This window comes from Rutilus rutilus (assembly GCF_951802725.1).
Source record: "Rutilus rutilus genome assembly, chromosome: 7".
NCBI lineage: Eukaryota > Metazoa > Chordata > Actinopteri > Cypriniformes > Leuciscidae > Rutilus > Rutilus rutilus.
The window spans coordinates 12,424,537-12,568,715 of record NC_140221.1 but is presented as its reverse complement, the minus strand read 5'-3'; the positions used below and the strand labels follow the sequence as shown (position 1 = coordinate 12,568,715).

At 41.8% G+C, this 144,179-nt stretch overlaps 1 protein-coding gene across 1 annotated transcript; it reads right to left on the bottom strand.

Moving 5' to 3' along the window:
• Positions 1-37,322: 37,322 nt before the first annotated feature.
• On the bottom strand, positions 37,323-119,290 carry LOC311294159 (segment polarity protein dishevelled homolog DVL-2-like). Its single transcript, XM_084414875.1, has 15 exons — positions 118,876-119,290; positions 111,856-111,925; positions 110,035-110,189; positions 109,438-109,547; positions 68,777-68,906; positions 68,310-68,400; positions 67,980-68,049; positions 67,688-67,827; positions 67,528-67,604; positions 67,369-67,436; positions 67,151-67,276; positions 43,763-43,894; positions 42,783-42,959; positions 40,037-40,255; positions 37,323-38,809 (listed from the first exon to the last, which is right to left on the bottom strand). The coding sequence occupies exons 1-15, from the start codon at positions 119,034-119,036 to the stop codon at positions 38,280-38,282; spliced, it is 2,256 nt and encodes a 751-aa protein (XP_084271001.1). The 5' UTR covers positions 119,037-119,290; the 3' UTR covers positions 37,323-38,279.
• Between the last annotated feature and the right edge of the window lie 24,889 nt (positions 119,291-144,179).

Genomic DNA, 144,179 nt, shown 5'->3' with positions numbered 1-144,179 from the left:
CTCCATGTGTTTCAGAGAAGACAGCTGTCTATACCCTCACCAGTCAGCACTTACACTGCTGTACACACTACAGTGTTCAACAACTGTTATAGATGTGTAAACGCATGAATAAATAATTTACAACACTTTCTGCGTCCCCTAATCTAAAGTGTAAACTATTCATCACTTGTAAATGTCTTACACTTCATTTGTAGATTACCACTTCAAGAATCAAAAAGGCATACGATCTACAAATGCTATCTATGAATGTATATGTAACACATTTACAAGTGATGAATAGTTTACGCTTTAGATTAGGGGATGCAGAATGTGTAATAAATCATTTACAACACTTTCTGCATCCCCTAATCTAAAGTGTAAACTATTCATCACTTGTAAATGTGTTACACTTACCTGTTACAAATTATCTGTACGTGTATTCAAGGCATTTACAACACTTTCTGCACCCTCTAATTGCTACATACATACATACATTTTTTTTTAAACATTATTTATGAAACATTTATGAAACGCATATTCATGTTTTGTATATGATTAGTTAATCATTTACTAATCAATTGTAAATGACTTATAACTGAATCTACAAAACATACATACAGTAATTAACATATCACTTATTAATCATTTATGAACGCATAGTCATGTTTCGTAAATAATTAGTTAATCATTTACTAATCACTAGTAAATTACTTGTAACGGAATTTACAAAACATACATAAAATGTTAGTATATCACTTGCTACTCATTTATGAATGTTCTGTAAATGATTAGTTCATCATTAACTAACCACTTATAAATGACTTACAACTGAACGTTATTATAAAGTGTTACCAAAAATGAAAAGAGCGAATGTACATCTTATCAGCCCTGAGCCAAAAAGCCTTTTTATATTCAAATGTATTGACATGATAAATAGTAGAGACTTGACCATGTGTTTAGCATGTGCTGGCGGTTCATTGAGTGTTAACAACGATAGAGTCCCTCATTGGCTTTCAGCCTGACCTGTGTTGCACATACAATGCACTGGCCAGTACGGCTGCGACTACAGGGCCAAATCTAAAATAAATTGTCTTTTGAAAAACGAACACTTTAACAAATAAGCCGTTCCAGAGACTCTTCAGAGACCGAAAACAATATAATTTGACTTGTATTGTTAAAGAATATAATTATATTATAACTTGAATTATAATAAACATTATATTACACTCGCAGAGCAGGACAATAATTGGAGAAGTGTGACTTTTGTCATTAAAATTGAATTTCTGAAACAGAATTTCATTTGTGTGCTACCCAGTGCCAAAAAGGGGAGGGGTATGCCTTTAATTTTCACCGTTAGGAAACACGGCTAGAATTGTGGCACAGGTAATAGCAAACCAAATTGTGCAACAACTAAAATGTAATCTAATCAGAGAAGTAAATTTACGAGGAGGGTGAAATGAAGTAAACTTACGAGGAGGGTGTGAAATGCTAAACAGCAGATAGAAGTACCACAGTTTTTTGCAGGTCGAAAAATATCTGCACTAACTAAAATGTGTGAAAGACACCATAAACAGCAATTGCTAACCAGACAACCCACAGATCTGGCTGTAATGAGAGAAAGCAATGAGCATTGCACATGCAGCGGACTGAAGGCTGAACTGAAAAAGCAGCTTCAGGTGTCACAACACACTGAAACAACAGCAACAATTCAGACTTGGTCAATGAAACTCGGTTTCATGTGACATCTGGAATTAAAATTGCAACTGACATGATAATGGAACAAGTAAAAGAATTCCACACGTCTGAATTTAATGTTTTTGAAATATTGGAATTATCTGTGGTTCGCTCTCCTCTGTTTTCTGTCTCAGGCTTACTTCTGCAAATTCCTCGGAAGACGGATGCCAGGAGGGGCAGGAGCCCACCTGGAGCAAATCCAGGACAGCGGAATTGTTAGAACATAACCTGAGACTCGGGAGATGGGTGAAAAGACATTACAAAAGGCCTTTTCACACGTCACACTATTACATTACTGCATAAATATGGCCTCCCAGTTTAGAACTGGATCAAAATTTGCAACACAATTGTTATAGATTAGATTCAACCCATCTCCTAGACATGAACACTGAACACACACCTCCATCACTATACCCTCACAACATCATCACCTGGAGTAGATAGAGTCTATCCAAGTGTACAGCCTAACAGATCCAGATAGCTTCACACACACCGGATGGAGCTGATCTCATGATCATGGTCTAACAGAGACACAGAGAATAGCATACGCTATTCACAACAAACTGCCAACTAATGTAATACACATGGACAACTGAATGGCTACAGTCACAAATCAAGACAAATTCTAAGGCAGACCTGCCATTAAATTTCAAACTCTATGATTGTTGGTGGGAGTTGGAAAATCAGAGGGCCCCTGATTTGTCAACATACCTACTAATAACAGAAACATAATTAAAATGGATAAATCTGAAGTGTGACCGCTTCAATCAATTACAAAATTTACAATTCAACTCTGTCATCGACTGTGACTTAGCCAGATCAATATACACACACACACACTCTCTCTCACAGACAAAAACACACTCTGACATTCTAAAAAACGCTCACACAAACACTACCATTTATTTGATTATTTGGTTTACACCAACCTTTTGCTGCATTTCTGAAACTTATTTTGATTTCTGCATTTAAACTTATTTTGATTTTAATTTCTGAAACTTATTTTGATTTTAATTTCTGAAACTTATTTTGATTTTAATCCCTGAAACTTATTTTGATTTCCTTTGAGTAATTCAGACAAACATTTCTGAAACTTATTTTGGTTTCTGCATATTTGTATATTGTCCATTTTACTTGCAACAATGTTTTTGGACATCAATTCAATTGAATCTCTATGTTTGGTTACACCAAAATTTTGCTGACACTCTTCATGAAATGTTGTTTTAACCCAGCACTGGTTGTTTTGTTAGAATGCCATTTATTTAAATGTTTCTAGAAACAGGGTAAGAGCTTGTAAGCTTGTAAGCTTGTCCTTTGTCCTTCCTTGCCCCTCTATATGAGTACTATTGGCGTGGTAATTAAAAATCAGGTAATTAATGAGACCAAATGTACCACTCACATGGTATTTTACATTGAATATGACATGATTTTGCTTTATTGCATTATGCGTTCCTATGCATTTCCTTACGACTGTAAGTTCATATGTGCTCAATCGTGAAGCGGACATTTAAGATGCTTTTCAGGTGTCTCACACAAAGCAGTGTGGATCAAAGGAGAACCCCTTCATCCACTGAGGTCTGCCCAGACCACCGTACCGCTGGAGGTGACAGGATTGGTCAAGAAGGGTCAGATCATCATCGTGGAGAAGGTGCCAGGGAAGCGGAAGTTTCTCCATGAAGGAATGACACGTCAACTGAACAAGTGACAAAAGGTCCAGATTGACTCTATGAACTTTGCTCACATCACAGGATTACAGGAAGAGAACCTGAACGCATTCATCCACCTGCTGGACTCAAGCTATACACCTGATGAGAACAGGTGTTCTGCAGGTGATCACAGCCCACTGAGCTTCTACAGATGCCAACATTGCAAAGACAATTTTTGTGCTACATCTTCAAGGATTATAACAAACGTCTTACTGTGACCCCGTAAGTGTTCATCAGAATGTGACCCACGGGATCAAGGATGGAAATCTGTAAGACTGAAAATCCTGGTTGAGGCCTGCATGAGGCAAAAGGGCCCTGATGGCTAATTAACATTCGACCTCCCCCACACAGCCTGACTTCCTCTCACAAACTACTAAGAACTCATACAAGAACAATGGTTTAATGTGAATGTTTATCATTGACTGTTATGTTTTTGGTGTCATTTGAAATGTCTCAAAGTGAGTGGTACAGATATCTCATATCCATATAGATAAAATAAAGGTAATAAGGTTTAGAGAAGTTTAGAGAAAACTGGTTCAGAGCCATTTGAGGGTGGTCTCCCCATCCCCCATGTCACCTGCATTTGAGGGTGGTCGCCCCCATCCCCCATGTCACCTGGTCAAACAGGATAAAAGAAGGTGTTTACGCTCTCTCTGGGCGCTTCTTTGCTGGAAGTGAATGGAATAGGTGGTATCTCTCTCTCTCTCTCTCTCTCTCTCTCTCTCTCTCTCTCTCTCTCTCTCTCTCTCTCTCTCTCTCTCTCTCTCTATCTCAGGTAGGCTACAAGCTGGGTAAGATTATTTGGTGTAACCAATGTATAACCATGTTCTAGATATTTGAATTGATTGTGGAATTGATCTCTGATATCTGAAATATTAAATACAGTTACATGTGATTATTCGAACTGATTTTGACATTGTTCATTTAATGGTTAAAAGGAATAGTCATACATTCGCTCACTTTTAGTGAGGCACAGATGTTATTAAAACCTTTCATTTATGGAGATGAAGTAATGAGTAAATACATATGATCAATGTATTACAAATTGAACCAACCAATACTTTGCATGAGTGAGGACAGAACACGTGATACCTTCCCCGTGTATTGGCGAACCGGCGATTGGACCAATATATCGGGCCTTACAGATACGTACCAAAAACTTTTAAGCTGGCTATGATTAAACCGCTTGTTAAAAAAACCACAACTTGATCCTGCAGAATTAGTCAATTACAGGCCGATCTCGAATCTACCTTTTCAGTCAAAGATACTAGAAAAGGCAGTATATCTTCACAACTATGTTCCTTTTTAGAAAGAAATGATATCTGCAAGGATTTTCAATCAGGATTTAGACCGTAGCATAGTAATGAGACATCTCTCATTAGAGTTACAAATGATTTGCTCTTATCATCCGATCGTGGTTGTTTCTCTCTATTAGTGTTACTCGATCTTAGTGCTACATTTGACACTATCGACCACAACATTCTTTTAAATAGACTCGAAAATTATGTTGGCATTTGTGGAATAGCATTAGCATGGTTTAAATCATACTTATCTGGCTGTTATCAGTTTGTAGCAGTAAATGAAGAGATGTCTTATCGATCACAAGTTCAGTATGGTGTTCACTCTGTACATACTACTCTTGCATTATAGTCCTTCACATCTATTGCGATCTCAAAATTCCGGCCAGTTGATGATACCTAGAATATCAAAATCGACTGCTGGCGGTAGATCCTTTTCCTATTTAGCACAAAACTTTGGAACAATCTTCCTAACATTGTAGCAGACAGCAGACACACTCTGTCAGTTCAAATCTAGACTAAAAACACATCTCTTTGGCCTAGCATACACATAACACATGATAGACTTCTATAATTCAATGTTAGGCTGCATTGTTTAGGTCAGCCGGAACCGGGAACACTCCCCATAAATCCTGATGTACTTGTTACATCATAAGAAGGATGGCGTCTACGCTAATATTAGTCTCTCTGTTTATCCGAGGTTTACCGCAGTACGCTGGATCCAGGCCGTATCCAGATATGATGAAGGACCTGCGCCTGGACACGATGACAACACAGTCCTGAAGTGTCAACCAGTCCCTCCACTGTTTACTGAAGTCAGCCGGATCCCGGCCGTATCCAGATCAGATGGTGTACCTGCGCCTGGACCCACCCATGATGCATCTCTGAAGTGCCAGCCTCATGAAGGCCTCATCGACACGAAGGCCTGTGAAGGCCTCATCGACACGATAGCCATCGGCACTGATCTTCCACAAACTTGTCTCCATACCGGCGTGATGACTCCGACTTCCAACCAGATGGAGCTGGATAAATATTCTGAAGGTTCTGATCCAATCTGACTTCTGACCTGTAATGCTGCCTGGATCATAATCATACACTGTTTGCTCGTTGGCCAGAGGAGAACTGGCCCCCGACTGAGCCTGGGTTCTCCCAAGGTTTTTTTCTCCATTCTGTCACCTGATGGAGTTTTGGTTCCTTGCCACTGTTGCCTTGGCTTTTGGCTTGCTTAGTTGGGGACAATTAATATTCAACAATATTATTGATCTGCCTTACTTAAGGTGGACGATGATGCAATTTTCCTCTAGAAACAAACTTTGTTGTATTATTTTCATGTTATCACTGTGAAGCTGCAATTTTGAGAGCATATGACGTAATTTAGATATATTTTTCAGATGAAAAAATGCGGTTTTACAGATACTAGACACATGACTTTCAAATGAAAGATTGGTATCAAAGAGCACACCCAGGTTCCTAACCGACGACGGAGACTTGACAGAGCAGCCATCAAGTGTTAGACAGTATTCTAGGTTATTACGTGAGGACGTTTTTTGTCCAATAATTAGAATCTCTGTTTTTTTCAGAATTAAGTAGTAGGAAATTGCTAGTCATCCAATTTTTTATATCAGCTATGCATTCCATTAATTTTGTGAATTGGTAAGTTTTGTCAGGGTGTGAAGAAATATAGAGCTGAGTATCATCAGCATAACAATAAAACCTAATGCCATGCTTCCTAATGATATCTCCCAAGGGTGGCATATACAGAGTGAACAGCAACAGTCCTAGTACTGAGCATTGTGGTTCACCATACTGATCTTTTGATCGATAAGACATCTCTTCATTTACTGCTACAAACTGATAATGGTCAGATAAGTATGATTTAAACCCTGCTAATGCAATTCGACTAATGCCAACATAATGTTCTAGTCTATTTAAAAGAATGTTGTGGTCGATAGTGTCAAATGCAGCACTAAGATCGAGTAACACTTATAGAGAGATACAACCACGATCGGATGATAAGAGCAAATCATTTGTGACTCTAATGAGAGCTGTCTATGCTACGGTCTAAATCCTGATTGAAAGTCCTCGCAGATATCATTTCTTTCTAAAAAGGAACATAGTTGTGAAGATGCCTTTTCTAGGGTCTTTGACAGAAAAGGTAGATTCGAGATTGGCCTGTAACTGACTAATTCTGTAGGATCAAGTTGTGTTTTTTTAACAAGTGGTTTAATCATAGTCAGCTTAAAAGTTTTTGGTACGTATCCTAATGACAAAGATTAATTATGATATTAAGAAGAGGATCTATGACCTCTGGAAGCATCTCTTTCAGTAGCTTAGTCGGTATAGGGTCTAATATACATGTTGTCGATTTAGATGATTTAACGAGTTTAGAAAATTATTCCTCTCCTATAGCAATGAATGAATCGAATTTTTCCTTAGGGAGACTACAATGCACTTTCTGATGCGATACTGTATAGACGGTTCAATCTTATAAGTGAAGAAGTTCATAAAGTCATTACTGCTGTGCTGCTTGGAAACTTCTGGGCATGAAGCTTTATTTTTCGTTAGTTTAGCCACTGTTTCAAATTTCTTCTAATAGGGTTGAAAAATAAGCAGATCTAGCAGCTTTTAAGGCCTCTCTGTATGCAATCGTGCTCTCTTTCCATGAAATGCGAAATACCTCTAGTTTTGTTTCCTTCCAGTTGCACTCCATTTTTCTGGCTGCTCTCTTAAGGGCCTGAGTGTGCTCGTTGTACCACGGCGTTGGACTATTTTCTTTAATCTTCTTTAAACGCAACGGAGCAACTGTATCTAAAGTGCTGGAAAAGAGAGAGTTAAAAGTTTCTGTCGCAATATTGAGTTCTTCTAAGCTATCTGGGATGCTGAGATGATGAAACTGATCAGGAAGATTATTAATAAAGCAATCTTTAGTGGAAGAAGTGATAGGTCTAACATATTTGTAACACGGAGCCGGCTTTGCAGCCTTGGCTAAATGAAGTTTACACGAGACTAGATAGTGATCTGAGATGTCATCGCTCTGCTGCAGAATTTCAACGGCATCAACATTGATTCCATGTGATAATATTAGATCTAGAGTATGATTACGACAAAGAGTAGGTCCTGTCACGTGTTATTTAATTGCAATAGAGTTAAGAATGTCTTTAAATGCCAATCCCAATGCATCATTTTCGTTATCTACATGTATATTAAAATCACCAACAATTATGACTCTGACAGAAAGTCAGCAAATTCTTTGATAAAGTCTGTATGGTGCCCTGGTGGCCTGTCTACAGTAGCCAGCACAAATCTCCAATGTGATTTATCATTTACACTATACATTGTTACATTAAGCACCAACACTTCAAAAGAATTACACTATAAAAAAAAGTGTAATTTTACAGGTAATTGTCTGTATTTTTTTTACAGAATTTTACCGTTTTGTCATTATACAGCAAATATAATGAAAATAAAAGCCATTTGCTGTAATTTAAAGGTCCACTGTTAAATTTACAGGTAATTACTTGTATTTTGGTTTTACATCAATTTAACTTTTTTTAAAAGGAACTTGTCTGTATTTTTACAGAGTTATGTGTAATTTTACAGAAATTATAAGTAATATTTTACAGATTTTTTCTGTGAAATTAGAAAACAAAGAAAAGAAGGTATAACTGCGGAAATCTGCATCTATTCAATATGTTTTCCTTACAGATTATTAAGCATGTGGGGGTTAAAGTGAGCTTTTTAAAGGTTAAATAATAGTATTTGTACATACAGTACCCTACATAGGCTACAGTAGGCCTGTATTGAATTATTTTTTATTTCACATTTTATTTTATACTCATTTTGATCATTATTTCATCATTATGTATATTTTATGAATATTTTTCCAAATCTCCGTTGCTGCACATTCAGGGCTTTGTGTGTGTGAGTGCGCGCGCGCGCGATGACGCAGATTCAAATTCGCCGCCATTACTTTTCCGCTGTTTACTCCCGCCCACAACTTTGATTTGAAGATTTGAATTCAGTCTACTCTCGTGAAGTGGATTGTGAGATGATCAACAGTGGTTCAAAGCAGAGCCATAGAGAGAAAGAGTTGCGACACTCCCATAGACCTCCGTTGTAAAAAAATGGCGGCGCTTTTAACCGCCTACTTCCGGGATTTGAAGATCGGAATAGTTCCAAACACTGTCATTTGGGCGTTGGACCCCATTCACTTACATTGCTGCGCGTCGAGTTGTTCCAGAGGCCCTTTGCGATGCTTATACTGGTCTTCATTTGTATATGCACAGCGTAATTATTTATATTTTATCTTGGTTGTTTCAACCAATTTTCTAGCATTGCCTGCTTGCTAGTTAGCTAGCGCGACTTCGCCGGCTGTGAAGGTAGCATCTAATTAGTTTGGTAATGAATCGCTACCACCTTTATAGCAACTTTTATTTAATAAATTTTTTGGGGATATACTAACTTTTCATTATGTGACGTGTTGGCTGTACTTAATTTGTATTAGAGCCCATCTCAGATACTAATTTACTGTGAGGAAAGTTTGTATTGTAATATCCACACTAATTTAATGATAATAATTTAAAAGTATTATTCAAGGTATTATTCAGTAGTCTTAAAACAAATATTATACTACTTGACAGGCTACTCTACAGCAATGAATCAATGATGAGCCTAAAACATGGTCATGCATCCAAAATGGTAATAAGATTTTTTTTAACAAGAATTTTTAACAAAATAAACACTTTTTTTTCAGCCTCATGTCAACCAAGGCTGCTGCTGGTGGCGGCAGCTGACGATGGTGACAGCGGCTGCTGTTGGTGGTGAACGGCACACAAGCACACATTTTTGTTGTCTGTCATTGTTTAATAAAAAATATTTTATTTGAAAACCTTCATTTGTATCAGCCATGCTTAATTTATAAGCAAACTCACGGGAATCAATAGCCTAATACAGCCCAGTTGTGCTAAAATAAATATCATGAGACGAATGATATGATACGAATGATAAACATCATCAAATGAATGATATGGAAAAGTTAAGTTAGAGCCGCTAAAGCCAGTGCTACTACCCATGCGAACATGAACACTAAGCTTTTCCCTCCAAAAATATAGCCTAAAACTTATAGTAATATACAGTATGTCATTGTCACCCTGCCTCTCCAAATGCAAAACTAACATTAACAAAATGCAATAACAGCTGAAAAGGTACTTGGGTGTGTGTTTTATTTTATATTTACCGTTCAATAATGCAATCGCTGCTGTCTGTCCCATAGAAGAACATGACAGCCAGCGTATGTTTTGGAACTATTGGGGCTTACATGAACCACGTGACAGCCATAGCGGCGACATCAAAGAGTGTCGCAACTCTTTCTCTCTATGGCTCTGGTTCAAAGCAATCGTATTCGTCAAGAGCAGCCGTGAGCAGGAGCTCTGTTGTCAGTCAGTCCGTTTGGATTCTTCGGAAATAACGCCCTTTTCAGTGAGCCTTGTTCGTCACAGCGGACATCATGCCAACCGATCACCGGCTGAGGTAAGACTCTCATTATACTAAGTAACATGTGACCGATATTTTATATTACATTTGTGTTACGTTTACAGTTTTCAAGCTAACGTTAGCATTCTTAAATGATGTTCTGTCATAACTGGCGAGAGCTGGAGGGCAAAACACTGAAAATGTAGCATCATGCGTCTTTACATTTTCCATCTGTTTTAAGAAAGATCAGCTGAACCCACATCTCAAAAGACCTAAAACAAGCTTTTGTAGACTTGTTATACATATCAAATTCTGTTTAATTGTTCTGCTTAATACGCGATAGTAGGCTATCTGTCAGTAACGTTAAATCAATCTCTTAAATGGCGGGACATTTTGAAATAGGCCTACTGTTATGATTTGGCAGGAATGAAGCGGAGAGAGAATCCATATGCAAGCATACTTTAATTAAACAAACAGGTAATCCAGGCAGACAACAGAACACGGAACTCAGGACAGGAACAAGGTAACAGCTACAACGACCGACAAGCCACAACTGAAACACAGAGGTATAAATACACAGACAGACAAGCTAAACAAGATAACAAGGGGGTGTGGTTAATCAGAGACACCTGGGGAGACTAATCAACATAACAGGAGACAGCTAAACATAAGACAGGGGAACACATGACAGACAAGAACAAGACAAAACCCACACCGTGACATAGCCCCCCCTCTATGGGCGGCTCCCGACGCCCATCAAAACAACAAAAATAAACAATAGTTCAGGAGGGTGGTGGAGCGGAGGCGGACCCGGGGGCGGGATGGAGGGCCAGGCCCGTGGAACGGCAGAGGGCCTGGAGACTACGGCAGTACGGGAGGCCAGGGCAGATCAGGCTGTGCAGGCGACCGTGGCGGAGCAGGCTGTGCAGGCGACCAGGGCGGAGCAGGCTGTGCAGGCGACCAGGGCGGAGCAGGCTGTGCAGGCGACCAGGGCGGAGACGAACCTTCAGGCGGCCAGGGCGGAGACGACCCCTCAGGCGGCCAGGGCGGAGGCGACCCCTCAGGCGGCCAGGGCGGAGACGAACCTTCAGGCGGCCAGGGCGGAGGCGACCCCTCAGGCGGCCAGGGCGGAGGCGACCCCTCAGACGGTCTGGGCGGAGACGAACCTTCGGGCGGCCACGGTGGAGACGACCCCTCAGGCGGCCAGGGCGGAGACGACCCCTCAGGCGGCCAGGGCGGAGGCGACCCCTCAGGCGGCCAGGGCGGAGGCGAACCTTCAGGCGGCCAGGGCGGAGACGACCCCTCAGGCGGCCAGGGCGGAGACGAACCTTCAAGCGGCCAGGGCGGAGACGAACCTTCGGGTGGCCACGGTGGAGACGACCCTTCGGGTGGCCGTGGCGATGAAGGCTTATTGCCCCCCCCCCAAAATTTTCTTGGGGAGGTTAACGGACTTAGGCGCCGGGTAGGAAGAGTCCGGTGGCGAAGGCGTGTCAGGGCTGGATGAGACAGGCGGTGAAGAGGGCTCTGAGCTGGGCAGGACCAGCGATGAAGAGGGCTTTGAACTGGGCAGGACCAGCGGCGAAGAGGGCTTTGAGCTGGGCAGGACCAGCGGTGAAGAGGGCTTTGAGCTGGGCAGGACCAGCAGCGAAGAGGGCTTTGAGCTGGGCAGGACCAGCGGCAAAGAGGGCTCTGAGCTGGGCAGGACCAGCGGCGAAGAGGGCTCTGAGCTGGACAGGACCAGCAGTGAAGAGGGCTTTGAGCTGGACAGGACCAGCAGTGAAGAGGGCTCTGAACTGTGCAGGACCAGCGATGAAGAGGGCTTTGAGCTGGCGTGAACAGTCTCTGGATCGGCAGAAGTGACGTGAACAGTCTCTAGATCAGCAGAAGCGACGTGAACAGTCTCTGGGTCAGCAGAAGCGACGTGAACAGTCTCTGGATCAGCAGAAGCGACGTGAACAGTCTCTGGGTCAGCAGAAGCGACGTGAACAGTCTCTGGATCAGCAGAAGTGACGTGAACAGTCTCTGGATCAGCAGAAGCGACGTGAACAGTCTCTGGATCAGCCGAAGCGACGCGAACAGTCTCTGGATCAGCAGAAGCGACGTGCACAGTCTCTGGATCAGCAGAAGCGACATGAACAGTCTCTGGATCAGCAGAAGCGACATGAACAGTCTCTGGATCAGCAGAAGCGACATGAACAGTCTCTGGATCAGCAGAAGCGACGTGAACAGTCTCTGGATCAGCCGAAGCGACTTGAACAGTCTCTGGATCAGCAGAAGCCAAACTCACATAAAAGGGTGAAAACAGTTGCAGTGCCAAGACAATATACTGTTTCAGAGTCCAGCTAGGGTCATGCAATGGCATAAGGTTGTTAAGCGGTTCAGAAAGTCCTCCTCGAAAAAATATCATCAAGCATACCTCTTCCATGCAAGTCTGGGGAGCAAGCTCCAAAAAGTCAACCACGTACTTCTCTATGGTTCGATCTCCTTGACGGAGAAGCATAATTTGCGTTGCTGGATTCATCTTTGGTCGGTCGTTCTGTTATGATTTGGCAGGAATGAAGCGGAGAGAGAATCCATATGCAAGCATACTTTAATTAAACAAACAGGTAATCCAGGCAGACAACAGAACACGGAACTCAGGACAGGAACAAGGTAACAGCTACAACGACCGACAAGCCACAACTGAAACACAGAGGTATAAATACACAGACAGACAAGCTAAACAAGATAACAAGGGGGTGTGGTTAATCAGAGACACCTGGGGAGACTAATCAACATAACAGGAGACAGCTAAACATAAGACAGGGGAACACATGACAGACAAGAACAAGACAAAACCCACACCGTGACACCTACCATGTTTGTTTGTTTTCTTTTTTTTTTCTTTGTGGTTAAACCATAGTTAATTTTCGTAAGGGTTAACGTGGCTATCAAGACTGTAAAGAAAACGAGACTAGAATATGAACACCGCATGATAAATTGCATATTCTGGCTGCATCTGCTTGTTAACACATAACGTTAGCTATAGAATGCATACATGTGCATATATTAGGCTTATAAAATAAAAGTTGATAGAATGTTTGTGTTCTGATGAAGAAATTAACTTATCTTTTGAATAAATTGTCACTAAATTTAAATAAAACGAAATTTATGGTATTTAGTAATAAAGAGAAAAATAATGAGATCAGGATCACTATTAACGAAAATGAAATAGAAAGAGTAAATCATATAAAATTTCTGGGAGTTATTATTGATTGTAAAATGACATGGAAACCGCATATTTTAAACGTTCAAAAGAAAGTATCAAAAATAATTGCAATTTTGTATAAGTTGCAATACATTTTGAACAAAAATGCATTATATTTACTTTATAGTTCACTTGTCACACCATACCTAACGTATGGTATCGAAATATGGGGAAATACATATAAAACTAGAACCAATCCAATTTTCCTATTACAAAAGAAGGTTATCAGATTAATTAATTATGTACCTTACAATTCACCAAGTAATTCACTGTTTATTCAATCAAAAATTTTGAAGTTTTATGACTTAGTCGATTTGTACACGGCAAAGTTTATTTACCAAGTTAAACATAATAAAATTCCTAAAAGCTTGCAAATATTGTTTACCCAGCGAGAAAGTAATTATAATCTCAGAGGACTATGTATATTTAATCAACCACAAGTACATTCTACATTAAGAGAACACTGTTTATCAAATAAAGGAGTTAAATTATGGAATAGTTGCTGTAATGAGTTAAAACAAGCCACGTCTCTTTTTCAGTTTAAAAATATTATAAGAGAATAACAATGGAAAAATATTCAATAGAATGAAAATTAATTAAATAGGCTTGCTTCTGGTGTGGACAATGGTTCATTAACGTGTTCATTTTATGAACAAGATGTTGTCATTAATGTGCTGCATTTATGATTCTAAAGTTAAGGGCAGGCACAATAAGCTTTAGCTTCTGCCTGCACCTGGTCATTTATTGTGTTTTATGTTTCGAATGATTTGTTTGAATAATCTGTAAATGACCAAACCGAAATAAATGAAAAAAAAAAAGAAAAATCTACATTTTGGATGACCTGGGATCATCATAGTAGCCTTTTTCATAGGATACTTTTGATCATTGGTTATGAAAATTGCATTGATCCAGATGAACAGACAGTTACACCCCTAACGTTAGGTGTCTCAGCTCAAAACTTCACTGTTAGCCTTTCCTGCTCAGCTTCCAGATCATAGTCAGTTGAGGTTTTGCATTGTCTCAGTGGAACATATTCTTACATGTGTAATAAATTTTTTTTTGTGATTTCAGGTCAAGTGGAAAGCAGAATGATCATGGCAAACAAGGTATGGGAAGAAGTAATTTAAAATATCATAATGGCCGAGTCTTCTGATTCCATATGATTGCACTAAAAGTGGCATAAAATTGTATTTGTTTTATACTGTATTTTCCCATGTGAATATTCATTTGATCCTTGTGAGGCCACTGTAGCTGCACAAGGTTTGGTTTTACTACAGTAAAACCACGATTGTGTTAGATTCCACCCATCTATTTTTTTTTTTTTTTTGGTAGTGTAACTACTAGGCTCTGTCATTTAGAAACATGACTTTTCCTATCACTTAATGACATATCTCTACCTTTCATTCCAGCCAGATGATCTGACGGTTGCTGCTCGCATCTCAGCCTACCTGATGGAAAATTCTTGCTGGATGAATGACCTTCACCTTCAACTCAACCTTGCCAAGACAAAACTGCTTATGGTTTCAGCCAAACCATCCTTGCTGTGTGATCCTGCTGATTTGCCTTATACAACATCAGAAAGATCCGGCCCTTCCTATCGGAGCCACACAACTCCTTGTCTAAGCTCTTGTTCTATCCAGACTGGACTATAATTGTAATGCTCTCCTGGCAGCTCTTCCAGCATCAGTCAAACCTCTGCAACTTATCCAGATGCTGCAGCAAAACCTAAACTCACTGCCTCAGATCTATGTGTCTCCAGAAGCTTGTGTTCTGCAAGTGAACGGCGCCTTGTGGTGCCATCATCCCAGAGAGACACAAAATCACTTTCACTGACCTTTACCTGGACTGTTCCCTGCTGGTGGGATGACCTGCCCAACTCAACACATTTTCAAGAAACAGCTAAAGATCCATCTTTTCATAAACACTTGACCCAATAATACTACATTTTTGTTTTAATGAAAAAAAAAAAAAAAAAAAAAAATTGTGCACTGTGCTACACTAACTGGGACTTGTCACTGCTCTTGTTGCTTCTATTGTTCTCTTAATTTTAAGTCACTTTGGATAAAATGTAATTGTAAATGTTTAAAATAAGTTATATTAGAGTATAAAGGTATACAGCAATTGTCTTTTAATGTGGATATTTTTACATGTTCTAAATTATATACTAAGCTTGTATTTCCTATCATTCACATATCTTGATGTTCAGTGTTTGTTTAATGAGTAATACTGTAAATGTGCAGGTATTCCGTACTTGTACATTTAGTTAATTTAACAGAAATTGACTGTACATTTGCTATTATTAAGTACTTAATTAGAGATTGGTCAAAGTTGTGAAACTGGATCTGCAAAAAATAAAACTGTAAATATACAAACTTTGTATTTGAATTTATGTACTTATTGCATTTTTATACATAACTTCATAGTTATTTTACACAGAAAAACTATATATTAAAAGATAATTACTGTAGATAGACAGAGCATTATTATAAAATAACTTTATAAAACCCTAAATTTACAGTTTAACCTTAAAGTTAAATGTTCTTTTTATGTAATTTGACATCATTTATCCGTTTTTCCACGTTTAATAAGCCATTATCAACAGTAAAATACTGTAATTTAATTCATTTTGACCGTAAAGTCAATTCTGTATTTTTACGGTTTTTGCCTGTAATTTTGTGAAATGGTTATTTGCTGTAATTTAACGGAATCCGTCTGGAAACTTTGCTTCCAGAGATTTAACGTTTTTTTACGGGATTTTTTTTTACAGTGTATATTTGAAACTAGACTTCTTAGTAATTCTGAAAATATTACTATAAATTACAGCAATACCTCCCCCTTTGCCCTTCAGACGAGGTTCATGTTTATAACAGTAATCTTGGGGGGTTGACGCATTTAAAGTCATGTAATTGTTTGGTTTTAGCCAGGTTTCTGTCAAACACTGCACATCTAGGTTATAGTCTGTAATCATATCATTAACAATAAGTGCTTTTGAAATAAGGGATCGAATATTCAGCAACCCAAGCTTTATCATTTGCTCATTTATATTATATCTGTTTTTTATTTGTTGAACATCAATTAAATTTTTACCATTAGATGGGTTTGGAAGTTTTTTGTATTTCCTAATTCGGGGAACAGACACAAGCTGTGTCCTAATGTGAAGACTGCATCCTTCGAAGGTCACATTTAAAGGCCGATTGCGTCACCGCGGCGCGATGAAGGCTGTCCCAATTAAATTCTGCATCCTTCAAAGGCCGTATTCGAAGGCAGGTTGCGTCATCGTGGCGTGACGAAGGCTACCCTGATTCAAAAGCGATACCAAATGCATCCTTCTTTTCCCCGTGAAATGAAGGATACATAAAAGGATCCTTAGCGGCCTATCCTACCCCATAAGACATTGCGCGCCAGTGATGACAGCATTTTTTTTTTTTTTTTTAAAGGCGGCCGAGACTAGAGTTCGGTGGTGGACAGCAAATTCACATTTAAATGTAAGTATTATGTTTTCATTTACTCAAATAGCTAGCGAAACCAGAGTTAAAAGCCACACGTTTTTCTTTCTTATAAACTTCATCTTAACTCCTTCGTCACCATTGCGTGGCTTCATTTGTCAGGTGGTTTGAGGCAAAACTTGTGCTAATATTAGTTTAACGACCTATTTGTAATATTTGCACTAGTCTATCTCACTTGTGTATTATAAGAAATATCACTCACCCTATAAAGCCCACAACAATAAGAAAAGCAGTAGATAAGGCAATGGGGTTTCACTTTTATGTGTTTTTGTAGTGCTGTCATGCAAGCTATGTCTACAAAGGTTTTAACCAAATTTGAGTATCCAGAAATATGTTTTCTGAAGTTTTTTGTATGCATGTCCTAATGTGTCATATTTTGCAGTTTTAACAATGCACTAATGTTAAGATTGCACCCTTGTGTTAATATTTTTCATAAGTACCCTTTTCTGCTTTTTTAGAGCAATTCTGGAGAAAATGGGTCTGCTGGGGAAGGTAACTCTCATACAGGCAAAAAAAAAATAAAAAAAATAAAAATAATAATAATAATAATAATAATAATAATGGGACAACTTCAAAAAAAAAAAAAATACAAAGGAAGTTAATACACACATCTGTTGTTGTTAACATGGTTCATTTTCTCTGCCTTTAGGATTGCAATTGTCCTGGGACAGGTGAGGGTGTGAGTGGGAAACCCACTGCTGAAACTTGGACCTGGTTTGTCCTCATGGATGAGGTGTTGGGACAGAGGCATTGCACCAACCCCCCGTCCTCATTGCCTCAATCCCTGAGGACACACCAGGGCCGAGTGGGTGCCCACGGTGAGGAAGAGCCAGGGGCAGCAGCACCAGCACCAGCACCAGCAGCACGAAGGCGGCGAGACAGAGAGGACGATTTTTTGGACTTGATCAGAGAAGAGATGCAACTACAGAGAGAGGCAGAGGCGAGGAGAGCACAGGAAAGTAGGGAGAGGATGGACAGGCTGTTTTCTCTTCTTGAGAGAATGATTGAAAAATATATATTTTTTCTACATATTCTTGTTTAACTTTTTTCCACTTTTATTTTTTAAAAGGAAAGAAAAAATCTGTACTGTAGCTTTTGTGCTATCAAAAATACACAGAGGCAGGATTGCAGTGTCAGAACAACACCAGCTGTGTCTTTTTTTAATTGAACTAATGCGTCAGAAAGACGCGCATTAACCATAGACTGTAAAGGCATTAACCCACCCCCAAACTCTCATGAACGTCTTCTTAAAGGGGAAATGTCCAATATACATGCGTGTCGGTGATGAGTGAATTATGTCAGCAGATCAGTGATGTGTGAGCTTGTATCTGCCCCTAAAGTACATTATTTATTTTTATGCAACTTTAAATGTGTAAATAAAAGAGAATGAATTGTTCTGGACATTGCTGATTTTAGTAATGACAGTCATAATTTCTACATGAAACAAATTCTTCTATACCTTTATTCTATTTTATAAAATTGGTAAATGAAAATCATTTGTTTTTAGGCTACATAAAAGTACTTTTTCCAACATACATTAAACATACAAATCAACATAAACATTTAAATATACAATTCATAAAATAAGAAAAAATGATGTAGACTTTTATTGAGCTGAGCAGGGAGACCCTGGTGGTGCTGCTGGACCGGGATGGGCTGCAACAATAGAGACCCTGGAGGCCTCCTGTTGGTGGGACATCATCTGGGATGGTCTCCAGAGTGTTTGAGTGCATATTTACACTATCCAATAAGTTGTCTACCAACAGGTTTGCAGGGCTGACTCAATCGACGGCTGCCATGTCACAGATTTTTTTTCAGAAAGAGTATATTTCTGAAAAAAGTACTTTTCATAACTACTAATACTGCATTGGGGAAAAGCTACAGCTACTAGTCATATATTTCAAACCTTAGTCAGGCAAAATTATCTTGCATACTCTAATGTACTTAAGGTATCAAGAGTAAAACTAAAGGAATGTATTCTGCAGGAAAAACAAACAAACTCCTTGTCAGGGTTTTTATGATGGTTTTGCATTTATATTTGGCTACTACTGCATTACTGTATATGTTGCATTTTACTTCTGAATATTTTCAAGGTTGTTACATATGCACTTTTGTGTAGTTTAATGTAAAACAATGCATCATATTGTAAAAGAACATAATTTTGTAGTGTTGCTGTCCTGTGAGGGAAAAAAAGTACTACAGAAGGTTACTTCACATTTGTACGTGAATACTTAACGATGTAGATCCGAAAATTTAAATAACAAAATGTAGGCCTATTGTCACAATATTAACAAATTGTTGCTAACTACAGCTGCGTGACTGCGTCCCATATCCCATATCCCATGGGCGTATCAGAAGCGCTCGGACCGGTCTAGCCTACGAGGATTGTTCTTGTCGCCTGGCAACTGAAAGCTGCCGATGACCAGCGGGAGTAACGTTTGTACTGGACTTTTATACATTCAACGGGGTTTTATATTCAAAGGATCCATTAGGATCCATACCACTGGCTGTCATGTCGATATGGCCTTGATATGTTTGACTATGCGCCATATTCCTAGAAAGAAGAGCAGCACCATCCCAGGAGGGATGAAAACCATCTCTTTTAAACAGGTCAGGTCTGCCCAAAACCATTTCCAATTGTCTATGAATTCTATATTATTTTGTGGACACTGCCAGCCAACAGGAAGAATAGGAAGGGGGCCAGAGCAAATTACAGTGCCTGACATTGTACTTGCAAGTTCACACACCTCTTTAACGTTAATTTTAGTGATCTCAGACCGGCAGAGTCGAACATCATTAGTGCCGACGTGAATAATAATCTTATGGCTCGTTTCCACTGAGCGGTACGGTACGGTACGGTACGGTACGGTACGGTACGATACGATACGATACGATACAGAACAGTACAGTACGATTTGGGACGGTAAACCCTGATCCGACTTCCGTTTCCACCGCCAAGAGTACCCTTACTTGATAGGCATGGTGTAGCCTATGCCGGAAAGAAGCGATCAGCGTAATTTTCTCGCAAAGAAGAAAGCGACATAGTAAACAACAATGTATGACATACAGCAGATCTTGTTATTGCTTCTTGGCATGTGGCTGTTTGTCACAAGAAGACAAGCGCCGACATTAGGAATTTCTAATACCAAGTACGCAAATTTCGGACTTGCCAATGACTCCCGAGGACGCGAGTCCGGTAATTTTTTTAAATAAAAATAAATAAAATAAATATTAAATATTATAGCCACACAAATGTGGTTATATTCACTGCATGCATAACGTAAGCCTATTTATAACAAAATTCAACCCTGCCTCTTTTCGTTTAATTTTTTTTAAATATTAAACATAATAATATGGTCCAGGCAATATGTGGCATTTGTAGTAAACAAGAAATGTTGCAGTAAACAACATTAGTGATCATCTTCACTGTAATAAAATTAAAAATGACAAAACTCAGCCCAGTCTCTTTTTGTTAAATTTCAGTTTGATCAATAATAGCCATTTTAAAAGTATAAGTAAAAGGTATAAGAAGCTATACAATAAGAAATAAAGCAAACAATCCAGTCAAACATACAAAGTCAGCGCTCTAGTCTAACCTTACAACGGTAAAGTTAAATAGCCTAAATATATTAAGTTATGAAACTTTACTTAGCCCTCAGCCAAAACGAATTACATTATAATTACGGGAACAAATTATAGATTCACGAGACCAAAGATCGCCGTTAGGTCTACACAAGACGAATTACAGTATATCTCATGTTTAACCACTACAGAGACGTCAGAGTCAGCTGCAAATGTCAGAACGACTAGCCGAGGAAAGGCTGTTCCAGGTGGAGTACATGAGCGCCGAGCGCCCGGTGATCGCCTGGAATGGATCTCACAACCTGGATAAAATTTTCATAAATCTTTATAAATAAACCACAGATTTGAGCTTTAAACAACTACATTCTCGCCTGAAAAACTCTTAAAACTACATTTCGTGACACAATAACAGTAATATTATATTTCAACTGTATATTGAAAAATGGCGCTTCTTATGTTGTCATTCTCTTTGTAGCACGCGCAAGTGACGATTCTCTGTCAACCAATCAACATTCTGCAGTGAGTATAGCTCCACCCTTTAGTACCGTACCACTGTGCTAGGTACCCCAATGGAAGGATACCGAAAAAGTGGTACAGTTCGCCATTTTGGTACCATTCACAACTTTTGACAGTGGAAACAGAAATAATTGTGTACCGTACTGTACTGTACCGTACCACTCGGTGGAAACGAGCCATTAGAGAATTTACGATTAGCATTAGTCATCACTTTTAAATTTGCTTTGATGTCAGGCGCTCTGGCTCCCGGCAAACATGTTACTATGGTGGCTGGTGTCTCTAGTTTTGTCCAGCTAGTCGCTGGACAAAACACCGCTCTTCCGGTCCGATTACCATAACGAATAGATTCTCCCCACTCAGTGAAACACCCACTTTGAATCCTGTTGAATGTGCCCTAGTTATTGGCGATTCTATAACACGGAACGTGAAAATTGCACAGCGTCTGACACAGCGTCTCACCGTCACCCAATTGCCCTGCTGCACGGGCTCTACTACGGCCGGAACCTAACAATGTACAGAGTTCACTAAGCTAGTCACATCCAAAGCAGTATCTAAAGCCCTTGCCCTCTTACAATTAACCTCGATTAAAATTTGGATGCGTGTCTCTAGTTCCGAAATCTTCTCCGTCAGTCTAACTATCTCCCTGCATTTATCACATGTAAATCCTGTGCTGACAGAGAAGACTATGCTATACATGTTACATGAAGTGCAAGGGACATGAGAAGAGAAGATGACATGACTCACAGTGTTTGACGTAAGAGGAGAAGATGACATGACTCACCGTGTTTGACGTAACGAACAGTGTATGATTATGATTCAGGCAGCATTACAGGTCAGAAGTCAGATTGGATTGGAATGGAACATTCAGAATATTTAGTTTAAGATCAGAGTCATCACGCCGGTATGGAGATTGGTTTGTTGAGGATCCATACCACTGGCTGTCATGTCGATATGGCCTTCACAGGGGAGAGACAACTGAGTCTAGTTGAGACAGTCTCTGCTGACACTTCAGGGATGTGATGTGGTCGTGTCTAGGGACAGGTCCACCATCTGATCTGGATACGGCCCAGGAAACATCAATATTCATGATGATTCATGCCCTCCTCGCATACAGCTTTCTTACACAAAACATGTCTTACAAATTTTAAATCAATATACACTCACCTAAAGGATTATTAGGAACACCATTCTAATACTGTGTTTGACCCCCTTTCGCCTTCAGAACTGCCTTAATTCTTCGTGGCATTGATTCAACAAGGTGCTGAAAGCATTCTTTAGAAATGTTGGCCCATATTGATAGGATAGCATCTTGCAGTTGATGGAGATTTGTGGGATGCACATCCAGGGCACGAAGCTCCCATTCCACCACATCCCAAAGATGCTCTATTGGGTTGAGATCTGGTGACTGTGGGGGCCATTTTAGTACAGTGAACTCATTGTCATGTTCAAGAAACCAATTTGAAATGATTCGAGCTTTGTGACATGGTGCATTATCCTGCTGGAAGTAGCCATCAGAGGATGGGTACATGGTGGTCATAAAGGGATGGACATGGTCAGAAACAATGCTCAGGTAGGCCGTGGGATTTAAACGATGCCCAATTGGCACTAAGGGGCCTAAAGTGTGCCAAGAAAACATCCCCCACACCATTACACCACCACCACCAGCCTGCACAGTGGTAACAAGGCATGATGGATCCATGTTCTCATTCTGTTTACGCCAAATTCTGACTCTACCATCTGAATGTCTCAATAGAAATCGAGACTCATCAGACCAGGCAACATTTTTCCAGTCTTCAACTGTCCAATTTTGGTGAGTTCGTGCAAATTGTAGCCTCTTTTTCCTATTTGTAGTGGAGATGAGTGGTACCCGGTGGGGTCTTCTGCTGTTGTAGCCCATCCGCCTCAAGGTTGTGCGTGTTGTGGCTTCACAAATGCTTTGCTGCATACCTCGGTTGTAACGAGTGGTTATTTCAGTCAAAGTTGCTCTTCTATCAGCTTGAATCAGTCGGCCCATTCTCCTCTGACCTCTAGCATCAACAAGGCCTTTTCGCCCACAGGACTGCCGCATACTGGATGTTTTTCCCTTTTCACACCATTCTTTGTAAACCCTAGAAATGGTTGTGCGTGAAAATCCCAGTAACTGAGCAGATTGTGAAATACTCAGACCGGCCCGTCTGGCACCAACAACCATGCCACGCTCAAAATTGCTTAAATCACCTTTCTTTCCCATTCTGACATTCAGTTTGGAGTTCAGGAGATTGTCTTGACCAGGACCACACCCCTAAATGCATTGAAGCAACTGCCATGTGATTGGTTGATTAGATAATTGCATTAATGAGAAATTGAACAGGTGTTCCTAATAATCCTTTAGGTGAGTGTATTGTTTTATGTGAATGAGTGGGCAGTATGATTTCACATTGTTTGGAAAAAAAAAATTCTAGGTTACATGATACAATTTTCAAAAGTCTTGCAAACAAATATCCTGTATGGGTTTTTTGGCCTTATTTCAGTGACTTAATTTGTTTTTTTCTTCACAAACCACACATAAATGTAATTTTCTCTTTAGCCATGAAAATGTTACAAGTAACAGAAATAAGCACAAATGTAAGGGCATGTCAAAACATCTCCAGGGCCCAGAAAACACCTCAGACCCCAGAGGGTTAATTCCTAAAAAGTAAATGGAGCCAAAGAACAGCCAGACAAGATAATACAAGTATCTAACTTCTCAAATCTGATGAGTATTAAATAATTTCTCAGAATTAAATGCAGCCAAATATTAACCAGACAAGTGAAAACAGTCTGGATGAAAGGCTGAATATAGTCTGAATAACATACTGTACATAGCGGACCTGTAATCGGTGCATTGCCTCGGCAGAGGCGAGATCCGAGCCACTAGATTCTTTATTTACAAGAGAACCTACGTCCTCAGCCCGCTCTAAAGAAGCACCGAGGCACACTTCAGCAGCAGACAGGAATACAACGTGATCCGAAGATAAAACAAAAGAACCCATATCCCGTTCCTCGGCCGGATCGAAGCACTTTAATGAGCTACTCACAATGCTTGCACTCACCATTCTCTTGACATGATTCACTTTTTTTTTTTTTTTTACTTTTCTTTTCGTTGAAGAGAAGGAGAAAGAGAGTGAGAAAAGCTTTATTCCTGCCTAACAAAACTAACTCCTAACAAAAGGGATAGTTTTCAGGAAGTAGAAACACACAGCACACAGTGCAGTTCTGAAGACAATGGAACCTGATGAGCACACCTGTCGCACATCTATTTATAGCCTCTGAAGTGCACATTCCGATGATGTCATCAGAGGTTATTTAAGCCAAATTTTTGCCATGTTTGCCACACGTTCACAACTGGTCAAACAAAGTTGTTTTCCCATAGCGCTTAAATCAAGAGCAGAATTGAGAGTAGCTTGCATTGAGAGTCAATGAGCATGCATAAAAAAGTTCAAGATTGAAGACTCGTTGGCCAGAAATATGTTCAGTAGGTACAATTTTGGAATACTGAATGGCTCTTGTAACATCAGAGGGACTCAATGAGTATGTATAGAAATTCAAGTTCATAGATTCATCAGCCAAAACCATGTTCAATAGATAAAATATGGACTACTGCCTGGCTGATGAAACATCAGGAAGAGACTATAAGGAAGGGATAATGTACATCCAGCTAGTTGTTATCTTAGAATAAACCCCAGACAGGGTGATGAAGACCCCGAAGCGAAGTGGAGGAATATTGAGTTGAAATATTTTATTAGGTTTTTAAAAGTAAAGCTTCCGCGGAGAAGCACGGCAAGTTCAAACTAGACGGACATTTAAGAGATAAGGTATAGAGTCATACCACTTACAGTATTACACAGCATTTCACCACATAAATAATTATGGAGATAATGATTTCAGATTAAACTGTTTTAAAATCGTGTATGTTTGCATTTTATAATCCAACAGTGTACAAAACAATAGTCACAAAATGGCAGCAGCTGCGTTTTTATGAAACAAGAGAGTCCACGATACTGGATGGCATAATCAAATAACTTTTGATTGAGTTTTAATATTTTATTAGCTCACCAAAAGAAAAAACTTTCCTGCAAGCGTATAGCGCTGCTGACTTCAGTAACCCGGATGAGCCTGCAAACAGAGTTATCTGTTTTCAGCGGTTGTTATCTGGGAATAACATACCGCTGGATGGCGTATGTGTAATAGTGTAATAGCGTGTGAATGTGGCGACGTGGTGGTTACTCTCAGGGTTTAGAGAGAACAATTTAAAGTTTAAACCAGGGAGGGAATTGCTTATACCAGCAATCCACCCCCAGAGGGCAGACTTAAAAATCTACGCCACCCTGGAGGCTAATTTACCGGGGAATCGCCTTTTATAAGCATCACTAAAGCACACAGGTTCGATTACGGCTGAGTCAGGACTCGAAACAGAGATGAAATACAAAAACCCTCAGTTTTATTGGAAAGCATTAAATCACATGTACGAAAATCCAAATATAAAGATATAATACATTGTGATGATGTTCAGTTCAGTAATAATAAGGAAGGAAGAAGACAGGGGTCGGCTTGAGCTGGGACGCTCGCTTTATTCACGTTTCTCTCAAAATAAAACAAAAAGTGCGCACAGAGCGCGTTCACCGTGCATGAGCACAGCCACAAAACACAATAACTCAGAATATTCTCTCGATGACTCTTGACAGGTTTCCAGCATCAGCCACGAGGTCCCAGCTCGTCTCTCTCTCTGTCTCACTCCGGCTTATATCCGGTCTCTCCACGCCAATTTCTGAAATCAGACACAGGTGTTCATCATCTGCACTTGACCTACTTACGCTCCGCTCTGTTCCGTCCTCTCTCTCCCGCTACAGACTCAGCAAAACCACGCCCCCCTCGCCACATACATACACACACACACACAACTCTGCCTCCACTCCAGGGCTGGGGCCTGCTCGCCTACTCTCTGAAAAACACAGCAAACACACGTGAACTCACACTTCACCCCCAAATGTGGAACACTGCACACGGAAGAGACCGCCACCAAACAGAGAGAAAGGGCTCGTCCACACACACACACGAACCCTGGTCACCCCAACTTCTGGAGAGGAAACAAAAACTACAATTTAGACATACAAACATATACACACATGCATCCATATAAAATCTGGTAATCAAATAAAAAAATAAAAAAATAAAAATATTGTAAATAACAAATTCACAAAAAAAAAACTGATCAAGACAAAAATTTGGATTTTAAGTAGTAATGGATTCACAGAAACAACACTCGGTTACTATCGTAACCTCGGTTCTCTCTAGAGAGGGAACGAGTGTTGCGTAAGTTTAGCTTACGCTACGGGAAAACTCCTTTACTCGAGAATACAGAAGCAAAAAATTATCCTTAATTTTTAGAATGTAAAACGCATTTGCTGCAGCAGGCAGACCTAGGCGAGACAGCTCGCGCGCCTATTGGCTGCTCTGCGGCAACTGCTGCAACCTATCAGTGCGTCAGACATGACGTCAGCGCCAATGAGAGGCTCGCCTCGTGCTGTCGTCATGGCCCGCCAAGATGGGTGTGGCCTTAGCCTATAAATACCCATCGCCCAGGTTGCACAATGATTTCAGTCGACTGGAAGCGAAACCATAGCGCAGCACAAGCACGGCAGGCTACGCAACACTCGTTCTCTTAAGAGAGTACTCTCGTGTTGCGTAAGTTTAGCTTACGCTACGGGAACCCTATGTAAAGCGCAGTGCGTGCTGAGGTTCCAACACTTATGTCCCAATGGCAGTAGCCCGGGGCTCATGTATAAGTGAAGCGATCGCAACGGCAGAACAGGTCGGGTCGACTCGGTATTATGAGATAGGTGCATACACATATATACAGTTAAGGCAGTATATCAACCTTGAAACTGCATAAGCCCACAGGACGTTGCAGCATATCAACAGTCTAATCAAACCGAGTTGGGTAGACAATGTTAATATGGCATAATCAGACTGAGAACAGCCTGGCCTGTAGGGCGGGTACTTCCAGGTTATAGAACCTTACAAATGTAGACAGTGAGGCCCAGCCTGCTGCCATACAAATGTCATGAAGTGAGACCCCACTTGTCCAGGCCCACGACGAGGCCATGCCTCTAGTCGAGTGGGCCCTAACCCCCAAAGGGCAATCCAGGCCCTTGGACGCATAAGCCGACGCAATAGCGTCTATTATCCATCTGGACAGGGTCTGTTTCGAGATGGCTAGCCCTTTGACGTGGCTACTGAACGAAACGAAAAGCTGCTCCGTTTGCCTAAAGGCAGCAGAGCGCTCCACATAAATCCTTAAAGCCCTTACTGGGCAAAGGAAGTTAACCCCAGCCTCACTGTCAGACGCAGGGAGGGCTGAAAGTGAAATAACTTGCGCTCTAAAAGGGGTCGCAAGCACCTTTGGGACGTAACCATGCCTTGGTTTGAGGATGACCTTAGAGTCATTAGGCCTAAATTCCAGGCACGTAGCGCTCACCGAGAGCACGTGTGTAACGTCTCAAGGTTGAAGAAGATGAAGTTCCAGGCAAAAGATCCAAAATACTCAATATTTATTTAAACTGAAGAATATACGAAACAGTGTGCGTGCACAGACAACAGAGTGCTAACACAAACATTGACCGACCCTGAAGACTGAAACAGAGGAACTTAAATACACAGGGAAATGACAGAAACAACAGGTGACAGTGATGATGATGATGAAGGTGATGATGACTGAGGACTCTGGGAAGTGTAGTGCAGACAGGACGATGACAGACGGTGAATGTGACAGCGTGTAGGTCGCCCACCTGTTTTACTGAGGCTAGTGCCAACAGAAAAGCGGTTTTGAAGGACAGGTACTTTAGCTCCACCGCGTGTAATGGTTCGAATGATCCACCTTTCATGGCCTCTAGGACCGTGGAAAGGTCCCAAGCTGGAACCGAGGGTGGCCGAGGAGGGTTCAGCCTCCTAGCTCTTACCATAAGAAAGGCACCAACGTTGGGACATTTTAAACGGTTGATTAAGACACATTTATTTAAGGCTGTTTTTTTTTATTATTGTTGTATTGCCCTTGCTGTATTTGTTTATTTTATTGTAGCGCTTTGGGTTTAGGAAAAGTGCTTTACAAATAAAATGTATTATTAGTATTATTAAGGCTAGATTATTGAAATGCTATCATGGGTGGTTGCACTGCACGCTTAATAATCAAACTACAGTTGGTCCAAAACGCAGCAGGTAGAGTTCTTACTAGAACCAGGAAGTATAACCATATTAGCCCGGTTCTGTCAAAACTGCATAGGCTCAATATTAAACATTGTATACATTTTAAAATATTGCTGATCACTTACAAAGCACTAAATGGTTTAGCTCCCCAGTACTTGAGCGAGCTCTTAATGCATTATAGTTCTTCACGTCTATTGCGATCTCAAAATTGCCAGTTGATAATACCTAGAATATTAAAATCGACTGCTGGCGGTAGATCCTTCTCCTATTTAGTACCAAAACTTTGGAACAATCTTCCTAACATTGTCCGGGAAGCAGACACACTCTGTCAGTTCAAATCTAGACTAAAAACACATCTCTTTGGTCTAGCATACACATAACACATTATAGACTTTCTATAATTCAATGTTAGGCTGCATAGTTTAGGTCAGCCGGAACCGGGAACACTTCCCATAAATCCTGATGTACTCGTTACATCATAAGAAGGATGGCATCTACGCCAATATTAGTCTCTCTGTTTATCCGAGGTTTACCGCAGTCCGCCGGATCCAGGCCATATCCAGATCTGATGAAGGACCTGCGCCTGGACGCGACGACAGCGCAGTCCTGGCATGTCAACTAGGCTCTTCCCTGTGAAGGCCTCCCTCCCCTCCCTTTACCTATCTACAGATAAAGCATTGTCGGATAATTCCGGTTCGCGTGGCTACATGGAAGCGATAAAAATTCTGTATTATTAATTTTAAGGCCAGACAAGTAGTATGTTGAGGGTTGATTTGTAGGAAGGACTACACGCCTGCGCACATGTATTGAAACGCACATACCTATAGACTGAACTCATAATGTGCATGTGCACGCCATCGGCATTCTCACTGGTTCGCGCTTTTGAAGTTTGCGCAGAAAGAACTTAAGAGTTTTCTATTAAAACAGAGTCGTGTTAATAGCTAAGTTAATAGCTAATGATCGTTGCGACGGAAGTGAATCAATCGGTTGGAAAAGGAAAAGACGGTTAAGTCCCGCCACGTCCGGACCACATGTCCGTCAAAGCTTTCCGCTCTGTCAGTCCCCGTAGTCATGGCTACTGCAGATGTGTATTACGCAGCCAACGAGCCGGTGATACTACCCGCTAGCCTGCATACAACCGCCGTTGTCACGGCGACCCAGAGAAATCTCAAAAAGAGCATAATGTCTGGTTGTCCGGCTCACGCCGCATGTGTTTTAAATGCAGAAAATGTGCCCACATTTCAGTGTTCACCCCTGCACACAAGCACTATACCCCCTGTGTCTCTCACAGAGCCCACTCTCATAAAGCTGGCGAAAGATGATGAAACATCAGAACGAATTTATGAGTATGTAAAGAAAGTTCAAGATCGAGGACTTTTTGGTCAGAAATAAGGTCAATAGGAGACAAATATGGAGTACTGTATAGATGATGTAACATCAGAAGTCATTAAGTATGTATAAAAAGGTTCAAGATCGACAACTCTTTGAATATACAGTATATATAGAATATATAATAAGTTAACTAGACTAAAGACTTAGACTAATTTAACACATTATCACATTCACACATACATGCATACAGTCTAGCAATGGAAAGAGAACTGAAACAGAATACAGGAGATCAAGAAGTTATAGCATTGTTTGATATTCAGCACATCAACAGCCTTAAACAAACCATCAGTCTTTAGTTCTAACACACCCTTATTTAAAAGGGGTTGGGATACTTAATGTACCAAATAATGAGAGTAAGTTTGATACTTGCATGTCTTGCCCCTGTTGCTCAAGTTGTAGTCCCTCCTGCTCTCAAACGTGACATTCTTTTGCAGCTCCACAGGGCCCCAAACGTTGCTAATTTTTCTCCGGAGTGAGTGTGGGAACGGGTGAGGCGTTTTTGCCACTGGCTGTCTATGATTAAGGAGATCAAAACATGGTGCGAACAGTGCACGGCATGCCAAACTCGTTGTAAGCATGTCCCTATTCATCAAGCACCCATGGGTTGGCCCCTAGCAATGCAGCCCTTTGAGAGAGTTGTCATGGACATTTTAAAACCGCCAATGACAACCAAAGGAAATCGGTATGTACTGGTAGTTGAGGATTATTTAACAAAGTTTGTTAATCTCTATGCTTTGCCTAATCAATCTGCCTAGACTGTCGCACTTTGCCTGTTTGAGGACTACATTTGCATACATGGCATTCCTGAAACTTTGAAGTGCAGGTCACCTCAAAAGGATTCTGATCCGGTATGAGTAGGTCTGGGAGGAGGTTAAAATTGCCTGGTTGCTTGAAAGATTTTGTACTATACTTATGTACCTGTTCATTGTTATGAATTTTTTTTTTTACAAAGTGAAAACTATGTATAAGTGTGTGGAGAGCAGGACGAGGCTGAGGGCCGTGAGTGAACGGCGCGAGGCCAGTGGCGTGATTGATGACACCTGCGCGACGCATCGGTCTCATGTCTCTCAAGGAGCGGAGGCATAAGAGGAGGAGCGACGATCGTGAATGACGAGAGAGGACCAGGCCTGGACTGTTTTATTTGATGTTTTGTTTTATTATGTGTGGTGGCAGTCGTCCGTGAGGGGCTGTCGTCTTTACTTTCATTTTGTGTTTATTTATTTATTAAAGTCTTTAAACGTTTACCGGTTCCCACCTGTCACGTTGTGGGTTGTTCCTTGTTCCTGTTTCATGTATGTCATGTGATCCCTTGTTCAAGTCATGTGATCCTGCCATGTGTTCCCTTGTCTGATGTGTCATGTTGCCATTGGTTCATTGTTCACAGGTGTCCCTTGTCTAGTCGTTAGTCAATCAAGACGAATCAAGCTCCGATACACTGCTTCATTGTGTGATGTTTTTTTTTTTTTATACAAGCTTCGAAGCCTCGGTGCCGAACGTCACATCACTATTGTTTTATGTTTGATCATTAAAGTTGCACTTGGGTTCGCTACATCTTGCCTCCAGTAGAATCATTCATAACAGAATACTAGACCAAACATGGACCCAGCAATTCGCCTGTTCCGTCTCAGCCAAGATAGCCGTCCAATGGATGAGTATGTGGAGGAATTTTGCAGGCTTTGCCATGGGGTGGAATTTAGTGATGGTGTTTTGAAAGATATGTTTCGCCATGGTATGGACGAGCCTATTTATTCGCTGATGCCTGCCAATACCCCTCACTTCACACTGGTGCAATATATGGACATCGCCCTTTTGTTGAGCGGTTCGTTGTTTACTGTGGGATCCAGAGACTGTTCACGTCACGCCTGCCGAGCCTATTTATTCGCTGATGCCTGCCAATACCCCTCACTGCACACTGGTGCAATATATGGACATCGCCCTTTTGTTGAGCGGTTCGTTGTTTACTGTGGGATCCAGAGACTGTTCACGTCACGCCTGCCGAGCCTATTTATTCGCTGATGCCTGCCAATACCCCTCACTGCACACTGGTGCAATATATGGACATCGCCCTTTTGTTGAGCGGTTCGTTGTTTACTGTGGGATCCAGAGACTGTTTACGTCACGCCTGCCGAGCCTATTTATTCGCTGATGCCTGCCAATACCCCTCACTGCACACTGGTGCAATATATGGACATCGCCCTTTTGTTGAGCGGTTCGTTGTTTACTGTGGGATCCAGAGACTGTTCACGTCACGCCTGCCGAGCCTATTTATTCGCTGATGCCTGCCAATACCCCTCACTGCACACTGGTGCAATATATGGACATCGCCCTTTTGTTGAGCGGTTCGTTGTTTACTGTGGGATCCAGAGACTGTTCACGTCACGCCTGCCGAGCCTATTTATTCGCTGATGCCTGCCAATACCCCTCACTGCACACTGGTGCAATATATGGACATCGCCCTTTTGTTGAGCGGTTCGTTGTTTACTCTGGGATCCAGAGACTGTTCACGTCACGCCTGCCGAGCCAGAGACTGTTCACGTCACGTCTGCCAAGCCAGAGACTGTTCACGTCACGTCTGCCAAGCCAGTGTCTCCGGACAAGATGGCCGCTGACAAGCCAGTGTCTCCGGACAAGATGGCCGCCGCCGAGCCAGTATCTCCGGACAAGATGGCTGCCGCCGAGCCAGTGTCTCTGGACAAGATGGCCGCCGCCACGCTGTCTGTTTCTGAGCCGGTGTCTGTTCCTGAGCCGGTGCCTGTTCCTGAGCCGGTGGCTCCAGTGTGTCCCTTGATAGGGCCATGGAGGCCGCGCCTCCGCCATGGCCGCCCGAAGTGTCGTCTCCGCCATGGCCGCCCGAAGGGTCGTCTCCGCCATGGCCGCCTGAAGGGTCGTCTCCGCCCTGGACGCCTGCACTGCCTGCTCTGCTCTGGACGCCTGCACTGCCCGCTCCGCCCTTGACGCCTACACTGCCCGCCTGCACTGCCCGCTCCGCACTGGACATCTGCACTGGCCACCTGCACTGCTCTGGACGCCTGCACTGCCCGCTCCACCCTGGACATCTGCACTGCCCGCTCCGCCCTGGACGCCTGCACTGCCCGCTCCACCCTGGACGGCTGCACTGCCTTCTTCGCCTGGTCCGCCCTGGCCCCCTGAACTGTCTGGTCCGCCCTGGAGACTTCATAGCCTCCCAGATCCGCCCACGCTCCACGGCTCAGCCCCACCGTTGCCATGTCCTGGTCCCGTTCCCCTGCATGGGCCTGGCCCTCCAACCCTTCCCCCAAGACTGCCTCCGCTCCACCACCATCCTGAACTATTGTTTTTTTTTTGGTTTTGATGGGCGTCGAGAGCCACCCATACGGGGGGGGCTATGTCACGTTGTGGGTTATTCCTTGTTCCTGTTTCATGTATGTCATGTGATCCCTTGTTCAAGTCATGTGATCCTGCCATGTGTTCCCTTGTCTGATGTGTCATGTTGCCATTGGTTCATTGTTCACAGGTGTCCCTTGTCTAGTCGTTAGTCTTGTGTATTTAAAGCCCTCATGTTTGCCCTGTGTCTTTGTCTAGTATTGAATGTTTCTAGTTGTGAATGTTTCTTGTCCAGGTTTTTTGTTCTTGTTTTGAGTTTCCAGTTTTCAGCCTTTGTTTTATGTTTGATAATTAAAGTTGCACTTGGGTTCGCGACATCTTGCCTCCAGTGGAATCATTCATAACACCACCTCCTTCTTCCCACAACAATGTACTAAGTTACAAAGTGATAATTGTACTAGTGTTTCATATGGTACAAACTGTTTTATGGTTGGACACAGGTTCAGGTATTATACATGTTAATGTGTGTTATTCTTATTTCTGTTTTCTATTCTATCCCTCACTGTTTGGTAGATAAACGGGGACGTTTATTTTAGCAAGATGGGATGTACTGTATGTAACATTAAATTCTGAGTTGAAGTTAAAGCTATAGGGATGTTGCATTTATACGTGTGTAATACATGTCCTTTGGGGCTTGCCATAGGCAAGAGAGGAATGGGCATGCACATTACAGTAGGTGTTCCTGCTGGCCATGAATTGAACAGGTGGTTGACATGAGAGAATAAAAGTGTGCACTGTTCTTGGAACTTCTGAGTCTTGTTTTCATTATTTTATTATTCAAAAGTGTTTAGGCAAACCCTGATAAAGAAGCTCAGTTACACTGGTGATCATCTTGAGACAAAACAATGGCTCTGACATATTTTAAGACATGTCAATACAAGTTCAGTTAAAGCTGCTCAAACATACATTTAGTCTGGGACTAGGCTTAAAGGTGAACTAAGTAACTTTTTTTACCTTAACCAAACAGCTTCGGAGTCATTGGAATAGTTATATGACTTTTTTCGGGTTGAATGGTGGTCATCTCGCACCCCCCAAGCGCCTGTGAGCCGAAAAACCACCCTTGCAACTTTGAAGAAGACGTTTTAAAGAATTTCCCATCTGCTTTGATGTCGTTGATCTATAGCCTCTGGTATCTGAGAGTCGCCAACAAGTTTTTCAACAGCGTTGTCAAATATCTATTCCGAAGCTGTAGGGGGAGCTCTATAGAGAAATCTGCGAGCAAAAAGCGAGAATACAGCAATTAAGGTAAAAACAGTTACTTAGTTCACCTTTAAGCCTTGTCTTTGAAACAGGGGGATAGAGTCTTTAAACGCTATGCATCTGAATGTGAGCTTCAGTCAGTGAAAGGTAAAACCGGTTCCGAGGTCCACATTATTGCTCGATCCCACACACTCCACACAGAACCCTAGTCTGTGCTGATGAGTGAAAGAATTTAACATAACCCACTGGAATCCCCTGACTGTAAGTCATGCTTTTGAACACAGACCAGCTTACAACTTCACGATACATCAATAAATTATACAGGTAGGCTACTGATGATTTACTAATGGTTTGTTCATCATTTGTTCATGATCAACCAATGTTTCTCAAAAATCTCACTATATTATTACAATTAATGGCAAATGGAATGTTTGGAAATGTAAACTGGTATTTCCTACTGACACACTACAGCAACATATATAAATAACTGGCTTAAAAAAAAAATTCTTTGGTGAAATGTTGTATTCTACATCTCTTCAGTGGGTTGTACTGTTATTTAAAGTGTTTTTGGATTGTTCTGCTGAAGAAACACTGCAAAAATATCTTTCCAAGAAACTTAGTAGACAAAGAACTCCAGACAACATAAGTTGTAGAAAATGATAAGTGATTAGGAGCTTTATAGAGCTTTTTATAGCAGATGCCATCGCTTTCATACCTGTCATGGCGCTGTATTACTTTTAATTACTGTATTACAGTGATTAAAAGAACAAATATGAAATCAGAAGGTAAACATTATGCATTATGCAGTAGTTAGAATGTTTTTAATGTCCTAAATTGTCAAAAAGATGTTTAAAAATATAAATATCCTCAAAGGTTATTTTTCTGAGCAGAGCTGTTGTGATTATTGCAATCATATTATACTATATAACTTAATTAATGGCATTTTCAACTACCCTGGAAATCCAGAGTTCTCGCGAGAGCACAAGTTGAATTTGCTCAGCGAGTTTACTCTGGCGTCAAGTAATGATGCTCATTAAATATGCCCTTGTATCCGAGCTGCACCAATCACATCGGGTTATCTGATATAGGCGGGCCAGAGATGACGACAGCGCTGTGACATCGAAGTCTTTAGTAAACATTGCAAGATGGCTATGGATGAACACCAGTTGATTGAAATGGCTTTGGCCACTACAATGAACAAGTTAGACTTGGCTTTTTATCTAAAAGAGGAACAGAAGACAGCGCTCGAATCGTTCCTTTGCAAGATGCTGTTTTGCTGACCGGATACGGCAAGAGTCTAATTTACCAGTTAGCTCCGCTGGTAGCTAAGTGTATGGGGCTTGCTGTGATTGGTCGTAGTGTTATCCAATTGCGTGCAGTGAGATTTTCAAATGCATGCTTGGTGCCGCCCCTCGAGCTGGCCGATTTTCATTAGTCAATGCCAGACCATTAATCTTTCAAATTTAGGTCTGGATTTCCAGGCTAATTTTCAACAGCTTCATCATTAATAACATTATGAAATAAGGCAATGTGTTTTTTCCATATAGCACCTTTATTTAGATTACAAAAATTATACATAAAAAAAAGCAATGTCAATAAGTTGGTAGAAATGCATCCATTTCAGGTCTAACGTATAAACCTATACTGTAACCCTACACAATGATATTGATACAATCTACCAGTAATAGGAGTGTAAAAATGACCCTGGTATGGTTCATGGCAACCACTGATTGTTAGACAAGAACATAAATGCAAATAAAAACAAAATCTGTCAGAAGAAAGTTTTATGTTCTATAATTTTGAGTTTGGCACATCCCAAAACGTATCAGTCAAAAAGAAAAAATGGGGACACACACACAACAACAACCAACTGCTCTTTAAACCAGCATCAAGTGGCTTTTCGAAATTTCCCCTCATTTTCTTAACCCTGCTGTGTTGAAAACCCTATAACACATGTGGGTGTTCCCAGCCTGCAAAAATTAGCTTATAAATCTCTCGTTATGCTACCTTATCACCAAATATGGGATTCAATCTTTTTGTCAGCTTGTTTTCTTTCAATTAGGACAGGTTTTGTATTTATTTTTGGAACTGATAAATTGTAGGCCTTATTTATCCAAGCTTATGTACCTCAGTTTTTGAGTGAAAAAAGTGTTATTTGTCGATAATTTTGTCAATTTTACATAAAATATGAAAAAAAAATATTGCACTGTTTATCACACTAGTGTGCTTAAATGTTTAACCAGTAAATTAGGTTTGAAATGTTTTTTTTTTGTTTGTTTTGGTTTTGTACAAAATGGCACAAAGACACACTTGTGGTGTTCCCGGTCAAAAATGACCGGCCTACAAAAAAATTGCGTAATGAGAGATTTATAAGCTATTTTATCATGAAATATTGGATTCAATCTTTTTGTAAACTTGTTTTCTTTCAGTTTTGAAACTGATTGATCGTAGGCCTCATTGATCTGAGCCTCACAACACTAGTGTGATAAACAGTGCAAATCTTTTCCATATTTTATGTAAAATTTACAAAATGATCCACAAATAATGTTTTTTTCACTCAAAAACGGAGGTACGTAAGCTCGGATTAATAAGGCCTATGATTTATCAGTTCCAAAAATAAATATAAAACCTGTCCTAATTGAAAGAAAACAAGTTGACAAAAAGATTGAATCCAATATTTTGTGATACGGTAGCATAATGAGAGATTTATAAGCAATTTTTTGTAGGCCAGTCATTTTTAACTGGGATCACCATAAGTGTTACAATGTGGAAAAAAACCCACAAAAATGAAAAAAATTTGTCCAATGCAATAACATTAACTAGCATTTTCGGGTATGGGAAAATCCTCTCTGGGCCAAAATGACCCGAACAAAGCATAAGTAGAAAAATGCCAGTTGATGTGTTCCAGCTGAGGCTGTTTGCTCCAAGGTGCCTGCAATTTAACACCAGTCCGTCCTACCTTTCTGAATTCTATCCATCATAAACAACACAACTGGTCTCAGATTAGTAGAACATGTATATTAACTTTGGCCCTGAACTAAAACACATACTAAACAAAGAATGTGAGCCAACTGAGAAACAAACACAGGGGACATGCTTAAATAAACAATGTTTAACAAATGTTGTACATGGAGAAACAACTGACTGTCAAGCAAAAGATACTTGGACTTAGTTTATTCAGCTACAGAATAAAAATTGTAAAGCAATTACACAGCTTATTATGATATAATATTCTCCTTAGTTTGCCAGTTGAGCGATTTAACAAACTCAAATGTTATAAAAAATAAAATAAAAAAAAACAACATACACATTGAAAACCATCAGTGCCTTAGAAAACACCCGACCAAAAGAATCTAGGTCAGGTTGTGAAATAACTACGGTCTACACACACTGGCAACATTCTTATTTCATAAATCTCAGAGCAAAGATGAAAATTATCTTCTTTTGTTCTATAAAATAATGTACCACAGACCCTGTCTGAACAATACCTGTGAGTAAAGTCGACATAAAAATCCTTGTGAAATGTTCTTTACTGTACAACTACTCTAAAACCACTACTAACAAAACGCTATTTTGCTAAATGCACTGCTGTATTGGTCATTACTTTTCATTGTACTCAACTGAAAATGCTAACATGCACTGCATATCACTACTCAGAAAAAAAGCAGATTTCTTTTTTTAACTTTGTAGTGACTGAATTTTAATATTCCAGACAATGATCTATATACAATTTGAGCAAAAGTCACTCCCTATCAGCGTACCGCCACTGTACCTTGTATCTGACTGTAAGGAAATATAGCCTTGAATTTTATTCAGTTCACATCAATGGTGTTTGCTATATTACCAGTACCAGTGAATGCTTAATTATATAAGCACTGGGCACACAAGAAGAATCAAAGAGAGTGGAACATTAATCATGGGACAAGCAGAAAGAAATGGCTGTTTTAGATTTTCCGAAATGAACAAAGCGTCCTCTTAGGAGAATTTGAAAGATACTTGATTTATAAATTCTTTTGGATTTGTGCCCCCTCCGATTCATTTCATGTTTCTCACCTTCACTCAACTACATAACATCCACAAAGAACTCACTGGGGTTGCCCATAGCCAGATGGAAGGACTGCCTGGATGCAGTGAGCTCAGGAGGAACGGATCCCAGATCCCTGGTGGGAGGAGCTCCAGGAGGGCCACCAGGTGTAAAAGTGGGCGGCAAAGATGGAAGAGGTGGAGTTGGGAGGGTGGTTATAGGGCTGCCCATGGCCGGATGGGGGTGGGGGTGCTGTGGCAACATCATGACCATCATGGAATTATATGAGATTGGGATTCCAGGGGGATATGGAGCCAGGTGAGAGGGCGGAACTCTGTGATGCGACCGCTGGCTCAGACTGAGGCTGTGCTCACTTGGTGTGGTGGAACCGTTGTCTCTTGTCCGGCTACTGCGAATAGAGTATTCCGATTCGCTGCCGCTGCCAGAGCGGGAGTCGGCTCCACCTCCTCCTACAGGGGATTTTTCATCTCGTCCACTGGTGCTCCCACCTCCTTTACTGCCGCGTCTTCGCTCACCCTCACTTCGTGTTGAACCACTGCTACGACTTCCTGCGAGAGAGAGAAATAAACAAAGGAAAAGTTGTGTGTATATTCAAGACTGAAAAGGAACATGGAAATAATTTTGACTCAGTTTTTAAGAATATATTGATTCAAAATATATTATTATATATTATATATGTCATAACGTGTCCCGTAGAGATCAAGGGGAGGTGGTAGATAGGCTCAGGACTCAGATATCATCCAAAGAGGATTTTTATTTAATGCCAGTGGAGAAGGAGTGTACAGATTCACAGTGAGGTGTCAAAGAAAAAAAAAACGATATTAAATAAAAATAAAATGAATATACACTTGACTCTGCAAACTCTGATGTATCAACAACCGCAAGAAAACAAATTGCTACAGGCAGCAAAATCTACAATGGATACATTCAGCCATATGACCCAGTCTTTACCTTCCCAAGGTTCAGTTTAGACTGGCTTATATAGCCTAGGACAAGCTCATTACACCCAAGACCATACCAACTGCAGGGGCATCAATACCAAAACCTTTTTTGTAGCCTAAACATATGACCATTTAACCATTTAACTTTCAAAAATAAATAAAATAAACTCATTCAGCAATTTAAACAACATGTAAACACTATAGGACATTTATCCATGCCTACATCACCAAGAGTTAAGTTCCCTTCCCTACTAATAGAAATGGTTTAACCCAACACAAGAAAAAGGGAAGCTGTGGTCCCGCCCGCTCCTTTAAGGAGTCACAGGAACAGGATATGGTGAGTATACAGCATGTGGGGCAACTGTTTGCAATGTGGGAATAAATACAGATTTGAAATAATAAATAACAAAATGCATAACTACCACTTGTCTCTGTGTGGTTAATGGGAAAAATACATCAAAGGAAACCTACAGTAGACATAACACGTTGTGATGACCGCTGATATGTGCACTTATCTGCAATCAACTCAAACAGCATATCTTAAACTTATTATAATTGAACGTTATAGAATAAGAAACCAGATTAAACAATTGTATCATAAACCTAATAGACTGCATCATAGTCAACAGAAACACAAAACCATAAATAACAAATGTAAAGAAACATAAGTCCATAAACAGTATGTGAAGTAAAGACTTCACATACTGCCATAATCGCAGTAGAGATGATGTCATTTTAGCACCCGTCATCACAATATAGTATACAAGATTATAATAATAACGTATTAATTCTAGATATTCAAGTGAATGAAGTTAATCCTTTGCTCTCTCTCACCTTCACTGTGTTGACTGCCAGCACTTCCTGGTGCATAGCAATAGCTAGAGAGCTCATGGTATGGAGGGGGTTGGCTGGGGTAAGTTTGTGGGTATTGATAAGGGAAAGTGTGCATCAGGGGCCAGGGTGTGGCCCCTGGCAAAGGCAAGGGTGCCAGTGTGTCCTGGTCTGAAGCTCCACTGGAACCATCATTGTCATTTAGCGAGAGATTTGCCATATCTGTGGGGAAAGGCAGAGGCGGACAGAGAGAAACAGAGGAAAAATCTATTAACATAAGACAGACCAGCCTACCATGGGAAAATATTTTGAGTGCCACAGGGATGACATAAAAATTCAGAAGACTAATTCTTATGGGGTTTTATAATGGGGTTTTTCAAATTAGTGAAGTGAAGTGACGTGAAGGCTAAGTATGGCAACCCATACTTGTAATTTGTCCTCTGCATTTAACCCATCCATGTTAGTGAACACACATTAGGAGCAGTAAGTTGTGTCATCTAAAACAAAGTATTTTACTTTATTTTTTAATAAAAAACATTATAAAACCCCATGGGAAAATCTCAAGGGAGCCAGTGACAAATTAGTCTTCAAGGCAGTGTCGTAGCTAGATTTTTAAAATGACAGGGCCACAATATTTATATCATTTTCATTACTTACCATTCGTGGACTTGCTAATTAACATTAACACTATAAATTACTATAAATTCATTTGTTTGCGGTGCACCATTAAGCTTACAAGATAAAATGTTGCCAATACATATGTAACTCTCCATCATTTATTTATTTGCCAAATGATGGAAATTTTCTTCAAAATTGCCATTTACGGAGTGCTTCGGGTAAGCGGATCCACAGCAGCTTTAGCGCCTATGCTCTGTTATTATGTATCGTTATCCTTCTCCCGCTTTCTCATTGGTTTGCTTGGCATATGGGGGATTTCATGCACAGGGAAAGCTGTCCGCTGATCACTCGCCCAAGTGGAGAAATGTGCTGTTGCTCCCAGATTTCGATCAACGAAAATCACATTGTATTTGATACAAAACTAACTAGACTAAATCAAGTAAAAAACTAAATAAAAAAAAATCGTTACTATTTTCATAGTACTTCATTTTCTCCATAAAGAAATACATTTTTTACGAAAATGTATAAACTGTTAAAGACAGATCTACTGTAACTATCTGAGGTTGTTAATCGATTGTCTATGTATTTGTTAAAGTCATCAATTTGCATTATCTCAACTTATTTTTAAAGAACATTTGGTTACACTTTATTTTAAAGTGTCATTGTTACAGTGTAATTATACATTTAAGTACTGAGTAATATTAATTAACAAAATGTACTTACAATAGGGTAGGATTTCATTAGGGTAGGATTAGGATTTGGTTGAGGGTTAGTTGCATGTAATTATGCGTAATTTACTTTATGGTAAGTACATGTAATGTATGTAACAATGACACTAAAATAAAGTGTTACCCAATATTTATATTTTTATTATACTTACATTTATTCTAATTATATTTTACTTATATTTGATTTATAATAGGCTACTAATATTTATTATATTATACTTATTTTTAATTCTTAAAAGAAAAACACTTCTGGCATACATTTAAATTGACACCTGCCATGGTGTTTCTTACTGTAAATCAAATGTACTGTACTAAACATTTTTTCTTTTATATAAAATATGTATTTTACAAAATATAGTTTACTCTAAAATAACTATAAAATCAAAGACACACACACACACACACACACACACACACACAATATGGAAAATAATAGTAAAAAGGAAATAGCAATACGAAAAAGTGGTATCGATACTTCTATTTTTAATTTTTTTAAATAATAAAATAAATAATAATAATAAATTAAATAATAAATGCTCTATCATATTTTATCTTTTATTTAACAGCACAGTGAATATTTAGAGCTGCTCCAGCAGGGTTCGACAAGTCAAGAGCAGTGAGTGATTTTCTTTTGTTGTTAGATTAACATTGAGGACAAAGACATCAGTAGGTTTATTAGGTTGCTGCCACTTTAAGAGCAGCACATATCCAACATACTGTTACACACGCGTTGTCTTTTCAACTGTTTACGTTCACTTAAGATATAACCAACTATTTTCAAGGATACTTGCCTGTACAGGCATTTTGAAAAAAAAATTGTGTGAATTTGTCCGTTCAAGCACGCAAGAAGACAAAGAGAACTCGATTATTCACGCACTGTCTGAGGCAGCTCTCTGGGCACGTGCTTCGGATGTTTGTGCACAAAAAATTAGAAATCTGGGGGGTGGGACATGTAAATGAGGGGGCCTAGGCCCTCCCAGGCCCCCTCGTGGCTATGCTACTGCTTCCAGGTTTTGACATCATCCCTGGGCCACTCTATAGTGTAATGCTTGGTTCACACACTTTCGCACCACTTCCATTTAAATGCGGTCATTTCCCAACAAACTGCAAATCAGCGATGCAGAAAACAACACAATCACATATTCTAGAAGCAAACTTATTAGGGGTGAAAAAGGTGACAAAGATTCCCCCAAGGGATAAATGTTTTTTTTAAATATCAGCTTTACAATGGATGCACATAAAATTTTATCATGAGGACATTTGGGAAAAACTTGTTTTCTTCTTCTCTACTTCAGTTGTCTTAAACCACAATCATAAAATGTTTACAGGTTGGCAGGTCTGACAAAAGAGCTACAACACCAATGCCACATTATATGATCCATTCGAACATTGATCACACTTACAGTTTTCACAGTCGCTGAAGTCTCCAAACACATAGTAGCACTGCTCTGAAAAGGTGATCTTGTTCACTGTGTGTCTGATAAAACCAGCTTTCAGGAGGTTACTGGCATATTTACGAGCCTCTCGTCTATCCTGGAAGCCCTCAATGTGATGATAAAGCCACTCTACCACATCAGAACCTGTACAAACAGAACGAATGATAACAATGTCAAAGAAAATATCCTGCATTTGGTCCAAACTGATAATTACTACCTGATTTTTGACTCTAAAAAGCTCTCAAAAGATTCAGCAAACACTACAAAATTTTGTGTCTGGTCATTTTTCTTAAATCCTGTCAATTCAGAAACACAGAGCAAAGTAAGAATAAATAAATAAAGAAGAATGCTTTTCATTTAAAAGCTTGTTGGACAAAAACGTAGGGTGTAGATCTTTGGGTTTGGACACATTTAAGCTATACGTATATATGATACATACATTATACATATATATATATATACACACACACACACACACACACACACACACACACACACACACACACACACACACACTATATATATGACACAAATTCCACTTTCTATTTGATTAAGCATGAGCTAAATGAGCTAATATTCTCCTTGTCTTCTCATATTACCTAAAGTCTCATTTCCTCAGGCAACCTTCTATACATAAATTAATAATAATAATTTTCTCTATACTTTCATTGTTTCTTACTTTCATTTGTATTCTTGCCTGTACACCTTTGAACAGTCTTGGAAAATTGTATCAACATAACATAACATAACATAACATAACATAACATAACATAACATAACATAACATAACATAACATAACATAACATAACTTCTCATGTTACTTACTCCTTAATCTCTTATTTCTTTTATTTCTCATTTGTAAACCACTTTGGATTAAGTATCTGCTAAATGCTTAAATGTATATGTAATTATAAATCTCCCTCTCTTGGTCTTTGGTTAGACTCACCCAGGAATGCATTCGGGATGGTGATCTTTAGCCACATCCTGTCTCTGACTTCCAGGCCAGAGTCAGGAGAGGCCATGGCTTTAGCAATCGACGTCATATCAGAATGCAAGGAGAGCGAGAACTCATCAAACCCTACAGGAAAAGATAAAGATTGTAAAGGCTGAGAAGTGATGCCACATCCTTCTAGATTCTGACTGTAATAGGAGAAAACATGGTGAAAATGGAGATTTAAAAGGGATATGAAAACTAATTAGATCTTTTAAAAATTTCAAAAAGACCATTTATTTAAACTAAGCAGCAAAAACAACTAATTCTGAAATCTGTGCTTTTCATGATGTTAAAATGAGATTTGTTGGGTCGCCGGTGGATGAGACAAATCATTATAATTTGTTGATTGTAATAAAGACACGGAACTCTAATTTTACAGTAAAACTGTACAGAATGTGAGTCACACTTTTAATTTTGTTTTCAACAACAGCGTATTTCTCTTCAGAAAAAAAAAAACAATCAAGGAAAACATATGCCTAGAGCACCAAGACATCATTATATAAAACTAAGGGGGAAAAAAACCTACAAAAGATCAGCTTTAAACTGCTTTAACTAAAAATCCACAAGCTTAACAGATTTTTTTCTGATAATTGTGTTTTCCAACATAATAATGGAATATTAACGTCATTGAAGCTTAACTTTTCATCAGGCACTTATTTGCAGACTCTAAGCTACACAGTTGTGGGGTTGCAGCAATGGAGGCAAAACAGTTCAGAGAGGAATTTCAAAAAGTAGAATTAAAGACAAAACAAAAGGAAGGAAAGAAAAGTACTGTACATTGTGGGAGCATTTTAGTGAAGTAGTGGTAACACTTTACAATAAGGTTCATTAGTTAACATTAGTTAATGTATTAACTAACATGAACAAACCATGAGCAATACATGTGTTACTGTATTTGTATTGTGTTAATGTTAGTTGATAAAAATAAAGCTGTTCATTGTTTGTTCATGTTAGTTCACAGTGCATTAACTAACAAGATTTTAATAAAGGATTAGTAAATGTTGAAATTAACATTAACAAAGATTAATAAATGCTGTATAAGTGCAGTTCATTATTAGTTCATGCTAACTAATGCAGTTATCTAATGTTTACTAATGAACCTTATTGTAAAGTGTTACCGAAGTAGTTAACCAGGATGAATCAAGTGCTGGGTATGTGATATCTCACGGCTGTGAAGCACTGTATGTATAGGACAAACTAATAACAGCCTATATCCAGCCTTTGCTTGGGATAAACATGTTTAATTTATTATGTGTATGTTCGGGAAGTTGCAGTGACGAAACAGTGACATTCCAATTTAAGTTTGAAGGGAGTAAAGCCTGTGTTTAGGCTATTAAACAAATGCAATTTTGCCAAAGAACTTTTCCTTTAAATAAATGTTTAAAAGATGCCTATTCAGGGTAATATGATACCATATCACCATTAACACTGAGAATTAGGACATCTGTAACGTGACGAGTAATGTGATCAGGTGCAGATATCTAAATCAGAGAAAAACAGAGATTTGTGTGGGTGGCGGGTTGATGATTTATTTTTAACAGTGGATTCAGGTGACGTTAGAGCTGATCTCTAGTAGCTATGTAAAGATACAGTAAACCCGCAGCCCAGGAATTAGAGCAGCAAATTGCGGTTGCTCATTTTACAGGCGATGAGGTGTTCTCTTACGAGAGGTCTCTCGTACTGCGTAAGTATCTTACGCTAGGGGAAAATCCCTTTTCCGCGAGATATTGAAGCCAAAAAATGATCCTTAATTTTGTATTATTGTAAAACGCGTTGCGGCAGCATACAGACATAGGCAAGACGGCTCGTGTGCCTATTAGCTGATCTGTGGCAACTGCAGCAGCCTATCGAGCGAGGCCTAGCGTGACGTCAGACCCAATGAGGGTGCTTCGCGCCCGCTGCGTCATGTCCCGCCGAAACGGGCGTGGCTTAGGCCTATAAATCCAGCTCGCAGGCAGCTGATATCAGATTTTTCATCTCTTCAGCGAAGAGCTGGATCCGGAGAGAAGCCGCGCCGTCTGAGGAAGCCTTTGCAGCGGGACGAGTCGTCACTGAAGCCGCTGGCCGCGCCGCCTTCTATCGCCTTCCCGCTGCGCTATCCGGCGCTTATATCCTTTACACTCTCTGCTGTGTGTGTGTTCGCCGCCGCGACACTGTCTAAAAGAGCTTGCGTCTTTTTAAAGATGCCTTCCTGCGGCTCGTGCAGAGCCACACTCAGCGACGGGGACCGCCATGTTATCTGCGTTTCCTGCCTGGGTGAGGATCATGCAGCTCTCGCGCTCGCTGACGGCGGCTGCCCTCATTGCGAGCTACTGCCTATGGCGACTCTGAGGACTCGCCTGGCATTTTTCGCTGAGATTGCACCTCCGCCCGCTGTAGTGCCGCGCCGTAAAAAGCGCTGTGCTCAGCGGGTTCCGGAACCTTCCCCCACCCGTCCAAGCTCGCCGGTTCGCCCACCAGCTTCGCCGGCTTCGTCAGTGTCTCTTCCTGACGGACAGCGGCCGCCGTCTGCCGCCGCTTCCGTTGATGACGCTGATGAAAAAGCTGCGTCGGGGGAGGACGATTCCTGCTCTCCTGGCATCGGGCAGTGAGGATTGGGCGAGCTCTGTTGATCTCGCGCCCTCTGCTTGCGCTTCGTCAGGCAAAAGGGCTAGCATCGAGTCAGAGCTGATGCGTGTACTCGCACAAGCCGCGGCGAGCCTCGGCCTCGAGTGGTCTACACCTGAACAGCCTGCTCACAACCGGCTGGATGGATATTTTCTCCCTGGGGAGCGCACTTCGCCTGCGTCCAGACCAGCGCCTTTTCTTCCTGAGCTACACGAAGAAGTCGCTAAGTCTTGGAGCGCCCCCTATTCAGCTAGAATGCGCTCTTCTGTTTCACTAGCATTCTCCGCTGTTGACGATGCTAAAAACAGAGGGTACCATTCGCTGCCGCCGGTCGAAGAAGTGATAGCTAACCACTTATGCCCGCCCTCCGCTGGACGGCGCGCTAAGCTGGCGCTACCTTCAAAAGCTTGCCGCATGACGTCAAACCTGCTCGGTCGCGCTTTCTCCGCCGCTGGGCAGGCTGCGTCAGCGCTGCATACTATGGCCACACTGCAAATTTTCCAGGCCGATCTCCTCCGAAAGCTGGATGAGAAAGGGCCAGATGCAATTTGCGTGCCAGACTTGAGAAGTGCTACGGACCTCGCTCTCCGCGCTACTAAGTCTGCTGCACAGGCCATAGGACGGAGCATGGCCTCTCTCACTGTGGCTGAGAGACACCTGTGGCTAACGCTCTCCGAGATGTCTGAGTCTGAGGCTTCCTCGCGTTCCTCGACGCTCCGCTTTCTCCTGCTGGCCTCTTCGGAACTTCCGTCAAAGATTTAGCAGAAAGATTCGCCGAGGTACAGAAAGCGTCACAGGCTATGAAGCACTTCCTTCCGAAGCGCTCCAGTTCTGCAGCAGGCCGTGCGAAACCGTCTGCTCAGAGCTCACAGCCTCAGCCTCCGCCCACCGCCGCCACTTCGCAGCGCCGACAGGCCCGAAGCGCGAGACCGCGCTCTCGCTCATCTGGCCGCCGCCCCGCCCCGCGTGGGCCGCGGCCCAGGATTGCGGTAAAGCCCGAGGTCCCGAAGTCGTCCTAGCACGCTTAGGGAAACGACGGTGTTCAAGTCCCGCCGCGGCCGGGCTACCACCAAAACTCATTGCTCGTCCAGTTCCAAGAAATGTAACTGTTCCAGTGTATTTTGCAGTCAACAAGCCGGTTCCACTGCCCGCTTGCCTGCACACAAATGCCGTTTTCACGGCTACCCAGATAAATCCCACAAAGAGTGTATTTTCTGGTGTCCCGGCCACCTCCAATGGTGTTATGAGTGTAGACAAAATGCCCACTGCCCAGTGCTCATTCCTACACACAAGCACAGCCCGTCACATAGGGCTCGCGCATATAAAATCGACCCAGTTCGATTGCGCATTAAACGTAGCAGATGTGCCCACTGCCCAGTGCCCACAATCACTACGTTTTGCATGTCTCAAGATTTCTGTAAAAACGAAACCAACGTGCATTCGCTCTGCTCAGGCAGACAATGCTCTCAGTGTGGTAAATGTGCCCGCTATCCCACGCCCACATCCACACATAGACATGACAAATCCTACGGGATTCGCCCAGCCCTCCCCCTCTCGGTTGACCACCGCAGAGGAGTCGAGCGCGGGCAATGTGCCCGCTGTTATCAGCGCGCCCTCTGCCTCAAATGTCACAAGCGCGACGCTTATGTTGCAGCACACCGAAGCCCCTCTGTCGCTGAGCAACCAGTGCGCGCTTCGCATTCAACCCCTAGCCATTCGTGTAGATGCATGGGCAAGGCTACCCGGGGTTTCGAAGTGGGTGCTAAACATTATAGAAAGAGGCTATTCGCTACAGTTTCGCCGACACCCGCGCCGCTATGCGACGCGCGTCGAGACCACGGTAAAAACAGAAGTAGCACACCTACTTCGAGCCAAAATTTTGAAACTATTGAGCAAAGGGGCCATAGAGCCGTTATCTCAAGCTCAGAGCGAAGGGGGGCTATACAGCAGATACTTCCTGGTACGGAAAAAAGACGGGGGTCTCAGACCCATACTAGATCTAAGGCAACTGAACAGCGTGCTTGCAAAGCGACAGTTCAGGATGCTCACGACCAGAAAAATCCTCGCGCAGATTCGCCGAGGAGATTGGTTTGTGTCAATAGATCTGAAAGACGCGTTTTTTCAAATACAGATAGCGTCACGTCACAGGCGATATTTGAGATTCGCCTTCGAGGGCCAGGCATATCAGTACACAGTCCTACCGTTCGGCTTGTCCCTAGCACCCCGTACATTTACGATGTGCATGGACGCAGCGCTCGCACCCCTCAGACTGCAGGGCATGCGAGTATTGAACTACTTGGACGATTGTCTGATTCTAGCTCAATCTCACTCGGTGCTCATAGAGCACAGGACCATTTTGCTCGACCACCTCGAGAATCTGGGTCTCAGAGTCAATTGGGCGAAGAGTTCTCTGTCCCCCAGACAGATAATATCTTTTCTGGGCACAGAACTGGACTCGCTGTCTATGATAGCGCGACTGTCACCACAGCGCGTACTAGACATTCAGCGTGCAGCGAGCTCTTTCCGCTGCGGCGCATCTGTCCCGCTCAAGAAATTTCAGAGGATGCTAGGTCTCATGGCCTCAGCATCGTCAGTACTTCAGCTGGGCTTGCTTCGCATGCGCCCGCTACAGTTCTGGCTGAAAGCGCGAGTACCGCGCCGAGCGTGGGCTTCCGGTCTGCTTCGTCTCAAGGTCAATCAGAAATGCATCGCAGCTCTGAAACCTTGGAAAGCAAACGACTGGTACCAATCAGGTGTAAGCCTGGGGACTTCCTCGAGTGTGAAGGTAGTGTCCACGGACGCATCCACCTCGGGATGGGGAGCGCTGCTCGAGGGCAGACCGTTCTTCGGCCAATGGTCAGAACGGGAGAAGCTTCTTCACATAAACTGCCTCGAAATGTTGGCAGTAGACAACGCGCTGACGCGTTTTTGTCCCCAAATACGAGGACACCACGTCTTGGTCCGCTCGGACAACATGTCAGTGGTGTCCTACATAAATCGCCAGGGCGGCCTCAGGTCCCGAAACCTGCACAGGCTGGCAGAACGCCTCCTGGTGTGGGCTCAGCGCAACCTGCTCTCGCTGAGAGCAGCGCACGTGCCAGGGCTCCTAAACGTAGGACCAGACAGACTGTTCAGGAACAATGTTCCGACAGGCGTGTGGTCTCTACACCCACAGACAGTCCAGCTGCTGTGGAAGAAATTCGGCAGAGCGGAAATAGACCTGTTCGCGTCTCAAGAAAACGCTCACTGTCTGGAATTTTTCTCCAAGAGCAGGGACGCGCTGGCTCATGTATGGCCCCGCCGCCCGCTCTATGCCTTCCCTCCCGTCTCTCTCCTGCCTCAGGTGATAGAACGGATCAGGGAAGAAGGATGCTCAGTGCTACTCGTAGCTCCGTTCTGGAAAAACCAACCCTGGTTCCCAGTTCTGATGCAGCTAGTGAGCACTGCCCCATGGCCAGTGCCAGTGAGGAGGGACCTCCTCTCTCAGGCCAAGGGCTCGATTTGGCATCAGCGCCCAGAGCTGTGGTCCCTCCATGTTTGGGCCATCAACGGGTACCCGCTGACCTCCCAAGCGGAGTGTTAAACACGATCACGCAGGCTAGAGCTCCGTCTACGCGACGTCTCTATTCCTCGAAATGGTCAGTGTTCTCCAGCTGGTGCACAGCTCGTGGCGTGTCGCCCCTAGACTGTGGGGTGACGGAGGTTCCACGCTCAAAGTGTATGTGGCGGCCATAGCAGCGTTCTCAAAAACAACGCTTGGTCAGTCAATAGGAAGGAACGATTTAGTCATCCGCTTCCTTAGAGGAGCTATGAGACTGAATCCTCCCAGACCTCCCTCAGTCCCTGTATGGGACCTTTCCATGGGGCTGGAAGCCATGAAAGGTGACCCATTCGAGCCTTTACAGACTATTGATCTTAAACACCTGTCTTTCAAGACAGTGTTTCTCCTGGCTCTCGCTTCAGTGAAGCGCATAGGGGACTTACACGCACTCTCAGTAAGCGCGACGTGCATGGAGTTTGGGCCTAATGACTCTAAAGTTATACTCAAACCTAAGCACGGTTATGTTCCAAAATCCCTCAACACACCGTTTAGGGCGCAGGTCATTTCCCTGTCAGCCCTACCGGTCTCTGACGAGGAAGGAGGCGCGAGCTTCCTTTGTCCAGTCAGGGCATTAAGAGCTTATGTGTCTCGCTCATCTGTCTTCAGACAGACGGAGCAACTCTTTGTTTCGTTCAGCGGACGTTCCAAGGGACTAGCCGCGTCGAAACAGAGCCTATCCAGATGGATAGTTGACGCCATTGCGCTGGCGTACACTTCCAGGGGCATGCAGTGCCCGTTGGGTGTCAGAGCGCACTCCACGAGAAGCATGGCTTCATCGTGGGCTTGGTCGAGTGGGATTGCCTTGCAAGATATATGTATGGCGGCAGGCTGGGCCTCCCCGTCTACATTTATAAGGTTTTATAACCTAGAGGTTCCCGCCTTACAGGCCAGGCTGTTGTCGGTCTAGATGTACCAGTACTGTCTGTTCTGATGCTATCGGTTCAGAATACCGTGTCTGCTGAGCACTGCTCGATGAGAACTGCTCGCTGATCGACCTCAAAATGCTATGGGCAACGAATAAGACCCACAATTTTCCATCAGTTCAGGCCGTACTCCGCCCTGTCTGTATGATGTAGTTTGCGTCTGGGGACGCTACTTTATGTGGAAGAGCGTGGCTCCGCCCCTCCCTCTTCCCGGACTCCCTGTGAGGTCCCCTGGTGATTATGCACTATATGTACCCCGGGTTTTCGCCCTTGGGTCTTTGGTGTTAGATCCCAGCACGCACGGCGTTTTACATTGGGTCCCCTAGCGTAAGATACTTACGCAGTACGAGAGACCTCTCTTAAGAGAACGTACTCGGTTACTAACGTAACCTCGGTTCTCTCTAGAAGAGGGAACGAGTACTGCGTATCTTGCTGTGCATGCTCACGCTCTGGTAAGCTTCGGCGATGAAAAACCAGATATCAGCTGCCTGCGAGCTGGATTTATAGGCCTAAGCCACGCCCGTTTCGGTGGGACGTGACGCAGCGGGCGCGAAGCACCCTCATTGGGTCTGACGTCACGCTAGGCCCCGCTCGAAAGGCTGCTGCGCTGCAGTTGCCGCAGATCAGCCAATAGGCACACGAGCCGTCTTGCCTATGTCTGTATGCTGCCGCAGCGCGTTTTACAATAATACAAAATTAAGGATAATTTTTTGGCTTCAATATCTCGTGGAAAAGGGATTTTCCCCTAGCGTAAGATACTTACGCAGTACTCGGTCCCTCTTCTAGAGAGAACCGAGGTTACGTTAGTAACCGAGTACGTTTTCAAACATGTCTTAAAGGCACAACAGCAAAAACAGCCCATTTAATTTAATAATTTAATTAAAAGGTCACAATAAAGGTGGAAAAACTCTAGTACATTAGAAACTGTTGTACTGATCAGATTAAAATGGGTTAGAGAGAAAAGTAATGCACCATGGTACAACAGTGCTACACACGCTATCAAGAGAGAAACTAGTAATCAAGAGCGTAATTGAATTATTGTGTAATTGAGAAACAAACTCATTAAAAGGTCTTTAGAATCGCATGGAAAGACAGCACTTCCGTTATAAAAAGGCTCTAAAAGCATCCAGGGCCAAGCATCTCCGCAAACTAATAGAAAATAACCAAAAATATTTTTTTTTATTTAGTACAGTGGCTAGATTAACAATAAACAGACATCACCTGAACAAATGATTCCATTACAGTTTAGTAGTAATGTCTTTATGAATTTCTTCACAGAGAAAATCGAAAGCATCAGAAATATGTACTACCTTTGACAGCGTCTAATGATTCAGCCTCAATTATCACCCCTCAAGAACAATTGCAGTGCTTTACAACTATAGGACAGGAAGAGCTAAATAAACTTATCATTGCATCTAAACCAGGGGTGTCCAAACTCAGTCCTGGAGGGCCACTGTCCTGCAGAGTTTAGCTCCAACCCCAATTAAACACACCTGAACCAGATAATCAAGGTCTGATTATCTGGTTCAGGTGTGTTTAATTGGGGTTGGAGCTAAACTCTGCAGGACAGTGGCCCTCCAGGACTGAGTTTGGACACCCCTGATCTAAACTAACGAAATTTTTATCAGATCCAATAGGGGTGGGCGATATCTCGATATTTAAAATATATCGAGATATTTTTTAAACACGATATGGATTTTGACATATCGTATATATCGATATATTGTTTATATTTATAAAAATTGTGTTATTTCAAATGTAGGCACGTTGCGCGTGGCAAGCGCGCTCATAATGTAAGAGACGCCGGCGCGACCACAACATTGCCCAACATCAAATGGCAAACGTAATGCAAGCGGAATGAAACTGCTCGTTATTGTGTGGTTGAAGGACCGTTTATCAGTTTGGACCAAAGCAGCGCGAGCCGATCGTGATCATGCGACACTGACTACACAGCGCTAATGATCCAGTAAAGAAAGCATTTGAATTCGCCACAGAAGTATTAACATCGCTGCGAGATCTAGTGAGAAACATTCACATTTCTCCGTTATTAACGGATCAAACAGCGCTGACGTGGAAACCAGGAAGAAACATTGTGCCATGAATGAACTATCCAGTGTCCACAGATCAGCAACATTCACCATGGATTTACTGTAGTAACACTACAAGTAACATTACGTCGGTTTAATTTTGACATTATGAATACAATTGCCTCAAATGTTAATCTGAACTAAAAAATAAACCTTTGTTTATAACTACTACAATATTACATTTAATTTTTTCCAAGGAGCTGTTTTGTTTTATATGCTCCTAGAGTCAATTATAGCTCCAGAATTGCTCAAAGTAAAAAAATATCATGATGTTTATGATGTTAGTTTTAATTATAAAAAAAGAATAAAAAAATATATTATTTAAAAATGTCGCAGAAGCACTTGTTCCTACATGAACTGCCTACCTCTTTGCACTTCAATAAAAAATACTTGGTGGTATTTGGCATATTTGTTTTTGCAGTAGTTTTTGGGGGGTTCTTTTTCCTGTAAAGATATCGAGATATATATCGTATATCGAGATATAGCAAAATATATCGAGATATATTTTTTGCTCTATATCGCCCAGCCCTAAGATCCAATACCCACTAAATTACTGAAAGAGTTGTTACCTGTAGCAGAAGAGCCTCTTCTCAATATTATTAACTCGTCTTTATCTCTAGGTCATGTTCCAAGATCGTTCAAGCTGGCAGTTACTAAGCCTCTCATTAAAGAAATCACAATTAGTTCCAAATGAATTAGCAAATTACAGACCCATTTCAAATCTTCCATTTATGACTAAAATACTAGCAAAAGTTGTGTCTGCTCAGTTGTGCTCTTTTTTGCAAAATAATGATATGTATGAAAATTTTTAGTCTGGATTCAGGCCCCGTCATAGCACAGACAGCACTGCGCTCATTAAAATGACAAATTATTTACTTCTAGCTTCTGACTAAGGCTGTATCTTAATACTAGTTTTACTTGATCTTGGTGCTGCGTTCAACACTATAGATCGACTACAAAATTAGACTGGTATTCAGGGACAGAGATTAAAGGTGCTCTAAGCGATGTCACGCGTTTTTTAGGCCAAAACATTTTTTGTCACATACAGCAAACATCTCCTCACCATCCGCTAGCTGCCTGTTCCCTGAACACACTGTAAAAAAACATGGTCTCTGTAGACACCCCAGGCTCCACAAACGCAAGAAAAACAAACTGGGCTCACCCGCACCACGAAACATATCAAACTGTTCCAGCCAATAACCGACAAGAAGGATTTGGGGTGTGGTTTGGAGGGTTTGTGCGTGGATGAGGAGGAGGGAGGGACGAGCTAGCCTCTGTTTTGTTTGACAGTACTTTAAACGTCAACAAGAAGTGACGTCACCCAACATCACTTAGAGCACCTTTAAGGTGGTTTAGATTGTGCCTATCAGACTGTTTCCATTTTGTCTATTTAAATGGGGAAAAATCTAAGATAATGTCAGTTAATTATGGAGTGCCGCAAGGATCTGTGTTAGGCCCTCTGCTATTTTCAATATATATGCTGCCACATGGTAATATTATAAGAAAAAATGGAATTAGTTTCCTCTGTTATGCCGATGATACTCAGTTATATATTTCATCACGACCAGATGAAATCTCTAAATTATCTAAGTTGACAGAGTGTATTAAAGATATAAAATATTTGATGACCTGTAATTTTCTTCTATTAAATTCAGCTAAGACTCAACTCAACTCAACTCAACTTTATTTATAAAGCACTTTCAACACCACAAGTGGAACCAAAGTGCTGTACAGAAGGTATAAAAAGAGAAAATAAAAACAAAAACAAAAACAATACAAACAAATGACACACTTACAAAGCATTATCAAATGCTAAAGAAAACAAATAAGTTTTGAGCGCACTCTGAAAAACACCCAATGAAGGACACGTTTTTACAGACAGAGGAAGGTCATTCCAGAGCCTAGGAGCTGCAACAGAAAATGCCCGATCACCTTTACATTTTAAACGGGATCGCGGAACCATGAGAAGCAATTGATCATTTGAGCGCAGAGATCTACTAGATTGACAGCGGCTGATTAAATCAGTAACATACTCAGGCGCTATACCATGCAGAGACTTAAAAACATACAACAACGCTTTGTATTGAATTCTGTAGCGTATAGGTAACCAATGTAGTTTAATTAACACTGGAGTAATGTGCTCTCTCTTCTTAGTACCGGTTAAAAGTCTAGCAGCTGAGTTCTGAACGAGTTGCAAACGGGAGAGAGAAGCCTGACTCACACCCAAATACAACACATTGCAATAATCCAAACGGGATGACACAAAGGCATGAACAACCTTCTCCATATCGTCAAAAGAAAGGATAGATTTCAATTTAGATATTGATCTAAGATGGAAGAAACTATTCTTAACGACAGCATTGATTTGCCGGTCAAATTTAAGTTCCGAGTCAAAAATGACACCAAGGTTCCTCACGCTAGACATTTTTTTCCCAGGAAACAACCCCAGGCAGTCATCATCCACACACCCCTTATTTCCAAATAAAATCATCTCTGTCTTATCCTCATTTAATTGGAGAAAGTTATTCGCAAGCCAACACTTAACTTCGGCAAGACATGCCTGAAGAGACTGAATGGCAAATTTATGCCCATGTTTAAGTGGTAAATAAATTTGAGAATCATCCGCATACAGATGATACTGAATCCCAAATTTCTCAAAAATCAAGCCTAAAGGGAGCATATAAAGGGAAAATAAAATTGGTCCCAGTATAGAGCCCTGTGGAACCCCACACACAAGAGGTGCAACGGAAGAAAAATAATCCCCTAAATTGACTGAAAAAGTCCTATTCTTCAAATAGGAAGAGAACCATTTCAGGGCTAAGCCCTGAATACCAACCTGATCCCTAAGGCGATCAATGAGAATGTTATGATCAACTGTATCGAATGCCGCTGTAAGATCTAACAAGAGCAAAACAACACGGTTTCCAGAGTCAACACCTCGCAGGATATCATTAGAGACCCTCAAAAGAGCAGATTCTGTACTATGGCCAGCTCTAAAACCTGACTGGAATCTATCGGAAATGTTATTTCTCGTTAAAAAGTCATTAAGCTGTGCATTCACAATTTTTTCTAGTATCTTAGAAATAAAAGGCAATTTTGAAATCGGACGATAACTACTCAAGTCAAAGGGATCTAAGCCGTTTTTTTTTAAAAGGGGCTGAATAACCGCATGCTTAAAACTAACCGGAACAACACCAGATGACAAACTAGTATTCATAATAAACAGAATACTTGGGCCAATTGAATCAAGTACTTTCTTAAACAGAGAAGAAGGGAGCACATCACCAGGAGACCTGGTGGGCTTCATATGAGCAGTAATATCATTAAGCTGCTGCAAAGAAACAGGCATAAAACTGGTTAATTGGTTCGGAAGGTCAACAGAAGCAATACAATTATTGCCAACAGATGAAATCTGAGATCTAATTCCATCAACCTTACCAATAAAAAAGTTTAAGAGCTCTTCACACATGTCAGCAGAAGGAGTGAGTGAAGGAGTAACAGTAGGGTGAAGAACAGAATTTACAGTAGAGAAAAGTACTCTAGAATTATTACAGTTTCTGGAAATGATGACAGAGAAATAATTTGATCTAGCCAATTTAACAGCTCTTTGATACTCGTTCAAATGGTTCTTCAAAATCTCATAAGAGATTTGTAATTTATCTTTAACCCATTTGCGTTCAGCTCTCCTACACTCCTGCCTAAGAGCACGGGTAGTACTGTTTAACCAGGGCTGCGATTTAACTTTTTTCCCCCTGACTTTGACAGGAGCCACAACATCTAAAATCTCTAAACAAGAAGAGTTAAACTGATCGACCAACTCTTCTAAACCCATACAGGGAGAGGGAGACTCGATCAATGAAAAAAAAGGAGAGACATTAAAAACAGCTGAAAAACTACTAGCTGTGCATGGATTGAGTATGCGAGATGAAACCGAGGCAGAAACAATATTATCCGGCACACCACAAGGAAAGTTAGGATTTAAGATAACAGTCTTATGGTCAGAAAAAACAGTATCAACAATCTTTATGCTATCAACAGAGAAACCCCGAGATAATGCAAGGTCAAGCGTATGACCACGTTCATGAGTTGGACCCGAAACACATTGTAAAAAATCAAATGACTCTAATAAATTAAAAAATTCTTTGACCAGGGGCTTTGAAGGGCAGCACACATGGATATTAAAATCCCCCAAAATTAGAATATTGTCAAAAGAAGGGACAATACCAGATAAAAATTCAGAAAACTCCTGAATAAAATCCCCATGAAAGTTTGGGGGTCTATAAATCAAAACACATAACACAGATTTAAAAGAATTCAGCGTAATTAACTGAGATTCAAAAGTGCAAAAAGACGCAGAAGGTGAAAGTCTACACTTAAATTTGTCTTTAAAAACGACTGCAAGACCCCCGCCACGACCAACAGACCTCGGGGTACTAAAAAAACTACAACCAGGAGGAGAAAGTTCAGAGAGAGAAGACATTTCACCAGCATTAAGCCAAGTCTCAGTAATAAATAAAAAATCAATTTCATAAGAAAGAAAAAGATCGTTTAAAATAAAGGTCTTATTTGCCAGAGATCTCGCGTTAATCAACGCCATTGTTACTGGAGTGGGAGTGGTATCGGAGGAGGATTGCAGAGAGGAATCATAGAATGTTACCGGACTCCCGTCACGTAAAGAGCGAAGATTCCGATGATTAACTCCTCGATCTGCAGACTGTCGCCTTACGTGAACCATCCGTGAAGACCGAGGCATCAACGCCGAAGACGGAAAGACAGGCACAATGTATGAACATCTCAGGTTCACGACCACGGCCTCCGCCATCGAAGAAGCTGGTCCGATGACTGGAAACTTCCCGATCTTCTTCGATCTCACAAGGACTCCAGCACGCTTCCCACGCTTCCTTCGCCGTTTCCTCCACATGCACAGACATCCCGGCAGGTAACACATTTTCCTCAATGCGACTGGCACATAATGCGAGTGCAGATGCCAATCATCTCTGGGATCGCGAAATAAACAATCGGACACAGCCGATCGAATATTAAATAGCGTCATGCGATCATATACCAGAGGGGAGCAAACAGAGCGCGTGATAAAACAAACAAGAAACATTACAAATAAAAGAGACAAGGACAGACTGTGGCAAGCCGGCAAACATCCTGGCGCCATCTTGACTGTCAGACTCGACCTGACTTACAGATTCAGTTAATTTCCACAAATGAATAAGCGAGTTTAACTGTCTCATTGGACCAAAATCATGTACACAGAATCTCTAAGAATACAATTTGCATTTAGAAGGATGTACTGTTACTTCATCCTTCACGACCTGGGAGTATGGCGGAAAATCAATGACAAATTTAACGGAGCACACAACTGATGCTGGCGCGCGCAGTAAATGACATTCGTGAGAGGATAACAGATCTACACGCGTGGAAACGGGAACTCGCGAGCTCATTCAAACCGCATGCTCATTCCCCACGCTCTCGCACTTGATCTCCTCTCACCTGCTGCTTTTGCTCGCTCGAACACTTTTATTTTTGGCAGTCGAGGGGCGGGACTTACTGTTTTAATAACCTCAAATGTCATTGGTTACAATGTCATTGGACGCCTGTCCTTGACTTCAGACATGAGACATCACTTAATTTGTTTTATTTATTTATATTAATGTGTAATGTGATTTAATGCATTGTTAATATAGAATAGATTCTTACCAGATACTTTATTAACAGGAAGTCTTACTAGTGATTGCATTGTGTTGTTAAGAGATAGTTACAGACTGTAATGACGCATTTCCATGGTTATTAGCATTCAATATGCTCATAAGGAAGTTTTATATGTGTTCTGACTTTGTGAAGTGCTCTTTGTTTAGAACCTACATCACACCGCTATATACTGCTCAATTGTGGTCTAACTATAAGAAAAAGAGTATGCAGCGGCTAAAGGTAGCATACAATGATGCAATGAGGTTGCTGCTCCGTGTCCCTAGGTGGCAGTCATTTGTTTTGTGTCTAATAGACTGCGACTGCCCTCACTGCGAGCTAGTTACTGCCTATGGTGACTCTTAGGACTCACCTGGCATCCTTCTCCGAGACTGCTCCTCCGCCCCCCGCCCCCCGCCCCCCCAACCCGCAAAGCTCGCCGGTTCGCCCGCTTGCCTTGCCTGCTTGGGGGACGATACCTGTTCTCCCTCTGTTCGAGCCGCGCAAACCGCGCTGCTCACAGGGGATGTCAGGAGCGGACGGTCACGGGGCTAGCTTTCTCTCTCCCTCTGTTCAAGCCGCGCAAACTGCGCCGTTCACAAGGGAGGCTGGAAGCGGACGGTCGGGGTTAGTTTTTCTTTACGTTATAAGAAAGCTACCCTGCCCCTGCGCCCCATTCATGCGTCACTCACCGGCGAAAGGAGAAAGGAGTTGTTTTTAGTCCCACCGAGGATGGACTGACCTCAATTTCTCATACATTTCTCAGTTCCCTGATCAGGCAACTGGAAATATCAATATTGCAGCAAACGAGCTTGTTTTAATACAAGCACGCCTGCAAGCAAACGCCGAAGAAAACATGTTGACGCTCTCTTATGTGCTCGTGCATCTAAAGCCTCTGTGTTCCCCCCTGTGGCTCAGTGGTGGAATCTTAGGTTTTTCGCACGAGAGACCGGTGTTCGAATCCCGGTCTAGCGGCAGATAAATTATGCCGCCAATGCTTCGCTCTGTCAGTTCCCTGAAAGGCGACTGCAGATGTGCATTTTGCAGCCAACGAGCGCGTTGTACAACCCGCTCACCTGCACCCAAACACCGTTTCTATGGTTTCCGTGCGTCACTGGCGTAAGGAGAAAAGAGAGTGTTTCATTTCTCATACATTTCTCATTCCCCTCTGAAGTTCGGGCGACTGGAAATGTCAGAATTGCAGTGAGCAAGCCTGTTGTAATACACACATGCCTGCAAACAAACGCCAGCACGTTGACGCTCTCTGATAATACTCGTGCTAACTGAATGACAATGTGTCTCCCCCTGTGGCCCAGTGGCAGACTCTCATGTTTTTGCGCGCGAGAGACCCGTGTTCGATCCCGGGTCTACCGGCAGATAAAATTATGCCGTCAATGCTCGCTCTGTCAGTTCCCTGAAAAGGCGACTGCAGATGTGTATTTTGCAGCCAACGAGCGCGTTGTACAACCCGCTCGCCTGCACCCAAACACCGTTTCTATGGTTTTCCGTGCGTCACTGGCGTAAGGAGAAAAGAGAGGTTTTCTGGTCCCGCTGCGGACGGACCGACCTCCATTTCTCATACATTTCTCATTCCCCTCTGAAATTCAGGCGACTGGAAATGTCAATATTGCAGTGAACGAGCCTGTTGTAATGCACGCAGGCCTGCAAATAAACGGCAGCATGTTGACGCTCTCTGTTTCTATGGCAACTTCTCGCTCGTTCAGTTCCAGTAAATGTGACTGTTCCAGTGTATTCTGCAGTAAACAAGTCGGCGACGCAGCACGCTTGCCTGCACACAAACGCCGCTTTTACGGCTACCCAGATAAATCCCATAAGAGTGAATTTTCTGGTGTCCCGGCCACGGCCGATGGTGTTTTATGTGTAGAAAGAATGCCCACTGCCCAGTGCCCATCTCTACACACAAGCACAGCCCGTCACACAGGGCTCGCGCACAAAAAATCGACTCAGATCGATTGCGCATCAAACGTGGTAAATGTGCCCACTACCCAGTGCCCACAAACACTACGTTATGCATGTTTCACGGTTTCTGTAAAAACGAAACCAACGTGCATTCGCTTCACTCAAGCGAACAATGCTTTCGGTGTGGTAAATGTGCCCGCTATCCCGCGCCCACATCCACGCACAGACATGACAGTTCCTACGGGACTCGCCCAGCCCTCCCCCTCTCGGTTGACCGCCGCAGAGGAGTCGAGCGCGGGCAATCTGCCCGCTGTTATCAGCGCGCCCCTGCCTCAAATGTCACGAGCGCGACGCTTGTGTTACAGCACACCGAAGCCTCTCCATCGCTGAGCGAACGGAGCACGCTTCGTATTCAATCCCTAGCTATTCATGCAGATGCATGGGCAAAGCTGCCTGGGGTTTCGAAGTGGGTGCTAAACATTATAAAAGAGGCTATTCGCTGCAGTTTCGCCGACGCCCTCGCCGCTATACGGCGCGCGTCGAGACCACGGTAAAAACAGAAGTAGCACATTTACTTCGAGCCGAAGTGGCGAAACTATTGAGCAAAGGGGCCATAGAGCCTCTCTCTCAAGTTCAGAGCAAAGGAGGGCTATACAGCAGATACTTCCTGGTACCGAAAAAAGACGGGGGTCTCAGACCCATACTAGATTTAAGGCAACTGAACAGAGTGCTTGTGAAGCGACAGTTCAGGATGCTCACGACCAGAAAAATCCTCGCGCAGATTCGCCGAGGAGATTGGTTCGTGTCAATAGATCTGAAAGACGCGTATTTTCAAATACAGATAGCGTCACGTCACAGGTGATTTTTGAGATTCGCCTTCGAGGGCCAGGCATATCAGTACACAGTCCTGCCGTTCGGTTTATCCCTGGCACCCCGTACATTTACGAAGTGCACGGATGCGGCGCTCGCACCCCTCAGAATGAGGGGCGTGCGAGTACTGAACTATTTGGACGATTGGCTGATTCTAGCGCAATCTCGCTCAGTGCTCATAGAGCACACGACCATTTTACTCGATCACCTCGAGAATTTGGGTCACAGAGTCAATTGGGCGAAGAGCTCTCTGTCCCCCAGTCAGACGATATCTTTCCTGGGCACAGAGCTGGACTCGCTGTCCATGATAGCGCGACTATCACCACAGCGCGCGGTAGACATTCAGCATGCAGCGAACTCTTTCCGCTGCGGCGCATCTGTCCCGCTCAAGAAATTTCAGAAGATGCTGGGTCTCATGGCCTCAGCATCATCAGTGCTCCAGCTGGGCCTGCTCCGCATGCGCCCACTGCAGTTCTGGCTGAAAGCGCGAGTCCCACGCCGAGCGTGGACATCCGGTCTGCTTCGTCTCAAGGTCAATCAGAAGTGCGTCACAGCTCTGAAACCTTGGAAAGCGGACGACTGGTACCAATCAGGTGTAAGCCTGGGGACTTCCTCGAGGGTGAGGGTGGTGTCTACGTACGCATCCACCTCGGGATGGGGAGCGCTGCTCGAGGGCAGACCGTTCTTCGGCCAGTGGTCAGAACGGGAGAAGCTTCTGCACATAAACTGCCTCGAAATGTTGGCAGTAGACAACGCGCTGACGCGTTTTTTGTCCCCGAATAAAAGGACGCCACGTCCTGGTCCGCTCGGACAACATGTCTGTGGTGTCCTACATAAATCGCCAGGGCGGCCTCAGGTCCAGGAACCTGCACAGGCTAGCAGAACGCCTCCTGGTATGGGCTCAGCGCAACCTGCGCTCGCTGAGAGCAGCGCACGTGCCAGGGCTCCCAAACATAGGACCAGACAGACTGTCCAGGAACAATGTTCCGGCAGGTGAATGGTCTCTACACCCACAGACAGTCCAACTGCTGTGGAAGAAATTCGGCAGAGCGGAAGTAGACCTGTTCGCGTCTCAAGGAAACGCTCACTGTCCGGAATTTTTCTCCAAGAGCAGGGTTCATGTATGGCCCCGCCGCCCGCTCTATGCTCTTCCTCCCGTCTCTCTCCTGCCTCAGGTGATAGAGCGGATCAGGGAAGAAGGATGCTCAGTACTGCTTGTAGCACCGTTCTGGGAAAACCAACCTTGGTTCCCAGTTGTGATGCAGCTAGCGAGCACTGCCCCGTGGCCAGTGCCAGTGAGGGGAGACCTCCTCTCTCAGGCCCACGGCTCGATCTGGCATCCTCACCCGGAATTGTGGTCCCTTCATGTCTGGGCCATCAACGGGTACATGTTGAACTCCCTAAGGGAGTATTAAACACGATCACGCAGGCTAGAGCTCCGTCTACAAGACGTCTCTACTCCTCGAAATGGTCAGTGTTTTCGGGCTGGTGCACAGCCCGTGGCGTGTCACCCACAGACTGTGGAGTGACGGAGGTGCTTCCTTCCTACAAGAGCTGTTGGATAAGGGCAGGACCCCTTCCACGCTCAAAGTTTATGTGGCGGCTATAGCAGCGTTCTCGAGAACAACGCTTGGTCAGTCAATAGGAAGGAACGATTTAGTCATCCGCTTCCGTAGAGGGGCTAAGAGACTGAATCCTTCCAGACCTCCCTCAGTCCCCGTATGGGACCTTTCTACGGTGCTGGAAGCCATGAAAGGTGGACCATTCGAGCCTTTACAGACGATTGATCTGAAACATCTGTCTTTCAAGACTGTGCTTCTGCTGGCTCTCGCTTCAAGTGAAGCGGATAGGGGACTTACACGCGCTCTCTGTGAGCGCGACGTGCATGGAATTTGGGCCTAATGACTCGAAGGTTATACTCAAACCTAAGCACGGTTATGTTCCAAAATCCCTCAACACACCGTTTAGGGCGCAGGTCATCTCCCTGTCAGCCCTACCGGTCCCTGATGAGGAAAGAGACGCGAGCCTCCTTTGCCCAGTCAGGGCATTACGAGCTTATGTGTCTCGCTCGTCTGTTTTCAGACAGACAGAGCAGCTCTTTGTTTCGTTTAGCGGGCGTTCTAAGGGACTAGCCGCGTCGAAACAGAGCCTATCCAGATGGATAGTTGATGCTATAGCGCTAGCATACGCCTCCAAGGGCATGCAGTGCCCGTTGGGTGTCAGAGCGCACTCCACGAGAGGCATGGCCTCTTCGTGGGCCTGGTCGAGTGGGATTGCCTTGCAAGATATTTGTACGGCGGCGGGCTGGGCCTCCCCGTCTACATTTATAAGGTTTTACAACCTAGAGGTTCCCGCTCTGCAGGCCAGGCTGCTGTCGGTCTAGTTAACCAGTATTATCTGACCTGATGCTATCAGCTCAGAATGCTGCGTCTACTGAGCACAGCTCGATGATCAACAGTGAAAAGCAGTAGCACAAAGATGTGCCTGGGCAAACTGTGTAAGACCCACATTTCCCCATCAGTTCAGGCCGTACCCCGCCCTGTCTGTATGATGAAATTCGCGTCTAAGCGACGCTGCCATATGTGGAAGAGTGCGGCTTCGCCCCTCCCTCTTCCCGGACTCCCTGTGAGTTCCCTGGGTGATTGTGCACTATATGAACCCCGGGCTTTCGCCCTTGGGTCTTTGGTGTCAGATCCCAGCGTTTTGCATTGGGTCCCCCTAGCGTAAGATATCTTACGCAGTACGAGAGACCTCTCGTAAGAGAACATACTCGGTTACTAACGTAACCTCGGTTCTATCTAGTAGAGGGAACGAGTACTGCGTATCTTGCCGTGCATGCACACGCTCTGGTTGCTTCGATGATGAAAAACCAGATAATAGCTGCCTGCGAGCGGTATTTATAGGCCTAGACCACGCCCGTTTCGGCGGGATGTGACGCAGCGGGCGCGAAGCACCCTCATTAGGTCTGGCGTCACGCCAGGCCTCGCTCGATAGGCTGCTGCAGTTGCCGCAGAACAGCCAATAGGCGCGCGAGCTGCCTCGCCTATGTCTGTATGCTGCCGCAACGCGTTTTGCATTATTACAAAATTAAGGATAATTTTTGGCTTCAATATCTTGCGGAAAAAGGATTTCCCCCTAGCGTAAGATATCTTACGCAGTACTCGTTCCCTCTACTAGAGAGAACCGAGGTTACGTTAGTAACCGAGTACGTTTTATGTGTCGATTGGACAATTCAGTGAACCATATAATTGAAGCCCTAGTCAGTCCTCTGAAAAGCTGTTATAGATACACTTCGAGGCTTAGACGACACTGGTGTAATAGCCTGTATATTCTATAGGCTATTATGGAATTTTTTATGTATTTTTGTATCTCCTTTTTTATGCTGTATGTTGTGCTATATGGACCTGTGTCTGCAATAAAGCTTTATATATTGTAAATCTACCAAAATTTGTATAAATTTTTACGTAATATAAATGGTTCATTATATTTTCTATTAAACGTAAAAGTGGTTCTGGCTTCTCAAGTTAAGATACAGTACACAGCATTAATTGTAGCTTACAAATGCCTTTTCAGAATTTGCTACAGAATACAGAGGAACAAAATGAAACCCAGCAAATTATTAAACCCAGCTTAAACCCAGCAAAGTAGATATTACAACATTATATAGTGATCTTAATCATCTAACTTTTTGTAAGCAAATAACCTAATAAGAGAAAGTATGAGGCAAGTACAGTACACAGCATGAATGATTACACCCCATCTGAACATAAAAAAAAAATATATATATATATATACATATATATATATATATATATATATATATAAATGCATTCATGCTGCCAAAACCCCTTTTACATTTAATAGAAAATATAATGAACCACTCAAATTTGACATAATAGTAATACACAGGATGATAACGAAAAGCTTGCACAAAAACTCTTGCTTATTGATATAAACAAGTAATTTATCTTTCATCCAAAGCCCTTGTTATATTTACAACTATTTAATGGACACTTTTTACATTTCTGAGGTTCTCTGATCCAATATAATTTTGGTTGAGTAAACGTTAATAGTGGTGAATGGGAGTATAGTGGTAATGTAGTGGTGAACTACAGCAAATATGACTTTGCATTCCCATTTTTCTTCAGTTTCTTTTAGATATTTTAATGCCAATAACACAACTAATCATATTTGTCATAAATCATAATCATAAATCATAGTGTTATAAATATAAAATGTAAAAATGTATACGAATTTTGGTAGATTTACAATGCTAATAACCATGGAAATGCGTCATTACAGTCAGTAAATATCTCTAAACAGCACAATGCAATCACTAGAATGACTTTCTGTTAATAAAGTATCTGGTAAGAATCTATTCTATATTACCAATGCATTAAATCACATTACACATTAACATAAATAAAACAAATATCATGTCTGAAGTCAAGTGAATTATGGGTCATTGGACAGGCGTCCAATCACTTCCGGAAAATGGGAAGTAACCAATGACATTTGAGGTTATTAAAACAGTAAGTCCCGCCCCTTGACTGCCAAAAATAAAAGTGTTTGAGCAAGCAAAAGCAGCAGGCGAGAGACAGCAACTTGTCTTTCGAAAATCATATTTCATATGTTACAAAAACAGACTGTCCTGAACATGCTATCTGTTTCTGATGCAGAAAAGCTAGTTCATGCATTCATGACCTCTAGACAAGATTACTGTAATGCATTACTAGCTGGTTGTCCTTCATCCTCAATAAACAAGCTACAATTAATAAAAAATGCAGCTGCAAGAGTTCTTACCAGGTCAAGAAAATATGATCAAATAACACCAATTTTATCATCTCTACACTGGTCACTTATTAAGTTACGTATCAATTACAAAGTATTGCTACTGACCTATAAGCCTAAACGGCTTCGCTCCTGTGTATTTAACTGATCTTCTATCGCCTTACATCAGGCTCGTTAAGGTAAAAAAAAACTCTGGGCTTCTGGTAGTACCTAGGATATCTAAATCCACTAAAGGTGGGAGAGCGTTTTCACATTTGGCTCCTAAACTCTGGATTAGGGCTCAGATTCGCTCTCAGATTCGTGAATTGAATTGAATTAAATGAATGAATGAATGAATGAATGAATGAATGAGGCATTTATATAGCGCTTTCATATGTACTACTGTTCTCCCAAAGTGCTTTACAATCATATCAGGGGATCTCTCCTCAACCACCACCAGTGTGCAGCATCCACTTGGATGTATAGTTTTTAATTGAAAAACTACAACAGCTAACATGGCTAACACAGCTAACAACTGAATCAACACTGAACTGACTTTAGCTGAACAACAGCCGAAATGCATCACTTTCCTGTTATCACTGTAAAGCTGCTTTGAAACAATCTATTGTATAAAGCGCTATATAAATAAAGGTGACTTGACTAGTGCACGTAAACACAAACGCCGCTTTTGTCTTAAACAGCTCTCTCACAATAAGGGGTGTTTATTTGGGTATTATTTTATTGTGTGTTTGTAAACGCAGTCAACGACTTTCATAGGTCAAAGAAAGAAGTGGTTGATGTAATGGATATTAAAGATAAGGATTTAGAGAAAAAGTGAGAAAGAGAGTGAAAGACAAGGGATTACTATCAGTCTCTGTAACAGATGAGCTGGAAGTGATGGTGCTGGGAGGGTAAGGAGGGTATGCTCCACCACTCATGGCCACAGAGTGAGTAACCCACACAGCAGGGTCAATGGGTCGGATCGGCTCATCTAAAAATAACAGAAGAAAAGTTTAGTTCAAGAAAGAAGTTTAGATCTCTATTACATCTCAATCAGTACTTTTATAATTCAGAGTTTCTCACTGCGGGGCAGTGTGAAGTATCCCTGAGGTGAAGGGTCCCAGCACTTAGCAACAGTCAGGATGATGGGTCTGCAGCCAAACACACATAAACAAATTCAATGCAATGTTTAAACATGATGTTATACCACAAAACATTTAGGACATAACTCAAGAGACGCACCCAGGTTTGTGTACAATGTCTCTTAGCACCTTCACAGCATCATCATTACTCATGTTCTCAAAGTTTATATCATTCACCTGTAGATGGAAAAAGACTTTATAATGAACATCAAAATGACAAACATCAGAATGAACAGATAAGTGGAGAGAAAGTACAGCACCTGCAGCAACATGTCTCCAGGCTCTATTCGCCCATCCGCCGCCACAGCTCCTCCCTTCATAATGGAGCCGATGTAGATGCCTCCATCTCCCCTCTCATTACTCTGACCAACAATACTGATGCCCAAGAAATTATATTTATCTTGTAGAAACAGAGAGCGAGAAAATTACATAAAATCCATGCTAGATACAGCTAGTTTATTTATATTTTATTACATTATGAAAAGTTTTAGATAAAAACTAAGACACATAAGTATTTTTGAAATACCAAACATTGTTACACATTGAACTCACCCATGTTGAGAGTAACAGTGATGATGTTGAGTGACATTGTGGAGTCAGTCACACTGCTGAATGATGATGCCTAAAATAAAATCAATTTGAGGCAGCAAATGACAATATAATGTAATGATATTACATTCTTGAATATACAAGTAACCTGAATTAGCACTATAACAGTTAAGTAACAGAGTGCATACATTTTCTGTTTATTATATTTATATACTGACAAATACAACTGAGAACCTCAGAGAAAAAAAAAGAAAAAAAAAAAGAAAAGAAAACACTGTTAATATTTCACAAAACAGTAAACAGTGAAGACTTTAAGAGTTGATGCTGCTTTACCCGTTCTAGTCTCGGTGGCCGCTGTTTCCTACGCCTGCGGTGTCTCTTTAACAATCTGGAGGCTGTACTCTGTTCTGTAGAACTACTAAACCTGCATAGAAAATTGAACAAGACATTAAAACATGTAAAAGATGAAAAACAAACAAACAAAAAAACTAGTGATATGTTCCACACCATTCATTTATAAAATCATGCCAATATCATGTAGTTGGCAGACATTATTATATCCTTTGAAGAAGATAGAGACTGTGCACAAACCTAAATATCAAATCCAATTCAACATTTATGAGCATAAACTCTAACTGTTAATGTTTTCAAACTAACACAAATCCTAAAATAAATTTGTACGAGATCACTTTTTAGGTGTCTTTTTCAGGCGTGACAGAAAGCTGCTGTCAATATCTGAATTCTAAATCCTCTTGAAAACAGATCGTAGGTACTACTTTTTCCAGTTACACAATGTGTACCTGCTCATGGTGTCATCCTCATCTGAGTCACAGAAGCTGGTGGTGTCCAGTTCACTGCTCATCATGGTGGAGGAGCTTTCATAGCCGGCCATGTGCCGTTCTAACCGTGTTTGACCATTCACACGAGACCCTGGAGAATCAATAAAGCAACAACCAGGTAATTTCTAAAACAACAATTTGGTTATATCTAGATTTATTAGCACATTTATATTGCACATTATACCCAGTGTCATCAGAACTCATTCACTGCATTTCCTTGGCATTATGTAAATGAATCATGAATTCATTATGAATGAAATAAATGTACACATTTACAGTGGGTATAAAAAACTATACACATTCCCAGTTACTGAAACCAAAAAAATGATTGTAAAAAAAATTGCATTAGTGTGCACACCCAGGGCATTGTGCACACCAGGGTGGCGAGTGCACTCTTGCTCATTGCCTTGAACGATTGCTCCTGTCTGCCTTGCTGCTGGTCAGTGTCTGTAAGCTCTGTATAGCCTTCTGTTTTGAATCTCTATTTAATATCATTCCTTGTTGTTCTTATTTGCTAAATTTAACTAGCTCATCAACATATGTTAGATATTGTCTAATATTGCCTATCACATTAATCTGACATCGCTAGCTTTTATCTAAATCGTTATCACTAGCACAACACGCTAGTATCTCGCTAGCCTGTTAACCTGCCATCCGTGCTTGCCGTCTTTTCTCTTGCGTGTGCCCGTACCTTTTATAATTAAAACAACTGTGGTGAGTAGGATCAGTCAACAAACACGGTGAGTAATGTCTTCTCCTGTTATTGTCACTTGCACTTCATGTTACATGTATAGTATAGCATTCTCTGTCACATGATTTACATGTGATAAATGCAGGGAGACAGTCAGGCTGACGGAGAAGATTTCAGAACTAGAGACACGCATCCAAAGTTTAATTAAGGTTAATAGTGAGAGTGCAAAACTAGAGTTTTTTTTTTTTGCAAAAAAAACCTACAGCTGGTCCACAACTAGGGTTGCCAACCGTTCCGTATAATACGGAATCGTCCCGTATTTGACACATAAAAGTCTTGTTCCGTATTGAACTGATACGGAACGCACTTTGTTCCGTATTTTTGAGAATCAATTCAGTGCAAATCCATGACAGACACATATCAGACTATGAACGAAGACATTTGTAGGCTATGATAAGAAAAAAAAAACCCTACGGTGCGGTAGATACTAATTTCTCCCTCTGTTTGTCTTTGATCAGCGTAGTGTTTTTAACATCTTGGAACGTCATCAGAGAATGCCCTTTTAATTGGTCGTTTCAGTCATTGTGAGTCACGTATCGTAGCAACGATGACAACAAGTGACAACAGCGGGAAATGTAAAAATGACTCTTACCTCCGAGCAGCTGGCGAAAAAGAAGAGAGCACAAAAATATACATACAGGTGTTGTATTGCTTGAATGCAGTATTTGAGTGCAATATTTTATATTTTCTTTATTAGCTGTTTTTTAATGTATTATTGTTTTGCACTGGAAAGAAAATTAACTATAATGGAAGTATAATTATATAAAGATATTTGCACTACACTTCCTTAAAATGTTGTCTAATTAAATAAAAAATATTTTTTTTTTGCACTGGAAAGAACATTCGAGAAGTCTAATTCTAGTGCATAAGTTCGCACAAGGCTACAGAAAACTGTTGTGTTTATTTTTCTTCAAATGCAGTCTAAGCCGATGAGTTTTGAATTATATATTTTGTATTTGTTTAAGTTAAAAATAAAACGTATTATAAACTAAACAAATCCATGGTTCATTGTTGGCAAAATGACCATGATAGCCTTTATATTTCACATCTATGTGGTTCAGTCTTGTATATTGATTAGGCCTACTTGCTATTCTATAAATATAGGCTAGGCCTAATAAGTTGTAGGCCTATTATAATATGCTATAATGTATGAAATATATTTATCTAAATATCAATTAGTTTCCACAATATTCACCAAAAGTCATCATTTCAGGGGTTATTTAAAAAAAAAATATTCCGTGGGGGCATGTCATTAGCCCCCCCCCCCGTTCCTTATTTCTATTTTGGCAACCCTATCCACAACGCAGCTGCTAGAGTTCTCACCAGAACCAGGAAGTATGACCATATTAGCCCTGTTCTGTCAACACTGCATTGGCTCCCTATTAAAATTTTTATATATTTTTAATTATTGCTCATTACTTACAAAGCACTAAATGGTTTAGCTCCGCAGTACTTGAGTGAGCTCTTAACGCATTATAGTCCTTCACGTCTATTGCAATCTCAAAATTCCGGCCAGTTGATAATACCTAGAATATCAAAATGGACTGCTGGTGGTAGATCCTTATCTTATTTAGCAACAAAACTTTGGAACAGTCTTCCTAACATCCGGGAAGCAGACACACTGTCAGTTCAAATCTAGACTAAAAACACATCTCTTTGACCTAGCATACACATAACACATTATAGACTTCTTTAATTCAATGTTAGGCTGCATAGATTAGGTCAGCCGGAACCAGGAACACTTCCCATAAATCCTGATGTACTTGTTACATCATAAGAAGAATGGCATCTAAGCTAATATTAGTCTCTCTGTTTATCCCAAGGTTTACCGCAGTCCGCCGGATCCAGGCCGTATCTAGATCTGATGAAGGACCTGCGCCTGGACACGGTCGTCGTAAGTGTCCTGAAGTGTCAACTAGTCTCTCCCCTGTGAAGGCCTCCTTCACCCTTTACCTCTGTACAGATAAAACGTTGTCAGGATAATTCCATTTCACGTGGATACTCGGAAGTGATAAAAATTCTGTATTATAAATTTTAAGGCCAGACAAGTAGTTTATTGAGGGTTGGTTTATAAAGAAGGACTACATGCCTGCACACATATATATTCAAACACGCATACCTATAGACTAAACACGTAATACGCATGTGCACGCCATCAGCGTTCTTACAGGTTCGTGTTTTTAAAGTTTGCGCAGAGAGAACTTAAGGGTTTTCTGTTAGAACGGTGTCGTGTAAGCGGCCCCTAAGTTAATAACTAATGTTCGTTGCGACGGAAGTGAATCAATCAAAACTAACTTTAGCTGGACAATAACTTTATTCCAGAGCTACTGTAAAGCCAAAACAATCTCTGTTACTTTAATTTCCTATTATCACTGTAAAGTTGCTTTGAAACGAACTATATTGTTAAAAGCGCTATATAAATGAAAGTGACATTATGGGGCAAGGTACTCGGTTTGGAATAAACCAATCACATTCACATTCAACTTTTACTGAAAAGTAATCATAATACTTCGATCATCATCATTTTAATGATGCTGATTAACTCTGAATTAAAATCAGCTTTTTCTGTGATTTTAGCATCTTAGCATCTTCTTAGTCTTCACTTCCTGCTCTTCACTCTTCACTTCCTGCTCAGCTACTGTTCGGACGCTCTTGCTTACTGCTCCACGCTTTGCTCTATCGCTTTTATATTTTTATATTTTATCTCCTTTTATCACCTAATTTTAACTTCAGCAAATCAACACAGTGCTCAAACGACAAAGCTTGGATTACTACAAAAAGCAGGATTCTTTTATAACTGTTTAACTGCCTACATTCAAAAGGACAAGAGAGAAAATGCCTCTTCTGGTTCAAGAATCTATTTGCTGCACAAACTGCCACAGACTTTTACAAAGGATTGCAGTTCTTGAAACAAAGTTACTTACATCACCAAACCAGACGGAACACACAACAGAGCTTCGTCATGGATGCCCTCAGCATACAGCCGGTGAGTCAGGCCATTCTGAGTGTAGAGAAACAAGCCTTAACTGATCGACATACAAATCGATGGCGCAAACAGGGAGCGAGACCCAAAGGCACTTGAGACATCAGATTGTCACGAGCATCACATATTGCAGCAGTAGCATCCTCTACCCCAGAAACGACTCTGACAAGGATTGCAAACACTTGTTTCCTACCACTGCCTATACATATTGAGAACAGATTTGAAGTATTAATGGATGTAGATGAGGAATAACACTAACACTGATGCAAACTGGCGCTCAAGGTCGAGCAGACAGCGGCACTAGGCTCAGAGTGCAGCCGAGCACAGGACTCTGATAGTGGGTGACTCTATAATCAGAAACATTAGCAGCAGATATACAACTACGTGCTGCCTTCCAAGAGCAACAACTTCTGATGTAAACAGGGATCTTCAGAGCAGTCAGAACTCCTTAAGAAGGATTTCAATTAACTTTTTGAAACACTTAAAAGACTGAAAGTTCAGACATTCATCAGTGGACCACTCCCAGCAAGAGGAACAAACAGGTTTTCATGGTTGCTTGGGCTTAATACATGACTGCAAAAAACCTGCAATATAAAAGGAGTGAAGTCCATTGACAACTTCAATCTTTTCTGGAGTCAGAGACAACTGTTTCAACAGGATGGCCACCACCCAAACAAACTTGGTTCAAGATTCAGCACCCAAGGACGACTTTCTGGAAAACAGCCAGGGAAGCCAGGACAACATATCACAGCAACAGCCCCTCTCACCAGACATGTTATTCCTCTCTCCAGCATCTCCACTTCTGTACTTCTCAGAGAAAATGGAAGAACTGGTGTATGCTTGAACCAAACTATCCCACTCTATTGCTGCGAGCCCCCAGATATCAATCAAAAAACGTCAGGCCCCGCAACCACCAAAGCCTGCGGGTCCAGGTTGCCCTCCCCCACCTCCTGTGAGAGCTCTTCGGCCTCTGCCACAACGTCAGGGCCCACACCCTCCTCCCTCTGCTCGAGGTGAACCAAAAACAACTGATACCAGCTCTCAGTGATATGTTCCGGGTCCCCGCTATGATAACAGTAACTTTCTCAAATGCACTTTTAACCCCCTGGGGTCGGCGGTATCGCCGGCGATACCAGCTCGCTTTTTTTTTATCAGTGTAAAAGAAACTCATAAATACTCTGTTGACTTTGATTTTCCATAGGAGTTTCATACATCAATCGATCCTGTTAAATGTGTATTATTTTTATGTATACTCACAATAAAAACAAAGTGTTGTGCTTTTCGCCAAATAAAGAAAAATAAACACGAAGCGAGTTCTGCCTTCTCTGTGTCAGTTAAGTCCATTCTGAAACGCGTCCGAAAATGAACCATAACTCAGCGAATACTTCTCACACAGACACGTGAGATATGTCTTTATGAAGCTTGAAATCTCTTCTTTTAAATGAAGTAATTTATATAAAAAAACAAATATTCTCAGCTTATGTAGTCCCTTTAAAAGCAAGGAGAGGTACCGTTTTTTCGTTCTCCCTTCATTATCTCTGATGAGCTGAGGCAGCCCCGCCCCCGGCACTATTCACATGGTAAATAGTTTAGGTGATCTATGCATCGCACACGCCCCCCGATCAATGCCATACAAACACAGTTTCTTCATCAGACTCACTGATAGTTTATCGCGTTTTGAGTATGGCACGCTTCTCCGGTAAAGACGCTCTTCAGATGATTCTGGACAGCGAGGAAGAATTCACCTTTTCCTCAGAGGAAGATTGTAACTCGGACGACGAACGGCAGCATTTTGAAGAGCGAATTGATCCCGCCGAGGACACAATTTCGGAGTAAGTTTTACTGTTATATAATTATTTTTCTGATAATATAGAACTCATATGAATTTTCAGACTATATTTTGCTTAGTTTTGGCTAGCTTTTGACATCTTACAGGAAAGATTGCCTTACAATATCCCTAACATTCGTGTATATGCTCAAGTGTAAACTTTTTCAATGTGATAGGCTATTACTCTCTAAACATATTTGTATATTAAATATATTTCACTCAGTTTTGATTAGCTTATAACACTGATTATCATGCTAAAATACTGCCTTATGTTTAATGTAGCTTATTTGCGAATATCTGCTTAAGTGTAATGTGATTTAGTCTAAATATATTTCAGCCTCCGGTAAAATATGTGATAGCCTAGGCCTACTGTCTAAATACTAGACATTATATATCTCTCTCTCTCTATATATATATATATTAGGGCTGTCAAAAATAGCGCGTTAACGGCGTTAATTAGTTGTTTGTTGTTAATTACGTCAATTTTTTTAACGCATTTCACGCATGCGCAGTGTGACAAATTATTCAGTTCAGGAAAGTGGTTGGGAGCTAGAGGCGAGATGGAGCAAGGTGAGCAAAATGGGCCTATTGACGGATTCAAATATAAAAAGAATGTTGATGGTACAGTTAACAAGTACAAGGTTATTTGCAAGATTTGTAACAAGGAGTTTCAATTTCACCGGAGCTGTTCAAGCTTGAGGTACCATGTCAACGCCAAACATACGTTTGCTGGGCCGTCAGGTGCTTTGCGCCAGACCACGCTGAATGTTCGCAGGCCATTAACAAAATCAGCCTCAGATAATTTGACCAACACAATAGCAAAATGGATTGCAAAGGATTGTAGACCCATTAGCATTGTAGAAGACTCAGGTTTCCTTGTTGTTTTGCAAGTGGCGTCTCAAGACTCATCCTATAAGCCACCGTCAAGAGCCACAGTTATGACGAAAATCCACGAGCTCTATGAAAACGAAAAAGAAAAAAGGAAAGAGGTCTTGGCTCAAGTAAATCATATCGCCCTGACAGGAGACCATTGGACATCAGTGAGTAACAACAATTACCTCGGAGTAACTGCACATTTCATCAGTGACACGTGGGAACTGAAGTCTTTTGCGCTGACTATATTAAAAACTGAGGAGCGTCATTTTGCGGAGGCTTGTAAAGAACAGTTCCTGTCTGTTGCACGTAAGTGGGACATCGAGGGCAAGACGACAACCATTGGGACTGACAGTGCACGCAACATGGTTGCCGCAATTCGACTTACACGCTATGAACACATGAACTGTGTCGCTCACATGGTGCAGAGAAGTATCACAGTGAGTCTTGCTGACAGCGGCTTTGTAAATGCTTTGGCCAAGGCTCGCAAAGTTGTCGGTCATTTTAAGCACAGCCCAGCAAATGCTGCGGAGCTTCAAGCACAACAAGTCAGCCTGGGAAAGAAGCAAGAGCCATTGATCCAGGATGTTCCAACACGTTGGAATTCGACGCTGGAAATGGTCAAGCGCGTGAGCAGAAATAAAGAGGCTGTCATCGCAGCCCTGGACAATCAGGAGCACAAACTCGTTTTGCCGACCGCAGCAGAGTGGGATAAACTGCAGAGGCTGGAGACACTTCTAGAGCCATGCAGGTAAATCAGTCTGTAACTTATCAAATAACATTGCTTTGATTATTTTCTGGAATTAATTAAGTAAGGAATAATTGACGACAGGCCGTTGAATTATTAGAAAAATAATGCACACCCGAGAACACGCGTTTGGACATGATCAGTCATAAATATCAAATTACATTCATAACCGGCCTTAAAGTGTGTCCCCGGCTTTATCCAGTTATTAATGCAGTTATTAGAGAGAGATGTTGCAATAATGAGACAGAAAAGCATGTGCGTCAATATTATTATTTATTTATTAATTCAATTCGTTTTAAATAATTTGTTCATTCTTTTTTTTTCTATTATTGACAGATGACAGTAGACTAGCCAAATAAATGAAACATAAAGCCCTTTAACACGTAGGCCTATCAATAATTATTTATTTGTTATATTATCTGCAATAAAAATCCGTGCTGCTAATAATAATGATAATAATATGTTGATAACCACTGTTCTAATAATACACTGTCTCTGTGTGCATGTGTGTGTTTGTGTGCGTAGGTATGTAACTGAGCTCCTGGGTGGAGAGGCCTATGTCTCTTGTTCTGTGGTACTACCTTCTCTCTGCCACTTGCGTCTCAAGATGGAAGCCTGTGATGAGGACCCTGCATATGTGGTGAGATTCAAGACCAAGTTCAAGGAGGACCTAGCATCCCGTCAAGAACAGCTCAACAATGCATGGCTCCAGATTGCTACAGTTTTGGATCCTCGTTTCAAAGACTTGAAATGCCTGCCCAAGACAGACAGGGAAGAGGTGTGGAACACACTTGAAGGGATGCTGCAACAAGAATCACCCAGAAAGTCTTCACAGACACATGATGATGGGCCACCCAGGAAGAAAATCAGCCTTCTGCAAATGGGCTCAGATTCAGAAGATGAAGAAGTCCAACCTGCCATACAGAGGTACAGAGCAGAGCCCACCATTAAATTGGAGGACTGCCCCTTGAGGTGGTGGGCATCTCATTCAGGAGCCCATGAGAAGCTGGCCTCACTAGCTCACAAATATCTAGCCACTCCTGCAACCACTGTTCCCTGTGAACGACTTTTCTCAGTTGCAGGTCACATTGTGAACAAGAAAAGGTCAGCTTTACTTTCAGAAAATGTGAACACGTTAGTTTGCCTCAACAACTGGCTGAAAGATAATGAAGCTCAGTAGATTTGAAAGGTGATGTTCAAACAAAAAGACCAGTTTCAGTGCAACATGTTATAGTAGTTAGCAACTGGATTTTTGAGCAACTGGATTAAAGAATGGAGGAAAAGGTAAAAGATTGTTCTTTGGTTTGATTTAAAAGTTTTATTGAAAATGTTTTTTTTCCTCATAACGCAACAGATGACTCAAATTGTGCAAAAATGTGGTAGGCCACTGTTATGATTTGACTACATTTATTGCTTTCTGTTCAATTGAATACTGTAAATTGTACATCCTGGTTAAGAGGAATGCCAAAGAGGAACCACCATTATTTGGCTGTGTTAATAAACAAACATAATATGAAAATTATGTATCTGTGTCCTGTTATTTATCTTTTGGTATGCATTTCAGGAAAAAAAATGGTTAGGATTCAGGTGTAATTGCAAATAGTGATTAATCCTGATTAATCCACTGAAAATTCTGATTAATTTGATAAAAATTTTTAATCATTTGACAGCCCTAATATATATATATATATATATATATATATATATATATATATATATATATATATATATAAACGTATGGTTTTGGTTAGACTATGACACTGCTTATCATGCTTCCATACTGCCTTATGCACAGATGTTTGTGAATACAGGTGTAAATGTTTGAAATGCATGTGTCGTTCGCGAACGATCCGTTCATTACGTGCGTCACTAAATACGTGCGGTCATGGCCCATAAACAGATACTCACAGTGATATTTCTCTGTCCTATGGACCATCAACAGATATATACATACATTGTGCGTCCATAACAATTAATTGCCCATCAGTTTACTTTGGATAATGTATGCTAACAGTTTTTTTTGTTGTTGTTTTTTAGGAATGTGGGGAGTGTCTGTCACACCCCTGGTCTGAATCTCATTAATATTGATAGGCCATTACCACTCGCATGCATAAACCTCTTCTGACAAAAAAACTGTTTTACAAAGTGTAAATCAATGTATTGTGTTATGTGAACGATTAGGCAGGATGATTTTCACATCATTTTGAAGCCAGAACTCGAAGCGATTCATTCATTAGTCAAAAGTCTTATTGACACATATTTACTATGTGTTTTGTGGTCTTATTTCAGCAACTTTCATTTTTATTTTTTTTTCAATAACCACGCATAAACATTATTCTCTTAAAAATTCAAACATATACATGCATGTTGATCACATATTATGGTAGCCCTGTTTGTGCTATATAGAGTGAATTTACACCTTTGCCATTAACATGTTTATAAATAACTGAAAAAAGCACAAATGTCAGAGCATGTCAGAACACCTCCAGGGCCCAGAAAACCCCTCAGACCCCAGAGGGTTAAACATCCGCTCACTTAAAAATAAATCACTTCTTGCCAACGACTCAATAACCACAAACAAGCTGGATTTTATGTTTCTAAATGAAACATGGCTAGAAGACAGCTGCAGTGCAGCAGTCCTCAATGAAACATCCCCTCCTAACTTTACTTTTATGAGTGTCTGCAGAGTGGGAAGGAGAGGTGGAGGTGTAGCTGCTCTTTTTAAAGATGTCTATCAATGTAAGCAAATATCATTTGGGAATTACCCATCTTTTGAATATCTGGGTATTGTGTTAAAAGGTGCTCCATGCATTTTACTCATCATTATTTACAGGCCTCCAAAATACTCTCCAGCCTTTGCTGAGGACTTTACAGAACTGTTATCAACAATTACCTCAGAGTTTGACTGTTTTGCCATTGCTGGAGATTTTAACATTCACATAGATAATGCAGAAACCAATATGGCAAAATAAATCAAAACTGTTTTAAAAACTTTTGATCTGACTCAGCATGCCATGTACATGGACCCACACACAATCGTAGACACACTCTAGATTTACTTATCAGTAAGGGTCTAAACATTTCATCGATTGTTATTAAGGATGTAGCACTGTCTGATAATTTCTATATGTTCTTTGATATATTGATCTCTCCTGCCATTGAAGCTAGATCTGTGTCTGTCAAGAAAAGATGCTTAAATGAGAACACTAGTGTACTATTTATGAAGGATATATCTTTAACACCAAGCATATCTGCTGACTCTGTTGATTTTCTCCTTGATTCTTTTAACTCAAACGTTAAAAGTGTAATTGATGAAATTGCTCCTGTGAAAGTCAGGAAGAAAAGTGGCATGTGGCGGAAGACAAAACTTGTAGTCCATTATAACATCTACAAAGACAGCATCCATGCTTTCAATATGGAACTAGGCAAAGCTAGACAGACTTTCTTCTCGAATATTATAAATAGTAACTTAAACAACACATGCACTCTTTTTGCTACCGTAGAGAGACTGACAAACCCCCCAAGTCACATTCCCAATGAATTGCTCTCAGACAGCAAATACAGTGAGTTTGCTTCCTTCTTCAGAAAGGTGATCAGCACATCCTTGAGTTGCGCTGGGGTCAGACAGATCAGACCACAACCTGAGAAAGTAGTTACTATGTCTGATTTTGAAGAAATTGATAACAAAATTTTGGAAGAAACTGTACAGCACCTTAAAACATCACTTCCCACATCTTTTTTCAAAAGTGTGTTAAACTGTTTAGAAGCAGATCTCCTAGAAGTCATAAATGCCTCACTTCTCTCTGGGAGTATTCCAAACTCCCTGAAAACTGCAGTTGTCAAGCCCCTACTGAAAAAGAACAATCTGAATAAGACCATATTAAGCAACTATAGACCGATCTCAAATCTTCCTTTCATAGGCAAGATCATTGAAAAAGTTGTCTTCAATCAGCTGAACAAATTCTTAAGCTTGAATGGATACTGACAATTTTCAATCTGGTTTCCGACCGCATCACAGCACAGAGACAGCGCTCATAAAGATAATAAACGATATTCGCTTAAATGTAGGGTAGGCAGGAATTTTCTAAAAAAAAAAAATCCAAATTTGTTTAAACTTTCTTTATATATCAATACATAATTAAAATTTAAGTACTCTGAAAAAGAGAGTATAAAAATCGAGTGTCTGTAGTCCTCTCAGGACTGCAATAAACACAGCTACTTATTCCATTCGCTCCCACCCCCTTCCTTCTGGGCTCCTTCCAAAGCCACACCCCCAAAACACATGAACGCGCGATGCCGACGTCTGCAGCTGGAGGACGCGTTTGCCAGTGCCAAGCAGAGGAGAGGAGCGCAGTGCATGTAGTGACATCATGTCAGAATCACATGTAATAAAATACCTAACTTTATCATTATGAATATAAACAACTTTCATGGCTGTTGTTAGTACTCACTATCAAGCTAGCATATCGATACGGGTAAAGTTTAAAATATATTGAGGTTGATTCGGTAACGAGCTAGTAACATAAGGCAAAGCTAAAAACAGGTTGCATTGATACACGTTTTACCATTACCTCTGTGATGAAGGTGAATTTCGTGTAAGATTCATAACATATACGGTGTTTTGCATGTAAGCGCTTCCACGATGAAAGCACTGTTGGCTCTGAAGAGGACAAACGTTACACTCCGGTGACAAGTAGCCTACCTTTCTACCTTACTAGTTCCTTTTTTTTGCCTTCGCTGACTTTTTATGCAGGTACTTGGGAATTGTGACTGCTCTTTCTCTGCCATTATTGTGATTCTTCCTTGCTATCCGTGCCTCTCTCCATGCCTCTTCCCCTCTTCAAGTCAAACGGGTGCGCGCGTGCATGCAGGGGTGGTTGCCATGGTAGTGAGGGAGAGTGACAGTCCATTGTGCCGCAAACTCCTGCTTACTCGGTGTAGTGAGCTGAATATTTCCGGGAACGGTGACATGTGATGAGTGCACGCAGGGCAGCGCACGCAGTGGGGCTCGGGCACGAGACATGAAGGCATCTGATTGGTTCTTTACATTCGCACCGAGTGACAGTGATTGGTCAGAGTTTTTACTGTCCTGCAGCTGCTACAGAGGTCTGATTGTTTTCATTCCTTTTTCTGAACACATAATGTATTGACTACTCTCAGGATGGAAGGACCATTTCACCCAGTATAAAAAAAAAAGTGTTTCTGAACATGATTACCTACTATAGCTTTAAATACTGATACAGGCAAATTATCAGTGCTGGTACTACTCGACCTCAGTGCTGCATTTGACACTGTCGATCACAACATACTTCTTGACAGGCTGGAAAACTGGGTGGGGCTTTCTGGGATAGTCCTAAAATGGTTCAGATCATACTTAGGAGGGAGAGGTTATTATGTGAGTATAGGAGACCATAAGTCTGAATGGAAATCCATGTCCCTCAAGGCTCAATTCTTGTGCCACTCCTATTCAACCTGTATATGCTCCCACTGAGCCAAATAATGAAAAAAGAACCAAATTGCTTACCACAGCTATGCAGACGACACACAGATCTACTTAGCCCTATCGCCTAACGATTACAACCCCACTGACTCCCTGTGTCAGATATGGATATCACCGCACAATGCATGTGCCAATGCATTGATGAAGTGAACAGTTGGATGAGCCAAAACTTTCTTCAGTTAAACAAAGACAAAACTGAAGTCATTGTGTTTGGAAACAAAGATGAAGTTCTTTGTGCTCCTACAGTAGTCACATTCAAATCCAGACTCAAAACACATCTGTTTAGCTGTGCATTTATTGAATGAGCACTGTGCCACTGTTTGCCCTGTATTTTTTTTTTATTCTAAACTGTTTTAATTATTCTTATTTCTTTTGATTATTTTAATTTATTCTATGTAAAGCACTTTGAATTTAGCCTGGTAATACCAAACTCTGCTACTTCGCTTTGCTTCGTAGACAGAGTCTGGCATGGCATAATTGAAAAGCGTTTTCTTTCTCGCGGGGAGGCGCTTGTCTGAAGTTTAAAATCATTGGTTCCCATAAGCCAATCACATAACGTTTGGTTATGGCGTGTGTTATGCGCATGCTCAGCCGCATCTAACTTCCACTGTAAACACATGTAGTATGATGCGAAAACAAAACCATCGAGCGAAATACCGGAGTGAACATGGCTGTGAACGACTTTTGCAGATTATGTGAAGTAAATCTATGCATCCACGGTACAATCAGTGTCTACGTCACGGCTCTCAGCCCGCCCTCTGTTCATTGATTGGCCGGCTGTTTTCAGGCCGGAGGAAAACGGAAAGCTATTACGCTGTCTCAGACTGAGTACAGAAGCGAAATGAAATTGAGCGGAAGTAAGAAGTCTGACGTAGTCAGGCTACTTTGAATTACCATTGTGTATGAAACGTGCTATATAGATAAACTTGCCTTGCCTAGCCTACTCTTTATATTGCTGAACCCATTGCCTACAAAAAAATAAAAAAATAAATTACAAAGGATGTGTGGGATCTCATTGTCAGGAGTTGCCAATCAGGTACAAAAGAAAGGTTATGTAACAATGCAGGGTTGAATCAAAGGAGGAAGCAGGATCCACGTGCAGCAGCTTTATTAGATAAACTCAAAACTAGACAGACATACTTAGACTAGGGAACGGGAACAGGATTCAGGAACAGAACAAACAACATTACAAAGTGAAGAACCCACAAACACTGAAACAAGAAACGGTTTAAATACAGAGACTAACAAGCTAAACAAGCTAACAAGGGGGCGTGGCTAATCAGAAACACCTGGGGAGACTAATAAACAAGAAAAACTACAAAGGACTACAAAACATGGCACAGGACAGGAAATAACAAAAGTCCACACAAGACAAGGGGAACACAAGACAGGAATCATGACAGGTACAAAAGTATTTCAAAAACATTAGATATGCCATGACATACTGTGAAGGCCATCATCAACAAGTGGAGACATTGGCACCACAATGATATTCCAAAGAACAGGTCACCAGTCAAAAACAAGACGAAACCTTATCAAGAAGGCTGCCAGTGACAACACTATCCTATATACTTCATATTGTCTGGGCAATGAAATAGGGTGGCTAGACACAAACCATTACTAAAAAAAAACAAAAAAAACAAAAAAGACATGACCATGTGGAAAAATATTTTATGGTCAGATAAACTAAATTGAACTTTTGGCCCATAAAGGTTTAAAAGGTCTTGTGGCAAGGGGGACATGGTTTAGCATTCGTTGCAGTTTGGGAGCGATGACAGGAGATGCAATTGGCGAGGGAAAATCCTCTGGTTAGTGAGATCTAACAGGTGTTTTCATTTTGCAGTGAGTAGAGAGACAAGATAGGTGCTTCTTAATTGGGAGGCTGCATCCTAGTAAGATTGCATATCTTGGCTGCCACGTCATCAAGCTCCAGCAAAGGACGTCTCAATTTAAAGGATCCTTTGAAGGCAGCCTTTGTTTCGCATCTTTTATTCTGCCTGTTTTGAAGGATGCATCAAGTGTATCCTTTGCGTCCTCTAATCACCAACAATCCTTTGCACACAAACCAATTCACAAAAAAGAATTAGCAGAGGGAGGGAGTGAAGGGGTTCCGGAGGTGGACGAGGAGCCTGGAGGAGTTGGCAGGAGGAGACACCAAGGTGGAGCCGACAGGGTTGGGGTCAAAGGGGTGGAGGGATGAGGCATTGCCGGAGGCCCAGAAGTCTTGTGGTGCAACCAGGGTGATGCCTGACCAAGAAGGAGCCGGAGGTATGAGGAAGCCCAGAGGAGCCTGATGGATGACATTACCATGGTGTAGCCGAGGGAGCATGGAGACAAGGAGGAGATGATGGGTCGACAGGTCAAGGTAGAGTCAGACGGTGCCAGAGTAGGAGGGCTTGACGGGACTAGTGAAGGTGGGGCCGCGGAGCTTGAAGGTGAAGTCAGACAAGGAGGGAGTGGGCGGCTGGGCTGGACTAGCAAAGTAGACTTCAGGCTGGGCGGAACCAGCAGCAACGAAAAAGCTTGGTAGCTGGATGGAACCAGCGGGGCTCCACTCCATACCATCAAACTCCACTAACACATCCTCAGGTATGGATGTTGGTGCCGGCTTGTGGTCAACGAATTTGATTATTGATTAGTCGTGTCTGCATGCTGTGCTCGGAAACCATCACCCAGTCACGGTGCTTTACAGTAGTGAATAACCCATTTCTATGGACAAAACACATATGGAAAATAGTGGAGGACACAGAGTGAGCTGCTGTGAGAAAGGTATACAGTGGGGAGAACAAGTATTTGATACACTGCCGATTTTGCAGGTTTTCCTACTTACAAAGCATGTAGAGGTCTGTCATTTTTATCATAGGTACACTTCAACTGTGAGAGACGGAATCTAAAACAAAAATCCAGAAAATCACATTGTATGATTTTTAAATCATACATAAAAAAATGTGTTATGTTTTAAAAAAACATAAAAATTACAGACTTCTACATGCTTTGTAAGTGGGCAAACCTGCAAAATCGGCAGTGTATCAAATACTTGTTCTCCCCACTGTATAATTCAAGTTGTCTGAAACATGAGAAAGCTTTATATTTAGAAAACGCTTCAAACTAAAGCATAATTTTTTATTTTATTTAACCTTTATTTATCCAGGTAAACTGTTTGAGAACCACTTCTCATTTACAAACATGACCTGGCCAAGAGGCTACAGGAATAAATAGGGACATACTGTACAACTGTACATAGTCAAACACATGACACACATAGAACAAGCAATTGAATTAAAAAAAGTAGACAACAAAGAAAAGAGAAAAAGAAAAAGAATAAAGTGCTTAAATATGTGTGTATAAATATGGTTCATAATTGTCAGCAGGAACAAGAGTCAACTATGTAATTTTGGAGGTTTTGCTTAAAGGTGAAGATTGGGATCAGAGATGTAAGTTTCAGGGTATTTTGTAGTATGTTCCAGTCGTGTACTGCTGCAAAGCGGAAGGCATTACGTCCAAAGATAGTAGAAGTAGGGGGGGTACTAAATTTAATCAAATTACTTGATCTCCATAATCATTTACTGGGTCTTGCCCTGTCGTGCTTTTACAGACACGTGTGCTGTTTAATGCCACTGACACGTGTTTTCCTCAGCAAATAACTTACATTTTATGGTTATATCCTTATCTGTAAATGTTAGAAAGTCCCGCGAGTGTGGCAAAATAAGGGCCCATACACCCATTCACGCCCCACAAAAAAATTAAATAAAAATAATAATATGGCAGACTTGAAGGACAAAAATAAAGAATAAGACACAAATTATTGGTATATTAACACATGACAACTTTACAGCTCAACAATAATACATTCTTGCAAACGAACACGTTATATATTATACATTTTTTTACTATTTTTTATTATTTATTTCTAAAGATATCTATCAGGATGTCTGTGCCTTAAGCAGTCATTCTGTCACAGTTGTGTTCTGTTTAGTTTGTTTCATTGGACTTGTCTGCCTGTCTTCTTGTCGCATGTCTTCATCATTATCAGTTCATCTGTATCACCTGGATTTAGTTAATCATCATCATCTACATCACCTGTGTTCAGTTAATCAGTGTGCATCTGTGTTAGTATTTAAGTGTGTGTGTGTGTGTGTGTGTGTGTGTGTGTGTGTGTGTGTGTGTGTGTGTGTGTGTGTGTGTGTGTGTGTGTGTGTGTGTGTGTGTGTGTGTGTGTGTGTGTGTGTGTGTGTGTGTATGTGTGTATGTGTGTATGTGCGCCCTTGTTTATATTACATTGTGGGGACCAAATGTCCCCATAAGAATAGTAAAACCTGAGATCACCTACATTGTGGGGACCCGACAGCGGTCCCCACTTTTCAAAAGGCTTATAAATCACACAGGATGAGTTGTTTTGAGAAAGTAAAAATGCAGAATGTTTCCTGTGATGGGTAGGTTTAGGGGTAGGGTTAGTGTAAGGGGACAGAATATACAGTTTGTACGGTATAAAAACCATTACGTCTATGGAGAGTCCCCACAAAGATAGTGAACCAGACATGTGTGTGTGTGTGTGTGTGTGTGTGTGTGTGTGTGTGTGTGTGTGTGTGTGTGTGTGTGTGTGTGTGTGTGAGAGTGAGTGAGTGAGTGAGTGAGTGTGTGTGTGTGTGAGTGTGTGTGTGTGAGAGAGAGTGTGAGAGTGTGTGAGTGTGTGTGAGTGTGTGAGAGAGAGTGTGTTGCCTGTTTGCACCCGTTGGAATTTAGATTAAGTACAAGTTTGTATTAGAGCCTTTTGCCTCTGTCTTCTTCTGCCTGCACCACACGCTGACAGAATAATGGACTGCCCAAGATGGACGATAGGGTCAAAATAATCGTCCTGGCTCAGGAGAGCCAAAACCTTTTTAGTTTTACCCTGGATTTTTGCAGCCTTGTCGTCACCAGTGCCCTCGATGATGAGAGCCTGAGGACCTTGTTCCTGATAGGGGCCACTTTCAACCATCCCATTGATCTCCCTGACACCACGGGACTGAACTGGAGGGAAACTGTCCTCCGGTGTCTGGAAAGTGTCGGGCCTCGATCAGGAACACAGCCAGAGCCAGGGAATCCCCACATCATGCCTGACCAGCCTGATCTTCACATCATGCCAGCCATCAGACCTGCCACCAGATCGGTCTTTGAACCTCCAAGACTAATATCCAGCATGAAAGATCCACCGCTAACGTCAGTGCGATCGGCCAGAAGGGCCGTTACCACGCCCCGTCCAGAGTCTCGTCCCGCCGAAAGCCTGTCCAGAGTTTCGCCACGTCGAGATCGCCCGTCCAGAGTCTCGTCCCGCCAAAAGCCCGTCCAGAGTCTCGTCCCGCCGAAAGCCCGTCCAGAGTCTCGCCACGCCGAGACCGCCCGTCCAGAGTCTCGCAACGCCGAGACCGCCCGTCCAGAGTCTCGTCCCGCCGAGACCGCCCGTCCAAGATCTCGTTCCGCCGAGACCACCCTTCCCGGGTCTCGTCTTACCGAGGGTGCCCTTCCAGAGGCTCGTCCCGCCGAGACCGCCCGTCCAGGGTCTCGTTCCGCCGAGACCACCCTTCCCGGGTCTCGTCTAACCGAGGGCGCCCTTCCAGAGGCTCGTCCTACTGAGCCAAAGACTGTTCACGTCATGCCCGCCGAGCCAGAGACTGTTCACGTCAGTTCTGCCGAGCCTGAGCTTCACGTCAAACCCCGTCTCCGAATTCCCACCCAGCCTCCCTCTCCCACCTCCTCCCATCTACCACCTCTCAACCCTTCTTCCACCACTGCCTGCCAGCCCCTCAGCTCCTCCAACCACCTTCAGGGAGGTGGAGTCACCGTGGGTCTGCCGGCCTACATCTCCAGCCTGGTCGGTGGATCCCCGGTCTCCACCTCTAACCTCCGCAACCAGGACTCCACCTCAGTCCGACGGTCCATTAACGTCCCCTTGGCTCCTACCTCCCTCAGCTCCACCATGGCCCATCTGGTCACCAGTTCCGCCAGGCTCCCTCGTCCCCCCGGATCCACCTTGGTCGCTCGTTGACCTTCCCTCACCTCTGGACTGCACTCCTCTGGCTACGCCTCGTCCCTTTGTCCCCCCGGCTCCATTGGACTCCTCACTCCCTTCAGTTTCTCCTTGGTTCTCACTCCCTCTGTCTCCACCGTGCCCATCTGTGTCCCCGCCTGCACCTCTGTCGCCAGAGCCGGCGGCCCCGCCATGTCCCGCCGGATCCTCGGCGTCGCCTGGACGCGTCGGCTCTCTGGCTCCACCCTGGTCTCCTCTCCCACCTGCTTCGCCCCCATCAGTCGGCCCCCTGGAGTCATCAGCCCTGCCTCCTCCATGGCTCCTCCCTCCGTCATCTCCGCCCTGGCCGCCTGCACAGCCTGCTCTGCCCTGGTCCCTCCTGCCTTTAGTCTACCCTCACCTGCTCTTTGTCCTCGCCAACGAGTTTTTCGACAGTGTTGTCAAATATCTATTCCGAAGCTGTAGGGGGAGCTCTATAGAGAAACCTGCGAGAATACAGCGAAGAAATTCCCGAAACTGCATAGCCCTGCTTTAAGTAAAAGGCTGTGTCCAAATTCAGGGTCTACATCCTTCGGAGTACTCATTTGAAGGATGTTACGTCACAGCGCCGCGACGAAGGCTGTCCAAATTCGTAGGATCCTTCAAATGCGGCCCACAAATACATCCTCCTTTTCCCCGAATTGGAAGGATGGGTGAGGTGGATCCTTTCCCGTCCTACCTATCCCATAATTCTTTTCGGCAGAGCGTAATGGCGTGATGGCGGACGAAGCGAGCGGTAGCGGAGAGGGAGAGGAGTATGCTTTTTGATGTAAGTTTTTTTAAAACTGGCTTTTCAAAAAAACATTTTTTCAGTGGTTGTCTAGTTAGGCATTTTGTTTTAGCGTTAAGCATTTTTTTTTTTACATTTGTACGTTTATATGTAAAAAAAAAACATTACTTTCGTAAACTAGCTTCTTCCTTACTGCCTGTGTGAATATCCCCTTACACACAGCTAATTTGTTAGTGATTGAAGCTGTTTTTAACGCTTCTAGGGACGAAAGAGCAGACAGAAGTGTAAGGGAGTAAGGGAGGGAACTGAAAGAAGGGTAGGTTGTCCAAATTCACAAACACCGACTTCCAGGTTTTGCGGTCGTCGGAGGACCCCTCCTCCTTCAACCGGGTAGGAAGGATCCTAAGGAGGATGCATACCCTGAATTTGGACACAGCCAAAGTTTGTATTGGAGCCTTTTGCCTCTGTCTTCTTCTGCCTGCACCACACGCTGACACATTCTGTCTGGAACCATTTATCACTTTTTAGACAATTCTGGATGAGATGAATTGTTAATCTTTAATTCGTTTACTTTAAGACTATTAATTATTTGTCTCATTTTTAACTAAATTAACTATTTTTAAACTATTATTTAATGTCATAAATTGTATATGACAGAATTATTTTTTATGTAGCCTATGAATGATAAATTATTATAACATTATACATAATACAGTCATAAAATAGAATATTAATAATAAATAATAATAATTATTATTATAATGTAATTAATAATAAAACATTTATAATCTTGATACAAATCTTAATATCATTATTTATAATATTAATTAATGATCTGTCTAAAAATATAATAATTATCTGTCTAAGCTCTGATAATGTATGGAATATTATATTAACAGACATTAATATTTGTCCACCATGAGCAATTGAAAATGCTTTTCGGCAAACTGTGCAGTTTGTCTTATATAGTTACCCGACAGGGTAACACTTTATAATAACTGCACACTATTAATCATTAATTAAGCATTAGTAAACAGTTAATTCATCATTTATAAAGCATTAATAAACATTAATAAGCAGTATATAAATACAGCTATAAATGCTTTATTCTTGATTTAAAAGCGTATCTATAATGTGTTTAATAATTGTATTGTCATACTTTATTAATGATCAATTTATCATTTCTAAATGAAGTATAGCATTATTTACAAAGCAGTTATTTAGGAGTTGCCAGCTGATTCATAAGATCCCTTAGAAATTGTAAGTAAATGTAGTAAATTCAGGTAGTTATAAAGCATTTAGTAGTGGTCAGTTAACTATTTTTGTGAGCTCATCTAAAGTGAGGACTATTTATGCCTTGTAAAGCATGTATAAAGGATATTTAAAGACTCAGTTATCTTCTAAACAGAAAAAGGAAACAAACACAACACAGTGATATAGAACATATAAATATTAACAGCCTTTAAATCTCCCTTGTAAATGCTTTACAAGGCATAACTAGTCCTCACTTTAGATTAGCTCACAAAAATAGTTAACTAACAACTACTAAATGTTTTATAACTACCTGAATTAACCCTGAATTACAGTAGAAATACATGTTACTAAAGCATTTATTAACACACTAAGTAACTATTACCATATGTCTGAATAATAAGATATATGAATGTACATTTAAATAGTTTATTAATCATTTACTTACAATTTCTAAGTGATCTTATGAACCACTGACAACTCTTAAATAACTGGTGTGTAAATAATGCAATACTTCATTTAGAAATGATAAATTGATCATTAATAAAGTATGAAAATACAATTATTAAACACATTATAGATATGCTTTTAAATCAAGTATAAAGCATTTATAGCTGTATTTATAAATTGCTTATTAATGTCTATTAATGCTTTATAAATGATGAATTAACTGTTTTCTAATGCTTAACTAATGATTAATAGTGTGTAGTTATTATAAAGTGTTACCCAAGTAGTCATATTTATAAGAGTCGTAACAGTAAAGGCACTATTGCTGGAATAGCCCATTAATGTAATATAATTACTATGTTCAAAAGAGTGAACATCTTCATACCTGTGTTCTTCCTACCTTGTACAAGTTAACATTTAGTGCTTTTGTTTTTTAATCTAGTCGTTTTAATTTCTGCTTTAAAATAGTAATTACTATTAGTATAAAATAGTAATTTTTGCTTATAATGTACAGCATAGCCTAGATAAATTCACTATATTTGTTTTCATAGGCTTTATATTACACATTGTTTGGAGGACAGCATTGGGCAGGATGTAGAATAACATTGTTTAAACTAATAGATGCATTTTTTTTTTTTTTCATTAAAACGTTTTTTAATGTATAATAATTTTTGGATTTTTCATCCGATTAATCAATTTATCAAAAAAATAATCAACAGATTAATCGATTATCAAAATAATCATTAGTTGCTGCCCTAGTAATATCATAGTATGCCAGTCTGAACATTCCCATTGTAGAAAGATTACTGAATCTGGTTAAAATTTGCAATCCATAATAAAAGTGATTTATTTGCAGAGGCGGACAGAGTACACAGCTTCATTACTTGAGTAAAAGTACAGATACACCTTGCTAAATTTTACTCAAGTACAAGTAAAAGTACTACAGTCAGATGTCTACTTAAGTAAAAGTACTAAAGTACTTGTTTTTAAAAGTACTTGAGTATCAAGAGTACAAGAGTAAATTTTTTAAATATTGCATTACTACTGCCACAGTGCTTACATTGGTAAACACAGCAAACACTTGAAAATTGAAATAGTCTGGCGAGGTGGGGCCACGGGTTGGCACATTCCCGGGATGGACCTGCTGCGTCTTCATCCATTGTTTCGTCCATGGTTTCGTCTCTTATCTAAATCTGACCATGGAGTTGACTTTTGGCGGAAAGCTGAAGGTGATTGCTGATAGGCTGTCCCAATCAGTGGCGCCTGCACAATCCAATCACGTTTGAGAGGGAAACAACAAATTGAGGGTTTCCGAGATGTTTCTTTTTTCCTTTTTTTTTTTCTTTTTTAGAAGTAATGGGTACTCACGGTTATGGATAGAAATGTAGTGGAGTAAAGAGTACAATATTTGCCTCTCAAATGTACTTGAGTAAAGTCATGAGTACTCCCCAAAAATGATACTCGAGTAAAGTACAGATCCCTCAAAATTGTACTTAAGTGCTGTACTCAAGTAAATGTACTCCGTTACTGTCCGGCTCTGTTTATTTGTCACACTGGAAATAGAAGTTCAAATTGTTTGAAATGCGTTGTAGGATATACCAAGCACATTTGATTAATTATATCAGAAATAAACAACACAATATATTAATATATGCAATTAATACATCTGCATATCATTTTACATAGTACTATTATTCCTACAGCGTTCTCTGATCACAAGTTAATTACAGTTGAATGCAGTGTGGAAAAGAGAGCTTATAAGAGCTGCTATTGGCGTTTCAATGTGAAACTCTTTGTCATGGGTGGTTGCAGGAAGGCAGACGGAGACGAGGAATGGATATATTTTCCAAAACGAAGGTTTAATGTAATTAACCCCTTAAGCACTGAAGGCATTTTTAGAGTTGTTTTGTCTGAGTGACACACAAAAAACTAAACAAAAACTTTGGGGAAGTACCCCAAAGTAGTTGATCGAAGTGGTTGGATGCTTTAAAAAGCTGAGATTCTAAGCTTTAATATCATATTTTGTGTTATTCCACGTTTGAAAACGAGCACGGATGGTTCCGGGAAAATTGGAAAACACTTTGCACCCCGGAAGGATGAGAGACTTGTTTTTTAGCCAAGTATGCATCACTTCGTGAGGAATATCTCGTGATCAAAGCAATGGATTATGTTGTGTTTGGGCCCTTTGTAATCGTGAGAATCTGCTGTAAATAAAGATGTTCGATCCATGCATGTTTCATTGAGTTATGAGCTGAAACGTCACATCAAAACAACATAGCATCACTGCTATTGCTACTTTATAGGTGCGTCTTTGGTATTTTTTGTGTTAGAACGCCATGAGGAATATCTTTAGATCTGAGTGATGGATTATGGTGAGTTTGGGCTCTTTTTAATCTTATCAATCTGCTGTAAATAATGATGTGCCATTTTCCACAATTGATGCATGCTTCATTGAGTTATGAGTTAAAACGCGACAAGTGCTACATCTATAATAAATGGTCTATGTGCGCCTTTGGGGGTTCGTGTGTTACAACTCCACGAGGAATATCTTTAGATCTGAGTGATGGATTTAGCTGAGTTTGGGCTCTTTTTAATTGTGAGAGTCTGCTGAAAATAATGATGTGCATTTTTCTACGATCTGTGCATGCTTCGTGAAGTTATAATTGAAAACCAAACGCGAGTGCTTCATGAGTATATACTAGGATAGGTGCGTCTGAGGTATTTTTTGTGTTAGAACGCCATGAGGAATATCTTTAGATCTGATTGATGGAATATATTAAGTTTGGGCTCTTTTTAATCGTGAGCTCCTGCTGTAAATAACGATGTGTCATTTTTCATGATCGATGTATGTTTCATGAATATACGAGTAAAAAGGCCAAGTCTAAGCTACCTTGCTAGGCTACGTGAGTCTGTGGATTTTTTGTGTATTAGAACTCCATGAGGAATATCTTTAATTCTGAGTGATGGATTATGTTGAGTTTGGACTCATTTTAATTGTAAGCATCTGCTGTAAATAATGATGTGTCATTTTCCACAATTGGAGCATTTTTCATGAAGTTACAAGCGGAAATGTGTCTAAAATGCAGCATCCATATATGGTTTACACATGGGTCTCTTGAGGGGTTATTTTACAAAAACCTTGCTCAAGTTTAGTAAAAAGCCTTGTTGTATTCTACTCATTGAGACCTTTCAAATGACATATGACACAGGACTATCTGAGCTGTATGATGTTTTTGACATATTGCAGTATGTAGTATTTTGTGTTGTTCCATTCAGTGGTTGCTTAGTAATTTGATTATGAATTTTTTTCGCGGGGGATGTCCCACCGGTGGGTTTAAGGGGTTAAACACAGGACAGCAGAACGTCCTGGTTGCGTATGCAACCCACCGTTCCCTGAAGTAGGGAACGGAGGACGTAGTCGACGTCGACTGAATGAGATCACGCTAGGGAGCCTGTCATCTTCAAGCATGTTAGAACGAGCCAAGAAATTGGCGTGCGTGATTCGCATCACACACTCCGCCCCCGCGGTGCGGGCATAAATACGGAAGTGGATGCACGCACTAGTTGCTTTACGCTGAGGAGCCGAGAGTAACTCTGAGTCAGTGGTGGTCCAGCTATAGTGGCTAAGGGACTACGTCCTCCGTTCCCTCCTTCAGGGAACGGTCGGTTGCATACGCAACCAGGACGTTCCCTTTCAGTCGAGAACGTCAGACGTAGTCGACGTCGACTGAATGGGATCTTATTATGGAAAGCGCCAATATTTATGGAAAGCACCACCTTCCAGTGCCTGGACGAAAGCCTCCTGACCCCCCGCAATTCTGAGGCGGAGAAGGGCAAGGCTTAGGCCAGGGAAGTCAACTGCTGTTCCACAGGACCACTGGAAAAGCGTACCCTGTCAAGGAAGGAAGGGACGCTGCGGAAACCACATCCTGCCCGAAGGGAGGTAACATGTGGAGAATACACATATGGACTGGGCGGAAAACCGGGCAGTACAACTTATGAAATGTCACTGGGATGACTCCAGCCTATAACAGGGGGGAGGATCAACCGGCAGTGACGGCAGAGGGGACTCTGCCGAGGAAAGACACGGGCTCACCGCAGGGAGCCGTACCATGGGAGAATGCACATATGGAATCGCTGTAGGGATCACAACATATGGAGTGCATTCGAGTGATAGGCCTGGCTTCGGACGTTCCACCACGTCCGTTGCCGAAGGGTATGGAGGAACTCAACTGGAGCAAGAATTGCGCACATATCCAGTCCATAGGAGGGGAATGGCGCAGCAAGCCGACACTTAGAACCATGCTTACAGTGAAACTGGCTTCATGTGAAGGGAGCCCACGGGAAGCAATGGTTCGACACATAGGCTAGTTCTCTAGCGAACGTGTATAGGGTCGCCCAGCCACCAACTCTATTTAATATCTGTTCAGCGAGGCACTCTGTGTCAACGCCTAGGAGGGAGCAATACCCTCGCTTAGGAGGAGCTCACCGCCCAGTTGGGCACGTGCATCTTGGGAAACTTTCTCACCAAGACGAAGGCAACCACTTGTAGTGGGCCAACCTCTGCTTGGAAACAGCCTTCCCTTCTGCTGGTTTCCGTAACAGACAGAGCTGGTCTAAGGTCTAGGCTTTGCATTCTGATCACATAACCGTCCTGAGCGGTCGGACAGAGAAAAGCCAGGGATGCCTCCTCTGGGGCAGCGCTTGCAGGCTCACCACCTGGTCCCGTAGGAGAGGTAGGAACCTTGGGCACATATCCAGGCCGGGGTCTCCGGAGTCATGAGAGTTAGCCGCCCCGAATTCCAGGCACGATTCGTTGACCGAAAATGCAGGCAAGTCCCTACCCTCTGGAAAGAGACCAAACAAGCGGGAGAACTGTTTCTTTAAAAACAGAATTTTTAACTCACTGCCTGTAGGGCTCAAGGGAAGTCTCTGCAGTGCAGTAGCACCAGAGATAAGTCCCAAGAGGGTAAAGAGGGGACGCAAGGCGGTTATTTCTCCTTGCTCCCCTCAGGAACCTGACGATCAAGTCGCACTACCCCTGGATTTGTATCCACTGCATCATGATCATGACCAATATAGAGGTCACAACATTTTGAGGTGGAGGAGACAGCCTCACTCCAACCGTTAGCAGGAAGTGAGCACTGAAGTGATCGAACACCTTCGGGATCTCCTCAAGGAGAGAAGACTCACTTCAACGAATAGGTTCCACTTCTAAGTGGAGCGGGTCTCACTTGAGAGGGTGCTCACAGAAGTGATGGTCTCTACGGCATAATAGTTCTTGCGGTAGTAACGAGAACCTCCACGTCCCGTTCTACTTAGAACCAGACCTGGAACTCTCCAAAGTCTAGACGCGGGTGCCATCATGCCCCATCCCTGAGAATGTACTCAGAGGAAGGAGTCAGGAAGGCTGTCGAGAGGAGAGGTCGGTTGGCCAATAAGGGGCAACTAACAAGACCTGCTCTAACTCTTCCTTATTTTAGCACCGTAGTGCAAGAAGGCTCACTGGGGAATGCATTTCTGCGGGGGCCCCAGTGCCAGCTGTGGCAGAGGGACGAGTCCAGAGGGGCAACAGGCATGGCTGTCCGGCCCCGAAGTGGTCCCAAACATCTGGCCAGCTGGGGACGGAGTCTCCACTGTCTGGACCAGAGGCTGTCGTGAGGCTTGTCAGCGGCACGATTGAGCAAGCCAGCAGAAATAAGTGGAATGAAGCGACCTTAGAAGCTTCTGACTCCAAGGAGGAGGTGGTGGGCTAGTTGCAACATGCGAGGGGAGAACAGCTCGACGGCCGCAATGTTGTCAGAACAGTACATGCTCGCTGAGCAGCGGTGTCTCGAAGCGAGGAGACTGCAAGCAACTCGAGGCAATGAATGCCAATGCAGTCAGAGGGCGCCCAGACCTCTGCTACTGCATGCCCTTTATATGTGGCCCCTTCAGCCGACATTAGTGGACACTTGTTCCAGGAGCCATTGGCCCGGGGAAACAAAAGGTCTGTTTATGGGCTGAGGGTCTGGCGACAGGCCAGTGTGTTCACCACATGGAGCGTGTCACTCTGCCACGGCCACCTCGGGACTCTGCCGTGAAGCCACTGCAGAAGCGGTCTTCATATGGAGGAAGCCGTGTGGCTGCGTCTACCATATGCCCCAGGAGCCTCTGAAAGTTTCAGTGGGACCCTTTCTCACTTCTTTAGTAGCACTGAGATGACACACCTCTATTTGAGAGATGCGCTAGACCGAGACCATCTCCACACTAGAAAAGAGATTCTCGTCCCTTGGATGAGATTACTCTTTCCCAGTTGACCTGAAGACCCAACTGGCTATGGAGCACTTGAAGGGTAGGACCTTGTACTGATACTTCGTACCTTCGAATGCAAGAACACAGGAGACCTGTGGAGCGGAAGGATAGAGATCTGAAGTACACATCTTTCAGGTCGAACACTGCAGACCAAGCTTGGGGACGGGGCATTGAAAATGCAACTCTGTGTTTAACAAGTGAACGGAGGCTTTCGAAAAAGGGCCCATTTCAGTTGACACCAAGATGGTCGTTACCCACCACATTAAGGGTACAATGAAGTACGGGCTCTTGGAAGCCAGACTTCATATCGGCTGGGGGGAACGGCTAGCTCGCGTCCATCGCCAGTAGGACTGTGGCGTACACACACACAGGACAGGAGCTCTGCTCAACACCTAGGTGTGATGAATCTCACAAATTCTTTAGGAGCATCTCTGCTCAACACCTAGGTATGACGAATATCACTGAGCCTGGGCGGAAGCCAAGCGAAAGGAATCGTAAGCCGAGTCTGAAGGTGCCGATTGGGGCCAGGCTGGGCATCGGTTGGAAGTATTTTAAACTTCCATGAAATTGGACCAGGGGCCAGGGACCACAGACGTACCCGAGGTGGGGCAGCGAGGTGGAGGACAGGGATCCGGCTCGAGAGGCCCGCAGGTGGCCCGAAGCGGGATCTGAGTGTGCAGTGCAACACTTACCTGAATCCACTAGGTGGCAGGGGATGCGTGAGAAGGCGGATGACCGGATCCTCGAACCGCACCCAGCTGCCAGCTGGCGAACAAGAAGGGGCTGAAGGGTGTAAGGCTTTGCAGGGTCACACACCATCAGACCAGCCCTCTTGGGGCCCAGGAACAGAGAAATTGCTCTTTCTTTGAATATGTGGGTACCACATGCGGAACAGACACACACACATAAAACAAAAAACATCGGAGGGGGAGCTGTGGGTAGCAGCAGGTCGTCGGGGCAGGATGTGCCGGATAGCCTACATCTGCCTCTGGGCGGCAGAGAACTGCTGGGCGAAGCTCTCCACCGCATCGCCGAATAACCCAACCTGAGAAATGGTAGAGTCCAGGAATCGAACCTTGTCCGCTTCTCTCATATCTGCCAGGTTGAGCCAGAGATGGCGCTCCTGGACCACAAGGGTGGACATCGCCAGACCAAACGTGCGAGCTACAACCTTCGTACCACGGAGGGCAAGGTTGGTTGCAGTGCGGAGCTCACCCATGAGCTCACGGTCTGGGCTACCCTCGTGCATGTTCATGAGTGCCTGGGCCTGGTGGACCTGAAGCAACGCCATGGCATGCAGAGAAGAAGCAGCTTGCCCACAGGCTTTGTAAGCCCTGCCCGTCAGAGCAGACGAGAACTTACAGGCCTTAGAGTGGAGACGAGGATTCCCCCTCCATGAGGTAGAGGTCGCTGGACACAGCTGCATCGCAACGGACCGCTCCACCGGAGGGATCACCTCATAACCCTTAGCCGCTCCTCCATCAAGGGTAGTGAGGGGGGAGGAACTACTCAGGCGGTTTCTGGCAGAGAAAGGTGCCATCCATGCCTTTGTCAACTCCTCATGCACTTCAGGAAAGAATGGCTGAGAACCAGACCGGCCTGCTCCGAGAAACCAATCATCCAACCGAGACAGGTCGGGACACGGTGGTTCGTTCCACTCGAGCCCTACCGCCTTGGCGGCCTTTTTCAGCATAGCTGTCATCTCTGGATCCGGCTCGGGCAAAGCTGGTCTCCCAGAGGGAGGCAGCGCAGCCGAGTCGTCATCTCCAGAACCCAGCTCCCCCTCCGATGCTGCGATAGACATCCTGTCCTCTGGAGGGGCCCCGAAAGAGACGGCTGGTCGGTCCACCACGGAGGGACCAGCGCGCTCCTCAGGTCACCCAGCCCAGACGGCACTCGAGGCTTCCTCTGGGAAGGTAACCCAGAAGAAAGGCTAGAGCAGGGCCTGGGGATGGGGACTGCACCTTCGCGAGCAAGTCTCGACCTCAACGGCGAGATGGTCATGTTCCCGCAATGAGAACATGAGTCATCCACCAAAGCTGCCTAAGCGTGCTGTAAGCCCAGACACGTGATGCAACTCTCGTGACCGTCAGAGGGGGACAGAGCCTTACCGCACCCAGAAAAGCACGGATGGAATGGCATCTTGAAAAAGACGCACTCACATCCGTGTTGCTTTTTTATAAAATAGGACCCGTAACCAGTGCCGGAGCACACAGGGAATGACCGCGGCAACACTTATTTCAGCTAACTGAAACCAGTGAAGCACTCACTTTTCCGCCCTCAACCAACCGACAACACACAAACAGAGAAATTTGTTGCTGTTAGAACAGCAGTTGAGAGCTCAAAGCTCGCAACCACCGCTGCACTGCACTGTAGAAATCACCAACACTGGGAGAGTCTTTTCCAAAAGAACACCAACACACTCACTCCTTTTGAACACAACAATACTCTTCAGAGACACCATACGAACGGATCTGAAGCAAAAAGCAACTAGTGCGTGCATCCACTTCCGTATTTATACCCGCGCCGCGGGGGCGGAGTGTGTGATACGAATCACGCACGCCAATTGCATTGGCTCGTTCTAACATGCTCAAAGAGAACAGGCTCCCTAGCGTGATCCCATTCAGTCGATGTCGACTACGTCTGACGTTCTCGACTGAAAGGGAACAGGTAGTAACACACACTAAAAGTAACAGAGATCGGACAAAGACTGACTGAACAGACGGAACTTAAATACAAACACAGATGACACTGATTAATGGAACACAGGTGATACAGATGATGATGATTAACTAAACACAGGTGATACAGCTGAACTAAATGACAGTAACCATAGAAACAAAGGAGTGGTGGGAAAAGAACAAAGGAAAACAGGAACCAATCAAAACAAAAACTAAAAGTCCAAACAAGCACTGACACATGGCACTCTTGAATGATAAAAGTTTTTGGAAAACATGGAAAAAAGAAAGATTTGAGAACATTATCCAGTGGTGGGAGATTGGGAGGATACATATTAAAGGTTTCTGACAACAATATGTTTCTCATTCTACAATGTGTATGGAAATATTAGAGTGGATTGAAAAAGAAATTAATGCCATTGAGGAAAAGATGGTTGCTACCAATTCTATCAATTTGCAAGAAAAGTGGACTGATTTGAAACAAGAACTGTGTTCAGTTTTACAAGTAAAAGTTAAAGGGGTGATATAATGCCCTTTTCACAAGATGTAAAATAAGTATTTGATGTCCTTAGATTGTATGTGAAGTTTTAGCTCAAAATACCCCACATATATTTCTATATAGCATGTTAAAGTAGTCACTTTTTGAGGGTGAGCAAAAACGCACCGTTTTTGTGTCTGTCCCATGGGCGGAGCTAGGGAGGGGCCAGCAGGTGCTTCAGCACCCCCAAGAAAGACCAAAGCACCCCGATAGCACCCCCAAAAATTATTTCTGGAAGCAATTATATTCAGGCTGTATTCTATGGAAGCCCTGAACCGCATTTTGAAGAAAAAAAAAGAAAAGAAAACTTATCTTGTTATTTCCAGATATTAAGTCGTTATTTCAACATAATATCTCGTTATTTTGACATAAGAAGTCGTTATTTCGACATAAGTCGTTATTTCGACATAATATATGTTATTTCGACATAATATCTCGTTATTTCGACACAATAACTCGTTATTTCGACATAATAAGGGGACATTCTAATCATTCTTATAATGGTTTTCTATGCGAGGAAAATGCTTAACGTGTAATTAAACGTTGTGTTCATATTCTGGGCTCATCTGATTTTTTGTACATAGCATAGCCTACTTTGTTATGATTTTAGTATCATAATGATTAATAAATGCACGCACAATTATCCGTGAACTTGATTTGAACAAATGCCTTTCAACTTGTGTGTGCAAAATTCAGAATTAAATGAATGTGCAGCAATTTGTACAAATAGAGAGTCTGTAGGCCTATACTGTACCTATACTGTTATACTGTTGTAGCCATTAAAAAAGCGCATTTAGTTTCATATCTATGTTGATTATGAAAAGTGAACAGCACGAGTAAGATAGGATGCGCAATATATCGGGAGACATGGAGTGGGTCAGACATGATTTTGACCACTTCATTAAGTTTTGTTTTGTAGAAAGCCTTTCTTTAAAGTGAATTTCGTTTTGGATAAATTGTATCTTAATTTTAATAAATTTTTCATCAACCAATGGCCCAGTGGAACACCACAAGTGTAACTCTGTGCCATATTGTACAAAATAAAAGTTTTTTATAAACAAAATTCCTGGTGAAAAATTAAAGTAGACTAGTGTGATCAACAGTGCCAATTTTCTTCAGATTTTATTTTATTTTTCCAAAATTATTCAAAAATATTTATTTTTTTACTCAAAAATTGAGATGCCTACTCTCAAATAAATGAGGCCTACAATTAATCAGATGCAAATAGAAATATAAAACCAGTCCTAATTGAAAGAGAACAAGTGGACAAAAAGATTGAATCCAATATTGGGTGATAATATTGCATAACAAGTGATTTATAAGCAATTTTTTGTAGTCCGGTCATTTTTGACCGGGAACACCACAAGAGTAACAATGTGCCATTTTGTACAAAATAAAAGTTTTTCAAAACAAAATTCCTGGTGAAAAATTTAAGTAGACTAGTGTGATCAACAGTGCCAATTTTCTTCAGATTTTATTTAAAATTTCCAAAATTATTCAAAAATAATGTTTTTTTTACTCAAAAAATTAGATGCCTACTCTCAAATAAATGAGGCCTACGATTAATCAGATGCAAATAGAAATATAAAACCAGTCCTAATTGAAAGAGAACAAGTTGACAAAAAGATTGAATCCAATATTGGGTGATAATATAGCATAACAAGTGATTTATAAGCTATTTTTTGTAGTCCGGTCATTTTTGACCGGGAACACCACAAGAGTGACAAGGTGACAAAACCCCCCCTAAAATATTAAGAAAATTGTCACAAAACATTTCAGAAGTAGTTATACCATTTGTGAAAAAAGTCACTAAGTTTCAGTCCAAAGCGATAACATTAACTAGTATTTTCGGGAAAAAGAAAATCTTCTCCGGGTCAAAATGACCCGAACACCACATGAGGGTTAAAACTTTAATTGTGATCATTAAAATAATTGAATATTAAATATTTAGTGGCCAAGTTTTGCTCATGTATTAATAGTATATACCTCTCTCTCTCTCTCTCTCTCTCTATATATATATATATATAGAGAGAGAGAGAGAGAGAGAGAGAGGTATATACTATTAATACATGAGCAAAACTTGTCCACTAAATATTTAATATTCAATAAAATATTGTTGAGATACAACAACTTGTGTCCTTTTACCTCACACAGACATGCACTGAAAATTTCAAACACTTTTAGCCTTTTATGTTCAAACCGAAGTCAGAAAGATGGAGACACTCAAGAAGAAGTGACAACATGTAGAACAACATTTCTGATTGGTTAGTTGGTGAATTTATGTAGCTTATATGTAGTTATCTTCTAGTCATTGATTAGCATACTATGTCTTGATAATCTATAAATCGTGTTCCGGGGGCAGGGTTTATGTAAATTTTAGGGTTCATGATGTCACTAACCCGGGAGGAATGAGGTGTAGTCCCTACCAGCCGTTTGTTGTAGTCATTAAAAAGCGATTTCTTTAAAAGAAAATATCTCCCTTTGCTTTGAGCGCCGTAACTTTGCAGATGTAGTTTATGCTCAAACAGCAACATTACACACTAACTAAAGTTATAAAAGTGAAATCATATTCAACCACCCCTTTAAAAACGGCTCTTGTGAGAAGCAGATTTTTGTCTACAAGGGATATGGACGGTCCAACATCTTATTTTTTTTAATTTAGAGCGTAAAGTTGGACAAGATAATGATAATGATAATGAATAATTATCATTATCATTTATATCATTTATCATTATCATTTATATCATTATCTGATATAAAAGATAATGTATCGGTTAAAGGACAATAATGGACACTCAGCCTTATAATAAGTGGGATAATCAGGGATGCAAACTCATCAGGGATGAAGAAGGGGACAAAGATGCGAGACACCCATCCAAAATGTTCTATTTAATGTTATAAATGAGTCTATTTATACATTTCTAAAATGTTATAAATGAGTCTATTAAAAAAAATATTTATTGTTTTAAATAAATAAATTACGTAAAAAATAGTTTGAAATTAATGAATGAAGACTAGTTTCGTCCAGAGTTTTTGAGCAAATCTCCATCAAATACAAAGGTCACTGGTCGCCAGCTACTGCATAACAGTCTATTAAGGTCAATTCACACTGCACAGACAGATGCAAACCAACGGCGACAGTAACCTGATTACAGAACGTCACTTCTTAGACATTCTAAATCCCATTCAGTAAGTTCAATTGGCGAATACAAACTCCGACACTGATCTGACAAAACCCGACGAAGTGTCTGTTGCCGTCTGTCTGCGTCTGTTGGTGCGGTGTGAATTGGCCTTTAAAATGCAATCTTTATTTGAAGCGTAATATTAGTGTCAAAGGTTATTTACACATTTTGATCACTGCCGTAACATCAGTATTTATATCTGGCCAGGGTCTGCTAAGAATTGGCAGATGTACTTCTTCATTACTGGGTGGTTCTGTCCTTTTACACAGGGTTAGTTACCCCACATTATTATGTTTCTTGGGTCTGCGCTATTCCTTTCAAAGCAAACAAACCAGCGCGCCTTTATTTGTTGCTTAGTGACGGTTATGTTGAAGTAAGCCAGAAATGCACAGGTGCTGCGTAATTCGGCTATATTTAATATTCATACTGACTGAGGAGTTGTGTGCTAAATCTGTGCAGATTACATAAACTTTGGCAACAAATTGAGTGAACATAATTTGTGAAACAACCCGCCAAACAGCCTAGTGATTTGACATTGTTACCCTCCACAGTTGATTTTTACCCACATTTGGCGGGTGTTAAAGGGGTCATGAATTGTTTTGTTGTTTTATAATGGTTCCTGTGGTGCACTTATAATGTTAGTATGACAGAATTGTCTTGTCTACACAGTGCCATGGGACTAACTTTACTTAACATTTTCTTATTTTCATATTGAAATTGTTCATTTCCTACTCCTTAAAGGGATACTCCACTTTTTTTGGAAATAGGCTCATTTTACAACTCCCCCAGGGTTAAACAGTTGAGTTTTACCGTTTTCAAATCCATTCAGCCGATCTCCGGGTCTGGCAGTACCCCTTTTAGCATAGCTTAGCATAGATCATTGAATCGGACAAGACCATTAGCATCGCTTATTTTTTTGAGAGAGATGCTAATGGTCTTGTCCGATTCAATGATCTATGCTAAGCTATGCTAAAAGTGGTACCGCCAGACCTGGAGTTCGGCTGAATGGATTCGAAAACGGTAAAACTCAACTGTTTAACTCTGGGGGAGTTGTAAAATGAGCCTATTTCCAACAAAAGTGGAGTATCCCTTTAAAGGTGCACTGTGTAATTTCTAGCGGCATCTAGTTGTGAAGTTGCGAATTGCAACCAGCAGAGGTTACAGTGGCCGACAGGAGATGTCGTCGTCTAAGACAGCAGAGAGTAGCCAGTTAAGCAATGAGGTTTCTTTACAAAGATAAATTAAGAAATTAGGTTTACCTAATTATTCAGTAAAACGATATGTTATTGCGAACATTATTGTTACTTGTTCATCACTGTGTCAGTGTTTTATTCACTGACTTTAGCTAGCTTCTTTGCACGAAGAACTACATAGTGACGAAACGCGTTTGTCCGTTTAGGGCTACTGTAATCATGTCAGTGCATTTCAAAGGGGACCCGCGGTGTATGTAGATAGAATTTGCTCATTCTAAGGTAATAAAAACATAACGGTTTATTAAGTAAGGTCTTTATACACCATTGAAAACATAGTTTTGTATATGATATTGCATTTCTGTCAACAGATCCTCCTAAACATTACACAATGCACCTTTAACAGTTCACCAGGCTCTTAATGATTTTTGGCTGATTTCTTAATATCTGAAGGCTTTTCCTAATGATCATTAGAATAGAACACATTTCACACTCAATAACTCATGAAGGTCCAGACTTTAAAACTCTTGATTCTAATCTTTGGGTAGAAAGCTCGATTCGATTCACGATTCACTTTTTTTCGTTTTAATTCAAGAATGATTTTTGCAAATTCAGAACGATTCGATTCGAGACTTGAACTTGCCCTTATGAAAATGTACCACTGTTCTTGAAATCGTTTGAAAAGTCTATAATTACAGGTAAGACCATTGATGACTCCACATTACCATGCCAATGTTGACGTTTTTTTTCTATAGCATTTGTTATGAAAAATAGCAACCTTAACAATCAGGGTATCTTCCGTCCATTTCATTTCCTATTTGAAATGAAATAAGCAGAAACGAGAAACGGCGCCTTTATTCGTTTTTTCGTTTTTTCCAAAAAAACGAATAAACGAGATTTCGGCTTGATTTTTCGTTTTTTAGTTCACAGGCAAAAAACGAATAAATTACTTAAAAATTCGTTTTGCACATGTGGACGGTCATGAGGCGCCCCTGTCAGCCGATTGGTCAAGAAAATCTGATCATGTGACGTCATCGGTAGTTCCCCAGGTTTATTCAACAAAATAATAGTCCTATGGCTCTGCGTACCGCATATTAAACTATTCAGGGCAGGTCCTGGGCTTACTTATGTGCAACTTATCGCGTTTCAGAGAAATATTTATATATCATAAATATTAAATATCTGCACCCAGACGGTTTTATTAGCTGTGCGGAGTTAAATCTGTGTGGTGCTGCGCTAGACAGCGCAGCGGGTGAAGCATGTTCAGTCAAGTGTAGCATCAGTCATAACTCTTCTTTTAGACAATACGCTCAGTTTTGGACAAGGGGTGGCTATTGCAAATACTGTAATGCAAAACTGCTGATGGTGGTGGGTATACCGCGATGATGGTAAATAAAATTGTACTGTAACTGTAGCCGCGAGAGTGAGACAGCGAGATGATTGACAGGACGATAGCGGAGGAAAAAGCGCAAGATTTTGTTAGTAAAGAAATATTTATTTGTTTAATATAAAAGTGAGTTTGTCTTTGAAAACAACAACAACAAAACGGTGAAATAACAGTGTGATCACAAAACTGAGCGTTCGTTTTAAAGGGAAATTTCCAAATATATTTTATTTATTTGTTAGCCTATAATGCTGTTGTTTTATGCTACAAGTTATGCGGATGCGGGAGTTAAAACTGTGCTGGGCTATGTTGGTGACCCATGCCAGTGTAATTGTAGCCTACAGCGTAAAATACAACCACAAACACACGTAAGATGTATGCATAGCCAAAACACAACACGAGTTTGTTTAAACTTGATTTTTATTACCACCCATAATTTTTTTTTTTTTCGGACTCCACGCCAGAAGTCCCCCGTCAGCACCCTAACCCTTATGTTGCGGGTCAATTAGAACCGTTTAGGGTGCTTTCACATCTGTAGTTCCGTTCATTCCGGACCAAGGGAGAAAATTATACTTTGTTGCATTTTTCAGGCGTTTTGGTTCCTTTTCACACCACACTGATTGCTCTGGTCCGAATCAGTTGATGAAACGAACCAAAATGCAGTCACGTGACAACATCCACATCACTCGTTGGCCAGATGGGTCGTGAACATATTTCTGCAATTTGATTGTCAGAATTAACGTGCGGGCAGCTGGTTTAGTCCAAAAATGCGCCGTTCTTTGGCAATTGGGTCTGTTCGAGGTCGGATCACTTTCTCACCACAAACGAACCGCTCCTGAGTTCGTTTGAAAGCGTACCGCTTGTTTGGTCTACTTTTGGTGCGCGCACCCGAGTGCGATTGCTGCATTCACACCTGCCCAAACGAACCGCACCAAGGGGGAAAATGAACTCTAGTGCGATTCAACAGAACTAAATGAAGCAGGTGTGAAATAACCCTTTCTAGTTGTTGGAAATACTGGTTAACCTATGTTTTTTTTCTTGATATTTTGTGACTTTTTCTCATTTATCATGACGAACATGCAAAGTTTCAACATGCTGATGTGTTTTGACATAGCCTATACAAACAAAATTACTAGGCTATAGTAGGTTACGTTCCTGATGTTCACGGGTCAATTTGACCCAAACATTTTAACGCTCTAATGCAACTGTAGGCTACTGACCCAAAATAATAAAATTGCTTGGTTATATATATTTTTTTTTTTTTTTTTTTACAACCTTATGAAGCTATAATTAGCTTTTCCACTTATTTTAATACAGAAAAATATTTTGTCAGCCACAGATGGTAAAAATGAGCCATCATTGTTTCAATCTACCTGAAATAATATTAAACCTTTGTTTGTTGGTATTTTGTGACTTTTTTTTTTCATTTATCATCATGATCATGCATGCAAAGTTGCTGATGATAACATGCTTGATAACAAATAAGCTCTCATTTCTATATTCAAGATATCTGAAATACCTAGCTTTTAACCTTTTATGATTTTCAAAGGCAGCTTTACAGAGCCAATACATAAATAAAAAACATTTATTTGATGTATGTTTTTGTTATGTTTTGTTTCTCACTCCCATATGAGTGAATAATGAGCTTTCCCACAATTTTGCTTAGTGTGGCACAAGACTTTGGCATAGACAGCAGGAAAAATGAGCTCCCAAAGATTGACATTTAAATAAGTAATTTCACAGGTTTTTGATGATACTGATAAGAAGATGTTTCCGAGTTAGAGGATGCTTCAGAGATTGAGGAAAATGTTGTTGAAGATACAGAAAATGAATGAAACTAGGGAAACTAGGGAACTATGTCTATAGGAAACTAAAGGGAAAGTTAGGAAAAATAAACATTATTTTCATTATACAGCTACATTTAATTGTTCAGTTATGATGTTATAAGCATAAAATGTGTAAGAAAAAATTAAAACGTAAAAAAAAATTATGCAAAAAAAGTCAGTAGGCCTATACTGTTTATAAAAAGAAAACGGTTTTAAAAATGGTTAAAAAACAATTTGACCAATTTGTCAATTTGACCCGCTCCGTAAGTAGCCTACACGGAAATCGAACAGTGAGGGTATGTTCAGCATATAGCGTTTATTTGAGATTTTTTTAATGTTTGACAACATCTTCCTCCACTCTTTGAACAATTTTAATTAACATTAGCCTATTCGTTATTAACAAAGCTAATAAGACGGATGAGATAACACAAGTAAATGAAAGACCTATGGATTAACCTTTCAAACGAATGCGGTTCATTGTTATTTTTTAATGAAAACACAACAACAATAAAATAGTAGGCTACAATAAAAAAAAACTCCTGCATAGTATTACATTTGAATTAACAAAACGATTAAGACGGAATAACAACAGCATAGGCTAACAAATAAATAAAATATATTTGAGATTTTTCCCTTTAAAACGAACGCTCAGTTTTGTGATCACACTGTTATTTCACCTTTTTGTTGTTGTTTTCAAAGACAAACTCACTTATATTAAACAAATAGGCCTAAATATTTTTTTACTAACAAAATCTTGCGCTTTTTCCTCCGCTATCCTATGTCCTATTGTTCTGTCGATCATCTCGCTGTCTCACTCTCGCGGCTACAGTTACAGTACAATTTTATTTACCATCATCGCGGTACCCACCACCATCAGCAGTTTTGCATTACAGTATTTGCAATAACCACCCCTTGTCCAAAACTGAGCGTAGGCTATTGTCTAAAAGAAGAGTTATGACTGTTGCGTATGCAGTTGACTGAACATTCACCCGCTGCGCTGCCTAGCGCAGCACCAGACAGATTTAGGCTAATAAAACCGTCTGGGTGCAGATTAATATTTAATATTTCTGATAAATATTTCTCTGAAACGCGTTAAGTTGCACATAAGTAAGCCCAGGACCTGCCCTGAACAGTTTAATATGCGGTACGCAGAGCCATAGGACTATTATTTTGTTGAATAAACCTGGGGAACTACCGATGACGTCACATGATCAGATTTTCTTGACCAATAGGCTGACAGGGGCGCCTCATGACCGTCCACATGAGCAAAACGAATTCTGAAGTCATTTATTCGTTTTTTGCCTGTGAACTAAAAAACGAAAAATCAAGCCGAAATCTCGTTTTTTCGTTTTTTGGAAAAAATGAAAAAACGAATAAAGGCGCCGTTTCTCGTTTCTGCTTATTTCATTTCAAATAGGAAATGAAATGGACGGAAGATACCCTGATTCTTAACCTACACATTTAGAAACTATAGATACAACATGCCACAGTTGTAATATAAAGATAGCCTACTGAAAAAATATATTTCCTTAACATTTGATCTATTAAAAATTCTACACGATAGTCAATATTTTCCACAATAAATACATTCAAATATGAGAAATTATAGTATGGGTGGTCATATGGTTTTAAAAGTTTTCTAAATTATGTTGGTGCAAGATGATGATTTCTCCTCTTTTCATCAGCCTTTTTAAGTTTATGTGGCTGTTTTAGATCATGTTTGACTTTCTCTATAGCGTTTTAAATTTGGGTCAAATGGGTCAAACATTTTATCATCGGCGTCGTAATAGGAACAGCGCGCTCAATTATTGGCGCAATATGACTGAACTCCGGTTTATTGTGTATTCGTGGCGAATGCACAATAAACCGGACTTCAGTCATATTGCGCCAATAATTGGTCCATTCACGTAGCGCGTATAAAAGCTCTGACTATATTTCCATTAACTATGGTATAAATATTGGGGGGGTTGTACTTGACAGTTTTAGTTATGACAGTTTTTTTGGGGGGGGGGGTGAATTCACTGTTTTTCTATTCGATTCAAGAACGATTTTTGCAAATTCAGACCGATTCAATACGATTCATATTAAAATACAATGCGTGAAAATTCATTCATTGTGACCTCATGACCTCATGATTCACTCATGACTGTCCTCGCAGATCCCATCCCCCATTTTCAACAACTCATCGGATCTAGACGAATCGCGTAAGTAATCTATTTTGATCTCAAAAAGGTGAATTTACAACCAGACTGCGGTTACTGCAAAAACTGATCACCCTGTTGAGGTTTATTTTGACATAACAACCAACTGCCTGGCTTTGCTTTATCCTTTTCCTAATATGCAAATATTCAAACACATAAAGATTGTTCTGACCGTGCTGCTCTAAACTCTCTCTGCGTCTGGGTCTTTCTCTCCTAAACGACATGACCGACTCTGTTTCAGTTGCTTCATCCAGAGTCTCCACACTGCTGGCCACATTAGGGCTGAGAGAAAGAAATAGAAAAACAAAGGATGAGGGAGAGTGATTAGACAAGTACTGCTTCAATTGATCTGAAGCCACCTAATAATAACCCACATCCAAAACATCAAAACTCCTCTAAAATACACTCCTTACTCATATGGTGTACTTAATATATATACTGGTTTAGCATATTATGTTAGCAATGACCTAACAACCCCTTAACCCTGGTATATTTTCTACATATTCAAAAAAGCTCAAACTGAACACCCATTGTTAAGCTTTTTCAAAAGTTACATCATGTCCTAAACAGGTGTCCTAAATGTGGCCTGTAATTTTTCCCTGCTCTGAAAGAGAAAATGTTGTGAAAGTAAAAAAAAAAAAAAAAAAAAAAAAAAATAACCGCCAATCAAACCAGTGACCAGCAACTTCCAGCATAAGTACTTTAGTAATTTACTTATTATTGCTTATGGTATCTGAGAGGTTTTTACGTGCATCAGTTTGTGCCTTACTGGAATGAAGGAGGTCTTGAGTCACCAATGCCACCTGGACGCTCTGTGGGTGGCGGAGGAAGGGGGGGCGGAGGAGGGGACGGTTCGGTTCGCAGTCCTGCAACAGGAGCTGGAGGTGTTGCAACTTCCCCTGCAGCACTTTCTGAGGAAACCAGCTAAAGAAACCAAAAATCGAAAAGCAGGTGCTCAACCAACTTTAGAGGGGGTTCCAAAAAAAAAAGTGTAAAACCAGCTAAAGAAAAAGGTAAAACATAAGGAAGATAGATGTGATGGAATGAGACACAGAAGAGAGCATACGAGAAAAAGAAAATCAAGAACAGAAACTTTAGACATGGGCATCCACCCCTAACCTTATTCAAAGCGTGTCAACATCACAAAGAGTACAATAAAGGTGTGACACCTCCTGTGACGGGTTTACACTATAGATTATATCATGTGACATTTCATACACAGGCTTAAAAAATATGTTATGTTTAGGCCACTACTATAGTAGAAAGACTGTTATTCTTGTTGAGTAGCCTACATATTGTGTGTAAACCAGGGTCCAAAACTTACTTTTACCATACCACATTCATGAAATAGATCGAGCTGTCTAAATCATTTGTAAAAATGTCTCTGGTTACTTGACTGTAACATGTTCCCTGAGAAAGCGGGAACGAGATACTGAGCTGAGGAGCTTTGAGAATACTTCTTTGTATGACCAGCCATGAATAATGTGTGGAACACGTCAATGAAATTGACATTGAACTTGACAGCCTCAGATGGTGACGTCATTGGAATGCTCATTAGAGGCTATAATTAGATGTGCCACAGGTGCATCCTCAGGTATCACTTTGTCTGAAAACGGTCCTGGGACATCCTCAATGCGGCAATGAAGCCGCATAACGTTTTTGCTATTTCTGTTTAAGGCTGCTCTTAGCTTTGCTGCACCTATCTGTGTTGTGCTGTGATGCAGGTCTTATTCTCTTTTAATTTTGTAGTTCTGTAAAGCACTTTGGTCAGTCAGTGGCTGTTATAAAATGTGCTATATTAATAAAATGAACTTGAACTTGAACTTGATGAAGCGCAGCACCTCATTCCCGCTTTCTCAGGTAACAGGGTTACAGTCAAGTAACCTGAGACGTTCTCTTTCAAAAGCTACAATCAATGTCTAGACTCCTCACGGTTGTGTAGTGTGTGCTCACAAGCACTTCCTTGATTAGCTCACAGCATTCCTTGAAGAGTGAGTGAAGAAAGAGAGAATATTCTGCCCACTGCCTAGTGAAAACTAACTCCTAAGCAGAGAGACAGAAAGAGAGCTTGTCACACACACACTCACACACACACACACACACACACACACACAGTATGGTTCTGAAGACAAAGAAAGGATGCACCTGTGGCACATCTAATTATAGCCTCTGACGAGCACACATTCCAATGTCGCCACCGTCTGAGGCTGTCAAGTTCAATGACAATTTCATTGACGTGTTACACACATTATTCACAGCTGGTCATACAAAGAAGTATTCCCAAAGTGCTTTAGCTAACATTGAGTGTAGCTTTTGAAAGGGAACCATTCTTATGCAATGTAATTGTGACAAGTGCATTGTGAAAATTTACTGGCCTTGAAATATGTACTTTGTTTCATTATTTCATCACGTGATTTACACATTGTGACTAGCATAACTTCACTTCGCATTTATGTCATTTTGTGCCGATAAATACAATTTAGAACCCTGGTGTAGACTGTTTAAACATTTTAAGTGAATATAACAAAATAATATAATAGTACAGTAACAGGTTATGCTTGTAGTGAATGTGCAAAGAGCCATCTCCTACCCAAGAAACCACTCTTCCATTAAAGCAGGGAAGTTTTGCAGAGTCGTCTGATATCTCTTCTTTCACCACCCTGCCAAAACACACCACAGGGACAGACATACACAGAGTTAACAAATTTACACAAACTCTAGCTCAAAGAAATACAGACAAAGACTCAGATATAAGACAGACCATGTCCAGAATAACATAGTAATGTCATGCTTACTGCACAGTATGTACTGTATGCTGACCAATATATTTTTAAGTACCGTATGTAAAAGTAGTGTAAAATTTCAAAAAGTAGGCTACATAACATTATAACATTTGATTATTCTGTATTTATGTCAGTTATGAGTTTACATTGTGTAAGAACCATTCAACCCACCGTAAAACAACTAAAAGCAGTTTCAATAACTAAAAGTAGTTTCTACACATGTAAAATCACATATGTATAGATACCACAGATTCATAGATACAGATACTAGGGTAACTTGTCACAATGTCTCTTGTGTTGTCATGGTAGCTTTTTTCTCTCATGATATTATACCAGCAGAAGTATCACATACAAAGTTGTATTGCACTCAGCAGTATTACACCTCTATTATAGTGTGGATGTGACATTAGGAGCAGATGGAGCAGGAACAATTCTGTTGTATTAATTTATTCATTATTGTATTAATAAAAAAAAAATAAAAAAAATTTGTAGGTGATATTGGTGTCTTACAAGCCCATTAGGGCTGGGCATACAGTAGTATGCAAGACACAATAATAAAAACTATTCATTCATTCATATACAAAAATATTATTATTATTATTAATATTATTACTATTACAGAGAACACTGGAATATTATTGGAATATTCTTCACTTTCACACCACACTGCAATTCAGTTTTCACTGAAGTGAGAATCTGTAAATCCTACATTTTGAAGTTTAAAGTTCAAAACTTCAATAATGAATGAGAGCATTACAAACAAAGAAGTATTCCCAAAGCGCTTCAGCGCAGAACTGACACAAAACACACACAGTCTGTGAATGAAAGCGCATCTTAAAAAATGTTTTTATAATTTAATTTTCCATTTCATAATCATGTTATTATTCACAACATGTGAACACAGCATTCATTTATCTCTGGTTTTTATATTTATTATTAAATACAGTGATATATGTTATACTGCTCTGTATTTGCATAAAATGTAAATGTTGCTGTTAAATACTGGTGTGTATCTTGAGACAATTGCTTTCGGTTAAGACAGTTCAAACATCCATTTTAGTCTGGGACTAGGACTATGCCTTGTCTGTGAAACTGGGAATGCATTTCAAAAACACATCCTGTGCATTATAAATACTACATACTGCTAATGCTATATTGCATGCCATTCTAAATATTACCAAAGACTTAAATTTCAAGAAGAAAAATTATTCAAAATGGATTTCAAATCCTTTCACAAAACACACCATATATGTGAATAAAATTTTACATATTCTTCAGATCCTCAGATGTTGCACTACACTGAAAGCAAGAGGCAGGAAGTTGAAGCCAGACACGCATTCCCATAAAGAAACCTTAAACGTGTAAGCTTTTCACATAAAGCCACTCAGACGTCCCTGACTCTATTCCTCTCTGCCCTTTATTTAGTATAGGTTAGTTCCTTGTTTTCTACATCTCTGGATCTCTCCCATGGAAAGAGAGCCCTGAGGCTTGTCCCTGCCTGCATGAGACTTAAAGATAAAGAATCATTCATGTTCTTATGGACATACATTCCCAGGTCTATGACAGAGGTCCTTCAACCTTAAAACAAACAAACACACAATACACTGTCTGTGAATGAGAACGCATCTTATGAAAGCCACCATCTGGCTTCTGAAGAATACTACAGTTAAAAAAAAAAAAAAACTTAATGTAAACGTTAATGTAATAGCTTATTTAATAGTAAGCTATTTATTACGTTTTGTTTTCAAATTTTATATATTAAAAATAATTATATTGTAAAAACATTGTTGCACTTCAACATTATGTGCTGGTATTAACTTAAGTTGCTACTATATTCAATAACCCATACTTTATGTGAAAATCAATATTACATTGAGCTTAAGATTTTAAGTTTTGAAATAAATTACAAAAATCATTACATTAATAATGTATTACTTATTACATAATGAGGTGGGGGGAAAAATCTCACAATATTGTATCAATATTGTCTGATATATTTTTTTCACATTAATATTTTTCTGAGAACAGTGATTGACCATCACTCATTGCAAGTGAGAATAAGAAACATGCAGCATTAGACACAAACAAAATTCTGTTGAACCAAAATGTTTAATTTGTAACAATCTCTGAAGTTTTTAGTTTAGTTTATCTCAAAATTTTTAGTTTGTTTGTTCAATGAAGTAAAAAATTAAGTATAGCAGTAAATTCAGCAGCCACTGTGCAAAGCAATTAAGTCCGAGATTAAAAAGAACAAAGACCACAATATGATCACATTTTTGAAAAACAAGAGAGCTTTTTGACAGCAGTAGAATAGGACAGTTGTTTGATGAAAAATAATGAAGACAAACATTTGTTTTCTTTGGGATATTAGGATAATAAGAAAATTTCATATAGTGATATGATGTTGGTTGCAGGAACTAATAAATGCAAAAGGAGATCCCACTGTTCTGATTAAATAAAGAACACATCACCATATGCATCACCAAAACCTGAGCAAATTATTAGCCTAAAAGTTTTTTAAATCCTCTTCCTAAAAAAAAAAACAAGAAATATCACTATATATCTTATCACAACTTCTGTATCGTGATACGAATCATAGTCAGATTCTTGGTGATACACAGCCCCAAATCATTTGCACCAATGACTTGTGGACAGTAAAATCAGATCATTATTAAGCAAGCAAATGGGATCCATTTTGAGTTTTATGGCTTTAAAGGATAATCCATAACAACATTCCTGCCTTTCGGTTGAGTTGATGAATCCCTAAGGAAATAATATAATTATGTATTGGCAGGCCTTGGAACTTTGCAAGCATTTTTTCCTTGCAACAAGCTTTCTTTTCCAAACAATAAATTACTCACATTTGTGAGAGCGACCGGCACATGTGGAAATTATCAAGGCAACTAAGGTTAAAGACCCCATTGGGAGCTACAACAGTAGGATCCACAGAGCCAAGAAACTATTTTCAAAGAAATCTATGTTTGTATCATTTAAGTCCAGCAGTGATCCAGGTTTTATTAGCATAATTATACAGGATGCAAATGCTCATAACATTGGTTTGGTTAGTTCATTTTGAATTAACTTAAATTACTGTTGTTACGGGTAGAAAGTAAACATGTTGTCGTATTTAGTTATGTTCATTGTGCTCGCAAGAGTACTTTAAAGAACAAATGTATAGATACAACAGGCCTGGCAAGGGAGCACCAGCATGCTAATTTCAATTAGGTGTTTGAAAGAGAAAGTGAGATAGAAACAGAAGGTGAGAGAGAGGTGAATGATGACAGACTATGCCACATTTTTTAATCTTAGGATAACTGCATGAATGTCTTGGAAACATGTCACATGTGCATATAGCCATGGTCCTAATACTTCCCACATCTGCAGACTGCATCATTAAACAATAGGCCACGAGAGGTTTTGCATTAACATATTTTTACAATGGCCAAGGTCTGCAATGGTAAACATCACAACTTAAAATACACTGTTTAAATTAGATGTATTAATAATAAAAATTACGACAAACAAACAACTGTAATATTACCAAAGCCACTAGAAGACAATGCTGCAACCTTTGGCCAAAAAAGCGTAACTGCTAATGCTAACAACTGCAGGAAAGGAGACCAGAGGCTGTTTTTTTTAATTGATGTCAATGGAGAAGAGGCATCACTACGCTGAATAAACGGCTTTTGTGAGGAAATAGCTTTTGGCAGGCAGCCTGTCCACTAATCTTCAACATGTTTTACGCTAACCAATCTTTTTGTTGGGAATGATATGTAGATTTTACTATGATAAAAATGCTATTTTATAAGAGAAGGCAGAGAAGGGAATGTCACGACAGGTAGGACTCATCATAGTAATTAATATTAATATTGAATGGTATTGTATATTGTCTAAAAAAAAGTCAAACATACAGATTTGTTTCTTTGGCCAGGTTTTACCAGTTATGATAAGACTTAAATTGTAATGAATATTATAACTACAGGTATGCATATGATGCTGATATTATGCATTTTAATGAATAAAGAGAAAAATAAACAATTTAATTGTGTTATATATATTTTTTTTTATTATTATTATTATTATTTTATTATTATCATTGGCATTACAGGGATTATTCAAAACAAATAAATAGAAAAGAACGAAAGGAACCACATCACAAGTCAAACATACAAGTGTTTACATGAAACCTCCACCTGAATTTGTTATCCTTGACTTGGAAGTCTGTTCATGTATCAAACTTTGAAGAAAAAAAAAGGATACATTACAGAATACATAACAATCGACATCAAAGACGTCAAAGAAGTCTTTATGGGATGTACATGAATACAAACACAAATATACATAAAAATAAATATAACAAATAAAATAAAAAAGTAAATGATAATAATTAAAAAAAAAAGTATGTTGTTGTTTTATATTGCATGTTGTTAATAAAAAAAATAAAAATAAAAAGTGTTCTTTCTATAGCTGCCAGGTTAGTCTTGTATTGTAATGATTTATGACTGCGGTTTGCCTAATGTTGATGATGATATAAACGCTTTTTAATGAATGATGGTAAAAAAAATAAAAAACATTAATTAATTAATGAATTAAATATAGATTAAATTACAATTAAGGTTTTAGTGTAATCTTAAATGTAGTTTTTTGCACCCTGCAGTGACTAGTAATTTGCAGTAATAGATATTCACACATTTTTTTTTCCACAGTAAAGCACATTCCACAAACAATGCAGTCCTACTGTACGTTTACTAGCCATTTAACACCAAATATAGAACATATACCGAGACCAACACGCTAATCCACAAGAAACTGATTAACATAATCTGTAACTGACTGTCCTAAAACTTTGAACGGCGGACACTGACATCACTGCCAATATGGTGACCCACATGATGATCCAAGTTAGCTGTTATGCTTTCTCCAGTGGTAAGAAGATACAGACTCTCTCATCTCCCTATAATAAGACAATCTCTGATATTACTACAGCTGTTCTTTTCTTTCAAGATCTAGATCAAGATGCCTTTTAATACTGAATCATAAATTCCACAAATATTTGAGGTATGGAACAAGTTTTGTAATGTCTTTTGTTATTTGAAGCAATAAAACTTAGTCCTGGAGAAACATTTGTCAACAGTAATCAACATGATCATTATACAAAATGGTAAGCAAGTGCTGCACACAGTCTTTAATGTCAGTTTGGTGTGTTATGGCTTTTACTTTATTGTATGCCTAAAATTAGTTTCAGGCAATAACATGAGTAATTACATGACAATTACATTACGGTGAAATGCTGGTTGATTTTCCTCTCTGATGTATCAGAGAGGAAAATCAACCAGCATTTCACCGTTTTAATTTTAAGGACACGGACCACACAAATGTAAAGTACACAAATAAAACGTAATGTTCCCTCTTTATTCACATCTAGAAACTTCTGTGCAGTAACTGAGCTCCTAAACATTGCCTGTTGTCCTGTAAGGGGTAAACAAGGCAAGAGTAAGCATCTAAAGTGAGCACAGCAAGGTCAGACAGAGGTCATACACTGGAGAAGAACAGTGAACTATACAAATAGTGTATAAAGGGCCTTACTAATGACTGTCAGCACTTTACACATTACAGCAACCATAAAGGAGAAAGCAGAGAAAAATCAAAGCTTTTATGATTTAATCAGATTACTCTGTTAGGGACAGGGAACACATGCTCCCAGGTTTGTATGAGAGGTGGGCATTTAGATACACAGCTGCTGAGAGGAGACAGCCAGTTTGGCTGAGACTTTCTAACACAAAAGACAGATACAAATACAGGATTTCACAGACAGGACTTATAAGGATGTTGGAAACACAAGTCTTCTAATTAATCATTAACAATAGACTGAGGTACATATAGAGACAGCATCAGGTACCATAGTTCTTTCTCTCTCTCTCATGTAAATATAAATGTGTGCGTGTCAATAAATATTGATAACCATTGTAGGCTTTGTTTGTGTAGATAAAACTGATTGAGACATTAGCAGCATCACTGGTGTGTGCTGATCTAATCAACAGCTGCTCTAAAGTGACATTCCCCTAACCAAGTCCTAACTACACTTTATACTACGCTTTAACCACTTAGGGGATTTTTCTACTACAGACATGCACACCTTAGTTATACTCTTAGAGACTTAGTTTTTACCTTTGAGATTACCTTAAAAAAATGAAATGGCCTAAACATTTAGTTGCCAAACTAACAGAAATTGCGGTGAAATTAAATCTCAGCACTCATTCTGTATGGGTCATGTGTGATTAATGTGATAAAAGAAAAAAAGTGATTAAAAAAAATAAGTGATTAAATGGGTTTTCGGACATTGTATTGTGATACCATGAAATGAATGCCATGGTTTTTTTGGGGGGATAAATCATCCTCAGAAAACTGTACTATGGCTATACCATGGAGCAGTGATGGTATGACATGGTAATGTCATGGTACTATAGCATACCATTGTGCTCCAATTCATGTATCATGGTTGTCCAAAAACCATGTTACACTTTAGTATAATTCCATGCATGTTGTTTGCACATGGAACCATATTAACAAAGATTACGAGACATGATGATATCATAGTATTGAAATATTTTTGTATATGTACCATGCTACTAACACTGTATTATTTTAAGTATATTTGAGAACCATGTAAATACAATGATTAGTTAAAATAGTAATAATTCAGTACAGAAGAAGGTAAAGTAACAGTACAAACAATAGTATGTTGTTTGTTGTCAAAATACTTAGGAATTACCATCTGATACAATCGCCTCTTGAAAAGAGGATGCGCGTTCACGTCCACGACTCACCCAAAGTCCTGATCCATGGACTTGAAGAAGAACTTATAGTTAGGTTTATTGAGGACTTGTTTAAAGTCCAACAGTGAGATTTCTTCCGAAGAGATTGGAATCTTCACCAGGTACGGCGTCTCCTCCTCGTCTATATGATATATTATTTTGGTTTCCGCCATTTCCTCGGTAGTTTTTTCTCCTTCGTTCAGACAAAACCAACTTTCCAGGCGGATTAGCTGGGAACCATTTCAATTTTAAGGTACAAACGATCTTTCTGTTTCCCTCGTATTCATTTTTAGACGTCTGAGGGAAAGGTTATAAACCGTATTCCTGTTGTCCTCCTTTTGTTGTTGTTAAATTCCCCAGGTATTCATACATTCATGGTGTTCCCAAACTTTTCCAGCGAATGCATACAGTGCGGTTGGGGGAGGGAAAGCCAACGCGGCGTTATGACGTTTAGGAGGAGCGTGAAACCCCCCTTCGTTCACCCTCTCCCATCATCAATTCCCCATTATAAACGCAACACCCTCTAAGTCTAAATTTTTTAACAAGCTATAGTGCACCCTAAAGTTTGTGGACACTTAAAGGTGCAATGGGTGATTCTCTACAGAAACATTTTGTTGTTGTTGTAAATGCATTGATAATCTCCACATATCCAATAGCAATCACTATGTGAAACGGTCTAAATGTATTTTTATAAATATATCGCCTGTGGAAGCTAGTACCATAACATTTTCTTTCAATCATTGCATTAAGTTCGAAAGAAATGATATGTACCCTGCATCTCCATATCCATCCTAAACAATATGTGAGATTAAAATAAGCGTGTCCCGATGTTTCCAGTGGATTTTCGAAGTGTGGATCCGTGCTCACTATAACAGCTAATATTGCCCACAACCCATTGCGTTTTGGAAGAGGATCCAGTTCAGAACAACAAACATGAGTAAAAAGTGTTCAGAAAACTACAAAAAAACAAAACATGGCGGATGAGCGCAACCAGCGGACGTAGAAAGGTTTAATAAAGGGATTTTAGCAGGCCTTTCGCCAAGTGGAGGCATTGGGGGGCAGTGACACCCCAAATGACACAACGTGCCCCCCTAATCAAAGGCGATGATGGGCAAGGCTTAGGCCTACCCCTGTCCACGGACTTCTAGTGTCAAATTTTCTCATTCAATTGCCTGCTGCTGCTACTATGTAAGCTTGTTTCCACAGTGAATAAAAACAGGTAATTTTTCTCAGAATTGCTTATTGCAATACAAACTCATTGCAAGTTATAAAGTCAGAGTTTCGTAATATAGGCTTCAATCACAATTGCATGTTATAAAGTCAGAATTGTGAGATAAACTCACAATTGTGAGAAAATGTCAGATAAAAAAATCGCAATTATCTTTTATTTTTTTTATTTCGTGGCGGAAACAACCTTGCTTCGGATTGCTTTTAGACAGAAAAAGCGGTCTATAAATGCTGGTCTATGATCAGTTTTCTCCGTGATAAAAGTATATTGGCGAAACTCCGGTGTTTTGAGTGGTGAGTGGATTCTGAGTTCTACACACGCGCAAATACTCTTGTTATAATAAGGGTCTTTCCAGAATTGGAGAACAATTTAGGCATCCATCATTTTGAAAAATTGGCCCTTTATTTTACTATTTTTTATTATGTATTTCATAAAAACAGGCAATACACCATAAAATTATTTGATTCGTCCAGCTCAGGTAACAAAGGCACATTTATAATATATATATATATATATATTTTTTTTTTTTTTTTTTTGTGTGTGTTTGGTGCAACCCTGTTACCAATACTAAGGAACCTGAAAAAAAGTATATTTATTGATTTTTGATAATTATTGATTATTGATCATTTCCTGCCATTAAGTGAAGAAAGTCACAATCACTCTATATAACTATTTAATTTCAGATATCACTTGATTTAAATTCATTTCAGTAACTTTTGAGTTCCATCTTTGCCAAGTTTTAAACTGTGACATGTTTAATTTGACTGATTTCAGTATATATTTTCAAGTATTTGCTCAAATGCATAATGCATATAATCCTTCAAACTACGGTAAGGACAATAGCTCAAGCCCCTGTGAGCTAAAAAAGTAATTTATGATTATTTTAATAAAAATGATATGGTAACAGGGTTGAAATTTAAGTAACAGGGTTGCGAAAAGTTACAGGGGTTGGATAGATAATTTACTTTTGATTAAAGATCATTGCAAAGAACATGTTGTTTTACACAAATTTCTGTCTTAAATGTGAGAAAAATTAGCGAAATGTGATGAAAGTGAGCTAAATAATTAAAATATATTAGCTATAAAATTGTATCTGAATTTTTACATCTGGCACCCCATAGTAATACATTAATAACATGAAATGTATGCTAAATTATAATCAAAATTATATTAATTATTTAGCTGAACTATTGATAATAGATCAATAGTTGGATAGATCAATCCAATGAGTTGGATCCGATGGCGGGGGAGGAAGCTGGACAGACTCGGCAGACCCAAACGTACTGTGAGGGTCTGTTGGGAACGTTTGGCCGAATCTCCTGTCAGAGAGATCTTCAACTCCCACCTCCGGCAGAGCTTCGACCAGATCCCGAGGGAGTCTGGAGATATTGAGTCCGAGTGGACCATGTTCTCCACCTCCATTGTCAACGCGGCCACTCGGAGCTGTGGCCGTAAGGTCTCTGGTGCCTGTCGAGGCGGCAATCCCCGAACCCGGTGGTGGACACCGGAAGTAAGGGATGCCGTCAAGCTGAAGAAGGAGTCCTATCGGGCCTGGCTGGCTTGTGGGACTCCTGAGGCAGCTGATGGGTACCGACGGGCCAAGCGGACTGCAGCCCGGGTGGTTGTGGAGGCAAAAACTCGGGCCTGGGAGGAGTTCGGTGAGGCCATGGAGAAGGACTATCGGTCGGCCTCGAAGAGATTCTGGCAAACCGTCCGGCGCCTCAGGAGGGGGAAGCAGTGCCCTACCAACGCTGTTTACAGTGGAGGTGGGCAGCTGTTGACCTCGACTGGGGATATCATCGGACGGTGGAAGGAATACTTCGAGGATCTCCTCAATCCCGCCGTCACGTCTTCCATTGAGGAAGCAGAGGCTGAGGGCTCGGAGGCGGACTCGTCCATCACCCAAGCGGAAGTCACAGAGGTAGTCAAGAAACTCCTCGGTGGCAAGGCACCGGGGGTGGATGAGATCCGCCCTGAGTACCTCAAGTCTCTGGATGTTGTGGGGCTGTCTTGGCTGACACGCCTCTGCAACATCACGTGGCGGTCGGGGACAGTACCTTTGGACTGGCAGACCGGGGTGGTGGTCCCTCTTTTCAAGAAGGGGGATCGGAGGGTGTGCTATCGGCCGATAGTAGAACCTCGGATTCAGGAGGAACAGTGTGGTTTTCGTCCCGGTCGTGGAACACTGGACCAGCTCTATACCCTCTACAGGGTGCTGGAGGGCTCATGGGAGTTTGCCCAACCAATCCACATGTGCTTTGTGGATTTGGAGAAGGCATTCGACTGTGTCCCTCGCGGCGGCCTGTGGAGGGTGCTCCGGGAGTATGGGGTCCGGGGCCCTTTGCTAAGGGCTATCCGGTCCCTGTACGACCGGAGCAGGAGCTTGGTTCGTATTGCCAGCAGTAAGTCAGACTTGTTCCCGGTGCGTGTTGGACTCCGGTAGGGCTGCCCTTTGTCGCCGGTTCTGTTCATAATTTTTATGGACAGAATTTCTAGGCGCAGCCAGGGGCCGGAGGGGGTCAGGTTTGGGGACCACACGATTTCATCTCTGCTCTTTGCGGATTATGTTGTCGTGTTGGCCTCATCAAACCAGGACCTCCAGCATGCACTGGGACGGTTTGCAGCCGAGTGTGAAGCGGCTGGGATGAAAATCAGCACCTCCAAATCCGAGGCCATGGTTCTCAGTCGGAAAAGGGTGGTTTGCCCGCTTCAGGTTGGTGGAGAGCTCCTGCCTCAAGTGAAGGAGTTCAAGTATCTTGGGGTCTTGTTCACGAGTGAGGGAAGGATGGAACGGGAGATTGACAGGCGGATCGGTGCAGCTTCTGCAGTAATGCGGTCCCTGTACCGGTCTGTCGTGGTGAAGAAGGAGCTGAGCCGCAAGGCGAAGCTCTCGATTTACCAGTCAATCTACGTTCCTACTCTCACCTATGGTCATGAGCTGTGGGTCATGACCGAAAGGACAAGATCCCGGATACAAGCGGCCGAAATGAGCTTTCTCCGCAGGGTGGCTGGGCGATCCCTTAGAGATAGGGTGAGAAGCTCGGTCACTCGGGAGGAGCTCAGAGTAGAGCCGCTGCTCCTCCACATCGAGAGGGGTCAGTTGAGGTGGCTCGGGCATCTTTTCCGGATGCCTCCTGGACGCCTTCCCGGGAAGGCGTTCCGGGCATGTCCCACCGGGAGGAGACCCCGGGGAAGACCTAGGACACGCTGGAGAGACTATGTCTCCCGGCTGGCCTGGGAACGCCTCGGTGTCCCCCCGTAAGAGCTGGAGGAAGTGTCTAGGGAGAGGGAAGTCTGGGCATCCCTGCTTAGACTGCTGCCCCCGCGACCCGGCCCCGGATAAGCGGTAGAAGATGAATGGATGGATGGTATTGATAATAGATTGTCCCTTATGAGTGGATTGAAGGAGATGATTTCTCATGAATAGAAGCTAGCTGTTAAGCTAGCTCTTACTGTCATCTTTAGGACAAACTTACTTATGTAAAAAAAGAAGAAGAAAACCTTTAAATTAATTCGATAATAAGTGTAACAGGGTTGCATTGGTTAGAGTGGCACATTCAATCAAGGCTAAAAGTTGTATAATAATATGAAAAATCGAAAAGAGAATATACCTTTGTTCTACCCATTCTGGCAGCAAACTGATAAGTGATGTCATTTCCTGTGAATCATGTCACTCACTGTTTTTTTCTTCTTCTGCCAGGCTAAATATGTTTCGGTAACAGGGTTGCACGTATGTTGTGGGACATAACTTTATTGCAACATTTCTATAATATGAAATATTTCTATCATTTAATTTTTTTATTTTTTTTTTAACAATTCAAAGAGGCATATATAAACAAAATCATACAAAAAAAGGTATATTTAAAATGTATTTTAACAGTTGTATTTAACATTCAGTTTGGTAATCTAGAACAGGGGTTTTCAACCTGTGGGGCCCGCCCCCCTAGGGGGGCGCCAACACCTGTTAAGGGGGGCGCGAGAAACTGTGAATTCAGAGGCTAAAGTGAAACGTGAATGTAAGATAGCAAATCTTTAGTCATCCACTAGAGGGGGCAATCTGATTAGTCCCGCAGCTAATCAGGCGAGGCGACCTCAGTCTCTGTGACGTTGCCATGGTGATATATTAGTTGGCTACAGAGCAGAGGAGCAGAGTTGACGCGATCGAGTTCAAGCTAAATATTAAAACAAAACAAAAATGGGCCGGTGGCTTAAACGTAATAATACCAGTGATAAAACGGGTGAACCGTCAGGCAAAAAAGAAGAAGAGTGTCCGACTGAACCTGTACAACTTCCGCAAATTGATGTCGAACCCTCCACGTCAACGGGGCTTTCCACGCAGAGAGGATTAATAGGAAAAACCAAAGGCCTGGGTGCATCAAAACGACGAAAGTATGACGAACAGTACATCAAATACGGATTCACGTGCATCACACTTAATCACGAACCACGTCCACAGTGTGTTGTATGTTCTGAGGTGCTTGCAAATGACAGTTTAAAACCTGTGAAACTAATACGTCACTTACAAACCAAACACCCGACGTTAAAAGATAAACCGGTTGACTTTTTTCGCCGTAAAGAATCAGGATTAAAAAATCAAAAACAAACTATGACCAGCCAAACCACTGTGGCAGTCAAAGCGCTTACAGCATCATATGAGGTGGCGTATTTAGTTGCCAAGGACAAAAAGCCTCATACAATTGCAGAGAGCCTCATTCGTCCAGCAGCAATGGCCATCTGTAGAAATATGTTTGGAGATAAGTTTGCCAGTGACGTTGAACAAATTCCACTATCAGACAACACTATGAGCCGCCGTATTACTGAAATGGCAACCGACATCAAATGTCAACTAATTGAGAGAATACGGGACGGACATTTTTTTTCATTGCAATTAGACGAGTCGACAGACATCTCAAACTCCTCGCAACTACTTGTATTTGTTTGCTACCGTCATGAGAGAAAATTGCTTGAAGATCTGTTATTTTGCTCAGCAATGGAAAAAACATGCACCGGAAGAGATATTTTTGAAAAACTCAATGGTAAATTGGATGAACTTGGTATTTGTTGGGACAACTGTGTCGGTGTGTGCACAGACGGAGCGGGAGCCATGTTAGGGAAAAATAAAGGGCTCGCTGCTTTGGTTCGTGAAGTAGCTCCGCATGTGCGTTTCACCCACTGTATGATCCACAGGGAGGTCCTTGCAGCAAAAACTCTTCCTGACGAATTGAACGCAGTGCTTAAAACAGCAACACAAATTGTCAATTTTCAATTGTCAAAGACTCGCCCCATAAAAACAAGACTGTTTGGCCTATTATGCAAAGAAATGGGGTCAGAATATGAATCGTTACTTTTGCACACGGAGGTACGGTGGCTCTCCAGAGGTAAAGCATTGCAGAGGATATTTGCGTTGCGTGACGAACTAAGACTTTTTCTGCTCGATTGAGCATCTTCCTTTGCAAATTTTTTTACTGACCCAAAGTGGCTCACAGATCTTGCATACCTGTCTGACATTTTTGATAGACTCAATACCCTTAATTCGTCTCTTCAGGGCCCGAATTCAAACCTACTAACAATGTCCAATAAAATTGTGGGGTTTGTGAGGAAATTGGAGCGATGGAGAGGACAGGTTGATGGGGGTAATGTAGACATGTTCCCAACCTTGGATGAATTTCTCACGGAAAATGAGCTTAATTGGGATGATACAAAAAAAGAAATAACTCTCCATCTACAAGCCCTGTCTGCACATTTCAATAAGTATTTTCCTGAGCAGCATAGTTGGAACCAGTACGACTGGGTTCGTAACCCCTTCATCGAAAGCGCAGTGAGTCTGTCATCAAATCAGCAGGATGCCCTTCTGGACCTTTCAAGTGACCGAACTTTGAAGACACTCTTTGACTCGAACACACTGCTGGAATTCTGGTTTGATACCCGACACAGCTATCCGTAAATCATTGTCCACTGTCAATAAGAGTGAGCGATACTTGCTTTTGATGTAAGTTAATATAGAAAATGTTGCTTCGCAGAGCCAAGTTGAGGCAAAAGGCAAAAGTATATAAATTGCAAGTCTCGCAAGTTCAGCGTACTCTGTCTCCACTGACAGCCAGAATTCCGGCAGTGTGTTCGAGTCAAACAGTGTCTTCAAAGTTCGGTCTCTTGAAAGGTCCAGAAGGGCATCCTGCTGATTTGATGACAGACTCACTGCGACTCAGATCGCAGCTCATAAGCAAACTTAAGAGATTACAACTTTACAAGTCACATCGATGTCACGTGTCTTTACGGCATTTTTACGGGTTGTGTGTGAACGCACTCTCTGATTCCGGAAAATCACTGGCAGTGTGAATGAACCAAAATCAAACGAACCCGGGTCAAATCCCGGGTCACTTTATCCGTGTATTTTCCGGAATCTCTGTGTGAAAGGGGCTATAGATGTGACATGAGCAACCTGTCTGACAGTTGTAAGTCTTCTAGTTGCTGTGCCAAGGGAAATCTGAATCATTCCCTTCAGAATCTTGCAGAGATGGAGAGCGTGAGTAGGAGCTGTCCATGAGCTAGGAGCAGGAGCTACTTTTGGTAAGTATTCTGATTAATTATTTTGTCATTTTGCCTCCACGTCCCCCCGATTGCCTGCAAGCTTCTCCTCCTGTCTATACGGTAATTTCTCTACTGTGCTACAGGTAGTCGCGTGGTTATGACGCAATCGTTAGCCAATTTTTACAAAAACGGCTTCTACGGGGCCATAACGTAAGATACAAGGTAATGGAGCCTTTTATACATTGTCTTGTTTCTTTAGAAATAAACAATGGACAAATCGAGTCTTTAAACGCCTCAGATGTAAAGTTTTTCGCTGTCAAAGTGACGCCAAAATGAATGGGAGTCAATGGATTGCTATCAGCAGGTGATGGCTGGTTAGCCAATGGATGCCCCCATAGAAGGTATGCTTTCCGGATGCTGGATTACCCCCTTGAACAGGATGCGTGTAACTAAAGGCGGGCATACACGGTGTGATTTTTGCTGTTTTACGAGTTCGCAGATAATTTTTTTCACTTGGGAGAAATCGAGTGGAAATCGGTGATGCTCGCATGGTTGCGGGTTGCGGCTTGCAGCGTGTGAGAGGAATTACGAGCCGAGCCGAGCCGAGCCGAGCACCTCCTGACCTCCCGATAATTGGTCGGCCCGATTTTCACCAGCGTATAGGCTGTCCCCTATTGCCAAATCATACACAACCACTTCACAGGCTAGATCGATGGGACTATACTCAGTGGCAGCAACCATACAGGCGTGTGCATATAGTCACACACACACACACACACACACACTTATTTTTCCTTGTAACAAATGGAGAGACAAAGTTAATTTATTACATTTTTGTTTAGTATGGGCTGTGTTTCCCTATCTGGATCACAGCGTTTGCAATCTGGAAAGTGTCCAAACAGTCTACAAACCCAGTATTCGGGAGTATTTTTTATTTTATGAATTCTATATTTTCTTATATTCTTTATATTAATTTGTTTTTCATTGTCCATTGAATTTCATCAGTCTGGACTCTCAATCTTTACAGATCTCACATAATATTCTCGTACATTTTCACTGTCTCAGCTTCTCTCAGTCACTTATCTCAGTCTTATCTCAAGAGTGACTTCTCTCCCAATTAAGGCAGTTCAAAACAGCACGGTTACAGCTCAAGGCAACACGGTTAATTATCAGGCAGAGCAGTTTAAAGCAGTGTGATTTAGTGTCAAAGCAGAGCAGTTTAACGCAGCGCGAAAAGCAGAGCACTTTAAAGCAGCGCGATTAGTGATCACAGCACAATCAAAAGAAACTTTTATCTCTGGATGCTAGCCTTTTATAAAAAATATTTTAAACCCAATTTTATGCTCTATTCCGGAATTTATTAAGCGCTTTATGTTATCTAACTGATGCACTTCTTGCGTTTCGCACTTCTTGCGTTTCATACTTCTTGCGTTTCACACTTCTTGCGTTATTTCGCACTTCTTGCGTTTCACACTTCTTGCGTTAAGGCGCTCCTTACTCATGCGCTCCTTCTTGAGACCTGGAAATTATCCTCCTTTTGATTCCTTATCAATTTTAGGTTCTTTTTGGTAGGGTCTTTTATTTAAGACCGTTACCAACCAGGCTCTAGCTTACCAGGAGCCACACAAAACAAATATAAGCAAAAAGTTGCTTACCTTATTTTATGGCGCGCCTTTGTTTTGTGAGGCCTCTGCCAGCACGCCATCCCCGGTCACTCCTCGACCCCTTCGCCACTCCTGGCTTCGCTCGCCAATTATGTTGTAGCAAATTTTAAGTTCTCAAATCGGGTCTCGAAGAAATCTCTCAAGAGTCGAAGTTCCAGGTTTCAGAAGAAGTAACTTTATTGACAAGCAACAAAGTGAGATGCATGTTCATCTGACTTGCAATGGTCGGACTTCAGGTCTTATACTTTTTCTTATCACTAGGTAGCCAATCAGCTATATTTATCTTTTTTGCTCCACCTCAAGATCTCACTACCGTTAGCATCATCTTTCCCGGAGACATCTTTCTATTGGTGGAAAAATCTTTGGCCACACCCATTTTAAAAAAAATTCTCGGTCACATGATTCTCTGCGCCTGCAGTGTTCTAGTGCCATCCATTATTTTTAATTAATGTTTTTAGTACCATCTTGTCAACTACCTATACACATCTTATCTCTGAGCTTGTTAGGTACTCTTCCATCCTCACAGACCCCTTGACCTAATTTAACCTGATTTATCCTGATTTAACCTGGTTTCTGACTGAGACACAGCAATACAGACTTTTACATGAAGCAAAGGAAAATCTCCAACAGGACCTGCGCCTGGACACAACGACAACGCAGTCAAGTCAAGTCACCTTTATTTATATAGTGCTTTTTACAATACAGATTGCAAAGCAACTTCACAGTGATAACATGAAAATACAACAAAGTTTGTTTCTAGAAGAAAATTGCATCACCGTCCACCTTAAGTAAGAGAGATCAATAATATTGTTGAATATTAAATGTCCCCAACTAAGCAAGCCAAAAGCCAAGGCAACAGTGGCAAGGAACCAAAACTCCATCAGGTGACAGAATGGAGAAAAAAACCTTGGGAGAACCCAGGCTCAGTCACCCAGGCGCAGGTCCTTCATCAGATCTGGATACGGCCTGGATCCGGTGGACTGCGGTAAACCTCGGATAAACAGAGAGACTAATATTAGCATAGACACCATCCTTATGGGGAGTGTTCCCGGTTCCAGCTGACCTAAATTATGCAGCCTAACATTGAATTAAAGAAGTCTATAATGTGTTGTGTATGCTAGGCCAAGAGAGATGTGTTTTTAATCGAGTTCAAATTGTAGATTTGAACTGACAGAGTGTGTCTGCTTCCCGGACAATGTTAGGAAGATTGTTCCAAAGTTTTGGTGCTAAATATAAAAAGGAGCTACCGCCAGCAGTCGATTTTGATATTCTAGGTATTGTCAACTAGCCGGAATTTTGAGATCGCAACAGACGTGAAGGACTATAATGCGTTAAGAGCTCGCTCAAGTACTGGGGAGCTAAACCATTTAGTGCTTTGCAAGTAATCAGCAATATTTAAAAATTCATACATAATGTTTAATAGGGAGCCAATGCAGTGTTGACAGAACTGGGCTAATATGGTCATATTTCCTGGTTCTGGTAAGAACTCTAGCTGCTACATTTTGGACCAGCTGTAGTTTGTTTATTAAGCATGCAGCACGACCACCCATAATAGCATTACAATAATATAGCCTTGATGTCATGAACGCATTAACTAATTGTTCTGCATTTTTCATCAAGAGCATATGACGCAATTTAGATATATTTTTAAGATGGAAAAAAAATGTGGTTTTACAGATGCTAGACACGTGACTTTCAAATGAAAGATTGGTATCAAAGAGCACACCCAGGTTCCTTGACTTGACAGAGCAGCCATCAAGTGTTAGACAGTATTCTAGATCATTACGTGAGGAAGTTTTAGTTTTGTCCAATAATTAGAATCTCTGTTTTTTTTCAGAATTAAGTAGTAGGAAGTTGCTAGTCATCCAGTTTTTTATATCAGCTATGCATTCCGTTAATTTTGTGAATTGGTAAGTTTTGTCAGGGTATGAAAAAATATAGAGCTGCGTATCATCAGTATAGCAGTGAAAACTAATGCCATGCTTCCTAATGATATCTCCCAAGGGTAGCATGTACAGAGTGAACAGCAACGGTCCTAGTACTGAACCTTGTGGTACACCATACTGAACTTGTGATCGATAAGACATCTCTTCATTTACAGCTACAAACTGATAATGGTCAGATAAGTATGATTTAAACCATGCTAATGCAATTCCACTAATCTCGCGAGAATTAGTACGTCACCCAGGTAATTCTCACCTACTCTTTTATGAATACTAAGGATTTGTACATACTTTTCGCTCGCCTTCTGCTTTCCCCCTACTATATAGTAGGGAAGTATGCTGTTTTGAACGTGCTTTTGAAGGAAGGGATTGAATATTCACTAAATCCTGATGTACTCGTTACATCATAAGAAGAATGGCATCTACGCTAATTTTAGTGTCTTTGTTTATCCCGAGGTTTTCCCGGAGCCTGCCGGATCCAGGCCGTATCCAGATCTGACGAAGGACCTTCGCCTGGACCCGATGACAACGCAGTGCTGAAGTGCCAACTAGTCTCTCCCTATGGAGGATCCCTTTACCACTCTACAGATAAAGCGTTGTCGGGAAAATTCGTTTCGCGTACCTACCCCGAAGTGACAAAATAAAATAAAATTCTGTATCAAAATTTATAAGAAAAGACCAGTACTTTGTTTAGGCTTGGTTTGTAGGGAATTACAAACCTGCGCACATATATTCAAACGCACATAACTATAGAACCAATTCTTAATGTGCATATGAACGCCATCAGCGTTTATCACAGGTTCGCATTTAAAGTCTGTGTAGAGAGAATGGTGTCGTCTAAGCGGCCCCTAATTTAATAACAAATGATCGTTGCAACAGAAGCGAATCAATCAAAACTAACTTTAGCTGGAAAATAACTTTATTAAAGAACCGCTATAAAGCCAAAACAATCTGTTACCTTAAATTATACGTTTAGCTCTGTAAAGCTGCTTTGAAACAATCTATATTGTTAAAAGCGCTATATAAATGACGATGACTTGACTTGACTTGACTTGACTATTCAGCAACCCGAGCTTTATCATTTGGTCATCTGTGTTAATTCTTATTTAAATTTTTTAAACATCAATTAAATTTTTACCCTTAAATGGGTTTGGGAGTTTTTTGTATTTTCTAATTCGGGGAACAGACACAGTCTCTATATGATGATATCTAGGTGAAAGAGTCTCTATGTGTTGGGATTTATCTGACCTCAGTGACGTGAGACAGCTAGCAGACGGTCGGTTTAGCCAGTCTGTCTGCTACCTGACCTAAGCCCCAATTCATGTTTGAGCTCTTAAGAATATGTGCTATATTACTAGAGAGAAGAGCAGCACCATCCCAGGAGGGATGAATACCATCTCTTTTCAACAGGTCAGGTCTGCCCCAAAAACTTTTCCAATCATCTATGAATTCTATTTTATTCTATTTTATAAATATATATCGAGCGCTCTTCTTTGTGAGCATTTGAGCGTGCGGTTAAAAACTAGCCTAGAGCGCCATCTACTGTTAAAAACTAAGCTCAGAATCGATTTGTGAGAGAATGGCGATGCATCGATTTGTTGTCCCAGCCCTAATACACTCACCTAAAGGATTATTAGGAACACCTGTTCAATTTCTCATTAATGCAATTATCTAATCAACCAATCACATGGCAGTTGCTTCAATGCATTTAGGGGTGTGGTCCTGGTCAAGACAATCTCCTGAACACCAAACTGAATGTCAGAATGGGAAAGAAAGGTGATTTAAGCAATTTTGAGCGTGGCATGGTTGTTGGTGCTAGATGGGCCGGTCTGAGTATTTCACAATCTGCTCAGTTACTGGGATTTTCACGCACAACCATTTCTAGGGTTTACAAAGAATGGTGTGAAAAGGGAAAAACATCCAGTATGCGGCAGTCCTGTGGGCGAAAATGCCTTGTTGATGCTAGAGGTCAGAGGAGAATGGGCTGACTGATTCAAGCTGATAGAAGAGCAACTTTGACTGAAATAACCACTCATTACAACCGAGGTATGCAGCAAAGCATTTGTGAAGCCACAACACGCACAACCTTGAGGCGGATGGGCTACAACAGCAGAAGACCCCACCGGGTACCACTCATCTCCACTACAAATAGGGAAAAGAGGCTACAATTTGCACGAGCTCACCAAAATTGGACAGTTGAAGACTGGAAAAATGTTGCCTGGTCTGATGATTCTCAATTTCTGTTGAGACATTCAGATGGTAGAGTCAGAATTTCTTGGCACACTTTAGGCCCCTTAGTGCCAATTGGGCATCGTTTAAATGCCACGGCCTACCTGAGCATTGTTTCTGACCATGTCCATCCCTTTATGACCACCATGTACCCATCCTCTGATGGCTACTTCCAGCAGGATAATGCACCATGTCACAAAGCTCGAATCATTTCAAATTGGTTTCTTGAACATGACAATGAGTTCACTGTACTAAAATGGCCCCCACTGTGACTGTCACCAGATCTCAACCCAATAGAGCATCTTTGGGATGTGGTGGAACGGGAGCTTCGTGCCCTGGATGTGCATCCCACAAATCTCCATCAACTGCAAGATGCTATCCTATCAATATGGGCCAACATTTCTAAAGAATGCTTTCAGCACCTTGTTGAATCAATGCCACGTAGAATTAAGGCAGTTCTGAAGGCGAAAGGGGGTCAAACACAGTATTAGTATGGTGTTCCTAATAATCCTTTAGGTGAGTGTATATACACACATATATATATATATATATATATATATATATATATATATATATATATATATGAGCAATATCGGACAGTGCGATATGGCTGTATATCAGCACAGCTGTGATTCGGCCGAAGGTAAAAATGCCACCCTCCAGCCAATCAGAAATTAGAATTTGTTGTTTCCGGGTAAATTACGTGATTCCACTGCGAGCATGCTAGGCAACATGGATGCGCACACAAATGGAGTGGAAGTAGGAAGAGCTTAATTTTTTTTAGCATTTACATTTTTTACGATTCCTGGATGAAATCACTTGCCAGTGATCAAAGATAGTGAGAGCTGATGTTGTGGAATATAGACAAATTTGTGCTAAATTATAATTGATAACATCTCAGCCTTGTCGCATCAGCCTACATCCTGTTGCCAACAGTCACTTTCGCTCTTTGCAACCAGAAGCTTTAGCTTAGGCTACCTGAAACTAAAGAAAGGACTATAGATGTATTTCATTATTTTATTTCAGATTCTACGGTATTAATACTCTTTTCAACTATGTTGAGACTACATCTCTTAAAGCAGAGCGCTCTGACTATCATTTCAGTAATGTTTTATATCCTGGCATTGCATACATTAATCATTGGATTTGTCGGTTTCAAAGATGTCAGGGGAAAAGCAAGAGTATTATTTCATTCTGGGCACCAAAGGGTTAGCCCCATTAAAAGGTTGCCAGATCAGAGGAGGGACAGTGGAAGAGGTGATGGCAGAGACTGTGGAGAAGACAGCAAGGTAGACAGTAGGGGAGAAAGTAGAGGAGACAATGGACAAGACAGGGATGAAGAAAGCATTGAGTGGAGCTGCCACCTATAGGTGTAATTTTAAAAGTTAGTGGTCAACCAAATGGCCATTCACCACCATAGGCACCAACAACTCCTACTACTGGTGCTCTGTTTGTAGACAGGAGAACTCGTGCCCATCAAGGTGTGACAGATGTGAACAGGCATATAAAAAGTAAAGGGCATCAGCCCAAAGAACAGGCACTTCGGTCAACGAGCGGCATTGCACAAGTTTATGCTCCAGCTTCTGTTGGTGGCATGATAGCACAAGAGGTCATAGTACATATGAAAACCAAAAGAAAGCTGAGTTAAAGATGGCTATTGCAATGGTCCAACATAATGTGCCATTTTGCAGTAGCAGACCATTACAGCCTGTTGTTGAAGGAGTGCTTCAAAGATTCCACCACTTGACAGAATTTCAAGTGTGTGAGCACCAAAACTGCATGCATTATAGAAATTACTTGGTGATGAAGATAAGGGTAAATCCTTTCACATTGATCACAGATGGGTCAAACTATACAGGTATTGACAGCTATAGTATACTGTATATTTGTATGTTTCCCACACTTTCCGGCACCCATTTCACACAAACACACACACTCAACTTCAGCCTGATGTGTAGCTTTAATTATGTACATTACATGAACATTATTATTGCAGGATGAACTGTGTGGATATGACAGTAGCCGCGATTCCATTACCCTTCAAATTGCGCAAATTGAAATTGAAAATACGCCCAATGGAAACACGTCAATTTCGCAAAAACTCCCATTTATCGCAAAAAAAGTTTACGCTCGCATGAGGTGGTTTTTCAGGCAATTCGAAAAAGGAATATTTCGCAAAACTGCAATGGAAACAGTTTTTGCGAATTTACAGTCACCTGACTTAGAAGGCGCGGTGTGTTTGGACAGAATACGAGACAGAGTTCTTTATTAAATTCATAAAAGACAAAAGAATGACAGAAATACTGGATTCTAAACCTCAAAGAAATGCCACAATCTAGACCTCGGAGAAGAAATGAATGAGGAAAACCCAGAAACACCTCATATGTGCCGCTCACAGTATAAGCTTTCCTTGCCATTAATGCTTGGATAACACGCCTACGTTTCCTTCCATTAATACTAATACTGTCTAGTGCGGTATGTGGCTGTGATATATATAAACCTACCAATGTCCGTTGCCATGATTTTTGGAATGATTTATCGCGCGCGAAAAAAAAAAAAAAGTTTTAGTCGCATAACGTCTCGGTTACGTATGTAACCCTCGTTCCCTGAGTAGGGAACGGAGACGTTACGTCAGTGACGACGAAATGGGGGTTTCGCATAGAAGCCTATCACTTTCGAGTATTACAAAACGAGCCAATGGCAGTGGAAATGCCATGGGTCTGCGGAATTTGCATGCAAAACTCCGCCCTACCTCGTGGGTATATAAGGAAGTATGCCGCAACATACAGATATGTTTCCTGCTGAGGAGCCGAGACTGAACTCCAGCGTTTCCAGCGGTACAGCGGAAGTGGCAGGAAGACGTAACGTCTCTGTTCCCTACTCAGGGAAAGAGGGTTAAATACGTAACTGAGACGTTCCCTTTCGTGGTCACTACGAGTTACGTCAGTGACGACGAAATGGGGGTTCCAGTCTAATCACGCCACCTTCTCGGCTGTCTTCCAGTGCCCTGCGTATGTCTGAGCTCCCTGTCGTGAGACTGGCACGGACGAAGGAGTCCTATTTATCACAGGAATACCAGCGGAATATCTCAGTGGAAATATGCAACACAATGCCCGCCCGAAGGGAGATCTTAGAAAACATGCATATGGAAGAACACTGGGGTGTCCAGCCCGAAGGGTGGAGTCTTTCAACCCCAGGGGTGGCAAGGTGGCTTGCCAAGGGAAAGACACATGCTCAAGGAGGCTTACAGTGGAAATACACATGTGGGGGTCGCCTAACGGGGGAACCAAGCACATGGAGGCACCTAGCCAACCGCGAAAGCTGCCGGAGGCAAAACTCTGGCGATGGCGTCAGCAGTGCTGGAGGAACTCAGGGTTTCTCGGGGAAACTCACCTGAGAATATCACACTGATCCAGTCCGTGGAGTGGAATGGCGAGCAAGCGAAGACACCTGAGCGGATCCAAGTTACTGGCAAGTTGAAGCGAGTACACGAGAATACTGGCTCCACTCTGAGATTATAGAATCTCGCGAATGTGTTAGGTGTCGCCCAGCCTTCAGCTCTACAGATGTTTGTTAGCGACGTGCCATGCACTAGAGCCCAAGAGGAGGCCACACACCGGGTGGAGTGGGCTCTCACACCAAGGGAGCACTGTCGGCCTTGCTGTTGGTATGCCAGAGCAATGGCGTCCACTATCCAGTGAGACAACCTTTGCTTGAAGAGAGCCTTTCCCTTCAGCTTCCCGCCATAACAGACAAAGAGCTGGTCTGAGGTCCTGAAACACTGCGTTCTGTCTACGTAGGCACGGAGGGTGTGTACTGGACAGAGCAGTGCCAAGGCTGGATCTGCCTCCTCCAAGGGCAGCGCTCCTCAACTGCATTATGATGTGCGGTGATAGCAGCAACGTACACTTTAAGGGTGGAGGGAGACAGCCTTCTCTCCAACCCTTCTTGCGGGAAAAAAAGCACGACACTGATCGGGCATTTACTGGGGTCTTCTCGGTGAGAAGAGCACCAGGTGACGAAGAGGTTCCACTTCAACGCATAGGCATGTCTCGTGGACGATGCTCTAGCGGAAGTGATGGTAGCCACCACCGTAGGTGGTAGGGTACTCAAACCTGCCTCGACCCGTCCAGGAGCCACACATGGAGGTTCCAAAGATCGGGACGAGGGTGCCATAGGGTGCCCCGTCTCTGAGAAAGGAGGTCCTTCCTCAGAGGAATTGGCCAGGGAGGGGCTGTCACGAGGAGCATGAGTTCGGAGAACCAGAAGGACCTGCTCCTCGTCCTCGTCCTCCCTGATCTTGCACAGGGTCTGTGCAAGAAGGCTCACTGGGGGAAAAGCATACTTGCGGAGGCCCCGCGGCCAGCTGTGCGCCAGTGCATCCGTGCCGAGCGTGCCCTCGGTCAGGGAGTAAAACAGGCTCCCAATGGGAAGAGTCATGTGAGGCAAACAGATCTACCTGTACATCGTCAAACTGTTCCCAAATCAGCTGAACCGACTGGGGATGGAGTCGCCATTCTCCAGGGAGGGGCTGAAGCCGTGAGAGCTGGTCTGCTGCACAGTTCAGGTCTCCGGGAATATACATGGCTCGAAGCGACCTCAGATGCTTCTGACTCCATAAGAGGAGGTGGCAGGTGAGTTGCGACATACGGCAGGAGCGTAGGCCACCTTGACGGTTGATGTACACTACAGTCGCAGTATTGTCTGATCGGACTAGTACGTGCTGGTTCTTGAGCAACGCATGGAAGCGGTGCAGAGTGAGACGTACAGCCAATTGACAATTGACATGCCAAAGGCACTGGGGTCCTGTCCAGGAGCCCGCAGCAGCATGTCCATTGCACATGGCACCCCAACCCGTGGTGGAGGCATCTGCTGAGACAACAACATACCTGGAAACTTGTTCTGAGGGCACTCCGGCCCGTAGAAAACTGAGGTTCGTCCACGGAGTGAAGGTCTGACGACAGGTTGGAGTAACTGGTACTCGGAGCGTGCCATGTTGCCATGCCCACCTCGGGGCTCAATCGCGTAGCCAGTGCTGAAGCGGTCTCATATGAAGCAACCCGAGCAGTGTAGCTGCTGCTGCGGATGCCATATGCCCCAGGAGCCTCTGAAAGGATTTCAGTGGAACCGCACTCTTGCTCTGGATGTGACGCAGGCAAGTCAGCAGTGACTGCACGTGCTCGCTCGTAAGCTGCGCGCACATGGCGACCGAGTCGATTTCCATACCGAGAAAATAGATCCTCTGCACGGGGCAAAGTTTGCTCTTCTCCCAGTTGACCCGAAGGCCCAGACGAGCTAGATGCCGGAGCACTAGGTCCCTGTGCTCGCAAACCTGATCTCGAGAGTGAGATAGGATCAGCCAGTCGTCGAGATAATTCAGGATGCAAACCCCATGTAGCTGAAGCGGCACAAGGGCTGCCTCGACGACCTTCGTAAAGACGCGAGGAGACAGGGCTAGCCCGAATGGGAGAACTGCATACTGGTATGCCTGCCCCTCGAAAGCAAACCGAAGGAACGGTCTGTGTCAAGGAAGAATGGAGACATGGAAGTAGGCGTCCTTCAGGTTGATCGCTGCGAACCAATCCTGCGGCTGGGTGCATTCGAAAATGCGTTTGGACGTGAGCATCTTGAACGGGATCCTGTAGAGGGATCGGTTCAAAACTCTCAAATCCAGGACTGGCCGTAACCCACCGGACTTCTTCGGTACAATGAAGTAGGGGCTGTAAAACCCGGACTTCATTTCGGCTGGAGGGACAATCTCAATCGCACCTTTCGCCAGTAAGGTAGCGATTTCCGCATGCATGACAGGGGCATTGCCACCGACCATAGGGTAGCGGACTCCCCTGAAGCGGGGAGGAGATCGTGCAAACTGAATCCATAGCCGAGCGGTCTTGGCGACCCAGCGGGACAGGTTGGGAAGCTGAAGCCAGGCTCCCAAAAACTGTACCAGCGGGGTCATGGGGACCACAGACGTACCCTCAGTGGGGCAGCGAAGCGGTATGACTGGCCCGGACTGGGGAGGCGGAGCGTCCCGGTGTGGGGGCACAGTCAAAGACCACTTCCTGACAGAGGAGACCAGGGAAGGACGTGCGTTCCACTGGGGTCTGTTCTGACAGGGTTCTGGCGACAGAGGGGGACGAGAGTGGCGAGGCTCTTAAGCGGCGCACACTGTCATCCGCGCACTCTGGGTGCTCAGAGATGGGGGTGTTAGTTCTGTCTTTAACCACATTGGGGTGAAGTTAGGGGTGAATTGGGGTGAAGAACAAAAGATTCTCCCCCGGTGGAGGGCCGAAGGAGTGGCACTGCTACCACCTCCTCGACAGAACTGTGGCCCATCTCTGAGCTGTCCGCGTCAGGAGCGCCGCTTGGCCTGGCGTTTAGCGGGCGGCGGGGCTTGAGCGGACTGGGGCGCCTTCCTGCGACCACCTCCACGGCTCGGAGGTGCGGGAGGGGCGGGAGTCGCAGGAGGGCGCCCTCGGCAGCGAACAGACTGAGTTGACTGTGCCGGCGACTGGGTGGAGGCAGCAGCTGGTCGCCGGGGCAGTATGTGCTTAATAGCCTCAGTCTGTTTCTGGGCAGCCGAGAACTTTTGGGGCGAAGTCCTCGACTGCGCCACCGAAAAGGCCTGCCTGGGAGATAGGAGAGTCGAGCAGACGAGTCCGCTCGGCATCTCTCATATCGGCCAGGTTAAGCCACAGGTGTCGTTCCTGGACCACACTAATGGACATCACCTGACCAAGGGAGCGTGCGGTCACCTTCGTCGCCCGGAGAGCGAGGTCGGTGGCGGCACGCAGCTCATCAAAGAGCCCTTGGTCAGCTCTGCCTTCGTGCATGTCCTTGAGCATCCTGGTCTGGTAGACCTGGAGGATGGCCATGGCATGCAGCGAGGCGGCGGCCTGCCCCGCAGCTCTGTAGGACTTTGCCACGAGAGTGGACGAAAACCTACAGGCCTTGGAGGGGTGCTTTGAGTCGCCACGCCACGTCGACGCACTCTGTGGACACAGTTGCATCGCAACAGAGCGTTCAACGGGGGGAACCCCAGTGTACCCGTGGACCGTGGCCTCAACAAGGGCAGAGAAGGCGGAGGAGGCCGCCGAACGATCACGGGAAGACAACGGGGCCTTCCAGGATCTTGTGACCTCCTCATGCACCTCCGGGAAGAAGGGAACTGGGGGGGTGCGCTGACGGGTGCAATCATCCAACTGCGAGCGCTCAGGGCAGGGTGGAGGGTTTGACGCTAACCTGATGCTTGTGTTGTTGATGACGTCGCTAACCTGATGCTGATGCCTGACGGCCCGGGAGAGGATAGCCGTCAGTTCTGGATCCAACTCGGACGGTGCTGGGACCCCGGAGGGCGGCAGCACAGCCGAATCTTCATCCCCAGAAGAGTCCAGCTTGGCTTGTGATGCGGCGATCGACATCGATTCCTCCTCTAAAGTCCCAAATGCGACACGAGGCACATCCGTAGACGGCCCCACAGCGACACTTGAAGCACTCGCGTGTTGCTGAGCTGCAGAGGGGGGTGTGGCCCGAGGAAGCATCGTCGGGGCAGTGTTCCACACCGTAACCCTCAGATCACGCTGGCCACCAGCCAAAGTGTCACCTCTCGTGGAGGGGACAGATCGGGGTAGAGGGGACTCTACCTTTAGACAGGTCACGGAGTCTCGATCTCAGCTCAGCGATGGTCATGTTCCCACAGTGAGAACATGACTCATCCATGAAAGCTGCCTTTGCGTGTTCTAAGCCCAAACACGCAATGCAGCGATCATGCCCATCAGAGGAAGGAATGGAACGACCGCACCCAGAAACACACGGGCGAGACATCTTTAAAAAGACGTGCCCATGCAAGCTCTTTTGTGAGAGGAAACTTTGGAATCTGCGCTGAGACGGCCAGGGAGAAACACACGCTGGATGCAGACCACTGCACAGATCAGCAGGCAGGAATGTGAAACTTGCTGGAATCGCCTATGACACCAACACAGACTGGAAAGCAGCTCGTCTCGAAGAACACTCGATGACACTCAGAGAGAATGCAGGCTACAGGAGTGAAGAGGACCTCTTGGCTCCGAAGCAAAAACATATCTGCATGTTGCAGCATACTTCCTTATATACCCATGAGGTAGGGTGGAGTTACGCATGCAAATTCCGCAGACCCATGGCATTTCCACTGCCATTGGCTCGTTTTGTAATACTCGAAGGTGATAGGCTTCTAAGCGAAACCCCCATTTCGTCGTCACTGACGTAACTCGTAGTAACCACGAAAGGGAACATCAGTTAATGGAAATGCCGTCATTTCGCAATAGTTTATCGATATAAAAAAAAAAAAAGGCAAAAGTTTTGCGCAAATCTGTAATGGAAACGCGCCTAGTGATACTAGCAAAGTTGTCCATAGGTTTTTGGATATGTGCACCACCTGTGGCACAGCTGAAGTGATCTATCAAAAAATTAACGAGGTCTTGCAGAAAAATGGCATACCATGGGGAAAGTCTGTCCATTGATAATGTACTTGTCAATACATGAGCAAAAAATTCTATTGCATCAATAATTCTGAATTAAAATGGAAACATTTACATCCATGGGTGCTCCTGCCACATCATCCACAACATGGCCAAACAGGCTGGGCAGAGGTTTTTGAAAATAAGTTTGATCATGTATGCTTTCCATGACCTATCCGTTTAATGCCAAATAAAATACTGTGTTGTAATGAATCACATTACATTTTGTTTACAGATTAAGTTATCAATGTATGCAGGTAACTGGATTTGATCCAGAGGATCTGACTGTGAACATTAGATACTGGTTTAGAGGAAGCACCAACCAGAAAAGATATCAGTCAGGTTTGTGATTTAACCAGCAATACAAAGGAAATGCAGAAGATTTTCATTGAATTGATATTTAAGATTTTATATATATATATATATATATATATATATATATATATATATATATATATATATATATATATATATATATTCACAGAATTCTGTGATTTCCACAGTAGTGAATATATGGAAATGCTACAGCATATTTCAATTTGGTAGTTGAGCCTGGAGAGCTCTGAGACTCGCATTCTGCGACAGTATGAGCCACTCAGCAGGTTTTAAGGCTGCATATTTCATTGACACTAATGCACTGGTTTAGAGGAAGCACCAACCAGAAAAGATATCAGTCAGGTTTGTGATTTAACCAGCAATACAAAGGAAATGCAGAAGATTTTCATTGAATTGATATTTAAGATTTATATTCACAGAATTCTGTGAATTCCACAGTAGTGAATATATGGAAATGCTACAGCATATTTCAATTTGGTAGTTGAGCCTGGAGAGCTTTGAGACTCGCATTCTGCGACAGTATGAGCCACTCAGCAGGTTTTAAGGCTGCATATTTCATTGACACTAATGCAAGATTATTACAAGACAATGAAACGTAAACTTATGTAGTAAGCACAACCTGTATTTTGTTGTTCACAGATGAGTTCATTAGTAAAATGGGAAGGTCAGCCCATGCTTCTGTGTTCATTTTGGCCATTTCTTCAGTAGCCGATATGTCTTTGTTCAAATGGTTTTCGAAAATCTTTTCTGAAATACAACATTGTAGATGACAAAGTTTGTTTGCAAGTTGTGCTCGGTTTCTAGAGCCAGTAGCACTACAAAGTCGCGAATTGCACAACATCCACTTCAAGGACCCAGCTAACCAACTCCCAGGTAATGCTCCCAAGTTTCACATAAGCAGATACACTTACTCCATCCACATACTGACCACAAAGAGAGTTAATTTTGTCACTGATGTGATGGGATATACTTAAAGAGGGCTATTCAAGTTAGTAATTGTGGTTATTCTCAGTTGTTAATGAACTCTAAAGAAACCCATGGAAGAAAAATATTATTCTTATTAGCTTACCTGTTCCTACTCCCTGCTGCTTTATCTCTTTGGTAGGAGAAAAGCTGAATGTTGGATTTACAACGCAGGCTATGCTCAATTGGCTCCTTGATACAGGAGATATAACACCTCAACATGTGGAGTGTAACGCTTAGATCTGACGAAGACAAAGACGTACAAGGTTTAATAGATAAATCCAAAAAGACAGCCAACATGCGAGACAGCGTGCTATAGTGCACAGAAAATACTGGACAAAGAGTGGAAGTGAAGGAACAACTTAAGTAGGAACACAAACGAGGATAAATACTTAGACGCAGCTGACACATATGAATTAATAATGACGCTAACCAAGGAGACAAACGAGTGGCGGGAATCTGAACAAAGAAGACATGTGACAAATGAAAACAAACTGAAATGTTCCATGAAAACAGAACATGCCATTGACATGCAGAGGTTCCAACAGGCAGCACCATTTCTGGTGAGGGCGGTGGAATATGCACTTGAGAAACTACCCCTGACAGAGGCCATACTCAAGCACGCAAAATTTGTTCATGGCCAGCAGAGGACAGAGTGTGATGTTGAAGATGCCTTATACTTTGTCGACAGGTAAGGGTTTCCTTATTTATCATTTATTATTCCTCTTTTTATTTCCTATATTACATTTTCTAAACATTTAGATTGTGATGTTCACAAAACAAATCCTGTTGTTTCTACCACTGTATCTTATCCTACTATGCCAGGGACCCCAAGAGCATGATCAGCTCAGCGAGGAATTCCTTGAATTCCCATGCCCCAAGACCCAGCCACTTTCGACATTGAGGGTTTTTGTGGTAATATGTCATCAATGAAGAATAGGGTAAGAGATATTCTATACCCTTAGACATTTACTTTATCAAGTAGTAGTAGAGAGTAATTAGGCCTCCTTCATTTTTATTTTTTAAAGGTGACCGGTTTGAGCAGATTTGGAAGGCTGTCTAGATTGCCAAACTGGTTTTAGTTCTTCCCCACTCGAATGCAGATGCAGAGAGAGTGTTCTCCATGGTGGGTTTGAACAAAACCAAAACTAGGAATAGTTTGGCTCTGGATGGAATGCTATCATCCATCATGACAGTGAAAATGGCTGGCCTTGAGCCACAATACTTTAAGTGGGAGCCCCCTACCCCTGTCATCAAGGCATCAAAATGTGCAACAAACACTTACAACACAAAACACCATTCATAAGCTGAAATGTACACACAAACACACACAGCTTGACATGCTCAGGGCAAGTTCTGCAATTCTATTGTGTGTGTACATTGAGCACTGCTGTTCAGTTGGCTCGTTTGTTTGGGGCCAAATTTCTTTTGAAATTGTACCTATGATAAAAATTACAGACTTCTACATGCTTTGTAAGTGGGAAAACCTGCAAAATCGGCAGTGTATCAAATACTTGTTCTCCCCACTGTATATACAGTGGGTACGGAAAGTATTCAGACCCCCTTAAATGTTTCACTCTTTGTTATATTGCAGCCATTTGCTAAAATCATTTAAGTTCTTTTTTTTTCCTCCTTATTGTACACACAGCACCCCACATTGACAGAAAAACACAGAATTGTTGTCATTTTTGCACATTTATTAAAAATGAAAAACTGAAATATCACATGGTCCTAAGTATTCAGACCCTTTGCTGTGACACTCATATATTTAACTCAGGTGCTGTCCATTTCTTCTGATCATCCTTGAGATGGTTCTACACCTTCATTTGAGTCCAGATGTGTTTGATTATACTGATTGGACTTGATTAGGAAAGCCACACACCTGTCTATATAAGACCTTACAGCTCACAGTGCATGTCAGAGCAAATGA

Bases quoted from the DNA above. Each gene is read 5' to 3' on its own strand.
- LOC311294159 (XM_084414875.1), bottom strand. From the start codon at position 119,036: ATGGCGGAAACCAAAATAATATATCATATAGACGAGGAGGAGACGCCG. The intron at 68,401-68,776 runs GTACACATTGTG...TTTTCTATGCAG, and splicing joins GAGGATGACACCATGAGCAG to GTTTAGTAGTTCTACAGAAC. The intron at 40,256-42,782 runs GTAAGTGTGATC...CTTTCCCCACAG, and splicing joins CTTCAGCGACTGTGAAAACT to ATATGGCAAATCTCTCGCTA.